General features: G+C 45.9%; 2 protein-coding genes, 1 long non-coding RNA gene and 1 other non-coding gene across 10 annotated transcripts; 2 read left to right on the top strand and 2 right to left on the bottom strand.

Moving 5' to 3' along the window:
- Positions 1-38,338: 38,338 nt before the first annotated feature.
- On the bottom strand, positions 38,339-38,411 carry Trnaf-gaa. The gene has a single exon. It is a non-coding gene; the product is annotated as a tRNA-Phe (tRNA).
- Positions 38,412-51,261: 12,850 nt separating this feature from the next.
- On the bottom strand, positions 51,262-68,019 carry Tgds (TDP-glucose 4,6-dehydratase). Its single transcript, XM_005079410.4, has 12 exons — positions 67,852-68,019; positions 65,640-65,706; positions 64,655-64,723; positions 64,010-64,100; positions 62,251-62,393; positions 58,570-58,668; positions 56,564-56,623; positions 55,831-55,874; positions 54,736-54,901; positions 53,856-53,914; positions 53,199-53,296; positions 51,262-51,871 (listed from the first exon to the last, which is right to left on the bottom strand). Exons 1-12 carry the CDS (start codon positions 67,938-67,940, stop codon positions 51,786-51,788), a joined length of 1,071 nt encoding a protein of 356 aa, XP_005079467.1. The 5' UTR covers positions 67,941-68,019; the 3' UTR covers positions 51,262-51,785.
- Positions 68,020-70,215: 2,196 nt separating this feature from the next.
- On the top strand, positions 70,216-99,312 carry Gpr180 (G protein-coupled receptor 180). 4 transcript variants are annotated; one of them, XM_021232637.2, is made up of 9 exons: positions 70,216-70,256; positions 74,213-74,346; positions 81,575-81,775; positions 89,438-89,618; positions 89,742-89,791; positions 92,035-92,192; positions 95,934-96,125; positions 97,582-97,659; positions 98,667-99,312. In XM_021232637.2, the coding sequence occupies exons 1-9, from the start codon at positions 70,231-70,233 to the stop codon at positions 98,823-98,825; spliced, it is 1,179 nt and encodes a 392-aa protein (XP_021088296.1). In that variant the 5' UTR covers positions 70,216-70,230; the 3' UTR covers positions 98,826-99,312. The 4 variants fall into 4 exon arrangements, with proteins under 4 accessions (XP_021088296.1, XP_021088295.1, XP_005079468.1 ...); XM_021232636.2 differs by having other exon boundaries at positions 70,238-70,256; positions 74,188-74,346; XM_005079411.4 differs by lacking the exon at positions 70,216-70,256 and adding an exon at positions 70,988-71,189 and having other exon boundaries at positions 74,188-74,346.
- Positions 99,313-114,963: 15,651 nt separating this feature from the next.
- LOC110342711 lies at positions 114,964-120,235 on the top strand. 4 transcript variants are annotated; one of them, XR_002384863.2, is made up of 3 exons: positions 114,964-115,075; positions 116,419-116,508; positions 118,016-120,235. It is a non-coding gene; the product is annotated as an uncharacterized LOC110342711 (long non-coding RNA). The 4 variants fall into 4 exon arrangements; XR_005877428.1 differs by having other exon boundaries at positions 116,419-120,235; XR_005877451.1 differs by having other exon boundaries at positions 116,413-120,235.
- Positions 120,236-142,202: the final 21,967 nt, after the last annotated feature.

Here is a 142,202-nt window from a genome sequence, read left to right as displayed (position 1 = left end):
CAGTGAATTCAGGACAGCCATGGGTATGTAGATAGACCCTGTCTTGAAAAGGAGAAGGAGAAGAAGAAGAAGAAGAAGAAGAAGAAGAAGAAGAAGAAGAAGAAGAAGAAGAAGAAGAAGAAGAAGAAGAAGAAGAAGAAGAAGAAGAAGAAGAGGAGGAGGAGGAGGAAGAGGAAGAGGAGGAGAGAGGGAGGGAGGGAAGGAAGGAAGGAAGGAAGGAAGGAAGGAAGGAAGGAAGGAAGGAAGGAAGGAAGGAAGGGAAGTATCCCCATGCATGTGATCTGTTCTACCCTGTGATATTAAACTGTGACTAACTCAATGGCAGTCTGTACCTCTGGGTTCTGGACATTGAGTCAGACTCTTGAGGATGCCACGGGGCATCAACAGTGTCAGGATGTGTGTGCACACATGTATGTCCGCATGCAGGTGTGTGCACCTATAGTATATATGCTTTGGAAGGCATGTATGTACATGTTTGTATGTGCAAGGGGAGGCCAAAGGTTAGCATACAGTGTTTCTCCCAACCGCTTTCCACTTAGTTTTTGGAGACAGAGTCCCCACAGAACCATTTGATAAGAGTGGCTGACCGGAAGGCCTCGGGGGTCGGCCTCTTTCTTTGGGCCTCCCCGGCACTGCGATGGCAGGGGTGCGCCGCCACTCCTGGGGTCTAAACTTGGGCGACCACGCTTGCACAGCAGGCACGCTACTGACTGAGCCGTCCTCCCAGACTCACATCAGAACTGCCTCAGCTCTCTTCCTGATCCTACTACACGGCCTGAGCTGCGAGCCACGGTGTGAGAATAAAATACAGCTCCAGATGAGGGCTTGTAGCAGTGTCGGCTAAGAGACCAGGTATATCCCTTTCTGATGCCGTTGTAGTCAGTTTCCACAAACCGGGAAGCTTGCACAGGAGACATTTGTTCTCTAGCAGTTCTGGGCACCCAAGGTCTGAAATCCAGGCATTAACAAGGATAGAATGTATCAACAGTCCTGTGATAAAGCATGTGTCAACGGTCTGCAGTCCTGCGATAACCCCATCCCCCCAGCTTCTGGTAGCTGCTGACAGTCCTTGCCACCTGTCTCTGTCTCTCACACTGCCACTCCCGCCGCCGTCACCAAGCATCTCTCTTCATTTCTCTTTCTGTCCTGAGTCTGTCTCTTAGAAAGACACCAGTCACGGGATAATGAACCAACTGGGATAGTTCAGGATGCTCGCTGCTTGAGATAATTGCACCCACACAAAAAGGGTTTCTTTTTCCAAACTGGACCATATTTGTAGACGTACATACCTTCCAGGACACCATTGACAGAAAAAAAAACTTGACTATACTAGAGTCATAACACTTATAGTTGGAAAGGCTTAAAGGCTTTTTGAACCCCATTCATTTCCATCTGTCTGTCTCCTGTGCAGTGGTGGTGCTCTGTGGATGTCAGAGGCAAATTCCTAGGAACCCTGAAACTGATGGACTTTCAGCATTTCTCCCTTCAGCAACTCGGATTGCCTCTGTTTCATCTGAAGCTTTGCATGACGGTTGTCATGACAACCCAGAATCACTTCCCTGGCCCTGCTCTGAATGGTGAACCTCAGACCCACACCCAGCTTCCTCCCAGTCCTTCCTCTCGAAGGTCTACATGACCCCTTCAAAGCAAAATTTTGGCATCTCATCACATTTGTCCTCCTCTAGTCCTAGGACCAGACCCCACCACGGCCCTTGAATCTGAGTCCTCTTTCTTCCTTCCCCACCAATGCTTCCTGAAGTGCTCGGCCTGAAATCAAACATCTCTCCACATGCTACTCACAGAGTGGTCAGCAGATCACAACCCGTGTGTGCCTGGCCTGCGTTAGGACAGGAAGCAGGACCCAGAGTGTAGAGGCTCAAGTACATGATGGGTCAGGCGGGAGAGCGGAGTGTCGTTTGCACAGAGACCATGTGAATTTTGATCTCCTGTTGGCCTTAAGTGTTTTGCAGAGCTTCCGTGCCACAGATAGCTTGGGGAGAACTGGACTAGGAGACCCTGCTGGACCTGTCCCCTGCCTGCCTCTCTCCCTCTGCTGCAGCAGACTGGTGCAACCGCTGTTACCAGGCAGACCAATCGTTTCCATCTTGGCCCTGCACTGCTGCTTCCTCTTCTGGAATTGCTCCCTCCTGGCTTCCTGTCACTCCAACTCCTGAGAGGAGCCGTCCTTTGTCCTTGTAGCGGTTCTCAGCCTGGACTCCTTACTCTCACGGTGCATGGCTTCATTTTCTCACTCATTATTGCCCTAGTGTTGTGAAAGAGGAAATGGAGGCCATGAGGCCGCCATTGACAAGACAGCAGGAAAACCGTGTTTCCTTGACTCGAGACCCAGATCCTCTCAGTCCTCCGTGTTACTCCATTTATCTCCCCTGAGGAATTTGTGGCAATATCTCAGAATAAGGAAAAGAAGGAAACATATTTGGTTTTAAGGTTTTGTTTTTACATGCGTGTGTGTGAGCCTGCTTGAATGTATACGCACCGCCTCGGTGCAGGAGCGCATGGAGGCCAGGAGAGGGCATCAGACCCGAGGACCGGAGTGCCAGGCAGTTGGGAGTCACCTTGTTGGTACTGGGACCTGGATCCAAGTCCTCTGCAAGAGTAGCACACATCTTCCCAGGATGATGAAAAACTTAGATTTCTTCATCTCCTACTCCGAGTCAGGTAGGGAACTAAGCTTGCTTCTTTACCTTCCCTCGTTTCCCTTAAACCACAAAGCGGGGCTCAGGATGTAGTTCTGTTGGTAGAGAGTGTGCCTGGCAGGTGTGAAGCCTTGGGTTCAATGCCCAGCACCTCGTAACCCAGCACTTGGGGTGGGGAGGTAGCAGAATTCAGAGGCAGAGTGAGTCAGACTCGAAGGAGCTTGTTTTCAAAGTGTGCTTCAGAATTCACAGTCATCCTCAGCGGCAGAGTGAGTCAGACGCCAAGGAGCTCGTCTTTGAAGTGTGCTTCTACTAGAAGTTAATGGTTTTGACGTTGCTACCCCAATGGAGGAGGCTGATTGCAATTGGGAATAAGGGGTGGCACACGCCGGTGGGTTTTGCTGAAGGAGGCAGAAGCAGGAGGATCACGAGTTTGACAATAAGGTACCGGTCCCTCCAGCTTGGCGTAAACTCGATTACCCTAGGTATCGCAGCATCAGCCTACACTAAGTCAGTTACAACGCAGCGGCACTGACACACCTCTCATCGGAGGAGTTTCTCTGCCAGCCTAGTAAACAGAAAAGTTGGGCTTCCTCATAGGTACCTGCTTGTCCTGAACTCTCCAGCCAAGTCAATCTCCATATGGTGTTTCTTTCTTTGCCTTGGCCTGGAAGAATGATGCTTCCAAACCTGTAGACCTCACCATGCGCAACCGAGTCAGGCAGAATCTAGTCTGTTCTTCTGAGATTCTTCTTGTGGATGTGGGAGCAGTTTGAGACTCTTTGAGAAATGAGACCGAAAAATAAGCTGTGTATACACACACATACACACATAGATGTCTGTGTAAATCTAAGTATGATAAGCACACTTACACATACAGTGTTGCATAGTGTTCTGTCTGCATGTATACCTATGCGCCAGAAGAGGGCACCAGCTCTCATTCTAGATGGTTGTGAGCTACCACGTAGTTGCTGAGAATTGAACTCAGGGCCTCTGGAAGAGCAGTCAGTGCCAGACAAAACCTAGGAAAGAAATCAGAAAGATCACTTAGAGGTGGGTGGGGGTGATCTCACATTGCAGATGTGAGATAAAAGAATCATTTTTTAAATAAATTTTTATTTAAATTAGAAACAATCTTATTTTACATGTGAATCCTAGTTCCCTCCCCTTCCCATCCTCCTATGCCCCCAATCCCACCCTCATCCACTCCCCATCACATCACTTGGGGCAGGGCCTAGGCCCTCCCCTGTGTATCTAGGCTGAGAGAGCATCCATCCATAGGGAATGGGCTCCCAAAGTCCATTCGTGCACTAGGGATAAACACAAGACAAAAGAATCTAAGAGCACAGGTGCCATTGCAATTAACAACTCCACAACATTACAAAAGGGAATGTCTGCAGGGCATTGAAGAATCCAGGAGGACCTAGCATGGGGTATATGGGAACTATTTACTGCCAATAAGAACTATAAAAATCGAAGAGTCCTGTAAAGAGTGCTCTAAAACCCAATGAAACTTGCTACTGTTTGAGCATGGATTTCTTTTGTGCTTTTTTGGTTATATTTTCTTCTGGAAGCTTAGTTTAGCAAATTCTGTCATTTCCAAATTTATAAAATGTTTAAGAAAGAAAATAAAGAAACCCTGTGAAGAGAGGCTACGGTGTATCACAGAGCCAGGTAATCTTAGCGTAGGATTCTTTTCTAGAAAGGCGTTCTGTCTGTCCATTGTACCTTCTTTTTTTCACAGCTGAGGCCGGAACGCACTTTAAAAGACATTCCGTGGACATGCCTCTTGCTGCCCGCACTTAGCGCTGCAGTGCCTGTGAACTGAATGCACATCAAAGGAGGGGAGCTCACATGATGAGAATATTTGAGCACAGATGGTTCAGGGTCCGGTGCAAACCTTTGGTGACTAGGATGACATTTAAAACAGGGAAAGACCGCTTGGAGCTGGGTGAGCCATTGAATAGGACAGCAGTCGATGTCTTGGAGTTTTTGCCGAGATGAATACAGAGAAAACATGTGCATCTTTCTTCTGGCTGTCAGGAAGCTGCCCGCCCCTTTCTCAAAGGCCTCTCTCTGAGCTGGAAGTCCTCCCCACTCTTAGACCCCTGCGGGGACTTCTCTGTCTGACGTCTCTTCATCTGCTCCCTACCGCCACACCACGGGATGTGAGATTAGATTATCTTGCATGCTGTACCCGAATTGTCTCCCAAATGCTGGGCATTTTGTCCTCACGGGGTTTTACTTTCTCTGTCTAAGCTCTTCTCTTTCCTGGTGGTGTGAGGTGTTTTGTTTTGTTTCCAGAGGAATTAAGGGTTAGGAATGCGCTGTGTGGGCTTTTGTTAAGTAAATGTTTCCCATGTAAATTTGATAGTTTCAAAAACCTAGTTTCAAATTTTGCACTGCTCATGTTCAGAACCTCAAGCCTCAGTATACCCTGCTGGGCCCCTAGTCCTCATTTTGTCACGTGGTTTGATCCTTCACCTGGTCCGTGAGTATTTGGTTGGGGGTTTCTTACACGCACCTCTACACTTTAATGGTGATTTGGATGAGCAATTGAATGACTTCTGCTTTGAAACACTGATCCATGGGAGGGAGAGATAACTCCTCTTTTGGCCCACTCCACAATAAACCCAGCGTGCTTGGCCAATGCACTTGCAGGAAGCCCTACCTATTCCACACAGCATTGGTCTGGCTTACTGGCTTATGTATGCGCCACTGAGACTGCATGGAAAAGGCTCTGCAGAAGACTCAGTGAATGCGTACTGCAGAAGCGTGCACACCTGAGTGTGAATCCCCAGCACCCGTGTGAAAAGCCAGCTGTGTAGACCAGGTGGCTAACACAGGCGGCTTAGGGCCAGCCAGTGTAGACAAAAGAGCAAGCGTCAACTACCTCAGTGAGAACTCCCACCCCTGTCAAGATAATGAGGTGAATAGATATAGAGGAAGGTGTCTGACCACACACACACACACACACACACACACACACACACACCATCCACTTGGGATCCTAAGAGGAAATTTTATATAGAGAGATATGTATTGGCACGTGTCTGTGTGTGTGCCTGTGTGTGTGCGCGTGCGTGCGTGTGTTCGCACGTGTGTTGTCAGGAAACAGCGACAGGGACGCTGTGCTTATCCTAATATCTGCTTGTGAAAGGACATGGCTGGAAGCTCACCGCTGCCTGTCATGTCTTTGTCCATCTGCTTCTGCCTTTCTGGAATTTTAATGCATAGCAAGAAGCAGGCGATGTTACTGTCACTGGGAAGAGAACTCGTATGGACGGAGAAACAGAAGGAAAAGCTGTGTGCTTTCATTCCATGCTTCTGCACATGCTGACTTTGAACTGTGGGTTCGTAAGACTTGCTTTAAAATTCATCTCCACTAATAAAGTTGGAAACTTTGCGACAATGAATATTTATGAGGGTGTGTGATATAACTAGAGGGGCTTCCTGTAAGGAGTAAAGGGCGGATGCACACATTATTTTGGGCATCAGGACAAACTGGTTCTGAAGTTTGTGGGAGTCAGGTGAGCCTGCAAACACCTTTAATCCCAGAATTCAGGAGGCAGAGGTAGGCAGATCTCTGTGTTTGAGGTCAGTCTGGTATGGTCTACAGAAAGAGCCCAGGACAACCAGGACTTCACAGAGAAATCCTGTTTCAAAAGGAAAAGTGAGCCACGGACTGTGGTCTGGTGGCTCTTTGCTTTACATCACTTATGAGTGAGTACATGCCGTATTTGTCTTCTTTGGTCTGGATTGCCTCACTCTGGATGGTTTTTTTCTAGTTCCATCCATTTGCCTGCAAATTTCATGATGTCATTGTTTTTTACAGGTCAGTAATACTTCCTCATGTAAATGTATCACATTTTCCTTATCTGTTCTTCGGTTGAGGGGCATCTAGGTTGTTTCCAGGTACTGGCTGTTATGAATAATGCTGTTATGAACATAGTTGAGCAAATGTCCTTGTTGTATGAATGTGCATCCTTTGGGTATATGCCCAAGAGTGGTATTTCTGGGTCCTGAGGTAGATTGATACCCAGTTTTCTGAGAAACAGCTATACTGATATCCAAAGTGGCCGTACAGGTTTGCACTCCCACCAGCAGTGGAGGAGTGTTCCCCTTACTCCACATCCTCTCCTTCAAAAGCTGTCATCAGTGTTTTTTTTTTATCTTAGCCATTCTGACAGGCATACGATGGCATATAAGAATTGTTTTGACTGAGGATGCTGAGCTCCACAGAAACTAGGTAACAAGGCGGACCCTAAGAGGGACACTTACGTCATCCCCCTGAGAAGGAGAAATAGATGAGATAGGGTGGGGGGAGGCAAATGAGAGAGTATAGGAGATAAGAACATGAGGGAATGGGATGGCTCAGTTGAGGAAAGGATGGGGTGGGGGAGCAAGGAAAGAGTTATCTCGATAAAGGGAACCATTACGGGGCTAGGGACAAACCTGACGCTAGGGAAATTCCTAGGAACCCATAAGGATGACCCCAGCTAAGACTCCTAGCCATAGTAGAGAGGATGCCTGAATTGGCCTTCCCCTGTAATCAGATTGGTGACTACCCTAACTGTCCTCATAAACCTCTATCCTGTAACTGATGGAAACAGATGCAGCGATCCACATCCAAACACCAAGCTGAGCTACAGGAGTCCAGTCAAAGAGAGGGAGGAGGGATCATATGAGCAAGGGCAGGGGGAGTCACGATCATGATGGGGAAAGCCACAGAGACAGTTGACTTGAACTTATGGGAGCTCACAGACTCTAGACTGACAGCTGGGGCGCCTGCATGGGATCAAACCAGGCTCTCTGCATGTGGGTGACAGTTCTGTAGCCTGGGACCTGTTTGTGGGACCCCTGGCAGTGGGACCAGGATGTATCCCTAGTGCAAGAGCTGGCTTTTTGAAACCCATTCCATATGGTGTGTGTGGGGGGCTTAGTTCAGTCAGTCCTGCCTCCATGAAATGTACCAGGTTTTGTTGACTCTTCGTGGGAGACCTTACCCTTTCTGAGGAGTGGATGGGGTGAGTTTGGGGTGGGTGGGGAGAGAGAACTGTGGTTTGTATGTAAAATGAATAAAAAAGAAAGAAAATAAATAAAAAGTGAAAAGGTTTGTGGGGAGAGACAAATAATTTGCTAGCTCGATGGCCATGGACTAAGTGGTTATTTGGTTTTTATTATTTATTATAATTTTATGTGTGTGAGTATCGCCTTCGTGTGTGTGTGTGTGTGTGTGTGTGTGTGTATGTGTGTGTGTTTACACTCCATGCTAGCCTGGTGCCCATGGAGTCCAGAGGAGGGTGTTGGATCCCCTGAAACTGGAGTTACACATTGTTGTGAGGTGACAAGGGCTGGAAACTGAATCCTGGTTCTGTGGCAGAGCAGCAAGAACTCTACCTCCGAGTCATCTCTCTGTTGGTCTCTGCTTTCTGTTATGTAAACCCCGGAGGACAGTATGGGCTTCATACAGTTTCACGCTAGGGATCAAATACCAACTGTAGAACCTGGCACGTAGTAGAACAAATGCTAGCCTCCAACCAACAGTGGCTACAATTACTGTATCCAGAAAATACTCAACGGGAGTCATATCCGCCTTGATCCTATAACTGGACAAACCACTGATCGTTATGTCATTGATATTTCTTAGGAAGAAATAACCTAATAATAAATCGTACACTGTTTTTATTATATTTAAAAAGACTACTATGAATGGTCAGAAATCCCACTAGAATACTGAACATCCCCACTGAGAAAAATCTTGATTCTACAACTTGTTTTCTCTCTCTCTCTCTCACTCTCTCTCTCTGACAATCATTCACACACACACACACATATATATATACATCTAACCCTAACCCTAAAATCTAATTATAAATGCTTTTTCTAACATTTTTCTCCTGGCAACCAAATCAGCATTTTTTAAAGACTTATTTATTTAATGTATATGAGTACTCTATCTGCATATACAACTTATGTGAGAAAGGAACAGCAGATCTCATTACAGATGGCTGTGAGCCACCATGTGGTTGCTGGGAATTGAACTCAGAACCTCTGGAAGAGCAACCAGTGCTCTTAACCTCTGAGCCATCTCTCCAGCCCCCAAATCAGCTTTTTTTAACTCTAACATAAAAAATATTTTTGTCCACAGTGCAATATTTCTACCCAGAAAAAGAAGTAACAGCTGTTTGTTAGATTCCACTGAATTAAATGCTATTTTCAAATACACTATGATCAGCTTGGAACTTCAGGACCCCACCCCCATCATTAATTGTATCAACTACAAATGAGGACAAAGTTTAATAAACTACAGAGGCACGGGGATAAGCTAGATGTGAGAAATGACTTTGAGAACTGAAACAAATGAATACAGTAATTAAAAACAAGAAAAAATAGTGCCCAAAACTTCTTGACCTAAATCTGATCTCCATACAGACTCATAAGTTTATAACTGCTGCTGGAAAGTGTAGTATCTGGTGTATGTCTAACACTCCCTCTTCAAATGGCTCCTGCCCTTCTGTACTAGCACAGCTAATCTTACTGGATCACGTACACGCATGCATGTACGCACACACGAAAACACACAGTTCTCAAGAAAATAATTCTTAAACATTCAATTCATTTGATAGGTGTAATTCCTAAGCATTCAGTTCATTTGATAAGCTATAGAAAATAGCTGTGTTCCTTTTTAAATTTACTTATTATGCATACAGTGTTATGCCAGAAGAGGGCACCATATCTCATTACAGATGGTAGTGAGCCACGTTGTGGTTGCTGGGAATTGAACTCGGGACCTCTGGAAGAGCAGTCAGTGCTCTTAACCTCTGAGCCATCTCTCCAGCCCCAGAACTGTGCTCTTATGAAACATGACAGATAACTGCACAGAGTGTGCAGATTTTACTGCTGTCCTTTCATGGCTGCTCCTTCACTCCTGCCTTACCACCCCTCCCCTTCCCCTTCCCCTGCCCTGTCCCCTCCCTTCTCCTCTCCTCTCTTCTCCTCTCCTCTCCTCTTCTCTTCCCTCACTCTGCTGCCTCTCCTCCTCTGCCTCGCTCTCCACCTTCTGCCTCTGCTTCTTCTCACCGTCAAACTCTGGACAATTATAAGTTACATTCTCAGACCTGCCCCATACTCAGAACCATTGATAAGTCACGTAGTTTTTCTCAGGCTGGGAATGTCACAAGGACTGGCCAGTGAGCAAGTGGCCTTGCATGTAGCTCTAAGTTTGTGAGGCTTCCCAGACAGTAAGTAAACAGCTGAACCTTGAGCTTAGGGAAAATGTGCAGACTGAAGTTGCTTCAAACTCTGGCGTTAACAAAACAGTACCTTTGAAAATGACTTCATGTGTTTGTCTCCAGGGGCAACCAGATATTGTCTCCAGGGGCAACCAGCCTGCTTTGAATTTGCTCTGAAGTCTAAAGTTAGCTGTCTGTATAAAAGGCTGTCTTTGCCTGAGAATCCGATATTGGTGGGGGCAATGTGAAACATCCTAGTACTTCTTTTTTCATGAATTTAAATTAGAAACAAGCTTGCTTCACATGTCAATCCAGCTCCCTCTTCTCCCCTGCCCCTCCACCAACTCTCCCAACGCCCCACCCAATCCCCACTCCACTCCCCAGGGAGGGTGAAGACCTTCATGGGGGATCTCCAAAGTCTGTCATATTGTCAAGGCAGGGCCTAGGCCCTCCACCATGTTTCCAGGCTGAGAGAGCATCCCTCCATGTGGAATGGGCTCCCAAAGTCAATTCGGATGCCAGGGATAAATACTGATCTAGTACCTGAGGCCCCAAAGATTGCTGAGGCCTCCTCACTGACACCCACATTCAAGGGGTCTGGATCAGTCCCATGCTGGCCTCTCAGCCATCCATGAGCTCCCCCTTGTCCAGTCAGCTGTCTTTGTGGGTTTCAACTGCCCAGTCTTGACCCCTTTACTCATCACTCCTCCCTCTCTGTCACTGGGTTCCAGGAGTTTAGTTCAGTGTTTAGCTGTGGGTGTCTGCCTCTGCTTCCATCAGCCACTGGATGAAGGATCTAGGATGGCATTTAAGGTAGTCATCAATCTCATTATAGGGCAAGGGCATTTAAAGCAACCCCTCCACTGTTGCTTAGATTGCCAGTTGGTGTCATCCTTGTAAGTCTCTGGAAATCTCACTGGTGCCAGATCTCTCCTCAAACCTATAATAACTTCCTCTATTATGGTATCTCTCATCCTGCTCTCCCTTATTCTTCCCCCGACTCAACCTTCCTGTTCCCCCAAGTCCTCCTCTCCCCTTCTCTTCTCCCCCTCACTTTTCCCCAGCTCCCTCTCCCCTCCCTCCATGCTTCCAGTCCACTCAGGAGATCTTTCATCAATCCCCTTCTCCAGGGTACCATGCATATCTTTCTTAGGGTCCTCCCTGTTTCCCAGACTCTTTGGCGGTAGGGTTGTAGGCTGGCACTCCCCTGGTTCATGTCTAAAAATCCATATATGAGTGAGTACATACCATGTTTGTCTTTTTGTGACTGGGTTACCTCACTCAGGATGGTTTCCTCTAGTGCCATCCATTTGCCTGCAAATTTCAAGATTCCAGTGGTTTTTTTTTCTGCTGAATAGTACTCCATTGTGTAAATGTACCACATTTTCTCTATCCACTCTTCGGTTGAGAGGCATCTAGGTTGCTTTCAGTTTCTGGCTATTATAAATAATGCTGCTATGACATCCTAATATTTCTATTCATCAGAATTATACAGATAGCAGGAACCATCCCCCTGACCATCCACAGCTGTACGTGTGCCCAGTTAGTTTGGAACACACCACCAAAGGGCGGTGGAAAGAATCCACGGCCGTTCTTATTAGGGAGGTGCAGCACTGGTACCTGAGAAAGTTACAGGAAGAACCAGCCATCCCACCCATAACCCGTGGGCTTTGCCAAGTGAGGGTCTCCAATAACATTTACATTTCATTTGTAGGATATGTTCATTCTGGTTGGATCTCCGAACCTAGCTATAAAACCCAATCTGGTCAGTGTGCCCCGAATCTGTATCCAGGCTTCTGTCTTGCTCTCAGGCTTCCCCAGATGTAATCTGCACTACATGCCAGGCATCTGTGATTGAATTGGTCTGTCCCGAGAAAGTTCTAGGAAAGGGCTACTCTGTCACTATTTACTGTGTGCTTACTGGTTGTTTACTTACACATTTTTTTGTTTATGATCGTGCTTCTCTGAACTCAAACAACCTTCCCTAGATCAGTGTTTTCTTTCCTACATTCATGTACACTGACGCTGAAGTAAGTCTGTCTACCGCATTAGACTAGTCTGTCCTGTTCTCCAGGTCCTCAGATGCTGGGTCCAGCAGACAAGATCTGCACAGGCCAGCAGAAGTCAGTACCAGATAGCTCTTAGCACAGGTGATGCCATGATGGAAGTACCACTTGGACCTTGGAACCCAGCGCATAGGCAGCACCACCTACCAAAAGGAGGACAAAGACCTAATCCATCAAAGTCCATAGTTCTGGGAAAGCCCCTAAAGTAAACTAACTTTGCTTTTGGTTTCTCTAGCTCTGATTCAGACTAACTGTTCTTGCTAACAGAAGTGTGTCAACCCAGGATGTGGCTTTTGTGCTTATAAGCTCACCCTGAGAAAGATTTGGGGCTGTTCTTGGGTCCCGAACACCCAGCCAGCTAATAAGGACTTTCTATTGGTTTAAAGCCATGTCTGAGTGGTCTTCTCTGGAGAATACCTAACAGCAGGAGCGGTTTCATGCCTGGAATTGTAAATCCAGTCTAAAGCCTATAACTGAACTATTGCAGGCTCTAGGGAGAAGCTAATGTTACTGTCATGCTAACCAGTCAGGTTGTTAAACTTCATTTTAAATATTTGCATTTGCATGTAGATTTGTGCTGTCTTCAGCCTCAGGCAACGTGGTGTCTTTTTGCACTTGGCAGCAATGAATATAGAGACTCACAGCTCACCAAAGTGATGAAGATGGCTGACCATGAGTGCCTCGCCCTAAATGGAGCACCTCTGCCAACTCTTTCCCTCCTCGAAGAAGAGGCAGCCAGAGGATGTGAAGAGGCCCTGTAAAACGCTCTGTTCTGGACTTGACGTGCCCATTGGCTTCCCGAACTCAAGGCAGCAGCACTTACCTTCACACGACCCACCCAAGATCAAACCAGTTAAAATCCCAGCAGCAGTGGAGAGGGACTGCAGTCCCAGCTGAAGAGTTGCTGAGTTACTGAGGAAGGAGAGAATCACTTTTCTTTGTGAGTGTGGCTAGTGGTACGTAGTCTACGCTCCCAGGGATGAACCTGCACCTGTGTGCGCAGAAGCGGCACCAACTGGACGTGGTGGGTTATAAAATAATCACCAATTATAGTTTAATAAAAACATGAAGTTGGCAGAGGGTGTGTTTTAGAGTCTTTAGAGTAGGGCCGGGGGTGGAGAGAGAGAGGGGAATGGACAGGATGGAAATAATTTGTCTATTATGAGCCTCAGGCATTGCCCAGCTGCCGTGAAGAGACACAGTGGCCAAGGCTATTTAATTTAGGACTTGCTTACAGTTTCAGAGGTGGCACACAGCCAGGTCCCAGAGCAGTAGCTGAGAGGTACATCCTGATCCACAGGCAGAGAGAGACGGAGTCTGGGCCTGGCATGGGCTTTTTAAACCCCAAATCCCACTCCCGGTGGCGCACTTCCTCCAACAAGGCCACACCTCCTGATCCTTCCAAACCCTTTCAAATAGTTCTGCTCCTGGTGACTTAGTTTTCAAATATATGAGCCTCTGGGAGCCATTCTTCTTTATGCCGCAACGTATATCACAAATGAAATCCCCAATGGATAAATTTAAAACACCTTTAAACATGGCTTCTAGCTGACTTCTTCCCGCCTATAAACAATAGACTGAGACTGTGTCCACAGGTGCACTATGACAATTTTCAGGACTGGACACTACTCCCTCCTTCTTATTAAGTACCCACCACATGTGAGAGAACAATTCAGATGTAAGGCGACTGCTACTCAACACTTTTTAAGACCATACTCAAATAAGTTTGTGCTCTAAAGAAAAGCGTATCTGGAGACAGGCCTTTATTAAAGTGTGGAAGAAAGAAAGAGGCAGCGTGTCAGAAACCTTCCGGAAGGGGACAGGTGCCTGTGACGTGTGAAGGACAGTTCAGAGCTGAAGCTGCCACCTCTTTGGTTTTCTCCATATTAAATTCCACACAACGCGCCACGCTGCGCTCGTGGTTGCGGGGTGGTCTTCTCAAGGGAAAAGATACTCTGCTGTCTGGCTTTTTGTAGCCAAAATCTAAAACTAATCACAGAACAGTAAGTGTGTCCTGCCGGAGCAGATGGACGAAAGAATAATAAGCAGTGAGTGTAGCTGCGTGGGGTGCAGGTCAGTTGTAGATGGGAACTTAAACCCCCAGAGCTGCTTATTTCTTCCAATCCAAGCCTAGGTTTTACTGTTTAAAGTTTATTGTTTAATATTTGTTTTTACATGTGTGTTTGTGCTTTTGTGCCCAAATTCTGAACCCTAAAATCACCAAGAGGGCCATTTCAATGCAAAAGCAAAGAGTCTTTTATGACTGTTGTTTAACGAGCTAACCCTTCATCCATCCACTGCGGTGCATGGCTGGAGAAAAGACCCCTAGAAACCACAAAATGGAGATCTCATAGGGTGGCATAAGTGGAGTGTCTAGGGGTACACGGCAGTCTCGGGATTGATGCGCTTCCAGGCATGGAAGACCTGCCCTGTGTTGATTGGTCAACTGGTTGTTATGGCCCATAGGCCCTCCCAGGGCGGTTGCTATGTTCTGCACGTCACTGCTGTGCACTGTCCGTAAAGCACACCCTGAGCTGTAAAGCACAGCCCCACCAGCTAACTTCTGATTGGTTCCTTGCCATGATGAGGGCATCCGACCTCCTAGTGACCAGGGCAGGAGCAGCAAGGTCGGGCAAGCTCATGTTAGCCTGTCATGGCTGCTAAAACAGGGGGTGGACATACATACAATAAGGACATCTGGTCAACTATGTTCATAGCAGCATTGTTTGTAATAGCCGGAGTCTCTAAGCAACCCAGATGCCCCTCAACTGAAGAGTAGATAGAGAAAATGTGGTACATCTACACAATGGAGTACTACTCAGTGGGAAAAAACCAATAGAATGTTGAAATTCACAGGAAGACAAGCATGGTATGTACTCACTTATATATGGATTTTAGACATGGAGCAGGGGAGTGCCAGCCTACAACCCCACCACCAAAGAGTCTGGGAAACAGAGAGGACCCTAAGAGAGATATGCATGGTACCCTAGAGAAGGGGAATGGGATGGTATCTTCTGAGGGGATTGAGAATATAGGGTAAGAGGAGGAGAGAGGAAGCTTGGAGTAAGAAAGGGGGAGAAGACGAGGGGAAAGGAGGACATGGGGGAGCAGGAAGGTTGAGTCAGGGGAAGAATAGAGGAAAGGAGGATGAGACATACCGTAATAGAGTGAGCCACTATAGGATTGAGGAGATTTCTGGCACTAGTGAGATTTCCAGAGATCTACAAGGATGACACCAACTGACAAACTAAACAATAGTGGAGAGGCTACTTAAATGCCCTCCCTTGATGATGAGATTGATGGCTACCTTATATGCCATCCTAGAGCCTTCATCCAGTGATTGATGGAAGCAGAGGCAGACACCCACAGCTAAACACTGAACTAAACTCTGTAGAGTGTTGTCTTCCCACCAGCCTGGTCCCAGAGCCACATCAGTACCAAATGAACACACAGGAGGCTATATTAATTATGAAGCTGTTGGCTGTTTGCTTGTTTCTTACTGGCTAGCTCTGACTTAAGTATTTAACCCATAATTGTTAATCTAAGTATTTCTCTTACTGGAGAAAGGATCCGGAACTCTTACTTCTATGGAGGCTGCATGAGGTCTGCCTATGTCTCTCTTTCCCAGAATCCTCCTCAACTCCTAGTCCCACCTATCTTGCTTCCTTATTGGCCAACAGTGCTTTATTGAGAAATACACAGGACTTCCCCATCAGAACTCCTGTGTGTGCATGTGTGTATACATGTGTGTGCATGAGTGTATGTGTATATGCATATATGCGTGTGTGTGTGTGTGTGTGTGCATGTGTGTGTTTCTGGGTCTCAGTGTCCACCTAGTTCTTGAAATCTCAGAATGGACACTGTCTCCTGGGTTGGGGCCTCCAGGAGTCCTGGCTCCTGGCCTTGTCCTAACACTATGAGATAGTGTCCTGGGATGTTTGTGGAGTACCAAGTTCTCAAGTCTTGGATAAACAATGCACTGCTGTCTACCGGACGGTCCCCCCATATGCTGCCATTATATTTCTGACTATTTCCTCGGAGAAAGCTGGAGTGGTGGCTTACGTCTGTGCCTTAAAACACTGGAGTTGTTTGTCCTTGTTTCCATGGTGAAACAAGCCATTGTTTAAGTGTCCTAGCACAGAGCTCACACTCAGTATTGGTTGCTTTCCTTAATGTTGTGACAAACTACCTGACAGAGGCCACTTAAAGGTTTACTTTGGCTCACAGTTTGAGGCTCACAGTGGGGAAGGCGCTGGGCACATTGGATCTGCAATCTGGAAGCCACAGAGAGATGAATACTGATGCTCCGCCCTCTTTGTACTTCTCCAGGATCCTAGTCCAGGGATGGCACAACCCACAACTAATGGGATGTGGGGGTGAAATGGGTACCGACATCGAGCTAATTAATGTATCTTTTCTACAAGAGCAATTAGCATGTATTAGCAATGCTCATGTACACAACACAGCGTCGTTGACTGTGGTCACCGTGCTGTACATGGGATCGCTGGGATTTACTTCCCGTTTCAACCTTGCACACTCTGACGGGCATTCCTCCGTTTCTCCCCCTCCCCACCTCTGCTAACTTCCGTTCTATTCTCCGCTCTCAAGAACACTACATTTCACAGACCTGGCCCATGAGTGAGGCCGTGCAGTTCTATTCTCTCTATGCCTGGCATTTGACTTGGAACCACGTCCCCTCATGTCCACCCATGCTGCTTCAGACAGCAGGACTTCCCCATGTTTAAAGTCTGAATAACATCCACCATGCATAAATGGTACAGTTTTCATGTCCTAATCTGTTCACACCTTGCTTATTGTGAACAATGATGTTCCAGAGAACACTGGCTGTTGCTTTAAACGTTTTTTTTTTCAATTGTTAAGTCACACAGAAGGTAGGTAAGGCGGTGTACAGCTGTAATTCCAGCACTTCCGGGTGTAATAGGAGGATTCTAGCTTTAGGCCCGCCTGAGTTAAGTGGCAAGGAACAAGATAAAGGAGGAAAAGAAAAAATGAGGGAGGGAAAGAGTGAAGGGGAGGAGAGAGGAGAGGAGAGGAGAGGAGAGGAGAGGAGAGGAGAGGAGAGGAGAGGAGAGGAGAGGAGAGGAGAGGAGAGGAGAGGAGAGGAGAGGAGAGAAAAGGAGGGAGGGAGGGATGGACAGATGGATGGAGGAAGGGAGGGAGAGAGGCACTGTCCTTCAAATGCTAGAGAAAAAAATCTCACACAGTTTGTTACATTTGTGAGATCTCAAAGGCGAAAAGGGAGTCAGAGGCCCTTAATGGCATCTGAAGAAAAGAAACTCCCTCAGCTGCCTGAGGGCAGTGTAAGCGCAGTCTATCAAGAAGGAAACCGTGTGCCCTCCACTGCCCCGCCCCGCTCCATTTAAACAACCTTCGTCTTCCACTGTAGTAAATCCTCTAGGCGCACCCCCAAGTCCTGGAGAGGAAGCTCCCACCCAGAGGTACTCCATCTCAAGATCGGGAAGTAATCTAACCCTTGTCCCCGTCATCCCGTCAATGGTAAGCATGGTTTTTACCGCAGCTGAGTTTCAGCGATGAGGAAGGTGCATGAGTCTGTCCTTGTCAGGAGCGCTCAGGTGTATCTGTGACTGACAGCAGACGTGCCCAGCATCACCTTGCTGCCCATCACACAGCCGGAGTCAGCCCTCTCTCCATCCCTCTGCCCCTGTCCCCTGCCACACCACTCCAGCTTGAGTGACTTAGTAGAAAGGATTCCGGCCTTGGGAACTGCTGAGGTGCTCCTGTTTGGACTTGCACCGTGGAACGACCACTTGACAGCCCTCCCCACTCCCCCTCTGCTCCAGGAATCCTGCCCCTTCCTTCCCCACGCTCCTCCCTTGCCCCCGAAGCTCTCTACTTGCCTAGTGTGGGTGCAGAAAGGGCAGGAGTTGACTCTCTGCCTGCCTGTCTGTCTGTCTGTCTGTCTGTCTGTCTGTCTGTCTGTGTGTCTGTCTCTCTCTCTCTCTCTCTCTCTCTGCTTCAATCATCTTCCTAGCACACTAAGCCCGTCGGGCCTTGTAACCCTCCAGATGCTTTCTTCCCATTCACTCCATCATCCACCTCCTCCAGCTTCAAGCCTCATGGCCAACACTTGGCTACGAAAGCTGATGGATGCCAAGGGCTCTGGGCAATAGTTTGACACTTTGTGCTTTTCACCCCGACTGCCCCCCCCCGCCACTTCCTACACTCACCCTCCTCTCTGTCTGCTGTGAAGCTCCCCCTGCATCTTCATCGTCCGCGCTCCTCCTCATCAACCAGCCTTCAGCTGTGTACCTGGCCTCTCCTCTCCTTGGCTTGCTCTCCTAAGCCTCTGTCACCAGCCCCTTTCTGTCTTGTCAACAAAATATCCAACTTCCAGTTCCCAAAGAACAGATTTTAAAAGTCCCTGCCTGTAAAGAGAAGCCTTCCTTCCAGCCTGGTTCCAGAGCCGCATCAGTCCCAAATAAACACACAGGAGGCTATATTAATTATGAAGCTGTTGGCCTTGCTTGTTTCTTACTGGCTAGCTCTGACTTAAGTATTTATCCCATGATTGTTAATATAAGTATTTCTCTTACCGGAGAAGTTTCCGGGCTTCTTATCCCTATGCAGCTACATCTTGACTTCCTGTGTTTCTCCTACCCAGAGTCCTCTTCGGCTCCTAGTCCCACCTATCTTGCTTCCCTATTGGCCAAGAGTGCTTTATTGACATATACACAGGACTTCCCTATCACCTGTCAATTAGATCCACTAAAATCCTAAGGCCTGCTGTGTGTGTGTTTCCTTTGTGTTGCTCATGAAGCAAAGCTGTAGAGTGAAGCCTTTTCCTTGCCAGCTGCTTAGGTTTTTCCCCACCAGTCGCCTGGGCTCTGCCGAGTTGTAGTCCCCAAATAACACACAAGACGCTGTATTAATTATGAAGCTCTTGGCCGTTTGCTTGATTTCTTACTGGCTATCTCTGACTTAAGTATTTACCCCATAATTGTTATTCTAAGTATTTCTCTTACCCGATGGACATCTTACTTCTCTGGCGGGCTACATGTGACTCCTTCTTTTTCTCCTACGCAGAGTCCTCCTGGACTCCTAGTCCCACCTATCTTGCTTCCCTATTGGCCAACAGTGCTTTATTGACATATACACAGGTCTTCCCCATCACAAAGCAGCTGTGGGGAACCCCAGGAGAGCCTTACAGGGATATAATGGCTATCATCATTCTCTTGTGGAGGGAGAGAAAGGGTGCCCAGACTCACCAGACCTTCAAATGTCTTACAAGGCTCCTCTTTCTAGTTAACAACTGACTAGATGGTCAGTCGTCAGAGACAGAACTGCCTGCAAGTCACCCAAGCTCCTGTAACCCCCATGCACTCATCGTTCACAGAACTGCCCGCAAGTCACAGAACTGAACTTAGAGGGGCTGGAGAGACGGCTCAGAGGTTAAGAGCACCGGCGAGGTTCTGAGTTCAATTCCCAGCACCCACACGGTGGCTCACAACCATCTGTGATGAGATCTGGGCCCTCTTCTGGAGTGCAGGGATCCATGATGACAGAACACTGTATACATAATAAATAAATCTTTAAAAAAAATAAGAACTGGACTTAGAATCTCTTCTTGAGTTAGAATCTCTCTGTAACATGAATAAATATTGTTTTATGTCTCTCCAGAAAGCTATGCATGTCACCTTATTTTGGAAACAGGGTTTCCTTGTGGTTCAGGGTCTCATAATGATACAATCCTTAAGCTGAGGGCCGGCATCTCTATAAAAGAAAAGGCACAACTGGGTGCATGCACACCTTTAACCCCAATCTGGAGGCAGAGGCAGATCCATGTCTATGGGTTCCAAGGCTACAGTGAGATACTGTCTAATAGAACAAAGAAAGGACACAAGAAAGCAGAAACACGAGGGGAAAGGCGGTGTGACGATGGCAGCAGATCCTGCAACAATGCTGCCACAAGCTGAAGAAAATCTGGAGGCACCAGAAACGATAGAGGAGAAAGGAGCCTCTGCTGCAGCTTCAGTAGCAGCCGGGCCCTGGCCCCACACTGAACTGTGGGAGAGTACATTTGTCCTGTTTAAAGCCACCCAGTATATGGTTCTTTGTTACAACAGCCTAGGATACAGAGCCTACCCATGTTCCCGGTATAGAGGTAGCAAGTGGTGATGGTGGCTTCCATAATACTAAAGTCTTTGATAAACATCATGTTCATTGTTAACCCTTAAAACGAATAGCATCACTGAGCATTGGTGATGCATGCCTTTAATCCCAGCACTGGGGAAGCAGAGGCAGGAGGATCTCTGTGAGTTCGAGGCCAGCCTGGTCTACAAGAGCAAGTTCCAGGACAGCCTCCAAAACAATACAGAGAAACCCTGTCTGGAGAAACAAAAAAAAAAAAAAAAAAGAATATCATCAGTTGGCATTAATGAGGTAACAATGTTTCTCTCGCTTATGCTGTTACGTGGTGACCTCATTCAACAAAGTCAAGGAAAAGGATAAATACTGCATCCCCAATCCAAAGATGTGGAATTACTAGGGTGCTGCTGTTGCATGGCCGCAACACTGACATTTTACAAAATGCAACAGAAGTGTTTGGCGCATTGAAAAATGCAATAGTCGTCTGCTAACATCATCTGCAGTGGACGATTTTACACTTCCTGATGTTTGGGAAGGAAGCTGTGCTCCTCCTTTCTTCTCTTGTGTATGTGAACCTCAGTGTTGATTCTCAACCCAGAGAGCACGGCCTTGACCATGCTGGTCTCTGGCTTTTGATCTAGGGGGTACTTGTTCCTGGCATTCAGTGAGCACGAGCCAACAATGTTCTGCTCCAAATGTCTATAAACACCATTGAGATCAATACTGCTAATGAGTTCCCCTGAAATGTTCATGCCATTTGCCATTGAGTGAGAAAAAAAACAATTAAAAGTGATTCATTGGGCCAGGAAGATTGCTCAGTGGACCAAGGCTCCTGCCACCAAGCCTGAAGACCTGAGGCCAATCCCTGGGTCCCATAAGGTGGAGGGAGAGAAACCACACCCCCAAGGTGTCCTCTGAACCACGCACTGTAGCTCCCGCACACCCCCAAACAAACACATGCATACAACATGCTCACAAAATCAGTTAAAATACAATCTCTTTAAAACTGACTTGCATTTGCATTCTTCATATACTCAAGGTGCCTGATAAGCAGCTCTCTTGGATCTTGATTTTGGGCTGTGTTGCTTCTCGTGTCTATCATTCTGTAGACTCTATGTTACACTGGGATGGTGGGACATATTACCCATCAGTGTATCTCAGTGTCGGAGTGCTTGCTCTGATCGGAGGGGGAAAAGGAATGAAATCCCTTGCTGTTTCAGAAGATAAGGAAGCAAACTCATGAGGCAACTCAAACGGACACCGGAGCAACCTGAAGAGGGCTCTATGACCAAATCTTAAACAATATGAGCAATAAAATAAGTAGTAACGGTAATGGATTAGAAACCAGACAACAAAACAAATACTCAACAGTCCAAACTGACATTAAGAAATAGTAGATAAGCATGGAGGAAAGGCTGCAGAACTTAATTAATCAATACAGAAACTGCCTGAACTAATTCCGCAGTAATCACAGTTGTACAATGACAAGTTATATTTGCTCAGGTTCAAAACATCTTCTTTGAAGACATTTGTCCATTAGAAGGGGAAAGAATTTTTTAAAAGTAGGGGGAAAAACTATCAAACACTACCTTAGACAAGTGATTAAATTTTTGTTGTTGTTGTTTTCAGAGACAGGATTTCTCTGTGTAGCTTTGGAGTCTGTTCTGGAACTCACAGAGATCCGCCTGCCTCTGCCTCCCAAGTACTGGGATTAAAGGCATGTGCCACCACCGCCTGACACAAGTGATTAAATTTAGCATAACCAATAATAGAATTTAATGTTGTAATATCATGTATGACCTGTATATGATGATGCATTAAGAGAGCACAATGCCACACTATGTCTTTGGTCAAAAATACTCAATATCCATTAATTTGTGAGAAAGTACCGGACAGATACACTGAGAATTTTACTACTATCAAGTGCTCTTGAGACATCTTTTACCTAGACAATAGAGGATTGTAATGGTCAGTATCCTTCAATGGTATCAGAGTCATAGACAACAATTTAAAAAAAAAGACTACAGGCTACAAAGATGGGAGGGAATTCAAAGAGATCTGACAACTCAGTGCCATCTGGAGTCAGAAGAGACACTAAAAGAAAAGCTGGTGGGATTCGAACAAGATCCCTAGGTGAGCTGTATCATTGTGTCAATCTTAATTCCAAGTTTCGGTAGTAATGTCATGGTTATATAAAATATTGACATAATTGGGCTGCTGGGGTTGAAAAGTAGAACAGAATTCTCTCTACATTTTATTTCTTCCTTTTGGGAGCAATTTTTCTGCAAGTGTAAGGTTACTTCAAACTGTAAAGTTTAGAAATGAAAACCATTATTCCAAGAACGAAGCCCCAATGGCTTTTGAGCCTCACACCGACCTTTGAAGTAAGCTATAAAAGAGTGTGTCTCCTTAGTAGAGTTCTGTCGACCCATATCAAAGGGGCAGTGCTTTTGAACAACAGTGGAGTTTGCATCTCTGCTGTATTGACTTTTTTAATGTGAAACTCCTAGAAGCCATCAGCTCAGCTTTAAGTCATCCCTTCTTCATCGGAAGAGCCTGCAAGTTTTAGTCTGTACCCTTCATACCATGATGGACAGAAGAAAGTGCTAGCTAGAATCATCAACAGAATGGAAGAGGCCATGTTAAGGGCTCTTCCCTTAACAAGCTACTTAGTCATGTTTTCACATAGCGTACATGTCTGCAAATACGCCCAGAACACACGTCATGCACTGTACTCTGTAACATTAAGAAGTTGTAAATACTACAGACCACTGTGTATTCTGCTGCCAGAAGCTGTTGTTGCCCTAACGCCTGCCATAGTAACGAATAGCCTGTTCTTACATATCAGATATTGAACAGACCAGTGTATGAATGTGATTTTTTAATTGTATTTATTACATCTGTGTATTTAGTGGGATGGTGGCTTGCATGCCTTGGAATGGATGGAGCGGTCAGAAGACAACTTGTCGGAGTTGGTTCTCACATTCCGCCATGTGGGTCCTGGGGAATTGAACACAGGTTATTACGTTTGGCACCGAGTGCCTTTGGCTGCTGAGCCGTCCCAGCAACCCTAGACTGTAATTCCAATTACTAGTCGTCTGTCTTGTTCCTAGTAACAGCTTCTGACATCTAGGATAGCTGCTGAGCTTGCCAGGCTTTCCATCCATTGGTGACAGAAGATGAAAACTCGAAACCTTCATGTGCTGGTTTTTACCTCCCAAGAAGTTTGCCTTTGGACACTCGGACTCCTGTCATTTAACCTCGTGTCATCTCAGAAAAATCAAGGCGTTTGTAGAGGTGTTGGTGACATGGCTCACTTGATAAAGTGGTTGCCTCCGCTCATCATGAGGACCTCAGTGTGAGCTCCCGGCACCCACAGAGGCATATGCCTTCACCGTAGTGACCTCAGTGTTGTAGAAGTGGATGCAGGTGGATACAGAGCTCACTGGCCAGTCCGCCTCACTGAGTCGGTAAAACCCAGGTTCATCAATAGACCTTGTCTCAAACATTAGAGTGGAGGGGCTGGAGGGACGGCCCATTGGTTACTAGCACTTGCTGCTCTTGGAGAGGACCCAGGTGTGGGTTTTAGCACCCGCATGAAAGCTCACGATTGTCTATAACTCCAGGTCCAGGGGATCCAACGCCCTCTTCTCGTCTCCATTGTCTCTGTACTCACATGGTACACATCCATACACATAGGTGAAACACTCAGACATGTAAAACAAAAATAGTTTTACAACGAAATAAATAAGGTAGAGAGGGCTGCTGGGATGGTTTGGTGGGTGGAGACGCTTGCCACTGTGTGTCTGATAACCTGAGTATTCCCCAGAGCACGTGTGGTGGAAGGGGGAGAGCTGATTACCATGAGGCGACCTCAGATCCCCACATGCATGCCAAGGCATGTGCACGCCCGCACTCACGCACACGCAGTATGGTGAGATGAGTATCTAAGAAATCCAAGATGGCCACTGCTGTGTGAAGTTTGCATCGCCTGGTGGTAGCCGGGATTCGAAGTCCAACTCTGTTCGACTTTTGTAGCTTCAAATCTAGCAGGACTGCATGGGCCGAAAGACGTCCCTTTCCTAGCTTCTGCAAAGGCATGGAAGGGCCTAGTGGTCACCCTGTTTTATATGCCCAAGGAAATAAATTGCCTGAAAGCCAACCACACGGCAGAAGAACCTAGAAAAGGCCCACTGACCAAGTCCACTACCTACCAGACAAAAACTGAACTGTTAGCGGTGAGAGGCAAGGTCTAGATACACAGAGAGCTCCGAGACACGAGGAAGGACATCAAACAGAATCTTTAAGTGGTCCCTGACTTTATGATGTCTCACGGAGGTCAGGAAGGGTCCAAAGGAGACTTAACACATAAATCTTGCTGTTTAACATTCCCAATAATCTCCATGTTAACCACTCAACAGCTTTTCAGATATTGTGCCATTTGCTGCAAAATTATAATTAGAATCAATACAATGAATACTCACTATGCAAAGCAATTCAGGCCTCTTTCAGCATGAAGTTCCATTTAAGTTGGGGGAATGAAAAGAACAGACAACCCTTTGTTCTGTTCATTTCACAACCCTGCAAATGGCCTCTTAGCCAAAATAGCTCCTCTAATCTTTAAGTTTTAATTAGCTGCCCACAATTCATAAACTATCAAGAATTAAAATGCTGATACCTCATTCTCCTGAGAAATGGCACACAATTAACCTCTTTTTTCTGGTCAAAGGCAGAAATTGAGAAAGGGTAATGACAAAATTAATCTATTCTGGCGGCAAGGCCCGCCATAGGGCAGGAAACGGCATCGGCTCCCGCATCAAAGGGGCCGGCGACGGCTAGTGTGTCGGGAAACACACATTTCTTCTGCCTTTTATATCCCAAGTTATATCACAAACATTGGGCCCCTGCTACCTAATGAAAGTGTTTAATGAGACCCTAGACTAAATCACCTAACTCGGATTTCTTTTCTCTGTGAAAGCAGGCGCGTTGGGCACTGGGCTGCATTAAAAGCCCTCGTTTTCTGGAAATGTGTATTGGTAGAGAAAAGGATGAGAAACCCACACCTCCGCGGTACACACTCCAAAGCAAAAGTGACGCTGGCTGTGAAGCCAGGCGGAGTTGGCGTTGCCAACTTGGTGCCCGTCTCTGATAACCATTCCCCGAGAAAGACAGATCCTGATGTCTTAATTCTTCAGGACGAACTCCAGGATCAATATTTTAAAGAGGATTAGCCGCGTCCGCTTAAAACTTGGTTGAAAAAACTCACAGGGAAGAATGAAGCCCATCTCTTCGAAGGTGAAGCCATTCCAAGACAGGCTGTCAGGGCAGTCATTCTGAGATAATGTTAGAATGAAGCCTGTCTGTCTGGTTTCAAACCTCCCCGACCGAGGAGGGGGCAATGCACTGTGTGTTACAGGGAAAGGTCCTGAGCCTCCTTGAGCGTCTGTGGACCTCTAGAGCGGGCAAGAGCCTGCGCTGTGAGGATGAAGCAGAAACAATGACTCGGCAGCTGGTAAGATCAGCTAATTCTGTGATTTAAATTTCCACCCCCTAAGCATGCGCTGGAAGCAACCCCCAGTACAACAATATTGGGAGGTGGCGCCTAAGGGGAGGTGGCGCCTAAGGGGAGGTGTTTAGGTCAGGAGGCTCCCCCCTCATATACGGACTGGTGTTGAATAAAGGGGTCTTAAGGGCACGTGGCCAGCCTCTTGCTGTCTCTCACCATTCTCTCCTCCATGAGTTGCCCTCCTACCTCAGGATGATGCAGCTAGAGGGCCCTCACTCGTCACTGTGAGATGACCCCCGGAGATTTGACAGGGCCCATAAGATCAGGCAAATGAGGATCCCCGACAGACCAGACGTTCTCAGTAAAGGCTGGGCCCCAAAGTCGGAAGCCTCTTGAATTATTTCCAGCACGCTGAACCATCCCCTCCCTCCGTCCCCTAAAGCGTGCTGTGCTGCATGTAAGCACTACTGATATGATAGTATTTTAAAAGGCGCGGCATGGCCTACATTGCCTTCCTTAGGGGAAGAGGGTGGACCACAGCTCCTGTCACTCCCACAGAGGCTATGTGAACAAACTAAAGTCGATCCAACTTTTCATGGGAGCGTCAAGGAGATGTTCTCAGGAAATATCCCACAGTTTGTTTGTGCTACAGAAATATTCCTAACAACCAGTTCTGGAGGATGCCACCTGAGACCATGGTGACATCCAGGCCCGAGCTGCAGTCTGAAGGCCATGTCTGGGCTGGCGGCCCTACCAAAACAGCCAGGGGCTGCGTTGATGTTCATATCTCCTGTTACCATCGAAGGCCATGAGGATGCCAGGGATCTGGGCTGCCATCTGGGGCCATGTTGGTGTCTGAGGGCCACGCTGCCACTGGGGCCATGTCGATCTGATTGGCCTGAACTGTCACCTGGGGCCATTATGGCATCCGGGCCCAGGCTACTGCTAAGAACCATGACTGGGTCTACAGTTCTCCATTAACTGGAATCTATGCTGATGTCCGTGGCCCATGCTGCCACCAAAGGCCAAAGTGATGAACGATGTCTGAGCCTCTACCTGTGGCCATGTAGGCACCCAAGGGCCATGCCACCCCTGAGACCGTGTCAAACTAAGTGACCTGCACCACCACCCCAGGGCTGTGGGGTAACTGGGGCCCTGATTCCTGCCAAGGGCCCCTACACCAGCCAGGTCTGAGTTGATGTCTGGGGCTCCTGTTACCACCAAGGGCTGTATATATACCCGAGGTCTTGTCTGCCACCTAAGACTGTCATGTTGGTATCTGAGGGCCATGCTGTTGCCATATCAATACTGATCTGGGTGGCCTGTGCTGCCACCAGGGCCGTGGTGACATCTGGGCCCAAGCTGCTGCTAAGGGCCATGTCTGGGTCCATGGTCCTGCAACAGTTGGGGTCTGTGTTGATCTCTGTGGCCCATGTTACCACAGGGGGTCATCTGAACAACGCATGTTGAAATCCTAGGGCCAGACTCCTGGCCCTATCCCTCGACGGCCTCTGCAGCAAAAGAGCTGCTCCTGCCCCTCACAGGAGAGCTGCCACCACGTCTCCATGTCCAATGGCTTGAGTGGGTGTTGTCCTCCGCAATGGGGCCCCGACATCAGTTTGCAGAGAACAAACATTTGTCTTAGCATCAGCTTGGGTTGTTTGGGGATCTGCGTGGGACTCCTTGGCCAACAACTGAATTGAAATGTAGCCCAGTCCTGCCCCCCGGAAGCCTTCCTGGGTTACAAGAGATGGCCAGTTCATACTCTGTATCCCCCTGTTACTAGGAGTCCTCATTAGAGTCACCTTCATTGACTCCAGGAAGATTTTTACAGCACTGTGTTTCTACACCACCTTCCCAACCGCTCCCTCATCCCCCCTCTGCCAATTCCAAGCATCTCTCTCTCTGCAAGCTCCCTCCATCCCTTCTCCTCCCCACCTCATCCCTTCTATCGCCACCCATCCCCAAGCACACCCACAAAATCTATCCTATTTCCCCTTTCCAGGGAGATCCATGCATCCCCCAGACCCCTTCTCTTTACCTAACCTCTCTGGGTCTGTAGATTGTAATTTGGTTATCGTTTACTTAATGGATAATATATATTTATGTAGACAGGAGTTTCTGCCCAGCCTGGCCCAACCACCCCTAAGCTCAGATAAACACAAAGTGGCTTATACTAATTATAAACTGTTTGACCGATGGTTCAGGCTTCTTCTTGGCTGGCTCTCTTAATGATTAACCCATTTCTACTAATCTGTGTATCTCCATGTTGCCTCGGCTTATCGGAGAATGCCTTGGCATCCTACCTTCCTGGTGGCTACAGGGTGTCTGTCCCTGATGACTGCTTCCTGCCTTCCTTCTTCCCAGAATTCTCCTAGTCTGGTAGCACCACCTGTACTTCCTGCTTGGCTGCTGGCCAATCAGCATTTATTCATCAACCAATAAGAGAAAGATGTATTTGCCACATACAAAAGGACAACCCCCATCATCATCTCCTGTTTTCTGTCTAAATAAAAAGGAAGGTTTTAACTTTAACATAGTAATATATATCAAAACAGTTATCAAGTAAGGATTATAGTTACAATATTTTCTATTAAGCCTATGGAAAATTGAGGAATTAGATGCAATGTTGCCATATAGCCATGTTTCTATTTGTGTTGGACTGAACCCAAAACTTCTATTTCGTTCTTTATCTCTCAGATACATCTGAAAGCTTTTCTTACATTTGTTTATCTAGAAAGTTACATTTGTTTATCTAGAAAGTTCTGTGAACTTTACATTTAAAAACAGCAATAAAAGCATGGTAAGTATCTTGAAAGATGGAATGAATTCTCCTGTTCCCAGGATATTTATTGACTAGCCACCACGTCATGTGTAACTGTGATTCTGGTTTGCAGGTTCATGACCTAAATTAACTGGAGTCAACGTCCTGACAGGCTCATGACCTATATTAGCCAGAGTCAATATCCAGGCAGATAGATCGCCAAAATGCCTCAACTTCTGTTAGAATAAGACAAGCCTATGTGCTATTTTTTCCAGCACAAACAAGGAGTTTAGCACTACTACTTGCCGCCTGCAATGCTGAAGAAAGTCCAGAACCTGTTTTTCCTCCTCTCTTTGTTACTAGGCAAATGGCCAAAAGTGATGCAGGTGTGCACGGATAGAGAAATTGCCGAAGCTCTTCCGTGACATTGAACACACAAGCAGCTTTGTAGCTCTGAAAGGAGATGCTTATCAGCAGACAGCAACTCTCGACAGTGTGTGACACAAGGTTAGGGGACACATGACGACGCAGGAAAGACTGGGACCCTCGGGTCTGGTTCTGAGGAAACTTTATTCTCTTGTTGGGAATGCAATAAAAACCACTCCAGCCAAGGAATGCCATCCTGAGGTGAGGCATTATGGGGCAGATACACTGTCACTGACACTCACGCACTCGGTATTGGACCTCCGTGCGTTTCCTGGTCTGCACACAGGTCTTGACCTTCAGGGGATAATGGTGACCAGTTGAAAGAACAACCAGTGAAACGCCTAGACCTGTAAGCACAGGCATGACTGTGTCCACCAGCTCTCCTGTGCTACAGCAAAACTCATGACGACTAACTTTTACAGAAAAGGCCTTGTCCTGGCTCATGATTTGAAGGTTCCAGATAGACGTGATCCAGTGATCCAGTGGATCTCTTCCTTGGAGGACCCTGGTAGAGGTGGTGGGGGTCAGCCTCAGGGATGTGTGGCAGAGAAAGTGAAGGAACAAACATTAAAATCAATAAAAGTTTAAAATCTTGGGCCCTAAGTCTGTACAGAGAAAGGGAACTTCTAAGGGTACAGGAAAATTGAACTCCTTAAGTCAGGAGTGCCGTGGCTGGTGGCGCCCGAGTCCTGCTCTCAGAGGAGAGGAGGTGACCCTCCACCCTGCTCTCAGAGGAGGGGAGGTGACCCTCCACCACTTGGGTCTACATTCCTGTCTGCTAATTGCTGGTTGTAAGGTTGTAAAGATCCCTCAGCCTAGGGGATAACTGACAGACCCTGTGACTCTGTAACCCTGCGCCCTGTCTTATCTTACTCAAATGTATCTTGCTTAAAATACATAGCTACTGCTTTTCTTTGTACTTTGTATGACCTTAAATAACCATGGAAACTCTAAAATTTGTGGCCTTCAACCTTATGGTCTTCCCCATTTATTTTTCTCTACTTTATAGATGAAGAAATGGTAGGGACGAGGAGTTCTAGATCTTAAGGAAATTGTGCGGGCAATAAGTGAAGGCTGAGCTCGGGTCTAGGTTGTCTGCCTGTAGAATGTCTCTCCTCTTGGTCACTCCCCATTCCATGTGTGTGTACACAGCTGTGGCATGTTGTTTTTAGCCTGTCTTCTGCCTCCTCTGGACCACACCTCCCTGACATCAGCTCTAGGGAAAAAAGTAAATGGTGTTGGTTCATCTGCATCTCTACTGCAACATGAGAGTTCAGATAAATAGATGATAGATGATTGAATGATTGATTGATGATAGATGATAGATAGATAGATAGATAGATAGATAGATAGATAGATAGATAGATAGAGAAAGAGATATAATGGGTAAATGGGTGATAGAGAGATACATGATAGATAGATAGATGATAGATAGATAGATAGATAGATAGATAGATAGATATAGATGATAGATATTCATAGACAACTGCTGCAAGCTAAGAACAAACATGGCCTCTACAAAGCAGGTAAAAGGAAATACTTAAGCCACTGCAACTGTAATACAGGACCATTTTTCTGGGGAGCCAGAGACGGACCTGGCCAGAGCCCATCCACCTGGCCAGTATTTAATTAAAACTTGCTTCAGTTTTGACTTTAGATTGTGGTAGTGGTCTTATTCTCAACCAGTGGGATTAACAATGTCTCTGGGGGGCAAAGCAGCCTGTGATTTTTGTCTTACATGACAAAGAACCCCTTAAAACATGAGGGGAGCAACTTCTTCCAAAATGCTGTTCTCACGACAAGTGGAAAATTACTGGACCCTGCCCGATGCTAGCTAGCTTGTAAGAGGGTCACTCCTACCTTTGCTGTGGGGGCAGGCTAATCCCTCTCTCTGTCAGAGCTGTCTCTTGTGTTCACACTCTCCCTCCCTTCTTGAAAGAGCCTTCCATTAAAGCCGAATCGTTGGCCTGGGTGTCCTCTCTATCTCAGGTCTTTAATTCTCTTACTGCTGGAAGTTGCCATGTGTCCCCTTTATCACCAACCTTTTGAAAGGGTAGCTTAAACACAAGACAAAACCAGGAAGAAATCCCTGAAATAAAAGCACAACCAAGCACGAAGGCATGCACACAGATGAGGAAGCGTTGTCAAGTTCGTAGTCTGCTTTGGGATGGGAAAGGGGCAATTTTTGCCCTGACATCCCATCTCGAGTGTTACCTGCTGGAGACCTGTTTCAGTGGGATTCAGGCTCCAAAGATGTGTGGAATTGAGGGGAGGGGTAGAAAGATTTGCAATGGCTACCCCAGAATTTAATGAAGAAAGAATACACGTTTTATTCTCTGTAATTGAACATAGGATTAAATGGGAGAAAGGGGCTTGTGCATTGGGGTGTGGTTGGAGACCAGGGGCTGAGGAAGTTAGCTAGCATTGACCTTGGCAAGTTAATAGGCACCAGTCATATGTTAATGAAAGGGCTACAAATTCCTTTCACCAGAGATAAGAATTTCTCCTTTTCTAACAAGCAGTAACTTTCTACAAGCCCCTGAGGGAATGGGGACTTTTGTCTAAATGCCTGACCTTGGGAAAAAAGACTTTGTTGGGGGATCAGACACTCCATTATAGAATATTGTGGGAGGTTTTTTTTTTTTTTTTTTTGGTATGGGTTAGTTTATCCAAATGGCTAAAACTTAAAGTGTGCAAAGATGAAGCTAGACAAATATTCCTGTGAAATTGAGTAGACTGTAGAAATTCTTAAAGCCTGATTATCAAATATACCTTAATTATCACTCATATGTCACTTACCTAAACTTTCTAGCAGATTGGTGTTAACTCGTATGGCAGTATGCAGAATTATCACACTATATGATTCCACGGTGGCAGGGATTTTTTTTTCAAAGAATTATTTTGTTTAAAGAAGCTGTCTGGCCTGGAGAGATGGATCTGAGGTTGAGAGAACTGGCCAGAGGTCCTGAGTTCAATTCCCAGCAACCACATGGTAACCCACAACTGGATCTTATGTCCTCTTCTGACGTGCAGGCAGAACACTATATACATAATCAATAAACAAATCTTAAAAAGCTGTCATTGTGCACATTTTCATCTTTCACGGAAGCCCACACAAAATATCCCACAGGGAAAGGCACAATAGTGAGAACCCTTAAAAATAAGAATGAAAGCGTGCTGAAGAAGTGTGATTCAGAGCTGAAATGCAGGAACTTGGTCACCGTGCGGTCCATGGCAGGCATTTCCTATCTTCAGACATCAACCATGGACATAGATAAAAACTGTCTGGTTTCCCCTACTATAGAGACTACCCACACAGAGTGGCCCTGCAGAGAGGTCCTTTTGATTTACAACAGGAGACAAAGTGTGTGTGTGTGTGTGTGTGTGTGTGTGTGTGTGTGTGTGTGTGTGTGCGCGCGCGCGTATGTTTAGGGTTTGTGCACTACTGGACTATAATTGTGACGCCCTTGCTAACTGCTGGCAACAGGCAGCAAAAGATGTTGGCTTTGCTTCTAGAATTTCTGGTATGAGTGACAATGTCAGGGACAGATTCTTAGAGACGCAGCAAGATGATCTCATCATTTGTCAAACATCAGAGAGCACGCAAGATTACTGCATCGTCCCTAAACAATAGAATCGTAACAAGACCACTCGTATCGGCCTCGTCATTTCTAGCTGCAATGTTGGATAGCTATATTTGGTTAATTTTTGTCATCTTGACACAAACTAGAGTCACCCGGAAAGAGGGAATCTCTGATGAGGAATTGTCTCTGTCACCCTGGCCTGTGGATATGTCTATAGGGACATTTTCTTGATTGTCAACTGATGAGGGAAATCCCAACACACTGTGAGCAGTCAGTGTTCAACACTCAGCAGGTCAACAAGCAGGTAGCCGGTGTTTCTCCATCCTTACCTCAATTCCTACCTCTAGGTTCCTGCTGTTAAGTTCCTGCATTGATTTCCCTTGGTGATGGACTTTTGATCCAAATAAACACATCCCTCTCCGCATTTTACTTGGTCAGCGTCTTATGAAAGCAGTAGAGCAAGCAGCACATGGTGGTACTTGGCGTTAAGACCCAATGCAGTAATAAGACTCATTCCAGTGAGCTGATACCATTCCCACACATCCCGCTACTCCAGCCCTTCCTTCCAGAACCATCTGCAAAGACCACAAAGACACCACACTTAAATATTTTTTAAAAAGTGCTAGAAAACAGTCAACAGTCCTGTTAAATACAATCCAACTTATTCATTCATAATTTTCTACACGTCTCCTATGAAAACCCAGGTCATCTACTTCATACCGTTCACTGTGACACTCTAAAATGAATCTAATCTCCTCTTTAGCCTGTATAACCTCTTTAGGCTGATGAGGATGTTTGAATAGGTGTGGACCCTATAGCTGCTTGGCCCATAAGAAGTGGCGCTATCAGAAGGTGTGGCCTTGCTGGAGTAGGTGTGGCCTTGCTGGAGGAAGTGTGTCACTGTAGGGGCAGACTTTGATGTCTCCTGTTTCAAGCTTCGCCCAGAGTGGCACACAGTCTCCTGCTGCCTGCAGGCCAAGTCTGCCTGTGCACTGCCATGGTTCCCATCGTGACGATAATGGACTGAACCTCCGAAACTGTAAGCCAGCCCTAATTAGAATGTTTCCTTTTATAAGAATTGATGTGGCTGGGTGTTGGTGGCGCACGCCTTTAATCCCAGCACTCGGGAGGCAGAGGCAGGCGGATCACTGTGAGTTCGAGACCAGCCTGATCTACCGAGTGAGTTCCAGGACAGCCTCCAAAGCCACAGAGAAACCCTGTCTCGAAAAACAAAAACAAAAACAAACAAACAAACAAAAGAATTGATGTAGTCCTGGTGTCTCTTCTCAGCAATAAAATCCTACTAAGACAGCTGAGCTGGTCAAACCTGAATAAAATCCTCCATGTGGTAAAAATGCCCACGTATGGGTGAGCACGCCAGAGACACCGATTCTCTGCACACAGACCAATTATGTGTTTCTGCATTAGGCACCATCCAGTACCCAAAGAAGCTTCTCCGGTGGGGACTGAGAGCTGCACTAATCTGTGGCTACAGAGATGGGAATTTAGAAGGCAGTTGGACACTTGTTCATTTAGCAAAATAATAGCAGTGTTATGCCAAGTTCGTGAGACTCCCCCAAAAAGACCACCAAGGAGCCCACTGAATGAAAGAGCAAAGACCACTGATAGAAACGCACAAGGTTTAATATTAAGTCACAAGCCTCAGCAGGGACCCTGTCCAGCAAACCGGCACAGCAGCTGCAGGAAAAGGGTGCCTGGTCTCAATTGTAAGGGATTTATAAAGGAAAAAAACCCTTAAGCAGAGTGGTACATGCCTTGGCTGTTCGGGATTGGGTAAGAGTAGGTGGCCTTTGGGTTCATTGACATGGGGGGGTAGGGAAATTTCAAAATTGTTACTAACGGTTGCCCACAAGGACAGTTGTGATGAGATGTTATTTACCAAAATTAGTCATTGCCTGACCACCAGGATGTGGTCATTCTGCCTGGGGTGGGCACAGCTTGGGTGCTCCTCGGAACTGTTTATGGTTCTTTGGCTGGAGCTGAATCAGCCTTGTGCCACGCAGGGAACTTCTCAGGGTGGCTTTTTCCGAGGGTGGAGTCAACTCCATCCTCTCCAGTTTACCTTGCTGTTACATTAGTAGACCCACTGCAGGGAGCCGCCAGGCTCCCCAGCCATGGGTGTGTGTTGGATCAAGCTTCTCTACCACCAAGCATGTGTCTCCTCTGGAAGCAGGCATTAGATGCAATCAGAAAATAGTCACTCCACCTCTATTGTACCCATGAATGTCTTGCCACATTGGTCTGTCATGCCCGCTGCACAGCCTGTATCTGAGAAGGCTCTCCTTTATTCCTATCCTGGCTGGTTATTATATACCCTGACACCAGAGGCAGCAGTGGGTAGGTCAGAAAGAGGCGGTTAGTATTTGGAAAAGGTCGAGGTCAGGGCATTCCGTGGGTGAGCCCTTTTCAGGAACTTATTGCCCCAGTAAACATTTCTTATGGACACCGGATTGTTTTCAGTAAACATGTTTTTAGTAAACATTGTCTTACAAGCCGGGCGTTGGTGGTGCATGCCTTTAATCCCAGCACTCGGGAGGCAGAGGCAGGTGGATCTCTGTGAGTTCGAGACCAGCCTGGACTACCAAGTGAGTTCCAGGACAGCCTCCAAAGCCATAGAGAAACCCTGTGTCGAAAAACAAAAACAAAAACAAACAAACAAAACAAAACAAAACAAAAAAAAAAACATTGTCTTACAGCTGCCTGGTCCCAGGCTGATGGGGAAGTGGGTCTCTGGCCAAGGTCTGTTTCCTCAGTAGGGTGCCACCGGTATCTTAAGCTTGCAAGTAGGTATGCAAGGTAATGTATACCATTATGACACTTCACATGCATGGGTCATTTTACCTTTTTTTTTTTTTTTTTTTGGTTTTTCGAGACAGGGTTTCTCTGCATTGTTTTGGAGGCTGTCCTGGAACTCACTCAGTAGATCAGGCTGGTCTCGAACTCACAGTGATCCGCCTGCCTCTGCCTCCATGGATTCATCACAGGGAAGCCAAACACCCCCATTCTCACAAGACTCAGGAAAACACTGTGGGAGAAGGCGTGGGAAGACCGTGAGAACTGGCAGTTCGGGTGGTTACCCTCTCATGATCAAGCCGGCCGATATTCTTGAGTGGAGTGGGGCATGGGCTCATGAGCTGCCATCCCTAGCTGAGGGGCTATTGACAGTTGGCAGCCGCTGGGGGAGGGGGAGGGTCCATGGTGATTTCCTCTAGGGGAGGGAGTGGGTCCATGGTGTTTGCTGCTGTGGTCTCTGGCTGGTCAACCATGCTCCAGCCATACAAGTATGGACAACACAGATTGGGCTTAGTGGGCTATTCAGTCAGTCCGTTGTCATCACGGCTCACGGCAGGTAGCACAGCAGCAGGTGTGGTACTGAAACAGAGAGAGCTGCATCCTGACCCACAGGCAGAGACAGACAGACAGACAGACAGACAGACAGACAGACAGACAGATGAGAGAGCTATATCCTGACCCACAGGCAGAGACACACAGACAGACAGACAGACAGATAGATAGATAGATGATAGGTAGCAGAGAGAGACAGGAGGGAGAGAGAGAGAGAGAAAGAGAGAGAGAGAGAGAGAGAGAGAGAGAGAGAGAGAGAGAGAGAGAGAGAGAGAGAGAGAGAGGAGCACACTTCCTCCAGCAAGGCCACACTACTTCAACAAGACCAGACCTGCCAATCTAATGTTTCTCAATCCACTCCCTTCTCAATGCTACTCCCTAAGCATTCAAATCTATGAGCCTATGGGCTCCATTTTCATTCAGACCACCACAGAAGGGGTGAATATATTGCATACTTACATGAAACGCCTATATAATAGAACAACATTCCTTTTTTTAATTCTCTAGGGAATTGAGAGAGGGGAGGGCTAAAACTATGTAAATACGCACTTATGTATGACATCCTCAGAAGGAAATTTAAATATTCTTAATGTAGATCCACGGTGTATGTAATAAAAGCATTCCTTTATTGTATGCCTCAGACTTGTGTCCCATGCTGGCTTTCCCCAAGAGCAAGCATAGCATGTGTAACAAGAATTCATTTATCATTTACGTTCACCTATGTTTTCAACTTTGAAGGACTGTTGACCAGCAAAATAGGGTTACTCACCAAGAGTGTTTAGCAGCGTGCTTGGAACCCAGAGAGGGCCAAACTGGCTACTATCGTTATTCTTGGTGCTCTCAGCTTGGGGTATGTTGAGGATAGGTTTGCCCGCTGTGCTGTGTATAATATGAAGCATGCTTTAGACTGGTCACTGTAACACGGCAATGCGTGATACTAATTTGGTCGGACCCCAGGCCTTTCTTAGCAGCCCGATGTCACTCCCCTGGGCCACCTGCTGGCAGTCTTCCAAATGGCAGTCTCCAAAGGCTATCTGCAATTGCTCCTTAGAGACCCCCCCCACCTCCAGTGAGTGATGCCGCCGGTCACACTGTCACAGCATGTATTAAGGATAATTGTGGTAGATCCCCATCGACTAAGAAATGGAGACAAATTCAAGTGACTGTACTTCTAGTCAAGTTTTAAACATCAGACAAATTGAGATAGGATGATACTATAGCATGAACCATTGGAAAGGTGAAAGTACAGCCCAGGGCTAATAAAAGGGGCATGATACACGCATTCACATTCATCCTACATTCATGGGAGACCCTAATTAAATATTCAGTGCTCATCTAGTTTTACTACGTGTAACGTTTGTAATGACTTCTTTTTTTTTTAAATCATAGCTCTGGTCTCAAATGAATGGAGGATACAGAGCAATTAAGAAAGAAGTATTTACTCCGGGGTATATTTATCTGTGACCCGGGGCATCTATAGCTGCCCCAGATTTCTCTCCAGAGTTTTCTGAGGAGCCGAGAGAAGGTTGCCCCTTGCTCTCATCAACGACAGAAGGACGGGACTAGCACCCACTCTCGCGAATACTTAATGATGGCGTGTACACCACTCTGAAATCATGTCTTCTCTAAAAGTAACGGCCTAGGCTTCCTGTCCCCTTCACCCTCCAGTCTCCTTAGGCACAGAGCACTGTGGCACAGCCGTCTGCAGGACTTCCAGGGAAACGCCCCACTCCCAGGAAGTGACACCTCACAGTGTGACATCCACGAGAGGACACAGCTCCTCAGGGAGAAACAATAACAGTTATCAGGTTACAGCTTTAGACTGGTTCTTATGGGAAAACGGGATGGCGAGCCTGGAGTTGGCAGCGGGCGACGGTCAGGCCATACGGAACACCGGACCCTGAAGCGCTCGCGTGTCCAGCCCAGAGTTGCTCAGATGAGAGTCACCCGGGACCCACCTGGGAGGGAGAGTGCTCGCTCTTTCACCTTGTGCTGGGTGGGCGTCACTGAACTGCCTGGTGTGGGGCATTTGGAACCAACTCCAAAGTGATGCTGAGAGGCTGGGCTTCTGGTCCCCAGACCACACTTTGAGACTAAATAACCCATGGCTCTAACGTTAGGCGCTAGAAAGCCACCTCGCCCGTAGCATTAAGCCAGGGGGGCTGCCTGCGCCACCCCGCGCCCGCTCTCCTGCATCTCCAGCAAAACCCTGATGAGAGCCACGCGGGCGCGCAATTGCTCAGCCTTAAGATGCGGGAGTCGGAGGACAGTAGGACGGGCCTTTGCGGCCTCCAGGGCAGAGCCGGCTTGTCCCCCAACAGGAGGGGACCCTGCTTTTTCACGCCAGGGATAACCGGCGTCCTGTGAGTCCCCGACTCCTTCCGGGACCGACCACTTCCCAGTCCGCTCGCACATGCTCAGCGGCGCCTCCCACGACACCAGGAAGAGGCTCAGCAACGCGCTCGCCGCCGCGGGTGGTCGAGAAAAGTCCCGGGTATCTCTCTGCGACCCCACGTCTGCGAGGCTGAGACCAATTCGAGGGAAGCCCTTGGATGGGAAGATGTTAGGAAGTCTGGATCTCGTCTCAGATGAAAAGGAAAAGTTAGCTGCCGAAACCCGGGATCGAACCAGGGACCTTTAGATCTTCAGTCTAACGCTCTCCCAACTGAGCTATTTCGGCGCTGTGCCCGCTTCATCTCGGGTAGACTATCCCTGAGTACTTCATGTCCAATTGCCCCGCCTGTGTGCAGTCAATAATTAACCTCAGTTCTGCACTTTTTTGTTTGTTTTATTTTTTTGTTTTGTTTTGTTTTCTTTGCCCTGTTCAAGTAACATTCTTCCGTCTGACTTTCCCCGGTCCTGGTCCCTTCCAAAGTCCCACTCGGCGCGCGGCCCGAGCACAGGGACAAGCGGGGGTGCAGGTTGCCGCCATCCATGATTGGGGTTCCCTAGGTAAGCGCGTTACACATTTGCCCTGTGCGCAAGTGTTTGTGCGTTTGCCCAGAGCTGTGGGTGGTCGAGTGGTTGGGTCCCGGGACGACAGAGTTCTCTGGCCGACCCCAGGTGCGGCGTTTGCAGAGTCCCTGCGACCCGCGTCCCGGAAAGGCCACACCTGGGTGACAAACTCTGCGTGGAACCCGTTTTGGCAAACGCTCGGGCGGTTCATGAAAGAAATTTCAACGTTCGTATGCGAGTCTCGCAGGTTTCTGAAGCGCCCACTACGTGCGTTCGGCAACGTCAGCCATTTTACTGAAATTCTGCTTTCTTTTTCTCTCCAGTTGAATCTAATCTCAAGTACTGATCTCAAGGCAACTGGTTTTCTCTTGCCACCCACTCGTGAGACCTTTTCACTACCTGGGAGCATCGCAATCAATTTGGATTGGTGGATGGATTAAAATGCGAAAGAAAAATAAGGAGTGTTTGCAACCTTCTTTGGGTCCCCAAGTCTGCATCCTATACATGAATGTCTGAGCTCGCTGGTTGTATAAACTAATAAACAGAGATCAACCAAACCCAGGCAACTGAAACGATGGAGACTTTAGACGTCGGTGGATAAGGAGGAGAGAGAGATGGAAACGATTGGGCTGCTTAGAATGGAAGAGGAGACAGGAAAAGACGTTTCCAGCCACCTTTCTCAAAACACTCCTGCAAAGACTTGATTGTTCTCTGCGAGGTTTTTCGAGACAGGCTTTCTCTGTATTGTTTTGGAGGCTGTCCTGGAACTCACAGCCTCCCGAGTGCTGGGATTAAAGGCATGTGCCACCAACACCCGGGTCTCTGAAACCCTTTGGGCAACCAGCCACTGTTGTTTCCTGTGACTGCCTGCCCCCAACTCACTCTGATTTTTCCTGTCTTTCAAGGCCTTCCTCCATGATGGTCCCCAAAACTTGGGGAGATGTGGTAGTAGTTTGAGGACAGAGGAACCATCAAGGCAAACATGGAGGGTCAGGTGACAGAGAAGTTGAGATTCTAACCTAAAAAAAAAAAACCTTCTGTAGGACACACTCCTGCCTTCCCAGTTAGCCTGAAGATTTTGGCTAACTCCAATCTAATTGCTTGTGATAACTATGAAAACTGAGGACCAGCCAGCCAATCTAAGAATAAAACAACTAAAGAAAATGTTTTGTATATGTGTCTGATAAACTTTGGAACTGCTGTCAATTGACTCTCTGTTCATAACTTTGTTCCTAGGACCCTGTAGCGTATGTAAACAAAACCCCAGCAATACCTTATTTCCCTCTTATTTTAGTATTTATCATAGAGAAGTGTTTGTTTGTTTGTTTAAATGATGGCAGTGTGTATAAAGGATATAGGAGCAGTTTGAAAGGGCTCAAGTTGGCCCTACCAGGACAGCATGAACATTATGGATGAGTAAAACACAAAGTCATGAGTGAAATAGGTAGGCATCGTGAAAGGGCAGAGTGAAGACTCCTTCATCAAGATGAGTGAATTGTGCTATGGGTTAACTGTGGTGGCTCTGAAAATTACCATTCACCAAGCATCGCAGTAAAGCCTCATTCGGTGAGTGAGTGGCTGACTTTGTAGCTCAGCGGTTCAGAGTGCTTTCCTGACCACGCATAAAACCCTGGGTTTGAGTCCCAGCATTGCATGAAGCCATGTGTCCTGGTACATGCTTGTAATCCACACTCGGGAGGTAGAGGCAGGAGGACCAGAAATCCAAGGTCATCCTCAGCAAAATATCAAACTCAAGGCCAGCGAGGAAGACATGAATCTGTGTTTCAGAAAAGGAAGGAATGAAAAGATAATGACAAAAGGGAAAAAGGATGTCAAGCCTATGTGGGTAATGTTATACGAGGCTAGAAATACACAGCTACGGAAGTTTTCCCCTCAGCAGTTCATGTGATAGTTGCAAGGGCACAAGTAAAAGCTATACTGTGAAGAAATTCGCCAATGCCTGGCTGGGTCATTAAAGCTAAGATCAGCGATGAAGAGCATTTGAGTGTCATGTGGCCCTAAGACCCAGATACTTGCATAGAACCAAGCCAGACATGAGTATGATGGATTTTACCATGAGCAGCAACAAAACAATTCCCAAGGAAAGCCATTCTAGAAGATACCGGAAAAAAAGCCAAGGACCTCACACACACATATAGCGTCACCACTATGTAAGGACGTTAAAGAATCATGGCACCCCAATGCAACTTGGGGCTGAGAACTAGCTCTCACACGGTAGAGAAGAAAGTGGTTTGGGCATCTGATGACTTTCCCAAGAGTGGCAGTCACAATTAAGCAGCCATTGATCCTTGTTATTAGGAAAAGCACAGGATCATGTTTAGGACAATTAACTGTCAAATGGTTTAAAAAATAAACAAAAGAATGTATTTCCTGTGTGTGTGTGTGTGTGTGTGTATACATATACATACATACACATGTAGACATGAAAAATTGAAAAAATACTAACAATTAGTGTATCTGGGTATACAACTTCTTTGGCTGATTTATAATTTTCCTGAGAACTTGAAACTAAGATTAAGTTTTTCTTTTTTGTTATTTTCTAGAGGGAGACAGATTCAGCTAGAATCATTAATGCTAGAACTGAAGGACAACTTGGTTTATCTAACCCAATCCACATGTTTTGCGTGCCTGAAAGCTGAGGCCCAGGAAACACACATAACATGCTTAAGCTTTCTATATTAGTCTGCTTGAGCAGCCATAACAAAGCACAGAGTGCGTGGCTTACAAAAGAGAAATTACTTTTCCCCCAGGTTGGGACTGGAAATCTTAAGACCAGGATACCAGGTCACAGGTTACTGCTAATGGATGTCATTCTTAGCCAGGAGCCATCTGGCCCTCTGCCCACCCCCATGCATGTGTGTGTGTACACAGAGAAAGCTATGTCTCCAAATAAGGTCATACTTCCTATGGGTTATGACTCCATTCTTAAGGCCTCTTCAGCCTTATTTACCTCCTAAAAGCTCTCTATCCAAGTAGAAGCACACTGAGAGCTAGGACATTGATATTGTATGAACTGATAAACATCCGTAACTCAGTCCGCACTAGTCAGACGGTTTGGTACGAATGGACATGATCCCCCAAGAGTGTTCCGCAACTTGAATCAAACACTTTTCATTTGTAAACTTCACTTATTTATATTTATGGTGTTGAGGGTTGAATCCACAGCTTAGCGGAATAGTAGGCAAGTGTTTATCATCGAGATATAGCCACACTCCCTAGTTTTTTGAGACAGTTTTTTCCAAGTTAGCTCAAGTGGGCCTTGAACTTGGATGCAGCTCAGGTTGTTCTTACAGCATCCCATGCCTCAGCTTCTCGTGTATGGAGGTTAGAAGCACATGCCACCGCACCCAGGCACATTTAATTCTTTTAAAAGACCTTATTTTCTTTGAAAATTGTCAAAAGAGTCTAATTTTAAAAGCCAGAATCCAGGACTATGCCCCAAGCTTACAATTAGATATTTTCCTGCAAGTGTATGACTACGCATTTTGAAGTTTTTTGTGGGTAGAGAGTAATACCTTCATTTGATGAACGCAAAATGATTTCTCCAAAGTTATATGTTAAAGCTGTAACTGAGGGGAGAAACATTAAAAAGCTAATAGATTTCAAATATCATCAGCGTGTTGAAGGAAGTTAATTTATTTAAGGCCATTAAACCACGGGTCGATGAAGACCTTATTGTTTTTTTGAACCCTTTGGGTATACTTACCAGGCTAGAAGCAATGAAATAAATCACACTCAAGAACAACGAACCAAGCTGTTTGTATGTTCTAACCCAACCTCCCCCTCACCCCACACCCATCTGACAAGATATAACTCAGGTTTTGCAGAATGCCCCAAAGGCCAGAAAACTTGGATTCCAGAACTTGAGAGCTACGGGCTTGGGTACCCTTAAGTACTTCTTATCTTTATTGCCTGTGGGTCTGTTTTGATGAAGTGGTCCAGTCTTCCAACTGTTTCCACGTTCCCATCTGCCTGCCTCTACCATCCAGATAAAGCCTGATTTTTTTCAACCCGAAGACATAAAATCGTATAAACTTGACACAGGAATTTCCTAAATCCCATGTTAATTTTAAAAGGAGGGGGGACGGCAGGGAGGGCTGGAGAGATGGCTCAGTGATTAAGAGCTTGTACTGCTCTCAAAGAGGACAGGGGTTCGGTTCCCAGAACTAAGATCTGTTTACTTTTCACCTTTTTAGGTGCTGCAGGCCACTGAGATTCCAGGCTATATCCTGAGGCCGAGATGAGAACAGCAGTTCTCGGGAGTTTCCCTGTGTGTCTTCTTGAGGTCACTGTCCTGAGCCCCTGCCCTGAAGCCTTTAAAGCCTTTCCTCTCCCTTTCCGGCCCTCTGTTAAATTAGCCCATCACCCCTTATCCCCAGCTGCTCAGCCAGCCCCGCCCTCAGAGTGATCCTCAGAGTTCAAATAGTTGTCAGTCACTCATCTACCGCAGGCTGAATCAGAGCGCGCATTTGCCCTCACCGCATGGACCCGGTGTAAGTGACCAGAAAGCAACGTTTGCCGGGAGAATGATTGACACCGGCTTGTTTGCCTCGCGGGGACTGCAGTGCTCTTTACCTTAGCGAACACCGACGAGTGCTGTAGCCACGGGGGAACTGCCTCTGCCCAAGCTTCCATAAATGATCCTGTGTCTACGCTCATGCAAGCAGCCCAATTAAACTCCACACACACACACACACACACACACACACACACACACACACACACACACACACACACGGAAGCTGTAAGCACAAGGGCTTTGGTGGGGGAAAGGGTTTAATGTGAGAGGGTAACAGAGGGGTAAAAACGACCAGAAACTTACACATTTTGCTGGGTTTTGTGTTGTTATCCGTCACCCTGCCTGCCACAAGGTTCCAAAGTGCACAGGGCGGTTTGGGGAGAACAGAGACTTGGGTGTCAGATGACATTGAGTACTTTCTAGCAAAGAAGTCTGCGCCCCTGGCAGCTTGTTTATTGGGGTAACAGGCTAGTTCCTATGTAGTTTGAAGACAAAGGAACAGGAAGACACACCTGATTTGCATACACGGGTCAGATTAAGGGCAGGCAGGCTTTATCATTTCAAATACCAAAGAGTCCCCTCTCGGGGAGTGGTGTAGGGAAGGAAGGGGCCACCGCATCAGCAGAGGCGGGCACCCCTTAGTTCATCAGCTGACAGGCAAAATAACATAGTCTGGGAAAGACTCGCAGGGTTTCAGAATGACGTGACCTTTTGTCCCTACGAAGTGGATCCAGGTTTTTGAACCCGCGTTGGGGAAGGGTGACTCTCTGACAGACTTGTTTGATCCTGGAATCCCACATTTTTGTTTTGCTTGTCAGCTTGACACAAGCTAGGGTCGCCTGGGGTGAGGGCGCCTCGGTTGACCATTTGCCTCCACCAGATAGGCTGTGGGTGAGTCTGCAGAGGTCTCTCTTGGTTAATGATTGACCTGGGAGGGTGGGACCCATTGTGGGTGGTGCCATCCCGGAGGACATGGTCCTGGGGTGTTTAGAGAGCAGGCTGAGCAGGCCTTGGAGAGGAACCCGGTTTACAGCACCCCTCCGGGGATTCTGCCTCGGTTCCTACCTCGGGGCTCCTCATGGCCTTTACCGTAGAAATAGAATGCGAACTGAGACGGGCATGCATGAGACTGTCTCCCCATGAAATGATAAATAGGTACTGACATTCGATCTCGTCGGTGTGCAGTGTTAACGAACTTTAAGGACACGTAGGGGAGCCGGAGCAAGACCTCCCTCCTCTCAGTGTCAATCTGTGAAAGCCCAAAGAGGTCCTGAGCCCCAGGGTCGCACATTTTGCCACACAAGTGGGATGGGACTTGGTTTCAGGTCCCCAGTCAGACTGTCACACTGCATCGTGCTTATCCCTAATTCAGAAGAATTCTCAGCACAAACAAGTGAGCTTTAATTTATGATCCACAAACCGCTGGAGACGGGGACCACAGGGTTCTCCCACTGTGGCCTGAAAATGTTTGTGAAACTCCAAACTCTCAACTCCACTGGACATACAGAAAGCTTTTGTCATTATTCCCTAATGACTCAGAAGAGTAATAAATTTATCTTTCCTTTGTACTATATCAGGTACTCTGAAGCAAGCTGAAGAGGTCTTAGAGTGTAGTAGAGGGTGGACAAAGCTTCTAGTACTTTGTAACTTTGCAACCTGGATCTGAGCATCTATCTGGCTTTGAGAGTCTGTCTCCAGGGATATCCAGGAGCAGTCATGTAACATTTTGAGACAAATGGCCTTCATCGCCTTAGTCAATGACAAATCTTGCTACCTACACTAGACTAGACTATTTGGATCACTCGGGAGGCAGAGGCAGCCAGGATCTCTGTGAGTTCGAGGCCAGCCTGGTCTACAAGAGCTAGTTCCAGGACAGCCTCCGAAGCCACAAAGAGGCCCTGTCTGGAAAAATCTAAAAAAAAAAAAAAAAAAAAAAAAAAAATCCAGTGTATTTGTATTTGACAAAATTAGAGAAAACAGTTCATTATCTGTCCTATCTTGGTGATTCCAAAGTATTGTACTAATTCACTTTGTATCCTAACTTGCATCACCAACCCAAAACTATCTTTTTATGACTGTCAACCTCGTGCACTTCACATCTCTTTTGTTAGTTTCTTGAATTTGGCAACAGGGAAAACTATAACTAGTCTTCAACTCCATCAGAGACCTGAGAAGGATATGATATTATTGGAGTAAACAGGAAGGACAGAGAAAATAATCCAGTGTCTCTCAGCAACTACTGTTTGCTCATCAGCAATGAAAAACTTGAAAGCCAATACAACACCATGCAGGATCCAGACTCCCTGTGTATTTCCCATCTCTACATGACTCCTTTTATTGTTAGTTCACTTCTCTCTTTAAAGACTTTTTTATTATTTTTAAACTATGCCTAGGACTGTCTATACCCTCTTTCTTTCTTTCTTTCTTTCTTTCTTTCTTTCTTTCTTTTTTCTTAAGGCCACATGCACTGTTAAACACACCGTAACCTGTTTAGAGGGTTTTTTTGTTTTTGTTTTTCATCTGAACCTGGTGTATGGTTTAATCTTTTCTGCTGCATGAGCAAAACCTTAAACAGACCCACAGCTGAGCCCCAGATGCATCTGTGTGCCATGGCCAGCATGAGAGGCTGCAGGACTAAAAACCTGTGTTTGCCTCCATTTGTGAACTTCTTGGCTTTTTCTCTTCTTTTCTTTTCATTTCCACAGGCTTTACGTGGGTGTTCAAGCCCCATATTGGGTGCCATTTATCCATCCCTCCAGCCAGCTCCCAAATAAACGACACAGAGACTTCTTATTGTGAAAGCTCAGCCAACAGCTTAGACTTGTTTTTAACCAGCTCTTATAACTTAACTAACCTGTTCCTATTAATTTTTGTGCCGCCATGTGACTCATGGCTTCTTACCTCGTATCCTACATGTCACAGTTCACTCTGAGTCTGGGTGATGACTTCACCTTCTTCCTCCCAGCATGCTCTCTGCCCTGAAAACCCTGCTGACTATTGGGCATTTATCTTCCCATGGTGTGAAGTAATAGTCCACAGCATCTTCTTTATTGAAAAAAATAACACAACTAAATGAAATTGTGCTGCTTCAAAAATTAGAAACAAACACAACATTTCCAGATCTTGCAGTCAACTCCAGTGTAATATACAGCAAGGCCTTTCTTCCTTAATTGTACAAGGTCAACTAAGTAATCCATGGTGACACATGATGGGGGTTGACATGTCTTCAGTCCCTTTCATCCTTAACTTTTAATCCTCTCTGAATCAAGCTTTCTGTTTCAACCTTCACAATTACAAGGAAAACCAGATTGTGGTGGGTAGACTACTGTGGCAGCTGAGGACATTTCGTCAGTGCCATGGCTTAAGCAACCACAGTCATAACTCCCGAGAATTCAAAACGGATTTAATTTGAGCTATGCGGTACATTAAGCTTTTTTGATAACTGAAATACTTGCAGAGCAGGTTGGAAGGTGGTGCAGGCAACAGGAACACCTGAAACAGCAGATTAATGTAAGGGCAAGCACATTTCATAAGCATTGAAATTACTGTATCTACTTTCCTTTGGTAGGTAATACGTAAATAGTTAAAATGGGCATTTTCTTTCTTTCTTTTTTTCCCCCAACACAGGATTTCTCTGTGGCTTTGGAGGCTGTCCTGGAACTAGCTCTTGTAGACCAGGCTGGTCTCATACTCACAGAGATCCGCCTGTCTTTGCCTCCCGAGTGCTGGGATCAAAGGTGTGCGTCACAAATGCTTGGCTAAAATGGGCATTGTCTTTTGTTTGTTTTTGCAAAGCAAATTTGCTTTATATTTTAAACTGTTTGTTCAGTTCTCTCTCTCTCTCTCTCTCTCTCTCTCTCTCTCTCTCTCTCTCTCTCTGTGTGTGTGTGTGTATGTGTGTGTGTGTAAGGCAAAATTATTACCAGGGTCATTAATTAACATATTACATTACTTTTCTGGAAACAGAAAGATACTTCTCAAAGGTTTATTCAACCTAATTTGCTGGATAGGAAGACGGCGATGTTTTCCCTCCATGTCAACAGTCACCAGATGAGAATCAAGGAAAGTACACAATGCTATTAGATGCGGAATAGGGAGGGAACAAACACACTGAGAACCAGAATAGCTTCTTTGATTTCTGACCACTGACCTAACTAAGGGGGAATGACAGGTTCTTCCCAGGTTCTGAATTTAGAATAGAGATGTTCCACTAATAAAACAGTACTTTCCACCACTGTAAACAGTTATCCTCAGTGTATCAATTAGGACATGGTACGTAGTAATCTCAACTGTCAATCTGATAAGGAATCAATATGTTGCTTGCTTGGTTTTGATTTTTGTTTTAAATATTCATTTGGGGGTCACTGCGGCAGGGAGAGGGGAGGATACGGAGCTGGGAGGTGCCTGGAATTGGGGTGTATGATGTGAAACTTCCAAAGATTCAATAAGGAGATTGTGTTAAACATTAAGAAAATAAAATAAAATCAGTATGCTTTTGAATGTGTGAGAAGGCGGTTCAAGGAAAGTTTAGTTGATCCAGGCAGAGCCACCCTGAACCATCCCACAGGCTGGAGTATGGACCAACGGAGAAAGCAAGCTATGTACCAACATTGTCCCTACTTCTTGACTGCACATGTGACCTGACCGATACCCCCATGCTCTGTTCCCAAGCTCAGCAGGGGCTCCGGCCTGGGTCCCGGATTTGGCACAAACCACACCCAAACACCTGCTTTCACAGAGAGATCCTTTGCTGAATGGGGAAGAAAAGTTAAAGCGGCTGCTTTCTGACTCAGCAGAAAACATCGGCAAACGACCTTGCAGGTTGGTTACTTTACGAGGAGAAGAAGGGGAGGTCTGTGTTAGAATGGGCTAGGGTGCAGGGGTAGAGGAGACAGGGGATGAGGGATAAGAGGAAGGGGACAAGGGGGACGTGATATTTGTCTCCGAGGGACAAAGGACCGCCTCTGGATAGAGTTGGGGTGGGGCATAGGCAAACGACGGTTTATAAAGGTACAAAGGGAAACTCTGCGTTTGGATGAGGTGTTTAATTTTAATTGGGCATGTTAATTAGGTGAAGCAAAGGGGGACTCTGGTGGCTGGGCCTTGGTAGTCAGGCTCAGGAGGAAGTGGCCAAATGAAGGGCTAGACCTTGGTGATTAGCTTTAGGAAAGTAATCTAAAGGTTCTTTAGCAAGGCGGAAGGAATTGGGAAGAGTCATGCTTGAGGGGGCTTCACTCTTTCACGATGTACTGTACCCTCAAATTGAGAGCCCAAAGAAACCCTTCGTACTCGTTACTTTTCTGTTGCTTTGATAAAATGCCACGATCAAAAGCATTTAAGGAAGAAAAGGCACATCCTGGCTTCGGGGGGGATAGCCTGCCCTATCGGGGAGTCATGAAATGGCAGTGGGAGCAAGAAGTGGCTCATTTCATCCCCACATGGGAAGCAGAGACAGCAAGAAGGGAGCAAAGGATGAACCCAGGGAGCCGGACCCCTGCTGACTTGGGTCCTGCGACAAAGCTCTGCTTCCTAAAGGCTACACGACCTCCCGAGGCAGAGCCAGCAAGTGGAACCAAGTGTTCAAATTCATGAGCCTGGGGCCGATAGCTCTCATTTAAACCACCACACCCATCCTTACTTTTGTCAGGTCTGATATACAGACATGGAAAAAAATGTAATAACATACATGACTAGTACCATACAACGCACATTAGAATTACTGATTATGAGCACCAAGAATGGAAGAAAGAAAGATTATTCCAAGATAGGAAAAGCAGGCGTCTCCTCAAGGAAGCGACAACTCGAGTGGGGATTAGAGGCGAGCCCTTCCCAGCAGACGCACTGATCACAAAGACAGCACAAGAGCGACCAAGTGTGACGCTCGCTCGCAGAAGGGGCTGGCAGTGGTCACGGCGGGGATGGACAACAGCAGGGGCCCTGCCTGGAATAGGGTCTAGAGGGCGATGTGAATGAAGGTCTAAGCATCCAGGACTGGGCGACCTCATCGTTTGGGCTTTCGGTGAGGCCCTGTAGTCGGTCTTTCTTTGGACCACCAGCTCCCAGATAAAGGATGAAAGCTCGGCCTTATTAACTTAGGCTTATTCGAAATTAAAACTTAAACCAGCCCGTCTGCGTTAATGTCGGTTCTGCCTGCGGGGCTTGTTGCTTCTCCTCCACATTGTAAGTCCCACTGCCTCTGTGTCTCAGAGTTCCTAGCTCTTCCCTGAAGTCCCGCCTATCGCCTCCTGCCATTGGTCATCCAGCTCTTTAGTAAACCAATCAGAAGGCGCCTTGGCAGAGACACATCTTCACAGTGGATAGAAAGATCACCCCACAAGAGGCCCTCGTAAGAGGCGTCTTCAAAACAGAAGTACGGAGCTAGTGGGATGGCTCAGCAAGTAACAGAACTTGTCACCAAGCCTGATGACCTGAGTTCAATTCCTGGAACCTTCCGAGGAGAGAAACACACCTGTGGCACACGCGCGCACACACACACACACACATTCTAAATCCGGGAAAAAAAAACGAGTAAGGGTGTGTGCAATAGATCTTATAGTAAGACGGGAAGCTATAAAAGAGCTGGGGGGGTTGCTGCTGTTACTGTGTAACAATTCATTCTCCTGGAAAATAGCCAGGTTTCTGGGAAAGCTACATTAGTCCTTACCAAAGGTTGCATCCATTGATCTGATTCCCTTCCACTGGGCCTTAGCTCTTAAAGGCCCCATCACCACCAGGTCCCACTCCAGGTGTTAACAGCCATTTCGCCCCCAAATGTGTTTCTCTAGATCTTGAGCCCACCAACTTGATCTTCCTATTCATACATGTGACTGTTTCTGAGTTAAGGGACCGACTCCTAAACTTATCGTTCCAGTCCGACATTCAACACCTTAAAATACCATCCAGGTCAAGCAGCAGCTTTTTCCACACATCATCAATCCGTACGTTTTTTTAATCCGGAAGTTCTTCAGCTCTACCCGTCTGCAGGGTGCGTGCGTCAGGCCTTGACATCAACAGCCTGACTTACTGCAGCTGCTTCTTAAGCTGGATGCCTTTGGGAGCTCAAACTTGTCATCCTTAAACTCATCTTCCATGCTGCTTCTGGAATAAGCCATCAAGCACAATTCCACACTCAATAAAGACGGCAAGAGATCCCATATCATATAAAAGTAAGATGAAGAGCCCCTGAGATAATGTCGGTGGAAAAGAAGCAGGCTCCAAATAGTCTGCATGTGATAATAAAACCCCACACCGGGTTTTAAAAATTGTGTATATATGTACCACAAAAGAACATACATCGCTGGGCGTTGGTGGCGCACGCCTTTAATCCCAACACTTGGGAGGCAGAGACAGGCGGATCTTTGTGAGTTCGAGACCAGCCTGGTCTACAAGAGCTAGTTCCAGGACAGCCTCTAAAGCCACAGAGAAACCCTGTCTCAAAAAAACAAAAAAACAAAACAAAAGAACATACATCCAAATGTTAACACGTTATCTTTAAGTGGTAAAATGACTTTTTTTTTCTTTACTTAGTCATGCCATGGCAGACAACACACTTCCCAAGCTTCTGCACATGCTTGGAGAGGCGGGAGGACACGGGGCTGTCTTCCTCTACGCCTCTGATTTAGGAAAAACAAAAGGAGATTTGGTCACAGATATATGAGGGCAGGGACCCCGAAAGGACATAGAGAAGACAGAAACCTACACACCCACGGAGAGAAGCTTCAGATACAGACTCTGACACCCTGATCTCCACTTCTTGCCTCAAGACGGTGAGAAAATAAACTTGCTGTTGAAGACGCCCATTCAGGGATCTGTGTGATGGAAGCCCCCGCTAACCAAGGCACCCGCTCACATGCTGTCAGGGTCAGTTCCAATTTGGAATAGAGATGGGACATCTCAGCTGGAGCCTGGGTACCACCGGAGGGCCTCGCTACAAACACAGGCCAGCCAGCTACCCGGTGCACCTCCTTGGAGCCGGGTAGACAAACAAAACGCATGATTACTTTAAAATATCTACCACAAAATAAAAATGCGGCACTAAGAAAGCCACAATCTATATTTAATATATTAAAATATATTGACACTTTTATAAATAAAACCATTGTAAGAGTAGATACATGATGAAATTTCTGATACAGGTTATATATAAATTAACTGATTTTGAAAATGTGTGAAATTGGCATCTTACTTTTAAAAATCATCTAACCTAATTTTACAAAATCATCAAAAGTGAAAAAGTGCTCAATGTGTCCATTTTGTCCCATTTTCACATAATCAGACCTTAAAAATCAGTCAGGGCATAAAACATGAGGCCGTCAGGCGTGGGGAGCCGACAGAGCCACCAGGGCCACGCCCTGCCTCGGTTCTCAGGACTGGGGGCCTCAAAGGTCCACACCCCACGGTTCTGCTGCTGAGGGGATCTCCACAGGGAATCCTGGGCCCACGCTGGAACTTGTGGAGCCTTTGAAGCATCCTCTCACTCGGATGGAGAGCTGGCACTTCTTTAAGGCACTGGATCTCATGTCACTTGCTGAGGTAGGATGATGTCCTCTAAACTGACGATTATATAAACGGTGGCACAACAGGAAAGGGCTCTAAGGCCTTTTCTGCATTCTTCCAGTTGTGGAAATTCTCTCGGTACCACTCAACTGGTAGGAAAATCAAAAGGCAATGAAAAGGTAAAAAATATGCATCAATTAAACGTGTTTCCTGAGTCTCACCTTCAGGCTGACTAGCGGGGACTTGTCACCTGAAAAGCCCCAGAAACGGCACGAGCTACTGTGTCTGCCCACTGCAAGGGCAGTCCCTGCAGCACTGGCCTGCAGGAATGTTGACGACATTCGGATTTCAGAAATCTCAGGTGAGGAAAGCCAATTATGTACCTTTAAAGCTATTTTACAGAAAAAAGAATACCTACCCATCTAAACACATGATACAGGATTAGCAGCATGAGATGACAGTGCGCACTATTAATTAGGGAGGTGAGTTTATGGTGTGCACTATTAGGGAAGTTAGTTTATAGTGTGTGCTATTACCTTAAGGCTTTGCACTAGGAAGTCTAAATCTATGTAAGAATGGAAGCTTTCGGGGCATTGGTGGCGCTCGCCTTTAATCCTAGCACTTGGAAGGCAGAGGCAGGCAGATCTTTGAGTTGGAAGCCAGCTTGGTCTACAGAGCGAGTTCCAGGACAGCCTCCAAAATAATACAGAGAAACCCTGTCTCGAAAAACCAAAACCAAACCAAACCAAACCAAACCAAACCAAACCAAAAGAATAGACACTATATTGCTTTTGGTTTTTAATACTTGAACAAAGTATTTGTATTTAAAGTTTTGAATCAAGTCCTTTTTTGTACACTGTTCTTTTTTGTTGCTGTTCTGTTCTGTCTTTTGAGATAAGGTTTCATTATGTAACCCTAGCAAGTCTGGCTGGCCTCAAACTCAAAGATCCTCCTGTCTCCGGACCCTGAATGCTGAGACTAAAGGTGTGTGCCACCACACAGGGTTCTAATTACACACACACACACACACACTGTTTTCTTATTTTACTAGTTTTTTCTGTACACTTTGAATTTACAGAGATCTTCTTCAAAGCTAAGACCCCACTGATGGTAACGTGGACACATTTTACAGACCATTGGGAAAGAAGAAAGCTGCACTAGAAGCTTGAGCGATCACAAAACCGGCCTTTCAAGCACACAAAGGAAGTGAAGAGCTGAGCACGGACTCAGACAGAGCGAGCAGCTGATGAGCTGAGCGGATTCAGGAGGGGCAGTGAGAAGTCAGGTCCGCTAAACTCAAGACGCTTAGCAGACAGCTGCCAGAAAGGACCGGGAACCTGGGGTGCAGGAACCCGGGGTGCAGGAACCCGGGGTGCAGTCGGCCCTCACACGGCCCTCGGATGCCTGGTGTGCTGACTCGAACTGCCTCTCCTTTGGTTGGCCGGCCCTCCCCCAGATGGCCTGCTTATTACCTACCTGTTTTCTTTATTCCTTCTTCCCAAGGCACTTTGGGCTTCCATCCTAAACTGTGAATCTTTTCAGACTTCATTGGGTATCTCATGTCATTGTGAGGTCTTGGAAAGCAAAGATTTAAGACGGCATTGTGAACAGAATCATGCTTGGGACACGCTTATTGTAGAAAAATGTTACAAAATATATATAAACCCATAATTACCAATGCCTCACACTCTCCATAGCCTATCCTTTCAATAACTTAATTATTTCAGCCATAATTTAGTTATAAATGAAGTGCCAGGCATACAGAAGAAATTAACAAATGTCTGACGAGTGAATAAATAAATTAGGTACAAGGGAGTGAGGGCTCCTGAGAGCAAAGCCTCGGGAGAGAATCCCGGTCTACATGATGATTAACCCTTGGAACACCTTTGTAGGAAGACAACCTCCCAGTCTCACAATGGAGGAAACCCCACACTGAGGAAGAGTCGACAACTTCCTTAAGCCCGTGGCTAATAACAGTATTATCCTTAATCTCTGTAGCACTTGTAACTAGGAAAGAGAAATTTGTCAGAAAGCTCGTGCATTCAGCTACTTCTCCGGTAAGTCTGTATGGCTTTAGTTTTATCAGAATCTAAAACTTCCCATCTTCCCCAGACACTCCAACACGTTACTCACCTGTCATTAACGTAGTCCACCCACCTCTCCGTTTCAGACTCTGAACTGGTCTCTTTGATCTGTCAAAACCAGCAAACTCCTGAGCCACGATTCACAACGAGAGAGACCGCAGAGCAACAACCGTATTAAAGCTAGAAGCTGCCTCACAGCGGGGAGGGAGGAGGAGGGACCGCAGAGGACTTTCTGTACCACCTTCGCTGCTATGGATGAGAGCACGTGCTGCATAGACCCCAGGGGTACGCCCTAACCCTAGGGTGAGCAGTTCACGCCGGATCCCCACGGCTACGTCACGCTTCACCGTTCTTTGGCTCTGACACCAGGTTGCTATTTCTGAAGCGGGGACACCTTATACTAGAGGATGTACACAACATTCTTCCCTGAAGAACTAGTGCCATTCCACACAAAGACGCATGCTATACACGACTGGGATTTTACTTTCCCATCCGTTCATTTTTAAGTTAGGTAAATGGGAACTATTGATTCAGCGGCAGTCTACATGAGAAATTTCCCCTGCTGGCTTGTGTTTTGAGTCCTCGGTTCCCCGTGGGTGGCTCTGCTTGGGGATGCTACAGAACCTCAGGAAGGGGGCCTTGCTAAGACGGCGCTTCAGTGGGGCCAGGCTTTGAGGTTTGACAGCCTCACCCCACTTCCTGCTCGCCTCCAAGCCGAGTTGTCCCCCCCCCCCCATCAGCACCATCATGGACACTAGCCCTCAAGCACTCTAAGCAGAAATTAACTCCTTTTCCTTGACATGCTTGTGGACATGGTGTTCCATCACAGAGCAGGAGAGGAACTAATACTCAAGGTGACCAAATTCTTCGTTACTGCCACTAACTTGGTGACGACATCATAGATACCCTTAGAGCAGATACATACGTACCAGCTGTATTAGCTCCTTTGCAAGCTGGACAACCGACATTTCAAAGTTGGTCCCAATGTTATAAATCTCTCCTGGTTCTCCCTTCTTGAGGACAGTGAGGAACGCCTCCACTACATCAGCAGCGTAGAGGAAGTTTCTTCTTTGAAGCCCTGACCCATGAATACAGCTAAACGGGTTAAATAAAGCAGCTATAAAGTACAGAAAAAGAGGGGCCAGTGTGACCCCTGAAAAGGCCCTAGAAATCCGTGACTGAAAAAACCAGTTCCCTTAAAATTTCTTCTCCCTTTCTTAAACAATGCCCAAACTTCGTGAGAATCCTTAATTTAAAAAGTGGAAAACATGCCTCCCTTAGACACACACATCTGGCCGGGCGGTGGTGGCGCACACCTTTAATCCCAGCACTCAGGAGGCAGAGGCAGGCGGATCTCTGTGAGTTCAAGGCCAGGCTGGACCGACAACCTCCGAAACAATACAGAGAAACCCTGTCTCGTAAATACCAAAAAAAAAAAAAAAAAAAAAAGACACACACATCTGTTAATTTTATAGCAAAAAGTCACTTAGAAAAAACCCCTAACCTGGTGGGGTTATACAAGATGGTAACTCCAGTCACTTGGGGAACTGAGACGAGATGATTCCACGTTCAAGGCCAGCCTGAGCAATTTCAAAAAGTCAAACAATCAACAATAGCGAAATCACAGGGTGGGGGACAGAGCTGGGGCTACAGCTTATATCACAGTGCTTGCCTAGAACCAGCAAGGCCCACTTCCAAGCCCTAGAACCTAAAATAACGGGAAAATGAAAATTCACATCTCTGTATTAAATTAACCATTTGGAAATATACAATTACATATAGATGTCAAAATTTTGTTTGCAATTCTAAGTTCCATGGCAGATAATTTCAGGATTTACCTTAGTAAACCATGAAGATGCAGTTTAGTTCTTGAAAAACTATCACATTAAATGGAAAAAGCATTCCTACATGGCAGAATGCTCAACTCCATGGCCTCTATAACCCTTCATGGCTTTCAAAGATTGCTACTGAACACTATCAACACAGCAGAGAGCATATGAGTGCAAAAATAAAAAGCAACGTACCATTTCCTGTCGTGCTGGAGCAAAGATATAAATTTTGGAATAACCTGGAAGAATATTTAAGTGTCACTTCAGACTTTGAAAACGACATTGATATGAATGTAAACTCATAAGATTAAAAATTGTTACCAAGATATGTATGTGTAGCTACATTCTAATTCTCTTAACCTAAATTCACAACATTTGGTAATTAAGAGAATGCTAAGGTAGTTTGTGATTTTGTAAAAACCCGATGATGAAAAGACAGGTATTGTGGGGATTCAGAGGAAGCTGTCATGGACAGTCTGCAGCCAACACACGCCACCTGTTTGGAGACTACTTCCATGCAGGTAGGTCCCATGTGTCACTCATCACTTACGTACAAGCACCCACTCGTCAGGCCAAGCTCGCCACATCTTTCCCTAACCAGCTTCTAACTTCTGTACACCCTGACATGGCTGTGGACCAGTCTTAAGCGCTGCATGGTGCTTTAGAACACAAGGGAGACAACGTGCGTCCATGCACACCCTCAATGCTGTGATTTAATTACACCCCAAATTAAAGACAATGGTTAGAGCACCCAAAGGCACGCCAACTGGAACGTGTCAGGTTGACACTTAGAGTCTGACGACCTCTCACGCAATCCCCACAGAGGACATAATTATGCACAATTACAACAGAAGCTGCTTCAGACAAGTAACTGCTGGATGTTACTTTAAAGGAAGCCACTCACTAAGAATTTAGAAAGGAAGTTTACCTTTTCGGGATACTGATGTGGTCCATAAACATTACTGCTTCTGGTGATGACAACTGGAAACTTAGAGAGAACATTCAACGTTAGCGGAAGGGAAGGCCAAACAATCAGGGCGTAACTGACGCACTGTCAGCACACAGTGGGTGAGGAGTCTGTCTGACACTGTCATCCTGACACTCATGAGGCTAACACAGAGGATCTGTCTGACACCGTCATCCTGACACCCATGAGGCTAACACAGGGGGATCTGTCTGACACTGTCATCCTGACACCCATGAGGCTAACACAGGGGGATCTGTCTGACACTGTCATCCTGACACCCATGAGGCTAACACAGGGGGATCTGTCTGACACTGTCATCCTGACACCCATGAGGCTAACACAGGGGGATCTGTCTGACACTGTCATCCTGACACCCATGAGGCTAACACAGAGGATCTGTCTGACACTGTCATCCTGACACCCATGAGGCTAACACAGGGGGATCTGTCTGACACTGTCATCCTGACACCCATGAGGCTAACACAGAGGATCTGTCTGACACTGTCATCCTGACACCCATGAGGCTAACACAGAAAGATCTGTCTGACACTGTCATCCTGACACCCATGAGGCTAACACAGAGGATCTGTCTGACACTGTCATCCTGACACCCATGAGGCTAACACAGAGGATCTGTCTGACACTGTCATCCTGACACCCATGAGGCTAACACAGAGGATCTGTCTGACACCGTCATCCTGACACCCATGAGGCTAACACAGAGGATCTGTCTGACACTGTCATCCTGACACCCATGAGGCTAACACAGAGGATCTGTCTGACACCGTCATCCTGACACCCATGAGGCTAACACAGAGGATCTGTCTGACACTGTCATCCTGACACCCATGAGGCTAACACAGAGGATCTGTCTGACACCGTCATCCTGACACCCATGAGGCTAACACAGAAAGATCTGTCTGACACTGTCATCCTGACACCCATGAGGCTAACACAGGGGGATCTGTCTGACACCGTCATCCTGACACCCATGAGGCTAACACAGGAGGATTTCTAGTTTAAGAACAGCCTGAGCTTTGCAGTGGGGCCTGGGTTTCATGTTGTTTCGTTTTTAAGTCAGTCCTGGTGGCGTTTGCTTTAATAGAAGTCAGTCAGGAGGCAGAGACAGGACGATCTCTGAGTTAAGACGGGAGGACAGGGCTCAGATAACCGCAGTCCAATGGGAAGAGCAGGCTCTTTCTCATGTGGAGACAATGGGGTGATGGGCATGGAGAGGCACAGAGTCAGGTTAAACACTGAGGCTGCCCCACCCTCATTTCCCCATGGTTTCCAGCACTCTACACTCAATGAGATGGTCTCTCCCCACTGGATCAACCCTACAAGTAAAAACACCACCACAGAAAGCAAGCGAACACCGAGGGTCACTGGGAGTCAGACAGATGACACTGGAGCTGCTGATACTAATTTTGATTAAATTCCCTGTCACAGCCACCAGACGTGAGCCTTCAACTCTACCTCACACTGAGCCAAGGCTGCCGGATCACACAGAGACCAGCAACTGCTGGGAAGGGAACCTGTCATCCTGCCACTCAGGATTTCCATGAGGCGCCCCGCCCCCCCAGACTGTAATGCTCTGGGTGCAACAGGACCAAACTTGTTTCGGCTTGGTGCTTTTACGAGAAACCGAACCCGAGGTTTGTGCTATGTAAGGGTCAATATTTATAAGCCCTCACTACTAAGTTTTTAAACTAGGTCTTTTATACCAGAATGTTAAAAGTCCACAGCGAATGGCTCAGGAGTTTCAGGAATCAGGCCGGGTGAGATGGTAAGTGTGCTGCTACCTGGCTCAGTGCCTGAACCCACTTGGCGGAAGGAGGACAGTGGCTTCCATGAGTCGCCCTCTGACCACCACACTCACATCACAGAACGCAAGACATGCATCCACTCGCGTGTGCGCACAAAGAATAAATAAATACTAACAGACAGCTTCATAAGCCAGCTTTTACCTTGTATCGCTCCCAATAAGACTGTACAAAACACTCAGCGGCTGCTTTAGAAGAAGCATATGGGTTTGTAGGTTGTTTGGGTGACGATTCATCAAACTCCTAGTTTTAAAAGGATACATTTGAATTACACACACCCTCTAAGTAGAAAACATATGACAAGGTCTAAGTGCATGACTTAACAGTGGTCTGTGCCAAATTTAAGAGGACTAGGTTTAGTCCTACCACACACATACATGAGTGCACGCTAATATACATACATATACAACCAAACAAAACTGAAAACCAACCACAGGACTAGTTTGAAATGTCAATCACTACATCTAAGAAACCATTTCTTGCTCTGGTGGTACCCGTGGTCCCAGCACTTGGGGGGTAGGGGAATGGAATCCAGAATTGAAACCCTGTCTCAAAGAAGACAAACAAAAACCAAACCAACACAGGAGGAGCCTCTTGGATCCCAGCCAAGGGAAGAGGGTCTTGAAGATGAGTGTTGGGGACAGGAGACAGAAATGAGGTTACTGAACGGGTGGGAAGGCATATCACACCACATCTGTATTCTCAACCATCTATAATATTTTTAAAGACTTTGTATTATTTTTATATGTGTGTGTGTGTGTGTGTCTACGTGAGTTTATGTGCAGCACGTATATGCAGGAACCCATGGGAACCACAGATTTCTGTGAACTGGAGTTACACATGATTATAAGTGACCACATGGAAGCTAGGAGCCTCTGTATGTACAGGGTCCTCTGTATGAACAACGAAGCCATCTTTCCAGCCTTGTATTTGTTAATGAGACAGGGTCACTAAGTTACCCAGGCTAGCTTTTAACTTGGGCTCCTTCTGTTTCAGCCTCCTTCAGAGATCATATTATGGACCCCTGTCACCAGGGTGTGCCACCAGGCCTGGCTAAAATTTCTTTACAGCCATCTTGGGTGAATAAGCACCGTCTTAGGAAATCTTGGTGTAGCTGTTGGCAGTTACTGATGTACCATTCTAGAGCTCGCCACTGAAACAAAACCATGTAGTAATTTAGTTATAAAAATGACTGGCAGAATAGCCTACATGATAGAGCTAAAAAGAATATTGGTACCAGGCAAAATGATAGGTGGGAATGAAGTTTGTGTGTCCTCCCCGGTTTTGTGCAGTCGATAAACTACTTAATTCCGCTAGGTGGAAGGACAGTTGCATGGACTTGGGTCGGGGAGGTCAGGGTCTTCTCCAAGCCCCACCCAGACACCGTTGAGTATTTTCTGTCAGAGCACAGCTCTGAAGATCGTCCAGAGAGCAGAAACCAGCTGCTGGCTAATCCACACGCAGGGAGTGCTGGGAACCCGCTCTACAACACAGCAATGCCCGTTTTCATTCTCACAAACATATACTTACATAAGGAAGTCTATAGCTTTACCAGATAACAGTTGGGTGCTTATATACCAACCATGGTAGTGATCTGAAGATTAAAACTTCAGAAATATGAGAAACCATACTCCTAATTTATTTATTTACTTATTTATTTATTTATATTTTACGTACACTGGTGTTTTGCCTGCATGCTCATCTGTGTGAAGGTGTCAGATCTTGGAGTTATAGACAGTTGTTAGCTGTCATGTGGGTCCTGGGAATTAAACCTGGAAGAGCAGTCAGTGCTTTTAACCACTGAACCATCTCTCCAGCCCCACTAATTTAATTTTTGACTGACATTATTCTTTGTGTCTGTACAAGATCACACAACTGCAGTAAAGTGTTAACTGTGTAGACAATATCTTAACCATTAATAACTTTTAGAAATAAGCATCCAATACCTGTTACATGCACACAGATTTATTTTGAGGCTTCTCTCTGGGACCCTCTTAATTTCAGGACCATTGTACCTAGCAGTGTAGATAATTTTTAAAATTTATTTATTTTTATTTTGTATGCATTGGTATTTTGCCTACATGTATGTTTGTGTAAGGGTGAAGTTGTAGACAGTTATGAGCTGCCATGTGGGTGCTGAGATTGAACCCATGTCCTCTGGAAGAGGAGTTGTGCTCTTAATCACTGAGCCGTCTCAGTCCTGCAGTATAAGTATTTGTTTACTGTGAGGCTTTTGTTTTCATATATTGGTTAGAATCAAGCCCAGGACTTCACACACACTGAGCAAGTACTCAACATGGAGCTAGACCCCTAATTTGTTACTGACTCCCATCAGCTCTAGGCTAGACCCTAGCCTGTTACTGACTCCCATCAACTCTGAGCTAGACCCTAGCCTGTTACTGACTTCCCATCAACTCTGAGCTAGACCCTAACCTGTTACTGACTCCCAAAAGAGCATGTCTTTAAATGAAAGGACCAAGGAAAGGAAACCATGGACTGAAGGATGGTTCTATCTTTGTCTAAAAGTACAATAATTAGGAATGACTCCATATGAACAGGTCCAGGCATGGTGGTACATCCCTGTAAGGATACAGAGGCAGGAAGACCTCCAGGTTGAGATCAAACTGAGCAACCAGGCGTTGGTGGTGCACACCTTTAATCCAAGCACTCAGGAGGCAAAACAGGAGAATCTCTGTGGGTTCCAGGCCAGCCAGGTCTACAGAGGGAGTTCCAGGACAACCTCCAAAGCTACACAGAGAAACCCTGTCTGGAAAAAACAACAACAACAAAAACAAACAAACAAAAAAAGACCAAATTGAGCAACACAGGGACTTCCAGGCCAGCCTGAGTCACACAATGAAAGCCTGTCTTCAAAACATCAACAATGAAGGCAAAGATTCCATTTCAACAATAATCCCGCAGCACTGCTCACGACATGCTAACGTGTTTTACTGCCCAGAGAAGAAGGGGAGCAGGGGTATGCTACACACATCATCATGTTTTCCGACAGAGACTAAACGGGAGATCTGCTGCTGTGTTGTACAACAGTCAGACCCCGAGGACGTCTGTAGCAGTGCTAACCGTCCCTCAAGTGAAGTGGCATCCTTGATAGAAACAAAGGACAAGGAAGCACATTCTAGAGGGTGACACAACTCATGTAAGGGGAGAACAGAGAAAGCCCAGTGAACTTTAACAACAGACTCTACACTGACACTGGATAAGCAGAATATAAACGTCCAGTGAACTGTAACAACAGACTCTGCACTGACACTGGATAAGCAGAATATAAACGTCCAGTGAACTTTAACAACAGACTCTGCACTGACACTGGATAAGCAGAATATAAACATCCAGTGAACTTTAACAACACAAACTCTACGCTGGCACTGGATAAGTAAAATATAATCATCCAGTGAACTTTAACAACACAGACTCTACGCTGACACTGTGTAAGCAGAATATAAATGTCCAGTGAACTTTAATAACACAGACTCTACGCTGGAACACTGGATAAGTAAAATATAATCGTCCAGTGAACTTTAACAACAGACTCTATACTGGCACTGTGTAAGCAGAATATAAACGTCCAGTGAACTTTAACAACAGACTCTATATGGGCACACTGGATAAGCAGAATATAAACGTCCAGTGAACTTTAACAACAGACTCTATATGGGCACACTGTAGGCAGAATATAAACGTCCAGTGCACTTTAACAACAGACTCTACACTCACACACTGGATAAGCAGAATATAAACGTCCAGTGAACTTTAACAACAGACTCTATGGGCACACTGTAGGCAGAAGACACTTTCTAAGCTTACCTGGTCAAGACTGCCTCCATACACTTCATCTGTGCTGACGTAGATAAATTTCTCCACTCTGGCTTCATAAGCAGTACTTACCAAAACATGAGTGCCATAAACATTGACATATGTAAACTCAAAGGCACGGACAAACGAAAGATCTAAAAAGGACAAGAGAAAAGCTACAATAATTCTGCTCACGGAACAAAACAAATACCAAAAACCTGACTCAGGTTTAAGAATGCTTACTTCCCTTTCCTCACCACAACTGCAACAGGTTTAAGAAATAACCCAACGTAGCTGATTCATATTTGGCTTCATGTGCTCCAAGCTGGCCTCAAACTTACTATGCAGCTGGGCATGACATTGAACTTTTATTTTTAATTAATTACTATGTGAGTGTATATGTATGTGTGTATGTGTGTGTATGTACTGTGTGCGTGTGTGTGAGAGAGAGTGTATGTACGGTGTATGTGTATATGTATGTGTGTATGTACTGTGTGTGTATGTGTATGTACGGTGTGTGTGTGTGTGTATGGTGTGGGTATGTGTATGTAGCAGCTGCCAGTGGCTACCGGTCGGCATGAGTGCTGACAACACACCACAGCTGACTAAAGCAAGCAAGAAATAATAAGAGTCATGTTACAATCCATGAATCCGTAATGATACTATAAAGACAAAGAAGAAGCCACACCATTCCCACAGAACTCAGTGCACAGGTTAAAGAGTAAGGCAGCTAGGCTGGCTGACACCTTCTCAAGAACTGACACAAAGAACCTGCCCCTAAGTTCCCATTTAACATACGAACAGGGAAAGGAAGGACAACGAGAAAATCATCACTGCCAAAGCTCACATCCACCCAGACCCTGATGCACGAAACAGTACCATAGCTGACAGCAAGCCTGGTTTGTACCTGAACTGAAAAGCAACACCAAACACAACAGGCTTGGAAGCGTATCTGAAAACGAGGCTGGGCGTAAACAAAGCTACGGGGCGGGGCGTGATCTGGGAAGAAGGCAAAGGTTTCCGGACTTTACACTCTGACAGCTAATTACATTACGTAAGGTGACCAGACAGACTGTTCTTTCCAAGTGAGCAGTGGAAATAAAACCAGTTCCACAGCAGAGTCTTCAACAGACAGCAGGCAGGTGGGCATCGTGGGTGGTCAAACGGATTTTTCAGAAGTAAGATCTAGGCTGAGGATACAGCTCAGGGGAGAATGCTTACCCAGCAGGCACCAGCCAAGGCAGACAAGAGCTGGAAATAAATTATAGGAAAACATCCTGCGATGACATGGCCACATCCATGCCAACTAACAGGGTTCCAAGGCAATCCGCCTCACCAAGGAAGAAAGATCACTACAGAGCTGGGGGATGGCTCAGTGGGGATGAGTGCTCGCTGTTCAGGTGAGAGGGCCTGAGTCCACACCCACACCCCACACCCCACACTGTGCATGTCTGCAATGCCCAGCAGGGGAGTGGAGACGTGGATCCCCCGAGCTGGCTGCCCGCCCGGAGAGTCCAGATAGTGGGCTCCAGGGTTAGAAAGAGGCTCTGTCTTGGGAGTACGGCGGAGCAGCACGCACACATGCACACATGCGCGCACACGCACACACTTACACACACTCTCACACACACATGAAACATGATAACATAAAGGTTCAGCTAGCCAGGAACACACAAGAGGTCACCACTCCTCATCCTTATTCTAGGACTTTGGATTTCTTCACTAGGGAAAGAAGAGGCCAGCCGTAGCGATAGCATGAAGCAGTGCTTACCGACATGTGTCTGGGCAGCAAAATGGAGTACTATGTCTATTTTCTCCATTTCAAACAGCAGCTTCACAAAGTGGGAGTCGCAAATGTCACCCTGCATGGAACGGCAAACATGGATGATGGGTTTCTTGAGCACTTGCGCTGGTGATTACCAGTATTCCGTTAGCACCGTCCCCATTTCCCACCCCCAAGTTCAGCAGAAACCGCCTTGAAGTCAGCCGAGCAGCCAGCCAAGCAAGACGAAGCAGTGTGGTTCCTCAGCATCTTAGAACATATGCATTCAATTCAAAATATTTTTGCTGAGCACCAGCATCTTCTAAATTTTGTACTGACTTCTATCACGGACTTGTAAAGCTAAGATAGCAGGAAATTTTTTTTTAGCATAAGAAAAACAACTCTTTCAGACAGCTATACTAAAATACATTTAAAACAAGCGTGACATGTATGTTTAATATATATATTTTGTCAACTACTCATATATTTGCCAAGCTACCAAAACGCCCATGCAGCTTTTTATGTGATCATCTAAAAGTAGAACTCTATACAGCGAACGCTATTCTGGGAAACATCTGGTCCTTAACATGTTTGCAACACAAAAAGATTACGACCTCTGAGACTACAGAGGCACTGTCGGCAAAGCTTCCGTACCTGTATAAATTTGTAGTTCCGCTTGTTAGAAACGGGTTCAAGGTTCTTCAAGCTTGCACAGTAATCCAGCTTGAACGAGGAGAACGCGGTGGGGAGAAAAACAACACAGAAAGCAAGGTCAGCTCCCGTGGTGACAAGCCGGGTCAGTCTGACGGTCACGGATGCTAAACCCTGACACAAGAAGGCATCTTCTAAAAAGGCTTCCTGTACATCACACCCGTAAAGTCTCTGCCGTCCTCGAAGTGAAAGCAGCTCGTTTTCAAAAGAACGAACCAAGAGAAACCAAGAGAAACGGTGTGACAAATCTCTCTTTAAAACTGTTTCTGCTCAAGCTCCCTCAGCACTGGTGACTAAAAACTAAAAACGTTTAGTTCTCGACAGAAAAGGAACTGGCCATTGAAGGATAAGAAAACACCCCCTTCATACATCTATGACTCAGCACACCTCTTCTTCTGACCTGGAGGTCAGCGCACATTATTTTAAAAAGAGCGAGTTGGGGCTGGAGAGATAGCTCCGAGGTGGAGAGCGCTAGCTGCTCTTCCAAAGGACCCGGGTTTGGTGCCGAACACCTTACATGGTGACTCACAACTGTCTGTGACCCCAGTTCCCATCCAACGCCTCTGGCCTTTGAGGGCCAGGGAACCCATGTGCACACACCCATATGCAGACACGCACACCTCCCCACAGCTCATTATTTTGTATTTTCATTTATGCATTTTGAGACAGTGCTTAACTATGTACTCTTGGCTGTCCTGGAATTCCCTACGTAGACCAGGCAGGCCTTGAACCCACAGAGATCCGCCTGCCTCTGCTGGTTGTGTTGTCACACACCAGGAGGACGTGCTGCGGGAGCAGATGTGGCAGACTCCGAAGTCTGAGGGCAGCCTGAGCGCTGTCTGTGGACCAGGCCGGATGTTACTTTTTGACGATGCGGCCAAAGGAGGTCTAATTCTAGTGCATGAAGCTCATTTTTTATAACACTTACCTTGTCTAGATTTATGATCATGTAGTTGGGATAATCTTCCACTAGGGAGACAATCACGTGGGATGCGCTACGAGGAGAAAAAAGAACTTTGTGAGTGACATTGACCTCCCTAGATTCTTAAGAGTTTCCCTAAGCTGCAGAGTAGTAGGAAAATGTTAAGAGTTAACATCACACTTCCAAGACAAAGGAAACGATGGAACACACCACACACGCGCACACACACATGCACGCACACACACACGCACTTTTAACCCACCTTCTCAATAGAATCTATAAACAAACTCTCATATCCTCCCTGTGCCATGCATAACTTTCTGGCCTGGAGAATAAAGAAAAAGCCAGTTTAACTAAATGATGCTGCCCAGGCATGCTGTGAGTGTGAGCATGAAAAATATAAGATCTACTCTGAGCAAGTACGCTGAGACGAATTTGCCTTTTCAGGGGCTGCAAGGTAACTACACAGACATTACTTCAGCATAGACGCCGTCATCAGCCTACGTTTATACCGACTTCCGCAGCTGCTCTCTCTTGGAACTTAGAAGTTGCCTGTGTGAGCCTGAAAACCTCAGGAGGGTCCTGGACTGAACACAGCTTTTCCTAGGCTGATAAGAGTTGACACTATCTAAGTTGGGGACTGACACTGCCTCCCGGGTTATCAGTGGACCCTGAAAAGGAGCTATCCCAGTAAAAGGAGGTGCCAGATATTTTCAAACCCAAACGCACTTTGGGTTCCTGGGAGTAATGGCGTTTATACTCGACGGCCCTTTCCTCACTTTCTAGGACGTTCTCGTGGACCAAGCCTTCCAAGCAACTACAAGCTCTTTCCCACATGCACACTCGCGTTCCTTAAAGTGAAACGTGGCTTCCTGGCACCCTCAGCAAAGTGACCGTCGGATTTAAAAGGTCCACTGCATGTCATTGCAGTAAACAAGAGTCTCTGTGTCGCCATGCAGGAGACACCGCTCCCCGAGGGCGGAAGAGGATGCTGTCTGTCACTTACGCACCCCACTATTACTGAAGACCTCCGGAAAAAAACGGGACCAGACCTTGCTTTCTGCAGGTGCTTCGTGAATATCGGTCTGCCCTCACGGGGCGTATATTCCAGAAGGGGGACAAGGCCATGAACAAGTAAATACAAACAAGGCAACTTCAGGCCATGTTAACTGTGTCGGTTACCTACGGTCGTCCTGTAAGGACTCTGAAGTTGGAATGGGGTTAACATAAACACCTGACCTGAAGAGTACAGACAACCTAAGCAAAGAGAGAAGCTCAAATGTCTCAAGTCAGGAAGGGGCCCTAGCGTCCCGTGCTGTGCTCTGAGAACCCCAAGAGGGCTGTGGCGAGTACAGGAAAAGCCAGAGGATATAGGTTGGGGGAAGCAGGGCTTGCGCCGCTTGAGCCTTCCAGATCGTATCAAGACGCTGGGCTCGCAAGCCTCACAGAAGCCACAGGTACAGAATTCTAAGTGGCAGGGGCGTCTCACTTCCTTAAAAGCCACGACTTCCCTGCGTGCGAGGGACACGCTTGGCGGAGCCTAAGGAAAGCACAGGGGGCTCCACCAGGGGAGGGGGCGGCAGCCGTGTTCCGAGCAAAAGAAGGAACCGAGGTGAGAAGTCAAAATTAAGGATCACTCCTTGTAGGGAAAAGGCACCAGTCAAAGAAACACACTTTGTCTCTGGAATCAGAGTCAGGGTGCATGCATTTCTTTGGTTCTGGTTGCAGGGCCAAAGTGTTTCTTTGGCTCTGCTCAGGGTGTGTTTCTTTGACTGGTCCCTTTTCCCTACACCTCCAGGAAGGGGGGCGGGCTCGTGCAGCCTGCGTGCGAGCCTCGCACAAGGCGCTCACCCCCGAGGACCTGCAAACGTGTTCTTAAAGAGAAACAAACAAACAAAACAAAAGAGAGCATCGCGTGCTTCTGGACAGGCCTGGGCGTGCTGGAGGGAGGCTCGGCAGAGAGAGGGAGCTTTGAACGCGCGCGCCTCCAGAAAGTGACAGGTGGCAGGCGAGGGCCCCGGAAGCCGCAGGCTCCAGGCAACCTCGCTACTGCGGGCCCCAAGGTCCGGGAGGAGGGGCGCGCGTCCCGACCGTGCAGCAGCGCCCTCCCGCCCGCCCGGGGACCCTCCAAGCGCCCGCCCCGCGCCAAAGGCCGGGCGAGCCGCGGGCAAAGGTCGGGGCGGTGCCGAGCGACTCGGCCACCAGCAGCGCTACCTACATGAAGCCGGCGCCCCCGGTCACCAGCACCCGCTTCGCGTAGCAGCCGCCGGGAGGACCGCAGGGCTCCTCCCGGCCCGCCGCCGACATCTCTGCGCTCGGCCAGCGCCAGCGCCAGCGCCAGCGCCACGCGCCGTAGAGCGCGGAAGCTTGGACCACCGGGAAGTGCCAGCCAGCGCGACGTTTTTGCGACGCGTCCCCGCCCGCGACACGTGAAAAAGGAAGTCCGCAGCGGCTTCCGGGTTCTCCGAGGGGCGTGGCCGGCCGTGGCACTGCGCAGGCGCGGTGCTGGATGCCTGGGCCCACCTGCTGGGAGAAACTGGGGTCCCTGGGGAGCTAGGGTCTGGGATGTTTTCTAGGCCAGTGCAGCCCGCATGGGCTACTTCTATAGGTAGAGTTAATGAATGGATGTCTTCATTCTTTCATTCTTTCTTTATTGATGTGCACTGGCGTTTTTCCTATGGGTCTCTAGTCTCCTGGAACTGGGGTTACAGACAGTTGTCAGCGGCCATGTGGGTGCTGGGTATTGAACCAGGGTCCTCTGGAACGGCAGTCAGTGCTCTTAAGCGCTGAGACATCTCTCTAGCCCCGGTGTCTTCGTTCTTGCACTTCAGTTCCGTCGGTAGACTAACCCAGACTAACCCCTAAGAAACCTCAGGACTGTACGCAGTGTGGAAACGCGAAGTTGCATTGCCAAATTCTGTTTGACTGTTCATATTATCACAGACAGGAGGCTACTTGAAATCACGATAATGACGTTCCGTGGGTTCCCCTATTAGAGCCTATTCTCTTCTCTCGCTGGCTCCCTCTGCCTCATCCTGGTCCTCCTCTCTCTTCTTGTATACCAGGCTGGTCCTACCCTGGCCTCCGTGCTGTCTGCTAGTGTCTCCTTCAGTTCTCAGTTTGAGCGCCAGCCTTGACTCAATTTAGACAGCAACCGATACCCTAACTGTGCAGAACCATTTCTTTTTCTCTTAGAGTTCATTCGTCAACATACAGGCCAATGATATAGTTTGCTCATTGTCTCTGCCCCATGGAGGTCTTTCATTTACCTGGGACCAGATCTATCAGAACGAACAAATTGCATATCAATAATACCATTAGAAATTTAGACAAGCTAAATTGACTAGAGTCGTATTTCAGCAAACAGTGAAAACCGAAGCAACGCTCAGGAAGTGATGGTCAGAGAGCCACCAAGCAACGTAGGCAGTCGGCATGTACAGAAAAGGGTGGGGGGTATAGCTCAGTGGTTCACAGCCTCCTCTTCCAGAGGAGCCAGGCTGGATTCCCAGCACCAACACGATGGCTGACAACCACCTGTCAGTCCGACTCCAGGGCAAGGGAAGGCCTTGTTCTGGCCTCCGAGGGCACTGTATCCTTACGGTACATAAACATCGTGTAAACAAAAACCCCGTATCCAGGAGAGTAAAACTTTTTCTTTTAAAGGTAATGTTTAGGAAAGACTTAACAGGTTATATAGATCTAATTGTGCCTTCTTAAAGGGTTCTCTGAATCATACTGTGCATCTTCTATACATAGGCGTAATTGATCAGTTGGGAGTTTGTTGACTAGCTGAAGATCACTAAGTTAGGTTGCAGTTCTTATGCAGGCATCGAAAATACTGGGGGCAGTCTCTGGGTAAATTTAGTTTAATTCCACATAGATTTTCAGGGGCTTATCTGAAAAGATCCTCCTGAAAATACTAACAGAGGCTGCCTTTCAGTGTTAGGTATTGACAAGGAAATTAGAAAGTCAGACCTTAAAGTGTTTCTTCAATCACTTGACTGTGAATGTTTTTCTAAGCTGAATGAAAATTAGTCTTACATTTAAAAAGAACTAGGGTAACATAAAAAAGTCTCAAAATATTAATACCCTTATTCTTTACTTAAATGGGGAGGTATGTTGTGAACATGTGTTTTATGCTATAAAGACATCTTATTGAATGAAAATATTTTGTACATACTTGCTCATGAAATAATTTTGGGTTCCTACTTTTGCTTTCATCAAGACACTCACAGAATCTGACCTTCTGCAACTTACAACAGAGTGAGAAAGTCAGAAGAATTTACAAAACCACACGTGTAGCTCGTGATCTGACAGGGGAGTGAGGTATTCTGGTTCCACTGGAATCCAACCCAGACTCAGGTGTCAGAAATTTAGGCTTCTTCAAGTATGCTGGGGGGAAAATGATACAAAGTCAAGCAAAGGAGGAGTGGTTGAGTAAGAAGTACTGCAGCCAGAAGAATCTGCAAATCTCATCAACACAGAGCCTTGGAGCGTTTATGGAATTGATAGTGTGAGGAGGGGCATTCGTTGAGAGATGGGCATTTGAAGTACTTGAGCGCATATTCAGAAGAGCGAGGGTTGTGTGCTAAACGCGATGAAGGAAAGCGATGCTGGGAAAAGGTGTATTTTTTTTTTCTCTTTAAGCATTCTGTAACTTTACAGTCAGCGGTGGAGTGTAGCTAAGTAGAATTTAACACCGGAACACCGGAGGGAGGTCAGTTGCTACAAGCCAGTTAAGTGATGGCAGTGGCGGCTGCTTCTTATCGTCACCAGGAGAAAGGCAGATGGATATATTTGATCAGACGCGCAAGGAACATGGTCGTTGTAATTCTCAGCGTCCGGGAACCCTATTCATGGAAGGAAAAATCGTCTTCGTGCCAAGAGAAGTTAGGCTTTCCACTTTGGACATGTGAAGCGTCCTTGCAGCATGAAAAGTGGGCGTAGACGCAGGGGAGAAACAGCAAAGAGCCTTGTCCAACTTTCAGTGAGTTTTCCTGGCAGCGGTCGTTCGGCGGCCACGCATCTCTCAGTTCTTTCCTGGAAGGCCTCAGACGTCAATGACAGGCGCGCACGCCAGTGCGCAGTGCAGGAGCGAGAGCGCCAGGGCCACTAGGATGATTCGTTTCCAGTATCCGCCCCCAAACAGCATCCCGGGGACTCGGTTCAAACCTAGGCGCCAACCAGCCGCCCGCGGGGGAGCACTGGAACCCGCAGGGCTGCGCGTCCCGCCCACCACGGCCGATGATTGGCTGCCGTTTCCGGCTCGTGGGCGGTGATCCCGCGCCTCATTGGCCGTCACACTCGGGCTCCACGCCCCTCCGCCCCGCCCCGCCCCGCCCTCCGCTGCCGACGTGGGCTGCAGGCCCCGGGCGGTTGCCAGGCGCGCGTGCGAGCGGGCTGCGGGCATGGGCGGCCTGCGGCTGCTGGCGGTCGCCCTCACGTGCAGCTGCTGGTGGCCGCAGGGCGGCCAGGGCAAGACCCTGCGGGGCAGCTTCAGCAGCGCCGCGGCCCGGGACGCCCAGGGCCAGAGCATCGGCCATTTCGAGTTCCACGGTAGGTCCGGGGCGGGCCGAGGGATGGAGGCGCGCGGCCTCCCGCAGGCCCGGGGTCGGTAGGCGGCGGCCGCGGCGCCTCCCTTCCCGCCACGTCTTCCCGGCCTCACCTGGATCCCCGGCGTCGCCGCGGCCCTTGGCGCCTTCGCCAGGCCGCAGCCCTCAATGCACCGGAGAGCGGTTCCCGTTCCCCCGGCGCTCCCGGTGCAAGCAGGACCGCCCTGCTGCATCCTCCCAGAGCTGTGTGTCCTGTCCTCCCCCACCCCCGACTCCGCGCTTGGTCTCGTAGTGTGCATTTGAGCCCCGAGGCTGTGAGTGAACGTCAGCCCTGGAACCTAGCCTTCCTGCCGTCTGTCACACCCGTGGCGGCAGGAAACCCACTTGGAGCGGATTTGGAAAGTGTCACTGCCTCGGCAGTTTGGTTACCGTGCTACCGTGCAACAGATTTCCTGTGTGCCTAGAGTTCAGTTGGTGGAAACGCGTTTTGAGTGTTTACAAAGTTTCGTGATTGATAGCCCTGTCCTATCTGGAAGGGCTGCATTTCATTCTTCCTGGTGTCCCCCAGGAAAACCAGTAACTCCATCGGTTGGTGAATTTTGCGATTCATTCTATTAGTTTTGCCCCAGTTGATTTGCTCTCTTAGTTTCGGTGTTTTCTTGGCACTTTGATTTTGACATTGCTGCATTTCCAGTGAGTAATTCCCTAAATGAAGCTCAGCTGTTATGTGATCGGGTTGCCTTAGAGATGCAGCCGTGGATATCAGTGTGCCAGCTTGGGGCCTCTTAGGAGAAGATAACAGAAGTGAGAAACTACGTTGCTGTGGGAAGGAATGTCAAGTCCTGGAAACTTGCAGAATTGATGATGTAAAAGCATGTTTTAAAACCACAAGAATTGAAGGTTTTACAGTATCTGAGAAAAGCATGCCAACTTTCCAAACTCTGAATACACGTGGATGAAGGAAGGAGAGATCACTGAATAAACCTTTTTGTTGAATTTTTGTCATATTTTCAGTCTCTTAACCTCCTTGTAGCAGCCCTTTGAGAACTGGCAGTGCTGTCTGGTCTATGATCTGGATAGAGCCGGTAAATCGAGGATCTGTTGAAGCTGTGATCTGTGCTGTTCATGCCTCACGGAGATACACATAACCCTGATCACGACTACCTTGTGAACCCAGAGAGGAAATATGAAGGAAATTTAGGTTATCAAACACCCCAGGTGTTGTTGAGGCAGTGTTACCAGTATCACCTGAAGTAAAAAGATTTATGTTACACGTTGTTGCATAAGGCCTATAACAGATTGGGGGAAGGGATAACCCATGTGCAGTTTCTCTCTTTCATATATTATGCACACACAATTCTCATACACATAGCTCTTGCCAGGTTATGGTCAATTGCAGTTTAATTCAATAAAGCTGTGCTGAGCAACCATAGCTTATGGCCATTTAAAGTGTTAGTAATACGTGAGAGTCACTTTGTAAAACTTAATATGGCATACCAACTTATGTCAGAGACTTACTCTTTATGTACACTGAACATTTTAACTTATAGAAAGTAGGAACCCAAAGAATAGCAAATTGTAAAATTTTAAGAAGTCTACTGCTTCTTTCCTAGCATCCTATCTCCTACAGGCAACTACTTTTTGATATTTATATACTAATTTTTAAATTATTGTTTTTGTCTGTGTGTGCATTCCTGCATGAGTTTATGCATGTCACTTTCATGCAGGTGCCCTTGGAGGCCAGAGGGAGTCAGGTACCCCATAATCGAATTTCATAAGGTGTGAGCCGCCACGTGGGTGCTGGGAACCAAACCTGTGTCCTCTGCATGAGCAGCAAACACTCTTAAACACTGAGCCATCTCTTCAGCTACTAAACTGAGTCTTAATTAGTTCATTGTATAGCCAGGCTCCTTTCCTATTATTCATCCAATATATTGTTCTAGAAATTCTTTTGTAAAAGTCCTAAGTATAGAAAATGTGTTTTGGGTGTAAAATCAGTACCCCACACTTCACATATATTTAAACTTATTACATGTGTTTTATTTTCACATTAAAATATAACTAGGGGCTAAGTGTGGTGGCAGAGGCAGGTAGATCTTTGTGAGTTTGAGGTCAGCCTGGTCCACAAACTGAGTTCTAGGACAGCCAGGGCTGTTACACAGAGAAACCCTGTCTCTCACCCCCCCCCCAACAAGTACTAATTATGTATTTATGTTAAAAGGATACTTCAGCAAGAAGTCTCTGCAGATTATGAACAAATGTATGAGTGAAGAGGGTTGGAAAGGGAGGCAGAGATTCTATGATGAATGTCCATGTGTCCCAGATCATGGTCTTTATTCAGTTACCACCCACCACTACAGTTACCCAGATACTCTCCTGTTGGATAAACTCTTACAATGTTACCACCTACCACTGCACTTATACAGTTACTCTCTTGTTAGATAAACTTTTACAGTGTTACCACCTACCACTGCACTTATACAGTTACTTTCATGTTAGATAAACTCTTACAATGTCACTATAGTTACATAGATACTTCCACATTGGGTATACTCTTACAATGTTACCACCTATCATTGCAGTTATATAGTTACTCTTCTGTTAAACTCTTACAGTGTTACAACTTGTGTCTGCAAATATACAGTTACTTTCATGTTGGGCAAACTCTTAACAATATTACCACCTACCACTGCAGTTATATAGTTACTCTCACATTGGATAAACTCTTACAATGTTACTGCTTATTACTATAGTTATACAGATACTCCCATATTGATATACTCTTACAATGTAACTACTTACCACTACAGTTACACAGTTACATTCTATGTTGGGTAAATTCTTACACCTGAATGAGATGTTCATTATGTTGTGATTAATTTACATAAATGAGATTTGATAATGTCAAATTCCCATAGTGATACATGGAAATGTGTACTTGTCCTACTGTCTTAGCTCTCTATAAGACCAAACTAGTTGATAATTTTTGTTTTAATGTCAAGGTGACCATGCTCTTCTATGTGTCAGAATCAACAACATAGCAATGGCTGTTGGGAAAGAAGCTAAACTCTACCTGTTCCAAGCCCAGGAGTGGCTCAAGCTTCAGGAGAGCAGTCCTGAGTATAGCTGTAGTGAGAGGCTATCCAGAGCTCAGTTGACAAGTGAGTATATGGGATTTTTCTTTGACCATTAGATGTGGGGTTTCCCCCCTTTAATGTTGAAGCATAGTACACCATGGTACAAATATATATACTAAGATATATTTTTAAAACTACATACCTATAACTGATGATATTTTGGTTATTATGTTTTCAGCAGCATTTTTCAAAAGCTAACCATTTCTTTGTTCAAAAGATAGAATGCTTTTTCTCCTTTTATCATTCAAAAACTTTTTAAATGTCCAAATAGATAAAGGTGTATTTATTTATACTCTACGGTTTATGTATTTCATGCCAATATACTAGATACATTTTTATCTGGTTGTAGTATACAGTGAATAACATTGAGTAGAAATTACTTGCGCACTAAACATGTTATTTCATACAACTTAGCCCAAGCGATGCTGGTTGATAGCATGCCATTGAGACTTAGTTGTATGATGGGGGAACAGCAGTACATAGTGTACCACATCACCTAGAAACCTTTATCATCGCTCACATCCAGTTTTTTCCTGAGTCAAAGGTGTCTCATGATGAGGATGCTAGCCAGAGAGAGAGGGGGGAGAGAGAGACAGAGACAGAGACACAGAGAGAGGGGGAGAGAGAGAGGGGGAGAGAGAGACAGAGACAGAGACACAGAGAGAGGGGGAGAGAGAGGCAGAGAGAGGGGGGAGAGAGAGACAGACAGAGACACAGAGAGAGGGGGAGAGAGAGAGAGACAGAGAGAGAGGGGGAGAGAGAGACAGAGACAGAGACACAGAGAGAGGGAGAGAGAGAGACAGAGATACAGAGAGAGGGGGAGAGAGAGAGAGACAGAGAGGGAGAGAGAGAGAGAGAGACAGAGAGACAGAGGGGGAGAGAGAGAGGGGAGAGAGAGAGAGACACAGAGAGGGGGAGAGAGAGACAGAGACAGAGACACAGAGAGGGGGAGAGAGAGACAGAGACACAGAGGGGGGAGAGAGAGACAGAGACAGAGACACAGGGGGGAGAGAGAGACAGAGACAGAGACACAGAGAGAGGGGGGGAGAGAGAGAGACACAGAGAGGGGGAGAGAGAGACAGAGACACAGAGAGAGGGGGGGAGAGAGAGACAGAGACATAGAGAGGGGGAGAGAGAGACAGAGACAGAGACACAGAGAGAGGGGGAGAGAGAGACAGAGACAGAGACACAGAGAGGGGGAGAGAGAGACAGAGACACAGAGAGAGGGGGAGAGAGAGAGACAGAGACACAGAGAGGGGGAGAGAGAGACAGAGACAGAGACACAGAGAGGGGGAGAGAGAGACAGAGGCACAGAGAGGTGGAGAGAGGGAGGGAGGGAGAGAGAGAGAAAGAGAGAGAGAGAGTGTGTGTGTGTTTTAGAATTTAGGAATATGAAGTACATATGCCATTCTGCCCATTATACCCCTAAAATCAATTGGTTGTAGGAAACATGGTTGAAGCATCTGTATTAGCTTGTTTTCTATTACTGTGATAAGAGCACTTACAAAAGAGTTTATGAGCTCATGGTTACAGAGGGTTGGAGACTGGTGGCAGGCAGGAGTGGCAGTGGGGACCTGGGGCAGTAGCCAAGGGTTTACATCTTGACCCACAAGCTGCAGGCAGAGAGCATACTGGAATGACCCAAGTCTTCTAGAACCTCAAGGGCCTAATCCTTCCCAAACTGCTCCATCAGCTGGGGACCACGTGTTCACACACGAGTCTAGGATGACGGTTATCGTTCCAGCCACTGCAGCGCCCATGAGAGAGAGAGACCATCCTCTTCCGCACTGATTCTTCTCGTAGCCAAGCCTGGTGGAGTCCCGTTCTAAACATCCACTCAGCTGTCTGGATGCCTGAGCTGAGGAGAGAGTAGTTCCCAGGCTGCCACTGTCCATCGTGGATGTTTGCTTCCTAGACTGTTAGCTGATGTCTGTGGTGTGTGGAAGAGCTGAGAGCTGGGATTCGGATGTAGAAGATATCACAGTGGTTTATGGCATCCCTGAGCTTCTGAACTCATCTGGAAACGGGCGCAGTCGCTGTCAGTTTTCCTGTCTGTCACGTTTGCACATCTCTGCATTTCACGTGCGTGTGGAAGTCCTCCTCCTTTGCTCTTCAGTTCCTCCAATGTTCAAACCCAGCTTCCCCTCCAGCGTCCCATCCTTCTCCTCCACCTCACTCCTGAGGGTTTGCTTGTCTTCCTTTTAAACGGCTGCTCTCTGGCCTGGAACTTGCTCTGCAGACCAGTCTGGCCTCAGACTCACAGAGATCTGCCTGCCTCTGCCTCCCGAGTGCTGGGGTTAAAGGCATGCACCACCGTGCCTGGTCACCAGTGATCTGTACACAGCACCTTCGACCGTGCTGCCTTGGCTGTCACCACTCCACTAAGCTGTCTGAGTATTTTCCCGCTCTTCTGATGCCCACAGGCTGCCGGCTCGAGCAGCAGAACCCGCGGGTCTCCGCCACGCAGCTTCACACGCCCTCATTTCTGGTCGGTGCTCAATTGATATCCCCAGGGCCTTTGCACCGGCTCCTTCCTTCCCTCAGCTCTCTCTCTCTACGAATCCTGTGTCTTCCTGTGCAGCATGATTTATGATGAATCACGAGTCCCACTTCTTCGGTCAGTGACAGCAGCATCATAAACCACGTGTCTGTCCGTTTGTCCCTTGACTGAGCAACTGTGTGGTTGCATGCACAAGGCCAGGCATTACTGGTGCTTCAGTAACCGCAACAGACATCGGGTCATCCTTCAGGGTAATGGTGACCGGAATGCCACAGGCTAGAGAGATAGATGGCTCAGGCGTCGAGTGCTTCCTGCTCCTGCCAAGGCCCTGTTCTGTTCTCAGCACGCTGGCCGGGTGGCTCACGACCTACTGTAAGCCCATCTCCAGCAGTCTCTGCAGACAGTTCCCTCATTTACAGAAACCCACACTTTCTGTCTTCTGTCTCTCTCTCCCTCACACACACATTTAATTAAATTAATAGATGTCCATCAACGTCCCATGAAGTTTCAGCTGCAGCAGTGAGTGAGTCTTGTTTAGGTGGCGCACTGTGGAATGACAGTCTTTGAGACTGGTGCTTAGGGAGCTGTGTGTGTTCTGAGTGCGTGGAGGGTGCGCAGTCCTGGAGCCTCGTGCTTGGCCAGCAAGGGGGTGGTTTGGTAGTTGATCTGGCGCTACAGAGACTTTTTCTTGTCATTGTTTAAAGCCTTGGGCTTTAGGACCGTCACTTGGTTTCCTTACACCACACGGTCCATGTTGTACCATACCCATATCCATTTACAGAAATGCGTTTCCTACGTTGCCACGGTGCAAAACCGCTAACCGGAAGCCGCTGCTAGTGACCTGTGAAGACCTGTACATAGAAGAGGCACGTTGGACCGCGTTTAGGTTCCTACCCACTCTGAAGTGCTGCAGCTGGAATCCCTACCCCTTTGGGTGTTTTTGAGACAGGGTTTCTCTGTGTAGCCCTGGCTGTCTTGGAACTCACTGTGTAGACCAGACTGACCTGGAACTCGGCACACTGTCTGCTTCTGCCTCCTGAGTGCTGGGCCACCACTGCCGGGCTTGGAATTCACTTTTAGCCTGGGGGTCGATCCAGGGCTGTAACCTGACGGGATCCTTGGCCTTTTTTGTTGTTGTTCATCTTTTTTCCTTTTCCTGTTCTTTCAAAGGTAACAGGAGTATTTTTTGGAATTATGAAATGGAAGGTAACAGGAGTACTTTTTGGAATTATGAAATGGAAGGTAACAGGAGTATTTTTTGGAATTATGAAATGGAAGGTAACAGGAGTGTCTGCAGAGACGGCTCAGTGGTGAAAAGCACTTGTTGCTCTTGCAGAGAGCCCGAGTTCAGTTTCAACACCCACATCAGGCAGCACCATACAGAACTCCCTGTAACTCTCGCTCCAGGGAGGCTGATGCTGCCCTTGGGCGTCTGGGCTCACCTAACGTATGTACCACATACACATCAATTTGAACAAAAGAAAGAAAGCAGGAAATAGCAATTTTAGAAATAGCAATTTTGGGGGCCTAAGATAAAGTACTGAAAAAAGTATGTGCTTATGTTACATAGTTTATATATATATATTTTTTAAGCTGTGTATTTTGTATAAAACATCGTGTCCTAGTCTGTGTCTCTGTTGTAACTAACTCCGTGACCAGAAGTTACTTGGGGAGGCAAGGGTTTATTTCAGTTTACAGATAATAGTCAGTCATCCAGAGAAGCCAAGGCAGAGTTCAAGCAGGGCAGGAACTGAAGAGGGAACATGGAGGGAGGAATACTTTTACTGGCTTGGTCCCCACGGTTTGCTCAGTCTGCCCTCATCTGCCGCCCAGCACCACGTGCTCATGCGTAACACCACCCACAGTGGGCGGGGCCCTTTCTCCTTAACCTTCAATTAAGAAACTCCCCCACAGGCTTGCCCCCCAGCCCTGACTGATGGAGGTAACTTCTTAACCTATGGTCCCTCTTTCAAGATGATCCTGGCTTGTGTTGAGTCAAGAAACCAGCTGGTGTATATATATTTTATATGTATATGTATGTTTTATTGATTTCGTCAGTTTTTTTTTCAACAAAATCCTAGCCTTAAAAATCTGTATTAATCTTTTGGATTACTAAGGGTCATATTTATACTACTCAGGAGACGTCAGTGAAAAAAAGCATATTCTTTCATGACCCTGTAATAATGCCACACCCTTAATGATAATCCCTTGGAGCAGAGCATTTTCAGACTAGCAATCTGATTTTTACAAAATAGCAACCGTAATAAGCTGGTTGTTTTTGCCTTGCCCTTATGTAAAGCATTGCTGCTGGTACGCACTGAAATGAGGATCAACCTGAGATATCGGTTCTGAGTTGCTAATGAATACCCTGGAACTGGGCTAAGGGTGGCTGTGAGCACTGTGTGGGTGCTGGAAACAGCCCAGGTCCTCTGCAGGAGCAACAGTGTTCTTAATCACTGAGCCATCTCTCCATCCCTATAGAAAAGACTTTTCTCGTGTGTGTGTGTGGGGGGGGGTGCGCACGCGCGCGCACACGCTCCTGTGCGTGATTGAATCTTGTTGGTGCAAGATAAGTGAATTGCCTGGAGTAAGTAGTTAAATGCAGTATTACACAGAGAATAATTTGCATCTTATATATCTCATGCACTTGATCCCTCTTGTGTACTTGGGATACTTTAAAAAGCACGTTAAGCGTGAGTGTTTTACTAGGCATTCTGACTAACAGTTTTCCTTTCTTTTTATAATGATTGGGCAATTAGCCATTCAACACTACCTCAGTGATTCACATTTTGTTAATATTTGAGATACTAATTACACCCTCATAGAACATGCATGCTGTGTTGTAGTCCTTTGTCTCAAAAACAATAACAGTATTGTCAAGAGGCTTGCTGCAAAAAGACAGTGAGACAGAGACCAAATCCAGCATCACTTTTGGAAGCAGTGCTGTGTTTCTGTTTATGTAAGTCTGTATAATTTAAAGAGACTCAAAAGCTGTCGCACACTGGAAATACAGTGTCACAGTTTTGTGTCTTGCCATCCTGAGACTCAGTCTAAATGCTAAGACACACAGCAGCACAGCAGAGTCTTGCTCTGTAAGGACAAGCCCGCATTGAGCCGTGTATGGATGTCACGTTAAATTCTTAGCAGGAGCCTTTGAGTATTGACGCAAACTAACATCTTAGCCACAGTTTTTCAGAATCTGCATTTGGGGTGGGGGAGTAGAGACAAAGTTTCTCTGTGTAGCTGTCCTGCAACTCACTCGGCAGACCAGGCTGGTCTCAAGCTTAGACATTCACCTCTCTTTGCCTCCCAAGCACTGGAATTGATTGTGAGCATGTGTGTGTGTGCGTGTGCGTGTGACTGCATGGGTGTGTGTGTGTGTGTGTGTGTGTGTGTGTGATTGCGTGCGTGTATGTACGCGTATGCGTGAACTCAGGCTAGAGAAGGAGGCCCAGTTCCCTGCTGTCAGTTTCCCTCTTAACTGTCTTGAGACAGGTCTCACTGAACCTGGAGTGAGGCTGGCAGAGTTAACATTTAATCCTATACTGGAAACGGATACCATACTAAAAGATTCACAGAACTTAGTCTTTGCATCAGTTATTTACTGTGTACACACAGACACAAGGTATCGTGCTTGTCTTAGTTTATACTTCTGTTTCACAGTGCATCATTGAGGAAGTCAGGACAGGAACTCAAACAGTGCAGGACCTGGAGGCAGGAGCTGCTGCAGAGGCTCAGAAGAGTGCAGCTTATTGGATTGGTTCACATGGTTGGCTCAGTCTGCTTTCTTGCAGAGCTCAGGACCACTAGACCAGGGATAGCACCACACACCATAGGCCGGGCCCTCCCCATCATCATTAATTATGAAAATGTCTTGCAGCAGATCTTATGGAGGTATTTTCTCAGCTGAGGGTCCCTGCTTTGAGATAACTAATTTGTGTCAAGTTGGCATAGAGCTAACTATCTAGCACAATACTGAAGCCAGGTTCCAATACAAACCTCTGTCCCATCATTGGTGGGTGTATCCTGTCGTGTCTTACTACCACGCACAGATCTGACCCAGTATTGCTGTCCTTTTTTTTTTTTCCTACTAATAGTACCCTTTGCAAAGAAACCAATTAAAAGAAACATTTTTTAACAGGCCTAATTCTTGGATATAAGGATTTTCCTAGCGAAAAATTTCATTTTACATTTAAATTAAGGAAGTTACTTCCAAAACTGTGGTTGCAGCTGCTGCATGGTATGATATGGTTAAAATGATTGCTTGGCATGTATTTTTACAACATGATTTGTAAATATCACTAACCCACTGAAAACTTTGTAAATGTTTATTAAAAATGCAGTTTCAGGGTAAGAGAGACACTTCACTCAGAGGTTAAGAGCACTGGCTGCTCTTCCAGAAGTCCTGAGTTCAATTCCCAGCACCCACATGATGGTTCACAGCCATTTATAAAAGGATTTGATGTCCTCTTCTGGCATGCAGGCATACATGTGGACAAAGCACTTGTACCTAAAAATATATATAAAAATTTAGTTTCAATGAAACTGCTTCTCTTTTGTGGTATGTTATTGATACTTTTATAGTGATTTCATTGCTTAAATTGATAATTTTAGTCTGCTTTATGGTTTCTATCCTTTATTCTAATACTATATCAGGACGTGAATTTTGAGGCAAAAAAAAAAAGATTTTAGTTCTATTCCTAAAGCATTTAGGCCACTGCTTTGAAAGGTGCTGTTTTCTTTCTCTCTAAGTGACAATGAACCAGACGGAACACAACCTGACAGTGTCCCAGATTCCGGCTCCCCAAGTGTGGCATGTGTTCTATGCAGACAAGTACACCTGCAGAGAGGGCGTGGCAAGCCCCCAGCTGGAAGACATCCCGTTTGAAATGGTGTTGTTAAACCCAGATGCTGAAGGAAATCCATTTGACCATTTTAGCGCTGGAGAATCTGGTAAGACGTATGTTTAAATGCATCCTAAATGCAAAAAGAGATTTGTGCAGGGGGATCTTCATTTTGCCTTCTTAGAATATTAAAAACAAAAAGCAGCTGAACTTTAAAAGCAGAATGCTAAATTTTCTATAACTTGACCTCGGGTATGTTAAAGACAGAAAATAAGACAAACTATAAAATATTAACAGGTAGTTGTATATACAGGTAATAGGATTGTAGAATTTTTAGTTTCCTTTATTCATTTTAAATCTCATTTTAGGATATTTTGGTTGTTTTAGAGATAAAAATGTCAGTGAGCTGAGCAGTGCATACTGAGGTATAAAGTGTACTACTTTGTAGAAATGTCCCCTCCATTAGCTTTGAACAGACTCGGACCTTGATTTTCTGGGTTTTTATGAAGCAACGGTTAAGGGTGTGGTGTTTTCTGGATTCAGATTTATTCCCACAAGTCTTCATTAAAACTTTAGGCCTCTGCGCCTTGCCTTACTGAAGTGAGATCCTGGCCACACAGAGGTGATTGGCATGAACAAGATGAATGTGCTCTAAGTGTGACATGATCAGTTTATGTGCTGGAGTATGTGGGCATCTGTGTGGGCCATCTGTCCAGGAAGACGGTTTAGGGCTCACTCCCTCACGAGTTACTGGCCATTTGAGGACATCAATAAAGAAAATGCCGTTGGATCTTGTCCGTAAAGCAGTTGAGCTGAGCAAGAGGAAGGCCACAGTAGACTCAGTTGATTAAGTCTAGTGAATAAATTTCCATCATTAGAGAAACAAATCAAACCATGTGTGTTAGAGTAAGCACCGCTGATTTTGAAAACATTTAGAATGATGGCGGGGGCACCACATGTTCTAGAGTAGTTTTATAACATTTCTCAATCAAGATGTTTGTGAGTACAGATTATTACCTTAGGCTGTGTTTGGCTAATGACATCTTAGGCTGTAAACCATTACTGGAATTCAGTCTGCCCTGTTTTGTCCTTGCAAGTGATGCCAGTGGCTGTTCTCAGTATTGTAAGATGTCATCAGTGAAACCCAGGCCAATGAGTAGCGTTGGGCAGAGGTTTAGACTAATGGCCCCGAAGTTTGAAAAAACAAGACTCCATTACAAGAAAGTAGTGCTCTGCCAGGCTAAGGGCCCTCCCCCTTGCTGCCTGCAGATACGAGACCTGCAGCTCTCTGTATCTTGATAAACATTGCCTTCCTTGTCCTGGCTCTTACTTCAGTTCTTTTTTTTTTCTCCTCCCTAAATTGGCATCTGAACTTCAACCCCATAGCATAAAGTAATCCCATTTGCTGTGCTGGGGCCTCTAAATGTGAGTCATCCTTGTCCTGACTTTCCCTGAACTTGCCCACACCTCTAGAGGTTTCCTGGCATCCAAAGTTACTGCTAGCTTTCTTTAGAATTCACACAAATAACTCTAATCCTTCTGTCAGTACTCAGCTTCCTGGCTTTTGTTACTGATTTGGTATTGAAAAGCTTATTCTAAAATGGGAAAGTTGCACAGGTCATTCCCTGACAATATTTGATTAGTTAGGATGTTCTGTACAGAACCACCTGCAAGGACTGATTATTAACAGTCAAAAGAGCTCAGAAATGCCTTGGGTTCTTTTGACAGCTTTAAACCCAGATGTGCCTTGGATTATTGAAAACTAGTCTGTGGTTGGCTTACTTTCTGAAAGTTTACATTATTTTGTTGATTAAAACCATAAAAGCCCTTGTGAGCAGGGAAGTTTAAGCTGATCCTTCTAAACCCATCACTATAGAGAAGACATTTATAAGTCTAGAGAAACTATCTTATTATTATTTTTATTTTTCAAAAAATGAAGTGTTGAGAGGCAAAGGCAGGCAGATCTCTGAGAGTTCAAGGCAGGCCTGGTCTACAGAGTTACACAGTAAGACCATGTCTTGAAAACAACAAAAAGTCAAATAAAATAAAAAATAAATTCACTTCTCCCAAGACTCAGAGTTGTTTTGGGTTATAAACCAGGCATTGAATCAATGTTCTGAAGTAATCTAATGTGCAGAAACACTGCTGTAGAAAGTTGTACCTCTCATCCTGTGGGGGATATGTTGGTTTTATGCTATAGCTTACGAGGGTCCTTCCTACTGTGTAGCCCTGGTATAGAATTTGTTTCTAGGAAATAGGCTCCAGTTCTTTTAGAAACCTGTTTGTCTAATTTGTCTGATTTTCTGGTTTTTGTTTTGTTTTGTTTTTATTGAGAGTTGACCCCACAGTTGAGAGATTAAAATTAAGTAACCTACTGCAATCAACATACAGTTAATGTTGCGTGGTATTCTCTTTACATTTTACAACCTGTGTCCTTTCCTTTGCTCCAATGAATGCATTCTAAATCTAGACTTTGGTTAATCCCTGATTTGCAGTTAAATCTAATTTTACAAAACTAACTAAGACAATAAACATACTGCTAAGTAGGAATATAAGGCTTTTCAGGCAGAAAAAAATGAAATAGCTTCTTTAAACAATCATGATTTTGAGAGGGGGCAAGTGGGAGGAGTTAGGAGGGACAGGGTATAAATGATATAAATATATTACTCATGAAATTCCCAAAACAAATGAAAAAATCAAAGAGGTCATGAAATTCTCAAAACAAATGAAAAAATCAAAAAGGTCATGAAATTCTCAAAACAAATGAAAAAATCAAAAAGGTTAAACTTATTAACTATATCTCCTGTTCTTGTTCGAAGTACCTAGACTTTTGAGAGTGTGCTGCCTAAAGCAATCAGCTGGTCTTTATTGAGATGACGTCACAGACTTCTGTGTCTAGACGTCAGCAGACACCTTTATGAGATGACGTCACAGACTTCTGTGTTGTCTAGGTTTCAGCAGACACCTTTATGAGATGACGTCACAGACTTCTGTGTTGTCTAGATTCCAGCAGACACCTTTATGAGATGACGTCACAGACTTCTGTGTTGTCTAGATGTCAGCAGACACCTTTATGAGATGACATCACAGACTTCTGTGTCTAGATTCCAGCAGACACCTTTATGAGATGACACGTCACAGACTTCTGTGTTGTCTAGATGTCAGCAGACACCTTTATGAGATGACGTCACAGGCTTCTGTGTCTAGATTCCAGCAGACACCTTTATGAGATGACGTCACAGACTTCTGTGTCTAGATGTCAGCAGACACCTTTATGAGATGACGTCACAGACTTCTGTGTCTAGATGTCAGCAGACACCTGTATGAGATGACGTCACAGGCTTCTGTGTTGTCTAGGTTTCAGCAGACACCTTTATGCTTTTCTGTTTCTCTTTTCCCTCCATGTTCTAAAAGTAAGTGGACACCCACTTAGTTCTAATAGAATGTTACAACTGTTGGGCTCAGCTATAGTACAGACACTAAGTATCTCAAGGTCAGGCTGTGGTGGGCACACCTTTAATCTTGGCACTGGGAGCAGAGGCAGGAGGATCTCTGAGTTTCAGGCCACCCTGGCCTACACACTGAGTTCCAGCACAGCTGGGACTACACAGTGAAATTCTCAAAAAACCTAAAAAGTAATTTTAAAAAAATGGAAGAAAGAGAGGAAAAGAGAGAAAAAAAGAAAAAGGTTCACACATCTTTGCTGTGTCAACACCATGAGTTTCAATGTTGGAAGCCTCAGATGGTTTTGGAATCTTGATTGGTGTTAAGACACTTGAGGGTGGGAATCACTGGCCCCCGGGACAGGAAGCAGGCTGGGCTGCACTGCTCCCCTGCTCCCTTCTCTTCCCTTTCTTGCTGTGGAGTTGCTCAGATGGAGTCCTGGCTACCGGAGCTGTCCTGTAAGCCTCCCCCCTCAGTCTCCCCAAGACTTCTCTAGGGCTTGCTTTATGACACACACATTTCCTCGTAAGCGTTCATCATCTGCTGTGTGTTCATCTGAGACTTGTCTTCAGTGTGCATTGACTTTAAAGACTTAGTTTCCCACCTGTTTTAAAATTAGATTTTAATTCCATTGGGAACAATGCAAATTGCTTTCTTCTGACTCGTGACTGCTAGAGGCAAAACACAAGTAAAATTGGTAGCTAAAGAGAAAACAGAGACATGTCTTAAAGCTGATCTACTTAAAAGGAAAAATAACAATAAAGCCCAGAGTGCTGGGCCGGCACTGACTTTAAAGTGTCTTATGGACAGGGTTAAGGTAAGACTCACATACCAAAAACTTAGTTAACGAAATTTGAGTCAGTGTCTGTGTTCAGTTTATTTAATATATTCATCCAATCAAATATCTTTCTTTGTGCTCGCTATATAATCCTAGCATTTTCTGGGAGATATATTTACTACTGAATAAAGTCCATTGTCTTTAAGTTCTTTTGAGTTCTCAGTAAATAGTCATGATTTTCTTGTCTGTCACGTTGGATCTGTTACATAATGAGGCCTGAAACCTGGTCCTGTGACGGGTGCTTTACAAAATACCACAAATAAGTAAAACTTTGAACAGATGCTTTGTGTTCTTTGTCTAACTTCTTTAGTACAGAGAAGGAAAATTTAAAACTTAGATGGAAGCATGGGCTAGTGTAGGAATGTTTTTGGCCCACAGCTTTGAACGTATTAGTCCACCTGTATTTTGTGCGGTGATTCAGCCCTGTAGTAATGGAAGGTTTGTGGTGCCATTATTCTACAGGGCAGTCTCTGTCTGTGAAGGGAGCATACAAAGTGTCCTCCTTCCTAGCAGCTTATGGTTCTTGTCCAGCTAGCCCAGCTCCTCTGCTCCAGAACCGTGTAGCTCATTGCTCTGTGGTAGAGCAGGAGAGACACCCAGTGGTAGAAGAGCTTCTTGTCCTTTTGGTTCTCTTGAGACGCCTCCAAAATGATGGGGTTTGAGTTGTTTGTTTGCTGGGTTTACTGGGGTATGTGTCTCCTGGTTTGCTTTTCCAAAGTGTGGTTTTTAATAATAAAAGTACTTTCTTCTTCTTTAATTGGCATTTAACCCAAATGGGAAGCTAGAGCCGAGGAGCCGTCTCAGGCTTCTGGGTGGAGTGGAGCAGATGGAGGTGCATGCGCAGACTCGGGGAGCAGATGCAGGTGTATGCACAGACTCAGGGGAGCAGATGCAGGTGCATGTGCAGACTCAGGGGAGCAGATGCAGGTGCATGCGTAGACTCAGGGGAGCAGGTGCAGGTGCTTGCGCAGACTCAGGGAGCAGATGCAGGTGCATGCACAGACTCAGGGAGCTGATGCAGGTGCATGCACAGACTCAGGGAGCAGCTGCAGCTGCATGTGCAGACTCAGACTCAGGGGAGCAGATGGAGGTGCATGCGCAGACTCAGGGAGCAGATGGAGGTGCATGCGCAGACTCAGGGAGCAGATGCAGGTGCATGCGCAGACTCAGGGAGCAGGTGCAGGTGCATGCACAGACTCAGGGGAGCAGATGGAGGTACATGCACAGACTCAGGGGAGCAGGTGCAGGTGCATGCGCAGACTCAGGGGAGCAGGTGCAGGTGCATGTGCAGACTCAGGGAGCAGATGCAGGTGCATGTGCAGACTCGGGGAGCAGATGCAGGTGCATGTGCAGACTCGGGGAGCAGATGCAGGTGCATGCGCAGACTCAGGGAGCAGATGGAGGTGCATGTGCAGACTCGGGGAGCAGATGCAGGTGCATGCGCAGACTCAGGGGAGCAGGTGCAGGTGCATGCACAGACTCAGACTCAGGGAGCAGATGCAGGTGCATGTGCAGACTCGGGGAGCAGATGCAGGTGCATGCACAGACTCAGGGAGCAGATGGAGGTGCATACACAGACTCAGGGGAGCAGGTGCAGGTGTATGCGCAGACTCAGGGGAGCAGATGGAGGTGCATGCACAGACTCAGGGAGCAGATGCAGGTGCATGTGCAGTCTCGGGGAGCAGATGGAGGTGCATGCACAGACTCAGGGAGCAGATGCAGGTGCATGTGCAGACTCGGGGAGCAGGTGCAGGTGCTTGCGCAGACTCAGGGAGCAGATGGAGGTGCATGCACAGACTCAGGGAGCAGTTGCAGGTGCATGTGCAGACTCGGGGAGCAGATGCAGGTGCATGCGCAGACTCAGGGGAGCAGGTGCAGGTGCATGCGCAGACTCAGACTCAGGGAGCAGATGCAGGTGCATGCGCAGACTCAGTAGAGAGCTCTTTGTGTGTAGCTGGTATTGTACCTTGGTGTTCAGTAGAATGTAAAAGCCCTGCTCCTGGGGACCACTGTGAGTTTAACTTAGTATGGCAGACCCTCCATACCAGCGGATTCCATATCCATGTGTGCAGACAGATGAACAGTATCATGTGAAAAGTTGTCTATGCTGAAAACTGCCAGCTACATCCTTTTCAGTGTTCCCTAAACAGTGTAGTATAATACCTGTTTCTATAGTACTTATGCTGGGTTAGGTTTTGAAGCTAAACTATAGGTGATTTAAAGTGTATAGGAGGATGTGCATTGGTTTTTATGCATAACTACCAAACATTTTATTTAAGAGATGAGCATCCATGGGTTTTGATGTCTGAGGGATTCCTGGGACAGTCCCTCTTAGATGGAAAAGAAAGACTATAAATGAACCCCTTAAATTCCAAACATGAAACTACCAGTCTTCTATCTTGAAATTCGTTAGATTTTTTTGTGTGTGTGTGAAATTTCTCAAATAAAAACTTAAGTAATTCCAAGTATAGGGAAATGATGCTATTTATTGTGAGGTCACGTGAACACTACGGAGACTAGTGGCAGAAGTGGCGTAGATTTTAGTGCAGCAGCTGCATTCTTAGTTGGTTTGTAACTTTGCTAGTCTCCTTTGCTCGTAGTTTCTGCTCACTCAGAACTTTGACATCCTCGCTGCCGGTTTGCCTCTGGCCTCGTCTAGCATTAACTCCTTTCAGCTTCGTCTTGGACGGCCTGCCTTCCATGTTTTGTAAATTGAATTCTGAGGAGACAGTATGAGTCATCTAACTTTGTCCTTGGCCACTTGGAATGGTGGTCATTTGTTTGTTGTCATAGTTCTACTCCCTATTGACATGGAGTCACCTGATTGCCAGAGGGTTTCCTCTTTGGCAGTAGCTACGGAAAGTACCAGAGAAGAGGGTCTGGAAGTAGATCTTAAACTTTGCCCAAATGAAAGCTCAAGGTAATAGAACATCCCCAAACTGTGATTCGTACACGTTGTTGCCAGAATCACCATAGGGCTTCCCAAATCAGACTGCCTGGATTCAGCCTCCACTTTCTGGTTCAGTGGATCAGAATTGGTACCCAAGAATTTGCATCACAAGTCTTTGGTGAGGTTGCCAGATCGGGGACACTTGAAAAAGCATAGTCAGAGTCTATTCAGCTACTGGTGACAATAAGTGTTCTAAAGTTCTCAGAAAAAAATGTGCACTTTGAGCTTATAGAGTAACTGAACTCTGAAGTCACACTGGCCTGGCTGTTTTTAGATGAAACAGCTCTGATTTTCAGTGAATCATCACCCTTGAGTGACTCTGTTGTTCCACAGATTGACTTTAACTAGTTTAAGTTGCCGTCTTATAGTTAGAACTTGGTCCAAGGGGAAAAGATAACAATATCCACCTTTCCTCCATACAAGACTGAATGCTCTGAGTCCAGGTTAAAAGACAAGACTAGAGGTAACTTGAGAAGCTGTGAAAGGCGCCCAGCACTGTCCTGTGTTACTGAAGTGAGCTCCCTTTCTTCTCTCCACAGGGCTGCATGAGTTCTTTTTCCTCCTAGTCCTAGTGTACTTTGTGACTGCCTGCATTTATGCTCAGTCGCTGTGGCAGGCTATTAAGAAGGGAGGACCCATGCACATGGTCTTAAAGGTCCTGACGACTGCATTGCTGTTACAAGCTGCTTCCGCCTTAGCTAATTACATTCATTTCTCCAGGTAACTCAACCACTGTGTTCATCGTTACAGCTAATTAATCCTAATTAGTCCGCATGCTTGCTTTGATTATGAGCACTTTTCCACACGTGTGATTTTTTAATGCTCTGCCCTTCAATTCCTCAGGTACTCCAAGGATGGACTAGGGGTGCCTCTTATGGGAAGTCTGGCCGAAGGTGAGAGTCTTTCTGAGTGCTTTGTCAAAGATAGGTTTGCCATATTCTGAGAGAGAGAGAGAGAGAGAGAGACAGAGAGAGAGAGACAGAGAGAGAGAGAGAGAGAGAGAGAGACAGAGAGACAGAGAGAGACAGAGAGAGAGAGAGAGAGGGAGGGAGAGAGAGAGAGAGGGAGGGAGAGAGAGGGAGAGGGAGAGAGAGAGAGGGAGAGAGAGAGAGAGAGAGAGGGAGGGAGGGAGAGAGAGAGAGAGAGAGAGAGAGAGAGAGAGAGAGAGAGAGAGAGAGAGAGAGAGAGAGAGAGCACATGCACGTGAGCCTAAAACTTTATTTTCAGTTAGTGGAGCACATGCACGTGAGCCTAAAACTTTATTTTCAGCTAGTGGCGTTTGAGAGTGGGGTTCACTTTTTGTCTTTGAGCTTACCATGTAGCCTGAGCCTCCTCCAAACTCAAAATCCTGGCCCTGTCTCCCAAGTGCTCGGAGAAAGTATCGCACCACTGTCCCGTGTCCCTCTGTGCTCTGTGCAGTAGTTTTAACTGCAGTGGATTGGTGTTGCTAAGTGTTGGCAATTCTCCAACACAAGAATTACTGGTGAAGTGATTAAATCAAGAAAGCAAAGTTCTTATATGATCTAAGGATTTCCTCTATAAATAAATATTTGCATGTATCTACATTTTACAAATATGAACATATCTATTTATATATAAAATAACAGGTTGTTATTTTTGGCAACAACAAGCATAGGTTTTCTTATTTAGTTATTATATTTTATTGATCTTTGTAACCTGGTGTGTAAAGAAATGAGCTAGAAAATGAAGGGGATTTCCCCGGGTATTTGTTTTTGCTACTTAGGAGCTTATATAGGAATCCCTTCAGCCAACTTCTTTATGTAGTTAGCTGGCTGCATTTATGAAATGTTTAATGAAATTAATTAACATCACACTTAAACATGTGATGAAAGAAAATGTGCTTGATTTGACAGGCTGTGTCATTCAAGTGTAATAACAGTTTATTAGCAGCCGTCACCACCGTACGCATGTGTCTCCTGGGGAGACAAGCATCTGTTTTCCCCAGAAAGCACACCAAGAACAGACCAAAACAGTTCCACCCAAGTCTAGGTTGGTGAACCAGAGAGTTTAGTTAGGGTAAACTGTGGTATCACGGGCAGCTGGCAAGCAGCTATCCACTCATAGCAGCCATTAACTGTCTGTGCTTCGTCAGGAAGGGGCGGGGCATCGCAGGCCTCTCCTCACCCTCCACCATGGGCAGCTAGTGGTCCCAGTCTCGTGCAGCTCTCCTGCAGGTTAACAGAGCTGCCAAGAGCTTAGGAAGTCAAGGCAACGCCATGCCGTGTCCAGAAGTCAGCGTGTCACACAGTGCATGTAAAACGGCCTGTTTCAGTGTAGATGACAGAGCAGGAGGAAGTCTGTCAAAACATCTAACGTGTATTGTTGATAAACTTTGTATGTGTAGCTCAAAAACAGACATTATACCCCAGCTGCTTCTCTGTCTCTATAAGCCAAAGCAGTGACAGTTCAAAGCGTTAGCTGTTCGATGTTTTGATCACAAGCCATTCACATATACCATGACACAAAGTAATAGCTTTTATTGTAGGCAAGCAACCATTAACTAATAAGGTAAGTATGCATGGACCCCGAAGCATGTATAGATTTCTGTTTATTCGTTTGCTTCTGCGTGGTGTGTGTCTACGAACAAGCGGTGTTCTCCTGCAGTGCAAGGGCCGGCCACCTGGTGGCGCATGGCACTGCTTCATGGAGCTCCTCATTTGCCTTTGAACTCTGTCTCACATGGTTTCTTAACAGTTTTAGAGAGTACGCCCATCTACAGCTCATGCATCAGGCATCGTTAGCACCCTGCAAAGCATGCTAATGTTTCCACGTTGCAGAAATTATATTTAAAATGTGTTTCTTTTGTCAGAGTTGTACATAGCAATAAGAGCTTTAAGGATACGAAAGAAAAAAATAGCTTTAGGGTTGGACTAATATAGATACAATACAGCTATGTTCATATATTTTTAAATGGTAGTGTTTTGCTATTCTTATAACCAGCTACAAATTTTATAGCAAACATTTAATGTTTTAGAACTATTAGACATTCATATCTCTTACTGAGTTTCCTTAGTTGCGTTTGTGGTTTGAAAAGGGGCATTCTCATGTCCATATAAAATGTGCCGAGTCTGTGGGCTGTGCAGCTTTGCTGACTTTGGTTTTCATTTCCCTCCAGTTTTTGACATTGCCTCCCAGATTCAGATGCTGTACCTGCTTCTGAGCCTGTGCATGGGGTGGACAATCGTCAGAATGAAGAAGTCTCCCAGCAGACCTCTGCAGTGGGATTCCACCCCTGCGTCCACAGGCATTGCGGTGTTCATTGTTGTAACCCAGGTGAGAGCTGGCCCTGCAGCTGAGTGTGCCTCCCGTCCAGCGGGCCCTGGCTGGGACTCTAAGAAATGCAGATGAGATAATCTCACTAGCCTCCTGGTGCCCATGTGTTAGAGAGCAGGGTTCATCTTACTGAACATAGCACTTCCTACTTTTTCTGTTGTCTTCAATATTAAAGAAATTAGCATTTCTTGATGCTAGAGAGTTGGCTCAGCAGTTATGAGCACTAGATACTCTTCCAGAGAACAGGTTCAGTTCCCAGCACCCACATGGTGGCTCACAGCCCTCTGTGACTCCAGTTCCAGGGGACCTGATGCCACTTCCTGATCTCTGCAGGCAAAAAGCTCGCACACATAAAATAAATTAAAAATAAATGAATTTTTAGAGAAGTCATGTACTCTCATTTCTCAAATCACAGCTCTCTTAAAAATCCAGGTTTTTAAAAACGTTTATTGTGATTGCAATTCGTTGTCACAGACAAATAACCAGCCGTAATTAAGACTGACAAGCACTGGAACTGGACGCAGAGTTAGACATAGCTGTCATCTTCAACAACAGCCAACCAGCGCTAATGATACCAGCAGTCTGTCCGTTGATAAACACACACCCGTGGTTTTAATATACTCTGTGTTTGTGTATGTGTGTGTGAGAGAGAGAGAGATTGTGTATGTGTGAATATGTGTGTGTGAGAGTATGCGTGAGTATGTGTGTGAGCGAGAGATAGAGAGATAGATTGTGTATGTGTGAACATGTATGCATGAGTGTGAGAGTATGTGTGAGTGTGTGTGAGTGTATCTGTCTGCACATGCATGTGTGTTTGTGGGGACAATGTGGGAGGTGTGTGAGCATGCGGAGGCTTTGGGACTGTGCCTGTGTTTGTGTGTGCTTGTCTGTGTAAGCATGTGGAGGATTTGTGACTGTACCTGTGTTTGTGTGTGCTTGTCTGTGTAAGCATGTGGAGGATTTGTGACTGTACCTGTGTTTGTGTGTGCTTGTCTGTATATAGCATGCAGAGGATTTGTGACTGTACCTGTGTTTGTGTGTGCTTGTCTGTGTAAGCATGTGGAGGCTTTGTAACTGTGCCTGTGTTTGTGTGTGCTTGTCTGTGTGTAATATCACAGGTACATGCTTCCACACCCAGCTTTTCTTCTACTGTGAGTTTTAGGGGTAGATTCGGTCCTTACTGGGATTGGTTAACGGTTGCCAGAGGAGGGGCTGTCACTGGTGTCACTGGTGTAGCCCTTGACACGTTGTGCAGGCTGCAGTAAATATCCTCCCATCCGTGCCAGCAGCCCTAATTAGCGGTTACCGTCTCCAGCAAAAACGAAATACAAGCAGGACGGGGCTTGTAGGGAAGAAGGGTTTCGGGTGGAGAGGGAGGGTAAGGAGGGGTGAAAAGACAGATTTCATTATATACACATATAAAACTGCCAAAGAATAAAAAAGAAAAACATTGTTTAACATATAAACTGTGAGTTAGATTTGAGTATGATTACATTCTTTTTTTATTATAAGGAAAATAACATTTTATTGAATACTTACCAAATGAAAAGGTCTTCATAGACATTATCTCACTTAATCATTTATTCATGAGTAACCTGTTAACTGTCAGACAACTGACCATAAGCAAAATAGAGAAGGTTTCTACATTCACATAGCTTACAATCAAATGTGAAAGGCACATGCCTTAAAATAACCATCATCCTGTTTCCAGGTACAGTGCAGTAAGTCATTGCAAAGGAAGACTCCTGCAGTACTAACTACTTAGACAGGACCACATCATAAAATCATACTTCATATGAGGCAAGCTTGTTTGTAATTTAAGTACATAAATAAAAAAATTAGATGAAAAAATAAACAACACTTTTTCTATGGGTCCAATAAAAACTATAATGAAAAGTAAAAAAATAAAATAAAGATCATACTTTTAAATGCCTGCCTGAGAGAGAGTTGGTACATCTGGGACTGGATGAACTAAACTTCTAGACAAGCATTCCAAGCCCTGCAATACACAAAAAGAATAAGGGGAACAGGAAAAAGGAACCTACGTAGCAACAGAAATGCAGGAAGACATTAGAGAATGGACTCCCATGTGGTAGTATGAATAAATATTCTCTTCATCCAGCAATAGTAATACATTATTATAGAACACGTACTAAATAAAAATAGTAAAACAAAACAAAAAGATGTCCTGAGGATTTTAGAAAGATATGGCAAAACAATGATGATGATGATGATTTGTGTTACTTTAAAGTAATCCACACATGCATGTTAGAAAATCTAGGGTTTAAAGTAATCCACACATGCATGTTAGAAAATCTAGGGTAAGTATGGTTACATTCTGAAAGTCCATGCTTTTCCGGTCACTCTAGGTGACTTGATGTACTTACCTAAACATAAGAACATGCACATGTCATTCTATATGAACGTACGTCCTAGCACCTGGAAGACACACTCTGCCTAAGACTGAGTTATTTCCCTAACTTCCCCAATGGCAGGTTTCCTATCCCAAAGGAAGTCTCCTTTGAGTGACCACAGCAGCTCTTCTAGTACAGTCTGTGGCGGTGAGACCTGGGGTAGATAGTGTTGCTGCCAGCAACCCCGTGGCCAGCGAATTGGATTTTGTTGTTTTGAGATGGGTCTCATTATGTCGAGCAGGCTGGTCTAAAATTCACAGAGCTCTGCCTGCATCTCCTTAGTGCTGGGATTAAATGCACGAGCCACCATGCCCTGCCAAAGAGTTAGATTTTATATTGAATTTTATCTATCAGTGGTGTTTGGAAGTGACTAAAGACTCGGTTTTGAAACCCAAAAGCACATTTGATGGTAAAACGATGACAATAATTTAAGTACTTGGAGTTTAGTGAGGCAGAGGGAACGTGGACAGCAATAAACGGAACAGCAGAAAGCTGTGTTTTCTTTTTTTTAACGGTCACAGATAAGAGAGGGAAGGTCACAAAAAAGGAAGGATGTGTGACAGTGCCCAGGAGTTCTTACCAGATGTCACAGATGTGCTTTCAGGCTGAAACCCAGCAACCTGCGTTCAATTCCCAATACCCATGTAACAATGGGCAAACCTACAAAGTTGTCGTCTGACCTGTATGAGTATGGTGTGGTACAGACATGCACCTTCACACACACAGTAACAGTAAAAGAAAATCTTAACAAATAAACAAACATGTCTTCTCTTACTTTCGGAAGTTGCCAGAAAATGTGACATTTGACAGCAATTTGGACTTGGCACATTCTATTAGAAAAGATGGAGCTATTTGAAAGTGGTCTTAAATTCGGTGTGGTGAGGCATGCCCACACTGCCAGATTTCAGGCAGCAGAGACATGACACTGCCGAAACTTTGAGGCCATGATGGTCAAAACAAACAAACAAACAAACAAACAAACAAAAAACCAAGCAAGTTAGCCTTGAGATGGTGAGGAGGATTGGGATGCGAGGACATGGGTTTAGAAGACAGGCCTTTTCCGTCTGTTTATTCTTAGAGATGATGGTTTGGCTCGTGATAGCAACAGTTTATTGTTTCTCTTTGTGTCCCTTGGTAGAAGTCCCTCTCAGCATTACGAGAGCAGGAGGAGAACACACTACTGATTGACAGCCTTTACAGTCCCATAAATGTCTTCGCATCCCTCAGGAATGCTTTCCTAGCATACAAAGGATGCGTACAACAGGGCTGAGGACAAGTTTTATTGTAAAGAGGTGTACTCTTTTCTAATGGTTGTTTCTATTTGCAGAGCATTTTGCTGCTTTGGGAGCAGTTTGAAGACACTCGTCACCATAGCTCCCATTCACACCACAGCTTAGCAGGGGTCCTTCTGATCGTCCTAAGGATTTGCCTGGCACTGTCGCTGGGCTGTGGCCTCTACCAGATCATCACCATGGAGAGGAGCACGCTCAAGAGGGAGTTCTACATCACATTCGCCAAAGTATGCACGGGGCGGGGAGGGCTTTGGGGCTTCTGTCCAGTGGTCGACGTCACGCTCCTTCCTGTGGGACGTTAGTGAGCGAGCCCTTAGCCGGGCTGCTTTCTGTGTGTCCCGGCCCTGCTCTGAGCCTTGGTTTCTTCAGCTCGTCTTCAAGCCATGCATGATGTGGTCACGAGCCCATTTTACAGAAACCTCTGGAAGGGCCATTGGCCCACATCTTGGTTTTTCCTTGCCAATCGTGATTTTTCTTCTCTCGTGTGGCTTTTCTCCTCTTCTGAACTGGACAAGCCATGAGGGGCCATCCCTTTAGTATAAGAGGATGCAGCGTAGAGGCTGGTGCACATAGTAGGTGGGCTGCTGCGTCTGCTTGTGTCCACGCTGCTCTGCGTCCCCGCACCTGAAAACTCTGAGAGCAGATTGGATTCTTCCTGTATCCATCTTGTCAGATGCTTTAGAGTAGCAAAGAACTTCTGAGCTGTCTGGTCTTAGCTCTGGTCACCGCCTCCTGGAGTGGATGCCACTGGCCCCTACACTCCTCTGCTGGAGAATTTGAATGTATGCATTTCCCTCTTTTTCTGCCAGTGGTAACATGCTCAACACTGTCTTTCTTGCTCCTCAATCCTCAAAGTGCCCCAAGCATTATAAACTTGTTTCACATTTAATTTTGGAAATGAGATACATTGTGACAGTTCACGGGAAAATAGAGAAAGGTATTTGAAAAGCATAACGCAAAATTCCCTGTTCTCACTCACCCCTGCCTCTCATCTGCAGTGCCTCTCTGCCAGGGCAGCCAGTGTGGGTCCTGGGTCTTTTCACTGGATTCATTGGAGTGTGGGCATGTGACTCTGACTTCAGTACAATTGTACCCGACTTTTCTCGGTTACCACTCGCCTCCCATATCACAGCATTGGTAGTGTATATGTTAATGTAACAGATTTATAAGGATGATGCTGTAAGTACTCTAAAGGTTACCAATTTGGTTAGAGAAAAGTATTAATGTCATAGCAAGACCAAATCTATTTCTACATTTTATTTCAAGTTTATTCTGAAGTTCAATTGAGGCCAGTCAGGACCTATGAGAGAGGGAATGTTAAGATTTTATTTTTATTTATGAGTGTGTGCGTTTTGCCCTTGTGTGTGTGTATATAACATGTCAGATCCCCCGGAACTACACTTACAGTTGTGAGCTGCCTCGTGGGTTCTGGGGGCTAAACCCGGGTCCCCTGCAAGAACAGCGAGTGCTCACTGGAAGTATTTGCTGAGCCGTGGCTGCAGCCTGGGCCCTCAGTCTGTAGCCCAGGCTACCCTCAAGCTGTGGTGTTCCTGTTCCACGGGTCCTCATGCTGAGAGGACTCCAGCGTGTGCTGCCGGGACCGCCGTGTTGTGGTTTTGCTTTTAATCTGGTGCATTCAGAGGTAAAGACAGCAGATCTCAGTGGCTTGTCGCTTCCTTCTAGGGCTGTATCTTGTGGTTCCTATGCCAGCCTGTGCTCGCCTGTGTTGCTGTAATATTTAATGACTACCAAAGAGATAAGGTAAGCAACACGCGTGATGAAAATGTTTTCAAGTCTTCATTTAGAGCATGTTAAAGTAGGATATGTTAAAATAGTGGCCACACAGAAGTTTCTTGAGTTCTTTAAAACTCAAAAGAAAATATTAAAACTGGTGAGTCTGTAAATTAGAAGTTTATAAACATAAAAAGAACCTAAAAAATTAGCTCATGAACAGAATGCTAGAAACAGGTTTTTTGTTGGTCTGTTTGCTTTTGAAACAGGATCAGAACACATAGCCCTGGGCCTCAGAATGGAATCCGTTCTCCTGTTTGTGCCTGCCTGGTGTTGGGATTGCAGCACGTGCACCCAACCCTGGAAGTGGTTTTATAGGTCTTAGCCTATTTCAGGGTCATGTTTTATAAATTAAATTAGAGAACATGTGATCCGTCTTTTTTTAAAAAAGAGAAATGATTAAAATTGTTCACTGTGTACTGGTAACAGCCAGAATAGAAAGATCGCATTGCTGTAACGGACTCAGAGTAGCGTACGCTGACTTTTGATTGTGTCAGAACCTGCTCTCCTTCATCAGCAGGTGGCTCCAGCATTTCCGAGCAGAACCCTGCCATTAGTGTTTACAGACGGTAAGTAGGAGTGTGGCCACAGAAACAGCTGTGACTTGAGGCAGGCGTATGCTTACTGCTATTATTAAAGTAGTCAGATTCCTGATTTTTCTTGTTACCAAAACTCATGTCTGTAACACGCACACACTTGGGAGACAAGGGACTTTTCATTCGTTCTGTAGCATCTATAAACTAAGCACCAAAAGAAATTTACCCTTGAACAGTCACAGTCCTGAAGATATGCCTACTTGAGTTTGATGAGACACACCTGTGATACAGGGAAGGATGCTAGACCATGTGTGTGAGTTTGATGAGACACACCCGTGATACAGGGAAGGATGCTAGACTGTATAGAACACGTGGTAAATTAAATGTAACTTTCCTGTTTCAGCGTGCTTTGAACATTCTCTTTCTTTTTCTTTTTTCCAGGTTATCACAATCGGTGTTATCCTTTGCCAGTCTGTTTCCATGGTAATTCTGTATAGACTCTTCCTGTCCCACAGTCTGTACTGGGAAGTTTCTTCACTTTCCTCAGTGACACTACCACTGACCGTTTCATCTGGACACAAAAGTCGCCCTCACTTCTGAAGCTCGACTGTTGTGGGAAGAGCATGGATCGGATGCGTGCAATAAGTAAGGGTCCAGGCGCAGTGACTTGTCTCGTGCCTCTGCTGTGAAAAGCAGCGAAGACAGAGTGGGTTGATTATGGCACTGCATTGCAGCAGTGCCGAAACTCAAAGGTAATAAACGCGCTGAACGAACTCAACAGTAAACTTGTGAGAGAGTGTTGTTTCACGGTGATGTGGAAATAAACGTGACAGAGCGACTCGAGTGACATGCGGTCAGGTGTTCACACTTGCAGTGCCTCATCAGTGTCGAACTCCGTCCGACAGGCTTCAACAGTGTCCACTCAAGCGATCACGCTTACACGTACCCAGCTAGCCCAGGCGTGATGTCAGTGGGGGTGCTGATTGTAGGACACTTTTCCTGCTTTAAAGAATGCGCATCTCACATTACAATGTAAAGGAATTGGAAATGAAATGATTTCAAGAAATAAATAAATAACATTAAGTGAGTTAGCTTTTGTTCATTCATGGGTCGGGTTATTCTGCAATTTCTCCTGTATTGTTGGCCCTAGATCAGGCTTTATTTTGATTAGGAAAGGATTTTGGACAATGTGTGGGAAATTCTAGATATCTTACATTGTTTTAAGGGCAGAGAGGGTTTTTAATCTGAGCACTTGGGTGAAGGGACGAGCAGGCTTTTGTGTTTAGAAAGAAAGAAGGAAAAAGTAGTATATGATATGGCACTAAAATTCTAATCCTGAGATAATTCATTTCCCTTACATTGAGTTCCCAATCATAATTAAGCTGTATACACAGATTAAATTAACAGAGGCATTTCACATAAATGTTGGTTTCAGTCGTCAACTACCCATGAATTCCTGGCCAAGGATACTTAATCAGGATTAAATTTTCTATGAATAATTGAAAAACAAAATACTCACTGGATTTGTTATAATCCATGTTGGCACTAGATTGTAAGTAGTTGCCATCTTGAATCCTTTGTAATGAAGCTGTGTGTGTGTGTGTGTGTGTGTGTGTGTGTGTTCCCCAGATTGAGTGTGTAATTTTCTAAATAGCCTGATTAAAGACCGGCTATGTGGTTGTCAGTACTCACTGTGTACAATGAGAACTCTGAGTAGTGGTTACTGATGGGCAATTACTCTGGTGATATTTGTCAAGTTGTTTGGACCTTTTGTTTACCTTTGGCTAGTTTTAAGTATTTTCATCTGCTTACCATGTTTTTAATCAGGGAATGGTGCTGGTAATTGAGCTTTTTAATGAAAGATTCAGGTAATGTAGCACAATTAAAAAGTATCTGTGGCTTTGTCTTTATTTTTCCCTTGCATGTAGTTTTATTGAAAATGAAAATATTCTGCTTCATTTTAAAGTCAAAACATGTTTGCAGCTAGCAAATTGGAAAAGTAATATAGTCCAGTCGTGATTAAAGCGTTTCTCTAACAGCATTGATACCCTCAGTAATGGAGAAATACAGGCTGATACAAAGTTGTGTAAGGTAAATCTTAGGTTTATCACCTACTGAGTGCTTATAACCTTCTCTCTCTGCATCTCACTCATTTTACAAGTTACATCTGTTGTATAGTTTAGTTAAGCCAAAACGAAAGTTCTGGAAACTGGAAACAGTTCTCTTACGCAGAGAGCTGGGTGAGTGAGATGACAGCAGTGGACATGGACCAATGTGCTTGCATATGCAAAACTCTTGGCAGGGATTGTTAGTTTTTAATGTATGCAGTTGCTGATAATTCATATTTTACTCTGAAGAGCAGTCACTAAGTCAGAAAAATAGTTGTTAGTTGTTAACAAATGTAGGGAACTACCATCACCTAACAGATCCAAGGACAGAAGTATCTCCTGTCATAATGGTGTCTGTTTTCTTTCTTAGATAACTAGTACTCTACATCACAGAAGGGTGAAACGTCCCTCCTCTGCCTGGCTTTCTCCTGTCAGACAATGCCTTTGAAATTATTAAAAACTTAAGTCTGTGGACACCCCATCCTGTTAAGCACTGTTTTCTTTCTTTAAGGAAATATGAAGAAGCTTGGCTTTATTGGTGTGTATAATAATGTGAATGCCTACTGTATGTCAGACACCTTAACCTCAGTATGACTAAATCAGGCACCCATCTAAATGAGTAGGAATAAAGAGATGCTCCTTTGAAGCTCACCAGACCTTTGATTATTCTTATTTTACTTTATGCGTTTTTGAACATATTTATTAGGCCTATGTTTTTCATTTTAATGTGTCTGTGCATGTGTCGGTGCCTGTGGAGCCAGAAGAGGGCGTCTCATCCCCTGAGTTGGAATTACGGGCAGTAGAGACCCCCCGGCTGGGGGTGCCGGGATCCTAGCCCCCCGAGAGCTGCGAGTGTTTGTAACAGCTGAGCCGTCTTTCCAGCCCCCACTGTGCAGTTTCTCACTGGGATGAATGAGTGTTTGTAGTCAGGCTTAGCTGATGGAGGCAGAATTGGACCTGCAAGTGTGCCGAAAGCTGGAAGGAACTTCTGCAGCTATGAAAGCATAGTCCCTTTGGTACCTGAGCCTAGAGAACGACCAGACAGGGAGAGTAAGTCCAGGTTGCAGGGCTCTGCTGCCAGAAACTTCATGATCTCAAACAAAGCAAGCCACATCTGATGAAAATGGAATATGCACAAACCATGATAACGCTAGTGAGAGTGGACCCTGTGTGTGAGCAGAACACTGACCCCTTTGACTGTTCCCCTCAGGAGAGGGCACACTCACGAGATTCTCTGGGGACTGCGATTATTTGTGACATTCTTCTACCTGGTTTCTGTGGTGTCAGATCTTAGGGGATTTTGGTTTTGATTTAAGATGATAGGATGGTTATATGCAGTCAGACACAGTTGAAGGTTCACCGTCTTTGAACCCATGGTGGACCCATGAACTGAGACCAAACATAATTCCCCGTGAAGTTGGGGTGTGTGTGTGGGGGTGTCCTGCAATCCTCTAAGTGTCCTTCCTGCGTCCACCCTGGGTAATTGTCTTCACAGCTCCACGGATATGGAGCGTGGCATGTCCTAGGAGTGCCAGGACACCCAGAGGTGTGGGAAGAAACTGGCCTGTCTTTGCAACCATTCACGACATAGCTGATACAGTCTCAAGAGGGAAACAGCACGATGGGCGGTACTTAGGATCCCTTTGTGGTGATCATATATCAGGTTTGGTTTTAGTTTTGATCTTTGTTAAGTTTAGAATTATTTCAATATAAGGTGTGCGTGTGTGCGTGTGTATGTGTGTATATGTGTGTGTGTGTGTGTGATAGGTCCAGGCTTGTATAAAGATCAACTATAAGAACCCTTGCCTGGCATGCATGAAGCTCTAGGTTCAATCCCAGTGTGACACAGTGAAGTGGCTTTCCTGTTGAGGTCAGACCCCGCCTCCTGACACAGCATTTTGTGTGACATAGCCCTGTCATAGCTGCCTTCTCTTCCTTGATGCCATGGCTCTGTCTTCTCTTGTTTCACCAATTAGAGTATAAATCATAAGAGAGTCTGCCCATTGTCTTTATTGTGTGTGGAACATTCCCTAGTGCATTCTAGATGCTCAGATACATACGTATTTGTTTGTTTTATGTTTTTTGAGACAGAATCTTGTTTTATAACTCAGGCTGCCTCAGCCTCTCAGGTGCTAGCATTACAGGCATGAGCCACCACACCTGGCCTCAAATGTGTTTTTTGAGGTGATTGAAATGACTTTTCAGGTAGATGAGTTTTGTCATACAAGGTTAACAGATTGGTCCTGAGAACCTACTAAAGGTGGATCTGCCAAGTTGTCTTGTGACCTCCACATGTATACCATGGCACGTATGTCTGTACACATCCTATACACACACAACAATAATAAAATTATATTTATGTAAGTAAATAAGTGAAAAAACCCGAAAATGTCTTTAGCAGCATAGCATGTACTAAACCAAACTGTCCACTTGGCTTCAGTAGCACCTGCAAACGTGTGTGAAATCTTCAACCAGGTGTTATGAGGAGTTCCCCTTTGCTGTCATGCAATACTTGGTGGACTAAATGACAGTAGTTGGAAATAGCTGGTAGAAAACAGGAAACCAAAAATAATAACACACGTCATAACAGCTCAGGATCATTTAGAGCAGTGAAAACATTCCCCTGTCTCTTGGTACATTCAGCTTCATTCGGTGTAACCCATAACAAGTGCCTTTCCTGGAGTCAAGAACAGACTAAAAGTTATAAATTTTGTTTAGTCAGTAGTGTATGCGTTTAATAGGTAGTACATGCATTTAATAGGTAGTATATGCATTTACTAGATAGTATATGAATTTAATAGGTAGAATATGCATTTGGTAGGTAGTGTATACATTTAATAGGTAGTGTATGCATTTAATAGGTAGTATGTGTATTTAATAGGTAGTGTGTGCATTTTGAACAAAAATCAGAGACAGCTTAAAGGGATTGAGGTCTATAAAGTGGGAACCCTCCAGCTACTAATTTTCCTGTTGTAAATACTACCTCATTAACTGGAACTTTCTTGTTTATATTTCTAGAAATAGCTCCATGCATGGATAAACATACATATGTATTAAAAAACAAGTTGTAACATGTCACACACCTGTCAGTAAGCCTAGTAATGCATTCTGTAGCCATGCATATAATGTGTTTCATTGTATGGATTCGCTTTAACTTGTTTAACCTATTTTTATTGATTTGGACATTGTTGATTTCCAGTCTTTTGCTAATATAGATGGGGCTGAAATTAAGGATGTGAAATCAAGAATTTGCTTACTCTTCCTCCTTCCAGGATAACCCCCTTTACCCCACAACTTCCTGACTTTAAGTTCTTAGTAAGTGATTGACTAGTTTGTCTTTGAGTAAGATGACTTGCCATGGGGGTCAGTCATAATTGACAGATGGGGGGGCGTTTTATCAGGTTTGCTTTTAGTGGTTTTTATTTTGTTTTGTTCTTTTACAATTTCATACATACACATGGTGATTTTTGGTTTTAGTGGTTTTTATTTTGTTTAATAATTTCATACATACACATGGTGACCTTTGGTCCCTCTGCCCACTCCATTTTCTTTCCACACTAACCACTCTCTCCCCTGCTCCTCCCTATAAATCTATGTCCCCCCGTTTATTAGTTTTGTTCTCTTAGTATCTTCTAGTTTACTCAGTGCTGTCTGTATGATCCTGAGTTTGGAAGTAACCATCATTGCCTGGCGGATTTGCAGGTTCACAGCTGGATAATTGCTGTGAGTCTGTGGTTCCAATGTCAGTGTCCTGTTTAGAAAATGGCCTTTCCCAGCCTCTGTCTCTGTCCTTCCTGTCTTTTCTGCAGTGTCTGTTTCCTGAGCCTAAGGGGTGGTATCGGTGTCTCATCTATGACCGGTCTTGTCTAGGCTCTGCCCTTTATTCTCAGCACCTGGACAGCCATGGGTCTTTGTGTGTATCTCTGTTGACTGCATGGGGAAGGGTCTCTGCAAGGCTTTCCATAGCTATTGCCGTCTGTAGGTATAGATATTCAGGGGCGTGGCTCGATTCTGTTGGTTCCCGCTAAGTAGCCATCTTGGGTGTCCACGTTCTCGTGCCCCAAACCTTTCATGAAGCCAGTATTATCCTAGTACCAAAACCAGATAAAAACAAAGGAAATTGTAGACCAATCTCCTTTATGTACACTGATGGAAAGATTCTGAATAAAATACCTGCAAATAATTAAAGATCACATCAAGAAGATCATTTGCCATGATCAAATTGGTTTTTTTTCTAGAGATATGGGGAGAGTCCAACATGAATAAGTCAATAAATTTAATATCAATGAACTCAAGGGCAGAAATTGCATGAATATCTCAGTAGATACAGAAAAGTCCTACAAGAGCAATATCCCTTCATGATCAAAATCATAGACTAATAATGAAAGGGTATACCTTTAACATAATAAAAGCCATAAACAACAAATCTGTAGTCGGTATATCAAATAGGGAAAACTTGATGTGTTTCCACTAATATCAACCAAAACAGGGTGCCTTATTTTTTAAAACTTTTATTTAATATACTGACATTTTAGCTAGTGCAATAAGACATGAGAAGGAACTAGAAAGGGATACAAATGCCAAAGGGGAAAAAAATCAAATTATTCTTTTGGCAGATGCTAGTCAAAACATGAGACTCTAAAGACTATACACACACACACAGAGAGAGAGAGAGAGAGAGAGAGAGAGAGAGAGAGAGAGAGAAGCAGAGAGTGAGTCCTAGCTCTAATACTTGCAGCAACAAAGCAGGATAAAGATACCTTGAAATAAACTTAATCGGGGCTGGAGAGATGGCTCAGAGGTTAAGAGCACTGACTGCTCTTCCAGAAGTCCTGAGTTCAATTCCCAGCAACCACATGGTGGCTCACAACCATCCGTAATGAGATCTTGTGCCCTCTCCTGGCTTGCAGACATACATAGAGGCAGGACGTTGTATTCATAATAAATAAATAAAATCTAAAAAAAAAGAAATAAACTTAATCAAGGGATTCAAAGACCTACAATGACTTGAAAAAGGGAATATGGATCAGGAGAATTAGTACTGTGAAAACAAATATATTACCAAAAACAGCATTATGGTAAAAGTATAATATTAGCATATTTAGTGCAATTTTATCAAAATTCCAAAGCCTTTCTTTGTGCAATTTTTTTAAATCTAAAATTCCCATGGAAGTAAAAAAAAAAACCCAGATAGCCACAGAAATTCTGAGCAAAGAGGGTAATACTGGAAGGATCACTAAACCCAATTTTAAGTTTACTGCTGATTTACAGCAACAAGATCAGCATGGTAGAACAGAAACAGACATATTAGCCTAAATATAAACTCATATAGCCACATATTTTATATGAGATCAAAACAAAAATCCACATTAAAGCAAAGAATCTTCAATAAGTGGTGGTGGAAAGCTAGGTATCTAAGCATGAATTGATGAGACAGGATTCTTAAATCACCATGTACAAAACAAATCAATGCCCAATGGATGGAAGACGTAAGCAGAGGCTACTGGAGGTAAAGGGAGGAGGAGTACCCATGGTAGAGGCACAGATTTTCTCAGGAGACAGTGCCAGTGACTGGCAAATGGAACTGTGGGAGTATGAGTGCGTTCGGCTCTCATAAACCCAAAGGGAGCAGCACTATTAGGAGGTGTGGCTTGTTGGAGTTGATATGGCCTTGTTGGCGGAAGTGTGTCACTGGAATCGGGCTTTGGGGTTGCATATATACTCAAGCCATGCCCAGTGGTTCGGTTCAGTTCCTGTTGCCCACCTATCAAGGTGTAGGACTCTCAGCTCCAACACCGTCTGCCTGTGTGTGTGCCGCCATGTTTCCCACCATGATGATAATGGACTAAACCTCTGAAACCGCAAGCCAACCAGTCAAATGTCTTCTTTTATAGCATTGCCATGGTCATGGTGTCCCTTCCCAGCAATGGAAACTCTAAGATGGGTACTTAATGAAACCCTAGGCTTCTGCACAGCAAAAGGAAAGAGTGAAGAGACACCCTACAGAGTGGGGAAAAGCTTTGCTATAAAATCCAGAGTAGATGAAGAACTCATTCTAAACAAAAAAATCAAAAAGCAGAGTAAGGAGCTGCAGAGTCCTCAAAACAAGGAATGAAATGGCAATAAGCATCGCTCAAAGCGAAAGTGCTCCTAGTCACCAGAGAAAGAAACGCCAGGACATTGTGAGATTTATCTCACGCTTGTCAGGGTGGTGGCCATTAAAACATCAGACTCCGCACCTCCTTGGGCACCTGCAGTCGTGCAAACATACACATACACACACACACATATGCATGCATACACACAACCACACACATATACACAGACACACACATGCATACACATACATACAGTCATTCACACATGCACACATATACAGAGACAAACATACACACAAACACACACATACACTTATACACACACATACACATAGTTACACATATACATAGAGACACACAAACATGTACATACACATACATGCATATACATACACACAGTCATTCACACACACATACACACATGCACACACAGAGACACACATACACAAACACACACATACACTTGTACACACATAAATACACATAATTACACACATACACACATACATAGAGACACATACATACACATACATATACATACATGCAGTCATTCACACACACATACACACATGCACACATACAGAGACACACATACACAAACACACACATACACTTATACACACACATACACATAATTACACAGATACATAGAGACACACATACATATACATACACACATATACATACACAGTCATTCACACACATTCACACATGCACACATACAGAGACACACATACACACAAACACACACATACACTTGTACATACACACATACATAGAGACACATACATACACATACACATACATATACATACACGCAGTCATTCACACACACATACACACATGCACACATACAGAGACACACATACACACAAACATATACACTTATGCACACACACATACACATAATTACACACATACATAGAGACACACATACATGTACATACACATACATATACATACACACAGTCATTCATGCACACATACAGAGACACACACACAAACACACATACACTTGTACACACACATATACACATAATTACACACATACATAGAGACATACATATACATACATGCAGTCATTCATACACACACACACATGCACACATACAGAGACACACATACAGAAACACACACATATACTTGTATACACACACTCATACACATAATTACACACACATACAGAGACACACATACATACACACACATACACAGAGACACACACACATACATACACAGACACAGGCACACACACACCATTTTACATCTTAAAAAAGGGAAAGTACTGGTGAGGACATAGATAACTCATATGCACCAACAGAGGGATGTCTATTCCACCACAATGCGAATCTGCATTTGGTACCTCGAAAAAACTACAAATATGTAGGTGGAGCTTTTCTGTCCCACCTGCCAGGTCCTAAAGGCACTTATAAAATAATCACTCGGAGGCTTAATATTATTATTGTTTGCCCGGTAGCTCAGCCTTTTTACTTGGCAGCTCTCAACACTTAACATCAACCCATTTCTATTAATCCATGTGTTGCCGCATGACTGTGGTGTTACCTCATTTTCTACATGTGTGCTCAGCAGCTGCTGGCATCTTCTCCCGACTCCATCTTCTTTCTCCCTGGGTCTCTGCTTAGATTTCCAGCTAAGCTGTATCCTGCCCTGCCGTAGGCCAAAGCAGCTTTGTTCCCCAACCAATAAAGGCAGCACACACTAGCTGTGTGCAGAAGGACGTCCCACGTCATAAGTAGATCTACCATGGGACTCGTGTGCCCAGATGACTTCAAAGGACTACACCACAGACAAACAGAGCATGCAGCTTACTCAGGCAGCTGTGTTCCCAACAGCTAAGTTACAGAGCTAAGCTACATGCTCAATAAAAGGAATGGGTAAGCGTAGGTTATATACACAACAGAATCTTCACCCATAACTAGAATAAAGTTGTGCCACTTGCTAGAAAATGGGTACAAGTGGAGGTAATTGTATTTCTTGTTTTGCCTCATTTGTGGGTCCTAGACTTTCTAGATACTTTAAGTTACATATGTCCTGATGACATGAAAAAAAGTGAAACCACTTCAAGGGACAAGGGGGGGTAGAAAGGGTGGTTAGGGTAGGTGGGAGGGAGTATGCTCAAAGCACTTGTATGAAAATGTGCATTAAATGGTATAGTACTATTTACAATGAAAAAATCTTAGAGAAAAACTTATTTCTTTAATTAAAAAAAACTATTTGAGAATTAACCAAAAAAGAAAAAAAAGAGAGAAACAAAGAAACAGTAAAGTTAATATATGTGAGTGACCTTGGTTACAGAAAAAGTACTGAGTCCAAGAGCTGGTTCTTTAAAAGGAATATGAAGGGCTTGAGTGTTTACTTGTACATGGAAAGGTTGCTGTGGCTTCCTTGTGTCCTACAAATTTTGTTACAAGTTTGACCCCCAGTGTAGTATGGTTGAGTGAGGTCTGATGAGATGATTAGCAGAACCTACTTACACAGACATCAATGCATGTATGTAATCTCTGTAGATCAGTTGGGGAATAAAAGTTAATCCATCCTGCTTGGTTTGTTTTGTTTTCATGTGTTCATGTATCCTTTCAAGCCCTGCCATGCTTTTATGCAACACAAAGACCCTCGCCAGACTGCATCCTCAGATTGACTGCATCCTCAGATTGACTGCCTCTTCAGACTGCATCTCACACTGCACCCTCAGACTGCATCTCATACTGCACCCTCAGACTGCATCCTCACACTACATCCTCACACTACATCCTCACACTGCACCCTCACACAGCATCCTCACACAGCATCCTCACACTGTATCCTCACACTGCATCCTCACACTGCACCCTCACACTGCATCCTACACTGCACCCTCAGACTGCATCCTCAGACTGCATCCTCATACTGCATCCTCAGACTGCATCCTCAGACTGCATCCTCACACTGCATCCTCACACTGCATCCTCACACTGCATCCTCACACTGTATCCTCACACTGTATCCTCACACTGCATCCTCACACTGCACCCTCACACTGCACCCTCACACTGCATCTCACACTGCACCCTCACACTGCATCTCAGACTGCATCTCAGACTGCATCCTCAGACTGTATCCTCACACTGCATCTCACACTGCATCCCCAGACTGCGTCCTCAGACGGCACCCTCAAACTGCATCCTCAGACTGTATCTTCACACTGCATCCTCACACTGTATCCTCACACTGCATCTCACACTGCATCTCACACTGCATCTCAGACTGCATCCTCACACTGCATCCTCACACTGCATCCTCACACTGCATCCTCACACTACATCCTCATACTGCATCCTCATACTGCATCCTCACACTGCACCCTCACACTGCACCCTCACACTGCATCCTCACTCTGTATCCTCACACTGTATCCTCACACTGCTCTGAGCTCCTGTCTCCTCCTGCCTTACATTCCTCTCTCCACCCAGCCACATCACTCCTGTCTCCACCTCCCTGGTGCTGGGATTAAAGGCATATTATCCCAAGTTCTGAGGCCACCTTTGTGTGGGCTGTTTCTCTTTTAGACTGGATCAATTTCGTGTAGCCCAGGGTGGCCTTGAACTCGCAGAGATCTGTTTGCCTGTCTCCTGATTGTTGAAATTAAAGGTGTGACCACCACTGCCTGGTCTCTAGGGCTAGCTCTGCACTTTAATCCTCAGGCAAGCTTTATTTGTTACAGCTACAGCATAAACAAAGTATCACCACACCTGGGTTTTTTTTTGTTTTTCCATGTGAAGTTGAGTATTGTTCTTTTAAGGTCTGTGTCTTCGGGTTCCTGACCAAAAACAAGTTGGGGGGGAAAGGGTTTATTAGTCTTATACTTCAGCATTGCTGTTCATCATTGAAGGAAGTTAGGACAGGAACTCAAACAGGGCAGGAAGCTGGAGGCAGGGGCTGATGCAGAGGACATGGAGGGGAGCTGCCTACTGGCTTTGCTTCTCTTGACTCGCTCACCCTGCTTTCTTATAGATCCCAGGACCAGCAGCCCAGGGATGGCTCCACCCACCATGGGCTGGATCCTCCTCCCCCACTGATCACTAAGTGAGAAAATGCCTTACAGCTGGATCTCATGGAGGCGTTTCCTCAGCTGAGGCTCCTCCTTCCTCTCTGATGACTCTCGCTTGTGTCAGGTTGACTCACGAAACTAGCAAGTAAAGTCTTCAATGAATTGTGTTGGAATTTTGTTGAATCTGTAGATTGCTCTTGGTAAGATGGCCATTTTTACTATATTAATCCTACCAATCGATGAGCATGAAAGATCTTTCCATCTTCTGGTATCTTATTCATTTTCTTCTTCAAAGGCTCGAAGTTATTGTCATACAGAACTTGCTTGGTTAGAGTCAGCACAAGAAAGCCTTTCTTTAGGGCTGGGTTTGTGGATGGATATTTTTAAATTTGGATTTGTCATGGAATATCTTGTCTTCTCCCTCTATGGTGGTTGAAACTTTTGCTGGGTGTAGTAGTCTGGGCTGGCATTTGTGGTGTTTTAGAGTCTGCAGCACATTATTCCAGGCTCTTCTGGTTTTTAGACTCTCCATTGAGAAGTGGGGTGTCATTCGAATTGATTTTCCTTTATATGTTACTTGGCCTTTTTCCTTTGCAGCTTTTAATATTCTTTCTTTGGTCTGTACACTCAGTGTTTTGATTAATATATGACATGAGGACTTTTTTCCTAGCCCAATCTATTTGGTGTTCTGTAAACTTCTTGTACCTTTATAGGCATGTCTTTCCTTAGGTTAGGGAAATTTTCTTCTATGATCTGTTGAATATATTTGCTGGGCCTTTGAGCTGGGATACTTTTCATAGCATCCTCGATTTCCTGGATGTGTTTTGTGTTAGGAATGTTTTGCCTTGGGTCCCTAGAGCCAGCCTGACCTCAGGTAAAGTAGAAGTATTCAGTCAAAGTCCTGGGCTGGGATTTGGAGTGGGGGTTGGGGTGGGGGGGTACAGCTGGGGCTGTTGGGTAGGCTTTCAGGAGCGTTACCAGGTGGTGTGTGGTGTCTTACCTTGGGTCCCTAGCACCAGCCCAGCCTCTGGTAGCACAGTTGGAATTGTGGGCTGGAATATGGAGCCCAGGGGAAGGGAAGGGATGCTATAGGGAGATGTTGGGTGGAGTTTAAGGAATGTTAGCAGGCAGGACCATGGCAACTCTTATAAAGGAAAATATTTAATGGAGGCTGGGTTACAGTTTGAGAGGTTTAATCCATTATTGTCATAGTGAAAAACATGGCAGCGTGCAGGCAGACATGGTGCAGGAGAAGGAACTGAGAGTTCCACGTCTTGATCCACAGCCAGCAGAACAAGAGACTGCACCACACTGGGTGAAGCTTGAGCATATGAGACCATAGAGCCCACCCCACAGTGACACGCTCCCTCCAACAAGGCCACATCTCCTTGTGCCCCTCCCCATGGGCAAACATTCAAAAACATGAGTCTGTGAGGCCACTCCTATTCAAACCACCACAATATGCCAGAGAAATAAAAGAGAAAGACAAGGTGTGAAGGGAAGTATTTTCTCTATGTACCTCATTGGCGTTGTTGGACATGCAAGCCACATGGAAGTGAGCTTCAGCCCAGTCTCGCCTTATTCCAAAAGTCAAAGAGTTGGATACCCAAATTGAAAGCACAAGACTTCCAGAACGTAGAAATGAACTTTTTATGACTTATCATTGCACACCAAATGCACAATATACAAAAGAAAAACAATTGATGTTTAACTTTGTAAAAATTAAAAACTCGTGCAACAGACATCATCAATAGAATGACTAGACAAGCCATAGTCTGGGAGGGACATTTGTAAGCCATCCAAACAAAGACTCTGTAACAAACAAGACTGTGTTTCAGAGAGGACCCTCAGAGCCCCCTAGTGAGAGGTCAGCCCAGTCTAACAATGAGCCCAAATCCTGAGCAAGCATTTCACTAAGGAGAGTACACGATGGCAAATCATCCCATGCAAAGATGTTGAGCGTAATTAGCTGTTAGGGAAATGCAAATTAAAACCATGGGGAAATAACACTGTGCATCTTAGAACGACACAGATAAAAACGCTGAGATTACCAAGTCCTGGAAATGGTGTGGAGCAACCAGGATTCTCCCAGGTCATGGACAGCAATGAAAAATGGTCCTTTTGGAGAACAGTGTTGGAGTCTCTTGCAAATTTTACCATGTGACCAAGAAGCCTGATTACTGAGTGTCACCTTAGACAAAGGAAAGCTTCCATCCACACAGTACTTAAAGCATTCTACCCATGCTCAACAGTCTAGAACAAGACAGATACACTTACTGATAAAGTCCAATACATCCAGGCAAAAGAGTATTACTCATAAAACAATAAATGGATGGATCTCAAAGGCCTCTGCTGATTGGAAGAGTGCGATTTCCAAGCTCTGTGCTGTGGGTTCCATGTAAGTGGTATTCTCACGGACACAGCTGTAGGATGGGGGGAAGGCGGGCGGCCGCAGACTGACAGAAGTGGGTCAGCGTAGCTATAAAGGGGTAACACTATAAAGGATGCACTTTTGGGAGCCGACGGACGGGATCGGTATGCCAATTGCCACCAGTATGACAATTAAAACAATGATAGCCATGTAGTTCTCATACTACAAAATTATTTTAAAATTTGATTGTAAGAAAAATGAACGTTGAATGCTGTCACATCTTCCAAAAACCAAGAATATAACGATAGGCTTTTATCCTCTGTTCTATCTATATGACTGTTTAAGTTTCTTTTCCGTTGCTGTGATAAAACACCCTTCTAAAGCAACTCAGAGAATTTTATTTAGGTTTATGGTTGCAGAGGGATGGGTCTGTCGTGGTGAGGAGGCGCAGAAGTGAGCAGCAGGCGCGGGGGGGGCGGGGGGGGCGGCAGGGGGGGGCGGCAGGGGCCAGAAAGCCAAGAGCTCACACCCCACCTGTAACTGCAGAGCAGAGAAACCACGCTGGGAGTAGGCAACTCTTTGAGCTCAGATCTTGCCGGCAGTGATGTAATTCCCCCAGGAGGCTGTGCTCCCTCACCTCCCCAGACAGCATCACCAGTCTGGGCCAGCTATTCACACAGCCCTACAGGAATAAAACGTTTCAAAAGTTGCATTTTTTAAGTTTTTGCCTCCTGTATTGCGTGATATTTTGGATTTATTGCCACTAGATGTTTCAGCACATTACTGTTTAGGAATAAGGAAGCTGAGGTCCTTGATAACGAAGAAGCATGGCCCGCTCTGAGAGGCGGGTTCAAATGTCGCTGACTCACAGGACTGGGTGGCAAATGTGGGTAGTGTTGGTATTGTGACCCCATGGCTGGGCGCTCATTCACACAGGCCTAAAGGCTGCGCAGAATTTTCAGTGAACCTGAGGCTATTACTAATCTACCGTTCGCGGAGATAATATTTAAATGGCCTGAGATGAAATGTTTGTTTTAAATGATCATACATATGTGATTAAGACAGGAGGTAGGTGTGACTGGAAGGTGTTCAAGATTCTGTCTAACTCACACACGACTGAATTCCAACTTACTCCCACATAAAACAAACTTTTACATCTCAAGCCTAGCCTGTGAGCTTTATAGATCTTTTAAAAGATTAGCTTTTAAGAGTTACTCAGAAGTCAGTGTTTGTAAAATGTCCTCCTCAGGGGCTGGGCAGGGCAAGGGAATGAAGTTTTTTTTTTTTTTTAACTTGGAAAATAACTTCTCCCTGTGTACACCACAGATTGCTATAATTCACATTTACCACCAAATTTGTACTGTGGTCACCTTTATGTTACTTTTGAAAGGTTTCATGTTTGTGGGGATAAATGTCATTCAATGGCTGTGAAAATTTACTCTTCAAGCTTATGATCCTTTATACAGGTGCGAATTCTGTTTTTGACTGTTTCTAGAAAGTGAGTGTTAGAGAATGGATCATGAAATTAGCTTGAAAATGGAGACGGACAACATTCCTGCCAGAAAGAATTTGAGTCTGAAGTGTAGAGCAACTATTGCAGATTGTTGTTACTTTCTGGATATGAACAGCTTTCCAAAAGCAGCCTTCCTCTAGCTGCTCCTCAGCCCCCTTGAAGCCCCCTCTCAGATCCTTCTGTTTTCCCGGGTACCCGGGTGTATTCAATGAGCCCTCTTCCTGGAGGAAAGGAGGCAGGACTTACTCCCAGCCAGATGTTCCCCACCACCACCACCGCCCCCCAGCCCCCGAGGTTCTGTTGACTCAAGCCAGCCGGACATTATTTCCCACCCTTTGTCTTCTCAAAGCCCATCCCTGACTCTTTATCACAATGCCGGCCGCCACCGCTTTGGTGTTTCTAGTTGGGGATTGTGCCCCACTGAAGACTCAAGCTTTCGCTGAGTTTCAACAGCTGCGGCATGTCTAAACTGCATTATCTTGAAAGCGTTGGCTCTAGGAAGAGTGAGAAAGGAGCCAAATGACTAAAACAAAACATTTCGAAGGGTTGCTATGGATACGCCCCGTCACCCAGGAAGCACACACCCTGGATGGGGTTGACTCACCGAGCCGCTGAAGCTGCGGCCTCGTCTGCTGGCCGACTCAGTTGAGCACGCTGTAATGTGTGCCTCAGAAGAGCCGGAGACCCGATGCCTGCAGTCACAGCACCGAAGGTGTGCCTTTTTGCCTATAAAAGCCATTGTTAAAACAGGTTATTTTGTCCTTGGAGCGATTTATTACAGTCTCTAGAGATAAAATATGAATATTGAGCAAGGGTTGTGCAAACCGAAGTGGGCAACGGTTTGCTTTAAGTAGAAGAGTAATCAAGAAATAATGAGTGTGCATTCCAGTGAGGGAGAAGTTTCAGAGTAGATTGAAAAGACTTCCTTTATTGCGGGTTAACCCTGCACAGAGCCAGGCTGGTTATGATGACGGTGAGGTAGGTGGTTCCGCGTTCCTTTGCATCTGATTTTATGGACCTGCATGTGGCACTGTGACTTTCTCTGTATTCGGGTTTTACTTTTCATGTGTTTGCTTTGGGTCAGGACTCCAGTGTATACAGGGCTGGATGCCCCTGACTTACTGATGCCAGTGAGCCTGTAAGGAAGGGAGTTAGATACCCTGGAGGAAAGGTCAGCGTTGCATCAATTAAAGATTTAAAAGGAAATGCTTTTAAATCTCCATACACATCATGATGACTTGCCTGTAGTTGGCCCATTCTATCAGCTCTTCCTGTACAATTTTTTGATGAACTTTTGCCTATAGCACACATGGGAAATGTATATCCTACTGTGTCATTAGCTGTTCAGTTCTGTGTATAGAGCAGAGACGCAATTTTTTTGTGTTGTCATATATGAATACATGTATGTCTTTAGTGTCCTTCAGTTCTCCAAGATGTCAGTTATATGTTTGTTTTCGCTCACTAGTTCCATGACTTCGGGTTGTATTTCATCTTGTTACAATCAGTGATCTATTTATTTTGGCATGAAACAGTAGTTCCTATCCAGATGTGTTGCGAGCACATGAAGAACAAAATTATGCCTAGAATAATTGAGACTCTCTAGGGTTGGGGGGGAGTTATGACCTCTGTAGTTCTTAGAATTTTACAGGTGGATCATGATGGCGTGAGCAGGAGAAGGCCCACTCCATAGAGTCAGGAAATGTCTAACCTTTCCCCAGGCGGACCCAGTCCACCGTGCAAGCATGCCAACATGAAAATAGTAGTGATAAAATGAGAGTAGGAGATGAACATAAACTTTATTACATATCAACACTCGAATTTCAATTTTTTACAATCACATATGGTACTATTCAAAAGATGGAAAAATACCTTAAATAAATGAAATTTTAAAACCTTAAGTAAAACCTTAGTAATACCTCAGGGTGGTGGAATATTTTAAATGTAGTTTTATTTTTAATTATGTATGTGTATCTGTGTGGGCATCTGTCTATGAGTGCGGGTGCCTCCCAGGGGAGGCCAAAGAGGATGTTGAGTCCCCCGGAATGTAAGTTACAGGCTGTGACGAGCCGCCTGCCATGGGTGCTGGACAAGACTACAAGAGCAGAACTTGACGGACCACCAAGTTGTCACTCCAGTCCCAGGAAGGTAAATTGCAAATATTCTTATTTACTCCTCTCTACACTTTCCAGACCCTTTGGCAGAATTTTGAGAGAAAAATTAATAGCAGAAAATGTTAACGTTTGAACACAAAGATTAACTTCTAGTCAGAAAGCTACATGGACACGCCAGTACCAAAGTGTTTGTCCTGTGCTGACGTGTCAAGAGGGAGTGAGTTCCCTACCGGAATGCAGGCCAGACGAGGGCCTGCATACACACCTGCGAACCGTGCCTCAGTGCTTCCAGCCTGGGTTTCATAAATAACTTATGTCTAGACCATTAGTCCTGTATATACTGAAGTGCAGCTGATTTTAGGCTTACTAGAGTTTTCTTTTTACTGTGACTTATCTCTGAGAATGAAACAGTTTGGAGAAGGTTGGTTGGAAAAATCACCCGTATTTCTTTGGCTGACGAGGAAATCCAACAGTGAGGTTTCATCTCAGCCTCTCAATCACACTCCTGATCTCACCCTGATCTCACGGAGGCCATCAGGTGACTGACTGGTCTTGAAGGCAGATGGGCTTGTGAAGAAGATGCAAGCTTAAGCTATGTCTGCAGAGCCAACAGGACTTGGGGTCCATTTATTGCATCTGTGCCGTTTCAGGTAGGCAGGGGTTCCACCACACCAAACTAAGTCAGATTCCGTTACTTCCAAGACTCACTGTCAGCTTTGCTACCATAGAAAACGTACTGCCAATCAAATTATAACAAAAGGCTTCCCAAACACACTGGGCAATAAAGGCATCCAATTGCACAGATTTTAAATTTTGAAAGATATGTGCATCTTGGAATCTGTGAAGCCTGGGTTCTTTTCTTATGAACTGTGAACACACTGAGTGACAGTATCCTGTCCAATGCTTCCGTGATGAAAACTGATACCTAGATAGCTCTGCACCATGCTGAGAGTTGTTAAAAATGTTACAACTAACTAGAGGGGCAGACTGTGTGTTAATTTGCTTAGAGACTTGTTTGGTCCAGGCACTGAGGCTCTTCCTCTGGGTCCATCTTGAAAAGTACCAGAGGTCACATGGCACTGAAAAGGCAAGGGACCCTGGGACGATCTGTGTGGAGCAGTGTGCCCCCCCCTCCGCCAGAGCCAGTGCAACTTCTTACGGCAGGGGACAGGTGCCGAAGATTTCAACTATATGGGTGACTTAGGCCTGCAGTGGTGGGGGAGGGGAAATTTCCTCTTAAACATTTGCCTCTATAGCAGAGCAGAACGGCAATGCTACTTAGTCAGATCTCAGGCCGGGAACAGAGTCTTAGAGATTATCTGAAACAACTTCCACCTTCTGCTGATAACGTCTCGAAAGGAGTCAGGGGTGGGTAACTGGCTGGCGGTCCCAGTGAGTCTAACATCCCTCTCTGCTTGTTCATATTCCTGTCATTCAGGGTCAAAGGAGCTGATGATGAAGTCATTGTATTAAGTGTACTAAATTTAATTATGTGCTTATTTGTCCATATATGTTTTACGTTTATTGCGGTGGAAATTTAGAAAAGAATCAGCGCTGACAACTTCCTCAATTACTGAATTAAAAAAAAGTGGCCGAGCACACATTATCTAAGAACTTCTCTCGGCATCCTCAAAAGGAAATGAATTTAAACGGTTGAGGAGATGTACCCGGAGCCACATTAAGTGGTGGACTGGAAGTGCGTCTCACGTCCGTCTCGTCCTGAAACTCACCCATCGCTGCATTCATCCCTTTATCTCAAATGAAGCCAACATCAGGGAAACGTTCCGCGCTGCTTGGAAGACAGCTGCTCCCTGACCCTGACAGTTTTCCTAGAACACTCCTGGGCCTTTGGAGCAAGAGGGCAGCCGCCGCTTGGTGGGATCGTTCCTGGCACCACCGTGCCGCACTTGTATGGAGAAGGAAGGGTGGGCGGGTGCATTCCTGGTCGCTGTATGGCTGACGTTGGCGCACATCCTCTTCCTCAGCAACTAAGCCGTCATTCACTCATATTAAACACACTTTGCTCAAAGAGTGTTTTCAAGAAGAAAACTCTCTCTTTACATTTCACTGCACCCTTAAGTTACACATCTGTCCATTTTATTCTTGTTCTTTGTTTTTGTGTTTTCAAGACAGGGTTTCTCTGTGTAACCACCCCAGCTGTCCTGGAATTCACTTTGTAGACCAGGCTGGCCTCCAACTCACAGAGATCCACCTGCCTCTGCTTCCCAAATGCTGGGATTAAAGGCATGTGCCACCACCCCCCTACTCCATCCTCTTCTTAGTCTACTGGCTGGTTTCATCTGTCAACTTGAGACTAGAGTCATCAGAGGAAGGAGTCTCAGTTGAGGAAATGTCTCCATGAGATCCAGCTGTCAGGCATTTTCTCAATTAATGATCAATGTAGGAGGAGGGTCCACCCCATGGTGAGTGGAGCCATCCCTGGGCTGCTGGTCCTGGGTTCTATAAGACAGCAGGCTGAGCAGAACAGGGGAAGCAAGCCAGTAAGCAGCACCCTCCACAGCCTCTGCATCAGCTCCTGTCTCCAGCTTCCTGCCCTGTTTGAGCTCCTGTCCTGACTTCCTTCAGTGACGAATGGCGATGTGGCAGCGTAAGTAAACCAAAGAAACCCCTTTTTCCCCAACTTGCTTTTTGTTGTGGTGTTTCATCGCAGCAAAGAAACCCTAACCAAGACAAGTTGGTACCAGAAGAGGGGTATTGCTGTGACGGACCTGACCATGTTTTTGGGAGGATTGTGGGAGGACTTAGGAACTTTGGGCTGGAAGAGCCATTGAGTACGAAGAGCTCTTTGGAATGTTCTTCAGGAGCCCGGAAGATAAGAATGTGAAGGGCGGTTCCGGAAGACGGAGGCCTGGCCTGTGAAGTTTCAGAGGGGAGGTGCAAAGACCCTCAGGGCCATTCGTTATTTTGAATTGAGATCCCGTGGTTCTGGTCAGCTGGGGCTGAAGAGTCAGCTGTGATTAACGAGAGACCAGAACTACAAAGCTAAACTCTGCTTTGTGGGGTGCTCGATGCTGGTCAGCTGGAGCTGAGAAATTAGCAGTGATTAAGAAGAGGCCAGCATCACTGAGGTGAAATCTTGTGGGAAGTGTTTCCTGAGAGCCCAGAGAAGCTGTGTTCCAGAAGTGGCCAAGGTTGTACGTCGTACTTACAGCTGGACTTGGTCATGCGTCAGAGTCACCCAGGTGGTGCTGGTTTTGAAGGCATGAAGGGGTCAGGGAGAGTAGCTGAGGCTTGGCACCATGAGAGGCCAGGAGAGGCCCCTGGAGAAGGTGCAGCCTCGGCGGCAGTTGAAGACCCAGGGCTGAAGGGGCATCATAAAGAAAGTCTCTAAGAGGGTATTGGTGAAAGCGCAGCCTGGTTGCAGCAGAAGACCCTAGCGTTTTGAAGATGCCAGCGCCACGGGGTGACCACTAAGAGCAGCAGCAGAGTGGAGTGGAGCCAGCGAGAGCATCGGAGACTGCTGTGTGTGCTGCAGAGGGAGTCCAGGAGGTCTCGACTGTTTGACTTTCGCGTTGAGTTGATTGTTAACTGTGCCCTGATTTTTCCCTCTTGAAATAAAGTAGTTTGCTAGAGCCCACAGTTGAGAGACTACGAATTTTCAAAGACTTTGGATGTTAAAACAAACTGGCTACTTTAAGGGGACTGAAATTTTAATGTGTTGAATTTGTAAAGATTCCGGGACTTCTAAAGTTATTCCTGAGATCTTGGGGATAAATCATAAAGGAAGGGTTGTGTCTTAATAGTGATGTGTTTGTGTGTCACGTTAACAAAGGGTCAGTGGTACGGCTGGTTTCATCTGTCAACTTGAGACAGACTGGAGTCATCGGAGGAAGGAGCCTCAATTGAAGAAACGTCTCCCTGAGATCCAGCTGTAAGGCCATAGGTTGCTGTTAGGAATGCAGAATGACACAGACCCTGTAGGAAAGCTATTGACACATTCTTTTTTACTTTTATTTATTTATTTATTTGGTTTTTAAAGGCAGGGTTTCTCTGTAACAGTTGTGGCTGTCCTGGAACTCACTCTGTAGACCAGGCTGGCCTCCAAGTCACCGAGATCCACCTGACTCCCGAGTGCTGGGATTAAAGGCGTGCGTCACCACTGTCCAGCAGGATGGCACTTTCTTATAGAGTTGACTAGGCACTGATCCTAAGACCTAGCAATTCTACTCCTACTTCCTATTGGAATGGGAAGAAAACAGACAACCATAAAAACGTTTGCTGGAGCAAATGTTCATAGATGCTTCATCCCCAATAGCCAAAACCTGGGAACAAGCTTCCACAGAGGAGGAATAAGCAAATGGTAGTAACATAAAAATAATGCCAGCACTAACGGGAATGGGCAAAGCAGCAAGGAAGACAAGTCCCAAGATCCTGTAAGAAAAAAATATCAGTATTTTCATGTGGGAGGAAACTCTGTGGTCATGTGACTCTTTAGCACCAGCAAGGCTAAGCTAGAGCAAAAGGCAGTGAGAACTAATTAGGAAGAACACAGGGAAATTCTCTGGGGTGCCAGAAACTGTCTTGACTGGGCATTGGTTATGTGGGTTGATACACTTACCAAAATGCATAGAGTTGTGTATCTACAATCTATGCATTCTACTAAAACTATAATGCAAAGGTACTTTAGTGCTGTTGTAATTGCAGTTGTGAAAGCAGCTAGCAAAGGAAGTTGTCTGACGTCATCCAGGGAGACGCAGAACAGAATTCAAGTCAGACTGCCACAAGATGCGACTGTGTAGACTTTACAAGGCAGAGAGGGGCTGGAGCCGGTGCTATTCCTTTCTGTTAGTATAGCCGGGCTCAACTGCTGTAGAGATCCGAGGACCGGCTGGCTTAGCGATGTTTGGAAAGGACTAAGGATAGAGCAAAGCAGTGGAGAAAACAAGCGGAAACAGCGTGGAGTTGAAGCTGATCGCATAACTAAATTTGAAAGGCAGGGCATAGGGATTTAAGACAAAAAAAAGTCCCAAGTGTATTTCTTAGAAACAGAAACGTGAAAGGGGACAGGCACGGGGAAGCAATCCATGTTGTGTCAGTGGCAGAATTCTACAGGGCAACTCTAAACAATGGGAAGAATGATAGGCTAGACTTGTAGAAAGAATTTAGTGATTGGAAGTGCTCTTGCCTGCTGAAGGTCAGTCACAGTAGCCTTGTGCCCACCGAAGCACCAGAAGGGACTCTTGCCAGTGATGTCTGATCTCTCATCTTCTTTAGCAAAAAAAAGTTGACATGGTGCATGGCGCAATGCTTAACACGGGGAGCTGCACAGAGAACATTCGGTTGTCATAGTGAGTTTCTGCTATGTCCTCCTCTGCTGGTGATGTTTTACTCCTGTCTCCTACGTCCTGGGCACTGACAGAGGTGGAGCTCAGAAGGAAAGAGAAAGGAAAGGGAGGATCTGGCAGTTCTGAAAGATGAAGGAGAAACACAGAGTGAAATAACGTCTCAAAAGAGCTCTGGCCAAAGATGCACCGAAGGCTGTGGAGGGTGACTGCAGGCTTCAGGTCCACAGGTAGGACTTAAAGCTGCAGTCCTCCTGAGGACTAGGTGGGGAGGGTCAATCATGGAAGGAATGACATTCTGGGAAAAGCAAACGGCCCGGGGCACAGCATAGAGGTGGAATGTCGAGATGAGCATCAGAAGATCATAAAGGGCCGAACCAGACGAAGGAATGGTTTCACCCGCAAATGTGTTGGGAGGAAGGGGCCGGGAGAGCCTTGTACTGAGATGGCCAGTCTCAGATTTAGCTTTTAGTTGCTGAGTCAGAGACCCTGGACTGGACCCCATGCCAGGAGCAACCCAGAAGGCATCACAACGTAACCTGGCCTTGTGATGGGCGGTGCATGTTGGTAGACCAGCAATGAGCAAAGATGGCCCCCAAGATTTCTATGTAGCTTTGAGAGACAGGCCCGATGCTGTTGCGGTGGCTTAAAACACCTCAGATTTCCCTGTCATAATGTATGTGGCTTGAGAGTCCAATTCCACACTAAAGTCCTCAGTGGTGCTGTGGTGGCAGCGGAGAAGTCCTCCCGTGTGTTCAGTTGCCTGTAGCATTGAGTCCCTCACAATCCTAGGACTAAGGACCCTGCACTCTTGTCATCTCTGGCGGTGAGCCACAGACTGCCCTGACCTCAGGCCTCTCCGTGGGACCCTCTCTGAACACAGTACAATACTGCAGAGCCAGCCGGGGAGTGTCTACCATCGCTGGGGACTCCTCAAATGCCTCAGCTGATTGTATCAGACCCACTCAGGTTCATGTCCCTTTTGATTAACTCAGGGTCAACCAGCTGGGGACTTCCCATGCGCAAAACCCCCTCCTTCCTCTTTGCCTCAGTATAACATCAGCAACCCACGTGCCGTCTCGAGTGATGTCCTGAATTCTGCCCATCGCAGGTATAGAACAGAAAACACAAGGAGAGAGACAGACTCTGCGGCTAAATACTGGATTCGAGGCACCATACCGGTGTGCCACCCGAGTGGAGCACCGTGTCTGATGGCTTTCTCCGGAGCACGTGTGAGCTTTGGCACCCATTGCGTGTCATTACAAACCCTGAAGAATCATTTTCCTGGCCTGAGGGCGTAGCTCCGAGTTCTTGCCTAGCATGTGTGAGGCCTGGCGTTCAGTCCCAAGTGCTGCAAGACACAGGGGTAAATCTCCCTGTTAACCAAGCCTGAATGCGAGCTGGAGCCGCAAGCAGAAATACCTCCCAACCCTCTGCATAACTGCAGGCTTAGGACACAAAGTTCCACTTTGTGTTTACTCTTCTGTGCATTCTTGTGTTTATGTGTAAATAAAAATGCTTTGAAATAGTATTAATTAGTTCTCATATATTTGCCTCTCTTTGGTAAGAGACGTTCGTGGGGGGGGATATAATATTATTTTTATTTTTTCTCCTTTTATCAACAATGTGCATCTATTTTCCAATGCTTTCTGGGATCCCTGTCTCAGGAAACTAAAACACATCCTTTCTTGTGACTTGAACTCTGAGAAGCACCTACATGATGACATATTATTATGCCGCTCCCCTGAGAGTGACCTCATGCAGCAGGTGGCGGTCGGTGTGATGCCCGCCACTACACAGTCCATGTCCACGGACATTATCACGATTTGCTTTGACAGCGTGTGGGTTGGCATTTTTTTTACAGGGACAGTCTGTGTTACAGCTACACAGTTGCCCCACAAACGTTCAAAGAGTTGCTAGCTGAGCGTAGGCACTGCCTGCTGGCGCTCCCTCGGGCTGTGAGCGCAACACTGAACAGCATGGCGGACAGCTTCAGCAGCAGCCTGTTTGAGCAGCATCGTCAGTCACACTTGGAGGAGATAAAAATCCTCTCAAGAGTTTCTTTAGATCTACTGATGAATCCTTCAGCCCAGCTGGAGAAAGCTCATGGGGAAATCCATCGCGGCTGGAGAGGACGCTCACAGGAGGGGGGAGGGCGTGGTAATGCAAACAATCCTTCCCTCCAGTGTCTGGACTTTGCGTTCAGTTGGGATGTGTGTCTGAAAAGGCCCGGGCTGTGCACCCCAACTCCGTTTCGCTGTTGGCAATTAGTTATGTCATAGTTATGTCATGTCCACCACCACCCTCGCCCTGCCCGCCTCCCCCCCGCCCCACCCTACCCCCCATCCCTTTGCTATGGGAAAACAACTGAGTTCTCTCTCACAATCCCAGGTTATAACACACACCAGTTATTAAACTAGATCAGTATTTACTTATTAAAGCATCAACTTTTAGGACTTAAAAAAAAAACCCTTCCTTCCTAAAAGCCCAAACTTTACATGGGATGTAAAATTAAAAGGTTTACAAATAAACGTGTTTTGCCGTGTCGTATGATGAGCTTAAGTTATGAGTTAAAACAATCTTTGAAGTGTGTCAGCCCTTACATGTTCTCAGGATCTAGAGGACCAGGGCTTCATTTGCATTTTTGTGTTTTCTTTGGCTCAAAATAGATTTGATTAAAAAACAAAAATTTGGCAGCAGATTAATCCATACTAGGGATTTTATTGCTTCTGTTATTAAAAAAAAAAAACAACAACAATGTCAGGCTTTGAGGTGTGATTAACTCCTAAGCACAGCAGCCACTTTTTAGATGTGTCTCATTTCACTTTCTTTTGTATCCGTCCACTGGCTTCCACGTCTGTGCTGTGTGTGTTAAAGTGCGGCTTTAATGTACTCTCTTCACATCTACCAGGAAGCCCAACCTAGCCCCGCTTTCCTCCGCCGGCGTGTGACAAGCCAGCCTTTGTAGTTTCCGTGCTTGTGTGTGGTACCATGTCTGGCAAAAGCCGGGCTGTTTGCCTAAAGGTGCACACAATAGACAGGAGAACTTGAGACGTGTACAGGGAGGGCACAGTTGCCTACCCTACCTCAGGGATGTCCGCAATGGGGGCTAGACTTTTGTTTTCTTTTTCTGTGCTCGACTTGGATGCTCGCTTTGTTTCCTGTGGCTAATATTTTGACTAATATTTTCTGAAGGTAAGCTGGGAGTTGAGCAAGACTCATGGCTGCAAGGTAAGTCTGGCTCTTCGACATATGGTCTAAGTTGGATATGTACTTCCAACACAACTGTGGTAAGCACAGAGAGTGGGCCTGAAGGAGTTGCTTCCTGCTTATCTGTGTCTGTGAGTGCCGGATAGCGTAGGTCTCTACATGGCCAATCCTTTGTCTTTATTACATGAGTGTGCAGATGTGCATCTGTGCTTCTGCAATTCACTTGGTAGATACAAGCACACATACACAAACATGACAAAAGGCAGCTTCAGAATATCTAACGCATGCCTCTTTAAATCAAGTGGCGTTTCCTCATGGAAAGACCCGTTGGCCTTCTACATTTCAAGAACTACTCCACAGCTTTCTGGTGGAACACCGGCCAAGTCATACATCAATATAATCCACTTTTTGCCACTGTGTAAGCAAGCCAGGGGTAATTTAATCAGTTTTATTTCAGTGAATACTGGACGTTCTCATGTACACCCAAAAGCAATTTTCAAAGATATACACAGACAAAAGTACATATTCTACTTGACAAAGCAATCCCAATTCTTTTCTACTAAATCACATGGCAGCTGGTAGTTTATAAAGATTTTTGTTACTTTGAATTTATGCTTCATATTTCTTCCATGGAGAATGGGCATGCTTTCAACAGAGACTCTTGTGTCTTCATACCTGCTTTCAGTGCTCGCTGGGGCCCTCAGCTCTGCTCACACATGCCAGTGGGTGATGTCTGTCCTGTCCACCTCGCTGGCTGGCACAGTGTGTGTGGGGGGGTGGTGTCTTCCTTCCCCAGAAGCATCATGGATCGCAGCCCCGGCTCTGTCTGGGCGTGGTTTGGTCAGGAGGGATGAAGGTGGTACCCAGAGCATCACATTGAGACAGCTCTTCAGCTGTGTGTGTGGGGGGGTGTCTTCCTTCCCCAGAAGCATCATGGATCGCAGCCCCAGCTCTGTCTGGGCGTGGTTTGGTCAGGAGGGATGAAGGTGGTACCCAGAGCATCACATTGAGACAGCTCTTCAGCTGTGTGTGTGTGGGGGGGTGTCTTCCTTCCCCAGAAGCATCATGGATCGCAGCCCCGGCTCTGTCTGGGCGTGGTTTGGTCAGGAGGGAGGAAGGTGGTACCCAGAGCATCACATTGAGACAGCTCTTCAGCTGTGTGTGGGGGGGGGTGTCTTCCTTCCCCAGAAGCATCATGGATCGCAGCCCCGGCTCTGTCTGGGCGTGGTTTGGTCAGGAGGGATGAAGGTGGTACCCAGAGCATCACATTGAGACAGCTCTTCAGCTGTGTGTGGGGGGGGGTGTCTTCCTTCCCCAGAAGCATCATGGATCGCAGCCCCGGCTCTGTCTGGGCGTGGTTTGGTCAGGAGGGATGAAGGTGGTACCCAGAGCATCACATTGAGACAGCTCTTCAGCTTCTGCAGGAGAGCCACCAGGCAACTGCATGGACCCGAGTTAGACACAACACAAAAGAAAGGACAACCGGGTGGAGAAAGAGACCTATTTGTGGATTCAGCTGTGTCAGGGGCAGCTAAATCTCCGCAGCTTCTCACCCACATCAGCTAATGAAACTCCCTGTGCCAACTTCCAGCTCTTACTAACTTAAGAATTGCCTGTTGTTCACCGGCGCCAAGATTAACCAAAGAACAGTAGGCATGCTCCATGAATGCTCCCTTCCATTTGTATATGAATTACCCTGATCAAAGAAAATTTCAGTGTTAGCCTCTAAATTATCTTTAATATGCGACAGATAAATAAGCAGGAAAGTTTAAAACTTCCTCAGAGGAAGTCAGTAAGCATTTTCATCTGGTGTGTTAAGAGTATTAAGCTCACGCTTTCAACTCTGGTGCTTGTCCTTGTTAAAGAATATACCTAAGAAATGGACCCCGTTTTGAGTGGTGTGTTATGTTATCTAATAGAAAAGGTAACAATCACATTCGGGGAAACCCTCAAGGTCATAAAATAAACAACACACTCTAGTGCTATGTATAGTTCATATGCATATGCATGTGTATGTGTGTGTGCGCAGGCATGTGTGTCTGCATGTGTGTGTGTGTGTGTGTGTACATTCATGTGCGTGTATGTGTGTATGCTGTGTGCATACATATGTGTGTGAGTGTGTGTGTCCCAGGAAGATTCTGGACTAAGGATGTTGACATGTCAGTGAAATAACAGCAAAAGAAGGCTGGAATAGTTCCTACTTTTTAGGACCAAAATCTTGTATTTTGGAACATACCCGCCCCTTGAAAAGTACCAGGTTAGGAGTGGGGAGCTAGAAATGGGCATTGGTTCACAGGTCTGGCGATGTAAGACCCATGAACACCATGGCATCCTGCTGCTTCAGGAGGTTCCTGTGCCTGTCACACATAAGCCCCTTCCTTCAAAGGGAGCGGTGGGAGAAGGGAAAGGGAATCCGGAGACAGACAACTGTTCCACTAAGTGGTTCCCAGGGAACACCAGTCCTTGCGTGGGACCTGCAAGCTAAGTTAGCATTCAGGATAAAGTCTTTGGGGGACAGAGAAGGCTGCTGAGAGGGACCGTCCTGTGATTAGGTAACTATTCCTGTCACTCTGTTTAAGATAAATTAATAAATCGATAGATGGAGGCGTGGGGCTCCAAAAGATATTTCTAGCAAAAAAAAAAAAAAAAAAAAAAGATTTCGTAGACCCCGATGGAGCCTGCAAAGCAGGAGAGGAAGAAAATGCCGCCAAGGTCAACCGACATTGGAGTACTAACTCCAGGGAGGAGAAACAGACTGAAAAAAAATCTACATGATTTCTAGGCTGACATGCCAAAATGTTGCCCATGGATGCATCTTGTTTATGATGGTTTTATTTCCGTGTCCTGGCATAACTTCCCTGTAGGTCAGAGTTTAGGGCGTTAGTGATATTTTTCATTGTTTTCTCTTTTTGTAAATTTACATTTGGAGCCTGTTCTGTTTATCACATATCCTACTAATACAAGAATCATGATAGTGTCCCCAGCTGGGCCATCAAAAGGCAACACTGAGCAGTCTCTTCCACGGCAGCACAAAACACCATTTCTAACCATTCCAGAGGAGGACTGTGGGAGGCCAGGCAGACACTCGGGTCTCCCCTCGCCTCCATGTTCTGAGCTTGAAGCAGGCCGATGGCTTCCACTCATCAGTCAGCACCTGTCTGGAGTGCAGGCCTGAACCTGGGTGGATGCACCCATGCTGGCTGGCTCTACTCCCAAGAGAAACAGCCTTTCTCATTCTCTGTGTGTCAAAGAACGGATTACACTGCGATGGCAATGATGAGCAGACATTTTCTCAGTAGTCACACTTGAGAAACACGTAGAGTTTTTCAATCATTTAAAGGCAATTCTGTCTGAAAGGACTGAGGTAATCCAGTTTGGGCCAAACCTTCCCGAAACCCAGAGACCATTACAACAATTGACTTTTCCCTTTAGAAACCCAAATCCACTGCCAGAAATATTGAAAAGATGGAGCACGTCATCCTGCACCTCCAAGATGAAGATGGACTTGTTGGAAACTCAAGTTTATTATTCAGCCAGCAGAAACACCCACAGATGCAAAGCTGGCTGTCTGGGGGGCTCTAGGCTGCTCACTCCCCAGCAGTGGCTACTGCCCGAGAGAGAGGAAAAGGGACTCCCTGAAACCTCAGCTCACTTCTGAATGCTTGGGCTTCGATTTTATCTGCTGCAAAGAACCTGTCAGCTAACAGTTTCAGAAAGGAACGCTCCCAAACCCTGGTGACAGGGAGTCAGACCACTAGGGGGGATTGTTAAGCTGGTTTTTTGAGCCTAAAGAATGACTGTTAACTTTTTAAAATGACTGTAGTTATACAATTTTAAATAGTCATTAGTCAACGTTTAGGAGGCTCTCAAAGCAAACTCCTGTCTCTCCCCGAAGCCACCAAATGCCTGTAAACATCCCTTTCTTGTTTCAATTGCAGAAAGATTAACGCGGGCTTTGAAGGTGGCTCCCACTGCCTGCTTCTGCTAGTGGCTTCCGGGCAGGTATAGCCCAGAAGCCAGGCCCTGCCCTGACCATGTAGCTCAGGGTGTCTTTAAAGAACCCACTGGTTATTCAGGCTTGTGTCTGCCAATGCGGTTATCAAATTCTCTTCGACTCAAACCCCAACAAGAAAACAGCAAAGGGTGGTTCTGCCGTGATGATTACAAAGGGATGGAGATCACAGGGGATTTAGGAGGCTACACAGAAAGAGTGGGGGAAAAATCTTTTTTCTTCTTCTTTTTCTTTGACAAAGAGGCAAATTAGATTTAAAAGGGAGGTGGCTATGAAGTGTGTGTGAGTGTGTGTATGTGAGTGTGTGTATGCCAGTAGTTTTTAGCAAGGCTTCTCCCACAGATAAGCGATCTTGCTTGCACCGTGTTTATAATCAGTTTCAAACCCTGGGCCCGGTAGCTTCAAAGAGGCTTCTTGGAGGATGGTGGGAGGGAAACGCATTTGGGAAGGAGAAGAGAAGGAGCTGGGTGGACGTCCAAGAGGCTCACAATTGTTTCAGCCATCAAACATCCATATTTTATTTAAGCTTCATAACCCAGGACACTCTCATTGGGCCCAGGCAAAAGATAAATAAATACATAAAAAGGATGGGGGAAAGAAAGAAAAAAGAAAATTAAATAAGTATAACTGAAGAATAAGGCAGGGCCAGCTGCTCTGGGCAAAGAAGGGTAATAAAGAGACTCTACAGCTGAGGACGGGGGATAGGCTTCCCCCTCCCTGCCAAACAGAACGTCAAATTCTGCCCCCTTTTCTCCCCTCTTAAAGCATGCTAAAAGGAAAATTCTTCACAGAATCTTAAAGAACTTTTTTTAAAACACAACAGCTGCAAAAATCTATTTTCTAAACAAAGATTTATACATATTTATATGAGCTTAATCCAGGTTTTTTTTTAATAAATCACCCTCAGAACTGCAGAGGTAAACTATATGTAAATACCTCAAGTAATAGGCTTGTAGTGCAAATCACATCATTTTATCTTCAATTTTGCATTCGTTTTTCTGGCTTAAAGGTGCATCAGAGATATGCATTTTAGCATATTCAGAACACGGGGCGTGAAATTAAATGTTTGACAGAGTGAGAAAAATATACAGACTTTGGAGATGCCTTAAAAATAGTAATTTATGTAGATCTAGAGGAGTGAAATCATTTGCAATGGAGTGACCCTCTCTCCAGGAATTTTGTGCTCAGTGTTCTTCCCTAATCTCCCGCTGTATCTTCATTTTTCATTGAACTAGCCAGTTTTCTGCGGAGCCGTCTTGTAGATAAGCTAAAGAAGAAGAAAGGACGCTCGGTGGGTCCGTTTCCATTGCACTTTTACCCAAGGCAATGGGCAGAATTTAACGGATTCCTTCCAACATATGTTTTTGCCAGATAAGTAAACAGTGTGTGTCGGAAATGAAAAAGCATTTGCAATTTAATGACATTACAGCTCTCAGCTTAGGCTGCCGTGCTGCGAGGCGAAAAGCAGAAAAAGAGAGGAGAGCAGAAAGAGAAGAACAAAGTTCATCTTCGGCTTTGTGCGTTTCCATCAAGGAGAATATTACTTCTCTCCCCTCTTGTTCTCTCTTTCTCCCCTCGTCTTTTTGGCTTCTCCTTCTTCTTCTTCTTTTTTGTCTCTCATTTACATCTCTTCCCCTTTTCTGCCTCTCTGTCCTCCGTTCTCTCTCACCTCCTCCTTGTGTCTGCCACCGACTCATCTCCTTTTTCTCCCCCATCGTGTCTCCTTATTCATCTCTTTGGGCCATTCATTTCTGCCTTATGAGAAGCTGTTTATCCCACAATGTATCTTTTTTTCTTCCCTGTGTTGTGTTGTACTGCTATAACTCACAGTCAACAGGATTGCCGGGGGATTAGAATGCTTCATTTCAAAGCGCTACAAACCAGCCTCTCCCACCTTCTGTCCCCGGGTCCCAGCTCTGCTGATACTTGTCACTTTACCCCCACAACCGTCATCTCAGTCTTTAGTTTCACCCCCAGGCGCTGCAGCACCCTGATGTCTAACCACTGGCCATCACTGTCTTTGCCGTGCACGCTGATGCCTCAGACATCCAAGTTCAGAGAGCCTTTCTCTAACTCCTAGTCAGACTGGTTCTTACAGGGGACCGGCCCAAGGGTCTCAGTTGTGTTTTCCTTGACAGGGACAGGGTGAAACTGGAGTTAATGCTAACCGGCTTGCAACTATCATGCTTGCCGCCACTTTCCATGTCAAGCATCTTGTCGGGGTGACTACTGGGATATGCTTGGGCCTGGCTTTGCGATGTATTTGAACATATGCACATGTGTGCGTGTGGGGGGGTATAGGATCCAGACAATGTGCTAAGTGTGTACAGGTGTGGACTTAGGGCTGTGGAACTCTACACAGACAGACAAACAGAAAGATTATCTTCCAGCCTTGACCTTAAATTCCAGAAGCAGGAGTTGACAAGAAAACCGACATTTTTCCCTTCATTAGCATCTGTAGCGATTTTATCTCCAGGGTTATCTTGCCTGCCATATTTTTTACAGGTAGAAATAAGATTCTTCTGTTGTGCCAAACCCACTAGACTACCTACCAGTCAGTCCCATCAGGAAAGACAAACATCTCCAAGTGTTTTTTGTTGCCTGGAGTTGGTCTGTCAATCTGAGCAGTTCCTACAGAGACAACTTTTAACATGAACATCATCGCCTCTATTTCCATGAAGCAAGTCAAGGCATTTCCAGTATTGTTATCATGAAGGCTTGACACCCGGCACTCCAGATTTTTTAACATGAATTTCATTCCAAGAATACGCTTGGAAGTAGCTTGTTCAGTCCTAAGGTTAACCTGCAGGTTACTTGTAATTGAAAGAACCATAATCATATTTCAAGCCCTGCCCCAGAAGGGCTTGTAAAAGGTGCTTGAACAACACACTCTTCTCTACAGACACGCACGTGTTTTTACCATAAAATTACATCTTCCTCATCTTCCAGATCCAGCACTTGGTAAGTAAAAAGAAAATCTATTTGGACGAACGGATGTAAAGTAGCTGGAGGTGCTGCTTTAATCAAGCAAGGATATATTTCAATGTTTTTTTTCTACTCTCCTAGGCATTAGCACTTTAAATTCATTATGTCGGCTTGACAGATATTTGCAGCCTTAAGGATCGAGAAATGAAACCCTAGGAGTACAGCCTGCTAGAGGATATATATTGAACTTAAGAGATTAAAATGGTATAACCATTGCAACAAAATGGAACATATCGCGTTTCTCATTTTCCCCCCACTAAGCACGAGTATTTTGCAGATGTAAAATACAGTCTTGTCTAATTATAAAACCTGGCTCAAGAGCCAAGGCTTTCTAACATTTATTGCTGATGAAGTGGATATTAGAAGGAAAATGTTGGCTTCATATAGAGTCTGAAGATGAAGAAGTCTTCCATTTGGGATTTTCTGTATCAATCGTTTATTAAGAAAAATGGACCAGTAGTTACATGCAGCCTGCCATGAGAGGCAGGCATCATGTGTGTGCTTCCTGTGGAAGGCAACTAGCCCAATAGCCAAATTATAAAGCAGGTCTTAACATAACTGGGACGTTAAATCGACTGTATCATTATGCCAATTTAGCAATGTTAATGATCTGTAATATTAATTCATCATCCTGAAAAATAGGGAAGAGTGGCCGTAATTAACTATATTAAGCCACAATTAAGAAGCCATCCAAGCCGTTGTAAAGATGCTAGAGTTGATAAGGGTGTTTGTTCTCCGACACACCCCTGACCATGTACGTTTTGTATAGAATACTGTTACAAACAACTGCTCACTCTGGATCCAGATATGTCAAAGGAGCAACCACCCACGGAGGCAGTGGCACCGGCTAGACATCTTATTGTCCTTCCCATCGCCGGCTGCGGTTTAGCACGCTCTTACAGCCAGAACCCACTTTGAGAAAGAAGCAACCTTTTAGCGTATCTACTCTAATTCCTCACAGGAACGCAAAATCAGGCTGTCTGGTGAAATTCACATGTGTCGTACAGAGAGCCTCTACTCCCCTGGGATTAGGGTCATCTTTGAAAGCCACGTATCAAACGGCACCGAAAGAACATTTGATGTTGTAAAACGGAGATACCGCACCGTCTAAGCCTAAGCCCAAGTTGCCTATCGCCAGATGTCCGATAAGTTCCTCACTCTCCGCCCTCCCTGTTTGAAGTCTCTATTGTGAAACGGACTTTTAAGGTTACTAACAATGTCAGGAGGGGCTAGGGAGGCCATATAGGAGCGGGAGGCAGCCAAGGTGACACCACCTTTAACTTTCCATGCTGAAGCACCCCCTTTGTCTTTGGCAGGGTAGACCTACATGTTATGAAGGACAATTTCCAGACAGTGAGCAGTGGCTCAGAGCATGAAGTGCTCGCTGTGCGAACACAACACCCCCCAACCATCCTAGCTGAAAGAGCAAGCTCCAGGGTTCAGTGGGGGAGACCTTACAGAAGGCACAGATGCCGGCTTCTGGCCTCCACGTGGGCTAATACTCAGGAGCACACCCGCGGGCCAATCCGGGAGCACACCCGTGCGAAGCGTGTGCCACACACAAATGCACACGGAGGACAGTTTCCTCTTTCACTTGGGAGCCAATAAGCCCTGACGTTTTTCCCTTATGTCCTTGCCGTCAGGGGGCCTACGTTCGTCCTCCAGACACATTTTCCTGTGCCGCTACTCAGATGCCCAAACACGCCCAGGGTGCGTCTGTATCAGTAGCTGGCGCCACCGCAGAGGAACGGGTGATGGAAGAGGCCAAGGCACATCTGGCAGGCACACAGCTGACGCTCGTTTGTGACGGCTGAAAAAGAACCGCATCCCGCCCGCCTTATTCTGAGCACGGTGTTAGAGACCTAACATTTGCAGAGATTCATAACGGACTCTTCTACGTACTCGTGGGGTTCGTTTGCTCTTCTTTCCTCCTTTTCCGGTTAAGCCCCGCGGCCCATTGCAAACTGAAGCCGTACCCGAAAACAGTGGTGCTCCGCCTTTGGTCACAGACCTAAACAAATGAAGAAGAAGCTGCACTGATTTTTCTCTCTCCCACATCACATGCCTGTTGCTGGAGTTCCTTGTCCTGGAAGGTCCTGCTGCCCTTCTCAATCCCAAATAGACACACAGAAGCTATATTAGCTATTAAACCATTGGCCGATGACTAGGGCTTCCTATTGGTTAACTCTGTCCTGATTATTAACACATTTCTATAAATCTATATATATATTTCCACCTGGTCTTGGCTTACCCGAAAGTGTCCCTAGTGGTTATTCCTTTGACATCTCTTTGCAGTCTTTCTCTGCCTACCTTTCCCAGAATTCTCCTAGTCTCCTAGTCCCGCCTGTCTTCCTGCCTCTATCGACCAGTGTTTTATTCATCAACCAATCAGAGAAACACAGACTGGTGCACCTCACTGCATGCCTTCCCATTATTACAGTGCATCTCTAGGTGAGAACACCCATACTCTCCACACTCCAGTTCCTTTAGTGTGCAGTGCCCTAGAAAGGCCTGCACAGAAGCATAGGTGCGCGCTTGGTGCTGCAGACGTCTCCTGGCTGTCGTGAGTGGCAGGAGACTGTTTATGCCGACGGAGGGGGGGGTCTAGTCACAGGGAATTACCCAAAGAACCAAATCAATCTCCTGACTAAGGCCAGGAGGAAGAAGTTCCTCCTGGGGAAGGCAGGGAGCTCCATGACTGTTACTGTCGAGCACCGGTTTCCTCAGAGACTGGAACGCTCCATCTTGCAGAGAAGCTCCTTAAGGGAAGTAAGCAACTCAAGCTAGTGTCAGGAAGTTCCTTAAATTTGACCAGATTCTCTAGGCCCCTCCCTAGCCAGAGTAAGCAATAAAAGCTGAGAGTCGACTCTTGGAGGAGAAAAGCTATGAAGAAGACTCTGAGAGTAGACCAGCTGTCGGGAGGATGCAGAAACCAGCCGAGATGCCTGGAAGAAGTTTAGACTAGACTTACGTGCAAAGGACTCCCTAACTTGCTGAGCTGCCTGCAGGCTGTGCCGTGTGTTCCAGGCCCCCAGCTTTGTGAGCTGTCACCCAGGCTGGGGTGAGCTTTGGTGATGCAACTGCTTTTGTGTCATTTCTGCTCCCTGAAGTAATCCCTCACCCACATTCCTGTAAGTAACCCCAATAAAACTCTGGGTCACCAAGTCAGACTTTGGTGGTGTTGATACTTTGTCTGCCATGATATACCTATCTGGGGTAAACAGACATGCGTGTTGCATCTCCCCAGGAAAAGTTCTGTCACACAACGGTCACCCCAAAGAGAAGTGCCTTTACATACAACACCACACTGGGACATGGGTACTACTGTTTCTGGTGAGAGGGGGTTCCGAAGGAGTCTTATTCCAGTAGATACTACCAGAAGGAAGTCAGGGGCTTTATGTAACCCCCATAGGAATGCCAAGGTTTCCGGGCTTCAGGCATCTTCTCCCCAACAAGAAGCCAGATAAATCTTCCTCAGTGATGATGCAGGGTGATGGGAAGGTGAAAGACATTTTTTTTTAGATGATGAGGTTTGAAAGAAAACGGCCACCATAGGGAGTGGCACTATTGGGAAGTGTGGCCTTGTTGGAGCAGACATGGTCTTGTTGGAGGAAGTGTGTCACTGTGGAGGTGGACTTTAAGGTCTCCTATATGCTCACGCCATGCCCAGTGAGACAGAACACTCCCTGTTGCCTGCAAGTCAAGATGCTGGTCACCTGGTTCCTTCTGCAGCGCCACATCTGCCTGCACACCACCATGTTGACCTGCGATGACCCTGGACTAACCCTCTGAACTGTCAGTGAGCTACCCCAACTAAATGTCTTCCTTTAGAAGAGTTTCCATGACCACGGCGGCTCCTCACATCAACAGAAACCCCGAGACAGGCAAGTTCATAAACTTTTTAGCACTCACCTGGACAGGACACTGGAAGCAAAGGAAGTTCCTGAGGAATCTCCATCCACAGGTGTACAAGGCTCCAACTCAAGCCCGTGTCCTCTGGGGATGCGTTCAGAATTCCAGGGGGAGCCACGCTGAAGTCTCTTTAGAGGCTCTCATGACACTTTGGGCTCTCTGAGCTGAAGCCTTTGTGCCTGCATGCCACAAGAAGATATGCCTGTGTCGTGAGCCACTTGGTAGGACTCTTGCTCGCTTTCTCAGCTCCTCTACTAGACGTTTGTGAATCATTCCATCGACTGTGGCCGGTGTTCCCTGGCCCTGAACGCTGTTATGTAGTATGGCCCTTGCTCTATTGTTAGACAGTTTGTCTCAGTACGTCGGTGGTCCTCTTGGCTCATATCTGTAATGTTCTGTGAACCTTCAACATAGGCCAACAAGTTCCTCCAAGCAAAAGCCTTGGCGCTGGCCACTTTGTCACACTGGTTAGATGATGGCTACCCGCGTCTTCAAGTGAATGCAGAAGCTATCCGGAGGAGAGAGGAGACAGCGATGTGTTGCCTTGTACAAGTTGATTGGAGGCTTTCTGTTTCATGTGACGGGTACGTCGATATTTCCACCTTTCCAATCATACTGGTTCGCAGATGCTGGAACACCCAAAAATTCAGACGACGCCAAGGAAGCAGCCTAAAGGATTTCCTCTGGAGCATTAGACACAGAAAGCCAAGCCTTCCCACCCTTCATCCCTATGAACACAGCACACCAGGCATTTTTGTGTTGTGCAGCAATTGATACACAGGGGTGGGAAGAAATTTGAATCGCTGTCCACGAAAAGTTAAATATCTGCACAGTGCCACCGGCAACCTGTAAAACCACGACGGGAAGCCAGAGCCACCTAATCTCGTGCCTAATTTTGTGGCATGACCAGGAAACCCATCTTTATAGGGAATCTCGACTTGTCAAAATCTGACTTTACCAGCAGCCTTTACAAATGATCTTTTCCCAGTTTTTTGGTCACGGGCTTGGCCAGTGAGCTGGGAAAGTGGCTTAATGACCTGTCCATGAGGGAGCACCACGCGTCACATGTCAGCCAGTATGTAACTTGTCTTCCCAGAGCTGTCTAAATCAAGATGCCTCGGGGTCAAACACAGACTCCTCCCTAATCAAAACATAGATCAAAGAGAGGTACCAATTTAGTGTTATTTCCTTTTGTGAAACCAGTTTCCCCGAGTTCCGTGGTATGGCTGTACTGCATCCCCCAGGAGAGGCGAGAACCCTGATCCTCACCAACTATACGGGCAACCCGATTTGAAAGCGGGATTCTTACAGATGGTCGACTCAAGATGAAATCCCTGAGTTTAACCCTCATCCCATACAAGTGCGTCCTGATAAAGAAATAGAGTTCTAGACTGGCAAAATGACTCAGCAGGTAAAGGCACTTGCCCGCCGGCCCTGACAGCCTGTGGGCAGTCTCTGGGATCCACACCGTTGACGTAGGAACCAGCTCCTTCCAGTTGTCCTCTGACCTCGGCATGCGTGCTGTGGGCACATCTGCTCCCATAAGTGCATGAATGCAGTAAATTTTGGAAAGCAAAGCTGTAGGGCTGTGTGGAGGGACACAGGAGAGTGTCAGATGTGGTGGAGGTTGGGGTGCTGACTCGGGGGCGCTTCGGAATAGCAATGGCTGCCACAAATTCACCAGAGGCCGGGATAGATGCCCAGAGCCTATTCCCCCCCTCCCCCCCCCCCCCCGCCCTGCCCAGCCCCGCCTCCCTCAGGTGGAACCATTCCCCACTGACACCTTTGTAAAGAGAAATCTTTTCCTTGAGAGAAGCCTTTCTGCCAGCCTGGTTCCAGAGCCGCATCAGTCCCAAATAAACACACAGGAGGCTATATTAATTATGAAGCTGTTGGCCTTGCTTGTTTCTTACTGGCTAGCTCTGACTTAAGTATTTACCCCATAATTGTTAATCTAAGTATTTCTCTTACCAGAGAAATTTCTGGGCTTCCTATCCCATGGCAGTTACATCTTGACTTCCTGTGTTTCTCCTTCCCAGTGTCCTCTTGGACTCCTAGTCCCACCTATCTTGGTTCCCTATTGGCCAACGGTGCTTTATTGACATATACACAGGACTTCCCCCATCACACCTTCGTTTCAGAGACACTCTAGTGACAGTGTCTGTGTTGTATGTTACTCCGCCTGTGGCCGACTTCACACTGCTGTTGAAGGAGTAGAGGGTGTGGACTGTCTTTCCTAAGTTACTTCACATGCCGCTGTCGTTGTTGCTGGCTGAGGGCAGCCCTGACATCACAGGCCTTCTCTAGGCCAAGTCACTAGGTGTGGCTGATGTCTGACCATTCCCATGGACACTCACCTGCGTTAGCCTTGGTTTCCAGTGTAGCAGCATTCAGAAATGGGTCTTTGGAAGGTGACTGTTGCATGAGCTGACCCCATGGGTGAACCAAATTATTGATGGACAATTAGGAGAAACTTTAGGAGGTGGGGGGTCTAGATAAAGGACATAGGTTATCAGGGTGCACCTTTGGAGGTATACTGTCCTTCCTGCCCCAGCTGCTAACTCTGTCTCTGTCTCTGTCTCTGTCTCTCTCTTCCTCTCTCTCTCTCTCTGTCTCTCTCTCTCTGCTTTAGTTTTGCTCTGCCATGTGTCCCTCACCATGATGGCACTAAGATACCACACCCAAGCCCCCTGAAACTAAGGGTCAAGAATAAACTTTGCCCCTTTAAACCTCCCTGTTCGGGTATTTTGTCACAGTGACGTTAACCCAGCACCCTTGACATAGTGAACACGAACTGAATTTGTTAACAGCATTTTATAACAAGTGAACGCTGCTTCCCAGAGGGGTTCTTTGTTTATTCTTTTTAAAATACTGTATTTTTATTTTCAATTGTGTGTTTGGGGGCCAAGGTGGAGGGTGTGCTTGAGAGCAGTGCCCTTGAAAACCAGAAGATGGCATTGGATCTGCTGGAACTGCAGCCGAGGGTGGGGGCGAGCCACCTAAAAGGGGTGCTGGGAGCCAAACTCGAGTCCTCCGCAAGAGTAGTAAGCTCTCCTGATGCCCAGACACCTCTTCGGTCCTGAGGGGTTCTTTAGGTTTCCAGTATCTTTTAAATTCCCCTTTAATTATTACTTAATAACTACCCCACCCCAGGCTGGAGAGATGGCTCGATGATTAAGATTAACCACTGCTCTTCCGGAGAACCTGAGTTTGACTCTCAACACCCATGTCAAATGGTTCACAACCGCCTGTAACTCCAGCTCCAGGGAATCCAATTTCCTTTTCTGCCCTTGGAAGGGCATTCATATGCTTACACCCCACATAGATACACATGCATCCCCATAACTAAAGATAGGATAAATCTTAAAAAACATTCCTAGAACTTGATCCTTAACTAGGTGTCCTCTCCATGAACGAGGTTTTAGTTCATGGACTAAATCCCTAACTGGCCTTGTTTTGAAAGCACAAGAAAATGATTTATGCTGGTCACACTAGGAACTTTATAAACATCAAATGAGTGAATTACAGGAGGGGCATACCTACACAAGCCAGCAGACTTCATAGCAGGGAGAATCAACTTAAGAACTTTCCAGAAGAAGAGCCAGGGAGTAGGGAACAGCACTACCAAATGCTGTCATCCTGACATGACAGTGCCATTGCAATCCTGAGCACACAGTGCTTCGAGTCCCTACAGAAGGCCCTCACAAAACTGGGCGTTTTAACATTCCAGCACGGGTGGGGGGGGATTGCCCATGAGCCCCCATTCCTGCCTGAGGAGCCATGGGCAGCCAGTGGGCGCCATTTTCTCCCCTGTGGTAGCCCTTTGTAAATAGTGTGTGCTCTAGTCAGCAACCCCCTCCTCAAGTTCACGAGTGCTAAGGGGGTCGGGAGCAACCGTGAAGGAGAGGCAGGAAGGTAAAAGTGGGATTTTTAGTTGTGAAGAAGAAGGGGTTCACCACGGGACATAAGAAGGCCATGAGGGGTGAATATAATGGCAGTACATTGGGTGCACACGTGAATTCTTCAGAAGAGAGAAAATCACTAGAATAGAGACAGTCTGGAATTTTCTGCTATTTTCTAGATTGCTCCAGAGTAGTAGTGATATTACTAAACTGCATGCTAACAAAAAAACCAAACCAAAACAAAAAACAAAAACGATACCCGCAAAGGGTAATGAGCAAACTTGTGACACTCCTGCATCCTTGATGGAGGCTAGGAAAAAAAAATAGGGGAGTTGTGCGATTATATGACTTTTCTCAGACCACGTGGAAAATTACACAACAGAAGCTAGTATGTGTACCCAGCTCTGGGATCTGAAAAGTCTAAATGACATGGGCTCCTCAGAGCTGGTTTCGTGGTACTACCTGAGGGGGCTGGGATAGACAGAGCCCCTGAACCGGCAAGAGCTGAGCCCCTGCCTCTGCAGAACACTTCTGCATGTGTGCAGTATGCTTCCCAGACAGTACTTCCAGCCACGAGGTCATGCCAGAGCATGGTGGGCCGGATGCCTCGGACGGAGCAAGTTTATCTCTGTAAGCTTGCGAGAGCTGTGTCACGGTGGGGTCTCCGGAGCTCCTGGTGAGGGCAGCTTCCTTGTGTGAGGACATACAGATTCTGGCGTGTCCTCATGTGGGGTGCAAAGAAGAGCCGTCTTTCTTTGGTTTCTTCTTCTGAGATCACGAATCCTAGCTGGGCAGTTAGGATCCTCCTGGTCTAATTCCATGCCCGTCAGGTACCAAGACACTGGAGGGTTTAGGCTTCAATCAGCATACCAGTTTTTGTTTTTTGTTTTTTTGGAGGGCACAGACATACAGTGTGTGGCAGCATTTTCGGCACCAACGTATTCATTGACAGCCTAGGCTAACTGAAGAAGAAATAGCGAGGTGGAAACTAGAGACTAAGACATAGAAATATGTGTGTGTGTGTGTATGTGACATGTGTGTAAGATTGTCTGATTGAGTACATAGTTTACTCCCTTGAGTCCTTATTTAAACTTAGTTTTCAAGAAAAGTAGCAAATCTTCCTAGGGTTTTCTATTCATGTTTCCTGATAATGCTTCTTAGATTTCTTTTCTTTTTGTTATGTTCATGAAAGTTACATTAAGGCAGCCAGAAGCCACCCAAGCAAGCGCAGGCTGGGGTGCGCCACTGCAAAGAACGGATGTGTGCTGGAGACATACGAAAGATACAAAAAACCCAGCGGTGCGTGCACTAGGGAGAGAGGACAACTGGAGACGCGATGGCAGTGGGGGGGGGGGCGCTGAGGTCCACATGCTGTCTCCTTGCCCAGTAGGGTTGGCGGGATAGTGTACAACAGCCTGCAGCGTATGCAGACTCAGTTTCCCGAACCTACTGCCCGGCTGTGGGATCCCCCATACTGCGGACAACGATGGAGGCCTGAGATGAGGAAAGGTTCATTGAAGGACCGCCATGGCTGCTGCCCCGGACCACAGTGGACCCTGACATCCATGTGGGCGTGCACAGTCTGTCGCTGCCGCCCAATGCCTTGGTGATGTCCCTGGGCTTTGCTCCGTGGCATGTGTAACCACCTGCGACTGTGTTGACACCTCGCGCTGCAGCTGAGAGCCATGAGTGGGTCAGTGGTCCTGATGCAGCCAAGGGGCGTGCTGATGTCTGTGGCTCTGTTACCGTGGAAGCCCATGCGGATGCTTGCCACCTGAAGCCGTGTTAACGTCTGTAGGCTCGGTAGAGCTGCTCCGCCCCTCACTGGGCCCACAGCACTGAGGTGCAGGGGTAGGGTGGGCAGGGGAGAGCTAGTCCCATCCTGTTCTGACCACCGCGGGCTCTTCTCAGTTGATGGCTTCTGGCGTGGATCCAGCCTGAGAAAAACTAAGCAACCGAAATGGTTTAGACGTTCAGGGAAAATACAGTCAGAACATACATACACACACACACCACTGAAGACTCTAATACACCACTGATAGCTCCAGCAGTAAGGATGCTTTCTCACTGAGATAGTAGCACAATATTCTGACTGATTTGTGGGGTTTCTTCTGGTGATGCAGCCCGGTACTAAGCAAGGTTTGGATCACATCTGTTGCTCCAGAAACAGTATCACAGTAGTTAAGACAGAGCTGGGTCAGTGGTAGATGGCTGCTGGTCAGCCATGTAGTTGAGAGATCAGTACTAAATTAGTTTGCTGGCTGGATGTCATTTCTTTTAAGCTTTGTAGCTCGTCTCTCTCTCTCTCTCTCTCTCTCTCTCTCTCTCTCTCTCTCTCTCTCTCACACACACACACACACACACATTTGCATTGGTGGTGTTTTGCCTGCATGCATGTCTGTGT

The sequence above is a fragment of the Mesocricetus auratus genome, unplaced genomic scaffold, assembly GCF_017639785.1.
Source record: "Mesocricetus auratus isolate SY011 unplaced genomic scaffold, BCM_Maur_2.0 Super-Scaffold_2245, whole genome shotgun sequence".
NCBI classification, from domain to species: domain Eukaryota; kingdom Metazoa; phylum Chordata; class Mammalia; order Rodentia; family Cricetidae; genus Mesocricetus; species Mesocricetus auratus.
The sequence above is the reverse complement of the archived record's forward strand: the minus strand, read 5'-3'. Positions and strand labels throughout refer to the sequence as shown.

Coding starts and splice junctions, on each gene's coding strand:
- Tgds (XM_005079410.4), bottom strand. CDS start 67,940: ATGTCGGCGGCGGGCCGGGAGGAGCCCTGCGGTCCTCCCGGCGGCTGC. Junction 64,724..65,639: donor TGATCATAAATCTAGACAAG/GTAAGTGTTATA, acceptor TCCTCGTTCAAG/CTGGATTACTGTGCAAGCTT. Junction 56,624..58,569: donor CTTATTGGGAGCGATACAAG/GTAAAAGCTGGC, acceptor GTTCTCTCTAAG/TTTCCAGTTGTCATCACCAG.
- Gpr180 (XM_005079411.4), top strand. CDS start 71,042: ATGGGCGGCCTGCGGCTGCTGGCGGTCGCCCTCACGTGCAGCTGCTGG. Junction 74,347..81,574: donor ATCCAGAGCTCAGTTGACAA/GTGAGTATATGG, acceptor TTTCTCTCTAAG/TGACAATGAACCAGACGGAA. Junction 89,792..92,034: donor TATGGGAAGTCTGGCCGAAG/GTGAGAGTCTTT, acceptor ATTTCCCTCCAG/TTTTTGACATTGCCTCCCAG.